Source organism: Microcebus murinus, chromosome 25 (assembly GCF_040939455.1).
Source record: "Microcebus murinus isolate Inina chromosome 25, M.murinus_Inina_mat1.0, whole genome shotgun sequence".
NCBI lineage: Eukaryota > Metazoa > Chordata > Mammalia > Primates > Cheirogaleidae > Microcebus > Microcebus murinus.
The window spans coordinates 3,564,047-3,708,225 of record NC_134128.1 but is presented as its reverse complement, the minus strand read 5'-3'; the positions used below and the strand labels follow the sequence as shown (position 1 = coordinate 3,708,225).

Sequence of the window (144,179 nt, the reverse complement as noted above, 5' to 3'; positions counted from 1 at the left end):
GATGCACACGGAGAAAGGCGGAAATCAGGCTTCCGGTCACCAAGGGAGAAGATGGGACGTGGGCACAGAAGTATAAATGAGGAAACAATTTCCTGGACTATTGGGGAACAAGGATCAGACACTATCAGTAGTTAGAGCCTCCCCCAATGCTGGGCTAATGATCTGGTTTCTTATTCACCGTATACAGCGGATTTGAGTTATTTAAGAGTCCGAGCTGAAACGTTCCAGGGTTCATAGTCAGGTAGACCATAACCCCAAGAACCTAGAAGTATAATTTAATGCGTTCACACTTTATTATTATAATTTCTGTGATAGCACTAAATGACAGAAATAAAAAGTTTACAAATGTCAATGTACTCAAAAGTTTAAGAGATATGTATTTTTTTAAGAAATAACACTCCTTGGCTGGGCGCGGTGGCTCACGCCTGTAATCCTAGCACTCTGGGAGGCCGAGGCGGGCGGATCGTTTGAAGTCAGGAGTTCGAAACCAGCCTGAGCAAGAGCGAGACCCTGTCTCTACTATAAATAGAAATAAATTAATTGGCCAACTAATATATATAGAAAAAAAATAGCCGGGCATGGTGGTGCATGCCTGTAGTCCCAGCTACTCAGGAGGCTGAGGCAGGAGGATTGCTTGAGCCCAGGAGTTGGAGGTTGCTGCGAGCTAGGCTGACGCCACGGCACTCACTCTAGCCTGGGCAACAAAGCTCAAAAAAAAAAAAAAAGGAAAAAAAGAAAAGAAAAAGAAATAACACTCTATTATCAAGGGACTAACATAGGATCATGGAATAATTGTAAATTGGCCTGCACTCACATGTCATCAATACAACTGAGAAATTCTCGGTTTTCCTTACCTTTTGACGATGTGATGACAGTGAGCAGTCCTCCCGGGCTGTTGATGTTTTGGCTGCCACTGACGTGCACAGTCTAATCACTAGGTTAATGCTGTATCAAGCGAGATGTTGCATGCTTAAAAGAAAATACATACTAGAAAAAGAAAGCAGGATTAAGAGCAAGGTTTTGCTATTTTCTTATTTCTTTTCAGCTGCTTAATCCTCTGTCTGATAAATTTCACAGAGGCATTTCTAGATGATTCCTTTAAACGTATTTTATCCTCTATTTAGCAAGTTTCATAGGGAGAGGAATTTCAAGTCATATAAATATACAAGTTTAATGCTTTCTTTAATTTTCTTATTCAAATTTTTTTCACTAAATATGGATCATGGGGTGCATAATGCATTGATCCTATAATTTTTAAAAGGGAAATGTATGGCTTTATTTTTAAACTACCCTTAAATTAAGTATATAGAGGAAATTATTAATTTATTATAGCTAAGACTAAGCCTAGGGCATTCAGGACTTGGGGGAAATTACACTGCCTATGTGTTCTGTGCTTTTTTACTTGTCCTCCCACCTTGTAAAATAATAAATTACACAGAGTATAATCTGGTTGAAATAAGCGATTGAAGGGAGCACTGTTGGCGAAGAAGAGAAAGAAAAGAGGGTTTGAGAGATGAGTGAATAACAGAGACAGGAAGGCATGGCTTTGATACACAGACTGGGAGGCCTCATCATGGGTTGGTTTTATTTATATGAGTATGTCACTGCCTAAAGTCCTTTCTTAGCAACAGTTTACCATGCCATGTCCCTTTCCCTACTTGACTACCTTTGTGACTCCAACTCTCGGTGTCTGCAACAGCTTGGGCTCGGCATTGTTCAAGGTGGTCATTTCGGTGTGATTTACCGAGAAGCAGCTCTGTGCACAAGCATTCTCTTTCGTTTCTTTTTTTTTTCTTTTTGAGACAGAGTCTCACTCTGTTGCCCAGGCTAGAGTGAGTGCCGTGGCGTCAGCCTAGCTCACAGCAACCTCAAACTCCTGGGCTCAAGCAGGAGCCTCCTGCCTCAGCCTCCCGAGTAGCTGGGACTACAGGCATGCGCCACCATGTCCGGCTAATTTTTTCTATATATATTAGTTGGCCAATTAATTTTTCTATTTATAGTAGAGACGGGGTCTTGCTCTTGCTCAGGCTGGTTTCAAACTTCTGACCTCGAGCAATCTGCCAGCCTCGGCCTCCCAGAGTGCTAGGATTACAGGCGTGAGCCACCGCGCCGGCCAGCATTCTCTTTCCTAATAAGTGTGGTTTATTTCCAGGGCTGCCTCTTACTGTTGCCAATCACAAGTCATGCTGATGGTTAAGACAATGAATTGTATTTTAATGACGCAGGGGTCAAGAAACCTTGTTTCTAGCTGTGTTATCTTAGACAAATCATTTAACCCTTGTGCTTCCGTTTCCTCTTATTAAAATGAAGAAATTGGACTAGGTATCACTCATTTCTAAATTTTTGTCTATATATTTAATAGTTACTCTTAATGATTAAGGCTCCATTTCTGTTAATATATTTCAACTATGACAGGAGAAGTACAAAAAATTAAACACAAATGAATCCATATATATCTGAAGATAATTTCTTTTTATTTAGATCATATTTGTGAATTAGAAATAGCAGATCAGATCTGTAGGTTTGTAGGCTCCAAATTTGGACTAGGCGTGCTGCGACGGTTAATTTTTACGTGTGAACTTGACTGCACCAAGGGATGCGCAGGTAAGTGGTAAGACATTGATTTCTGGGGTGTCCTGAGGGTGTTTTCAGAAGAGATCAGCGTCTGCATCAGTGGAGGGAGTAAAGAAAACTGCCCTCCCCAGGGAGGGTGGGCATCAACCAACATGCTGAAAACCCAAACAGAGCAAAAAGGTGGAAGAAGGGTGAACTCCCTCCTCTTGAGGCAGGACATCGTCCTCCTCTGCCTCAGGCATCTGAACTCTTGGTTCTCTGGCCTTTGGATTCCAGGCCTTGTGCCAGCCCCATTCTCGGGCCTTTGGATTCAGACCAGGAGTTACACCATTGGCTCCCCTGTTTCTCAAGGGACTGAAGCTCAATTACCCCACTGACTTTCCTGTTTCTCCAGCTCACAGATGTCAACTTGTGGGACTTCCCAGCTCCCATGATCACATGAGCCAATTCCCACAATAAATCCCCTCATGGTCGATTGGTTCTGTTTCTCGGGAGAACACCAACTAATCCATGTACATTTGTACTTCTCCTTCTCCTCCAATCCTATAAAATGACACTAAAGATACGGTAGAGTAATAAATTCTTATCATTGTAATGAAAAGCAAGACCACCTCGGTGGGCACCAAAGACTTAGATAAAACTTTTGAAGATGGACGTTACATTTGTTTCTAGTGAATTAATCAGAGCTGAAGAAGTTGCACTTGAACACAGACATAAGAAAAGACAGATTAGGCTGGGTGCAGTGGCTCACGCCTGTAATCCTCGCACTCTGAGAGGCCGAGACAGGAGGATTGCTCAAGGTCAGGAGTTCAAAACCAGCCTGAGCAAGAGCAAGACCCCATCTCTACTAAAAATAGAAAGAAATTAATTGGCCAACTGAAAATATAGAAAAAATTAGTTGGGCATGGTGGCGCATGCCTGTAGTCCCAACTACTCGGGAGGCTGAGGCAGGAAGAACTTAGGAGTTTGAGGTTGCTATGAGCTAGGCTGACGCCATGGCACTCTAGCCCAGGCAACAGCGCAAGACTCTGTCTCAAAAAAAAAAAAAAGAAAGAAAGAAAAAGAAAAGACAGATTAGGTGGGACCCAATCTGCTCTGGGGAATCTGGGAGAGGCTTGAAGAGTGTAGTCAACAGATAAACAACCAGGATGAGCTGTGCTTCTGTTTTCAGAGTATTTAACTAAATGACTGTCTGTAAACAGCTGGACCAACAGGAACCACAAACATATATACCCCTACATCTAAACATAGAGAGTACTCTTAGAATAAAAACAGGAACTTGCTGTCCAAAGAAACCAGAAGATTTGCTAGAGTTCAAAGTGCCCCAAATAAAGCCTCCGTATATTTGGTCAACCCTTACAGATAATGGTGAAGGAAATTCATGAGAGCTATCTAGGCTAATCAACCCAATCATTCATAAATTTGAATTAACAACCAAAGATCACAATCTTTTGAGGAAAATTACCAGGGCATTTGAGAAGATCTAATGTAAAATAACAAAACAAATGACCCAGAGGGAAGAGCTAATTCAAGATAGTTAAAAATATATTCTAAGCTCTATCACTAAAAATATTTTAGGCCGGGCGCGGTGGCTCATGCCTATAATCCTAGCTCTCTGGGAGGCCGAGGCGGGCGGATCGTTTGAGTTCAGGAGTTCGAAACCAACCTGAGCAAGAGCGAGACAGACCCATCTCTACTATAAATAGAAAGAAATCAATTGGCCAACTAATATACGTACAAAAAAATTAGTTGGGCATGGTGGCGCATGCCTGTAGTCCCAGCTACTCGGGAGGCTGAGGCAGCAGGATCGCTTGAGCCCTGTATATTAAATTAAAAAAAAAAACCTGGAAAAGATGATTTAAAAGTGAGCATCAGAAAATAAGAGAGTTCTTGGAAAATAAAAATAGGATGGCCAAATTTTAAGAATATCAATGAAAGACCTAAAAGCTAAAGTCAAGGAAAGCTTCCACACAGATTTTTCTATATTATCAAAGATAGAAATGTGATAAATTAAGAGGTATGTGATATCAATTCAAGAGGATTAATACAATTCCAGGAAGGAAGAACAGAGGTAAAAGAGAAAAGAGAAGAGAGATACTAACCAAAGAAATAATAGAAGAAAATCCCTCCAAGCAGAATACATTGTAACAAGACCGAGATTTAGCCATAGCTTCCTAGAATTTTATAAGAATAACAAAGAGTACTTATAAGCTTTCTGAAAAAAACAAAACAATGGGTTAGAAGACACAGAACCCATGCTTTCAAAGTACCAAGAGACAGAGACTTTTGTATTCTGATTTTTATTGTACTGGTTGTCACATTCAATACAAAGCTTGTCACTCCTAAAACCACCTATATTTTCTCATGGGTGTATTTTCTCAACTGAAAAATTAGATGGCTTTTAGATTTACTAACTTCCAGGCCAAAAAGATTCTTCATGTAGAATAATACACATTAAAACAAGAAGCCTAATGGATTAATAAAATGTGGTATATGTATACCATGGAGTACTATTCAGCTCTAAGAAACAATGGTGATATAGCACATCTTATATTTTCCTGGTTAGAGCTGGAACCCATACTACTAAGTGAAGTATCCCAAGAATGGAAAAACAAGCACCAGATATATTCTCCAGCAAACTGGTATTAACTGAGTAGCACCTAAGTGGACACATAGGTACTACAGTAATAGGGTATTGGGGAGGGGGGGAGGGGGGCGGGTATATACATACATAATGAGTGAGATGTGCACCATCTGGGGGATGGTCATGATGGAGACTCAGACTTTTGGGGGAAGGGGGGGAAATGGGCATTTATTGAAACCTTAAAATCTGTACCCCCATAATATGCCGAAATAAAAAAAAAAAAAAAAAAAAAAAAAAAAAAAAAACAAGAAGCCTGCCTTTTGGCTCTCCCTGTGGATGGATCCAGTCATCACCTGTGGTGTATGTGACCTCTCTGTAAACCCATATCTTGCTGTTGCTCTATAATCGTCTCTTTTTCTCTTCAATAAACCTCGTTTTCATACTTGCCTAAAAAAAAAAAAGAAGAAGCCTGGTATTGAGTATTAGATAATTATGTAACTGTATTTTTCTTCATTCTCCAAAACTTTCATTGAATGGAGTTTATCCATTCAATAAACTTATTGAATGGAGTTATATATTCCTTAAAAATTCATTCTGTTCATTGGCACAAACCATTCCAAATGAACAAAGAAGACATACAGTCATCGAATGAGACTTACATCTTCAGTTGTGCCGGGTGATTTTGTTCTAATTATGGACTTTAAACAAAATCACCCGGCACAACTGAAGGCATAAGTCTCATTGGATGACAAAATGCAAGGGTTTCATGTCTTAAGCAACTATTAATATTCAGCAAAGCTCAATAGTCAAGAAAGTAAGGGAAATCTTCAGGGCGGGAGTAGGGCGGAGATAAAAGGATCAGAAAACACAAATCTGGAGAAATAAGCATGCACTAAAGCACCTATCTTGAAGGCATTTACTGCTTTCTCTAGACTAAAGCTGCAACCTAAGGTCTCATGGAAGGTGGAAAGTCAGATCAAAGTCAGATCAGAGACCCCATATAAGGTGGGAACTTTGAAAGGAGACCCTACAGTGGATAAACTAGAAAATGTTCCATAAGGGATATACATATACTTATACTAAAAAATTTTTCATTGTTTACCTGAAATTCAAATTTAAGTGGTGTCCTGTATTTTTATGTGTTAAATCTTGCATCCTATTCCATAAGTAAAAAATAATGAAACTTGTCTACCTTAGCATTGGCTCTGATTGGAGCATGTTGGTAGTAAGAGTTTTCCTGAAAATTCTTGATAAAGCAGGTCCTTCTATGATTTTTAAGGCAGGAATTCATACTACTTATGTACTCCTAGGTGACTGGAAAAAGGATGCTTTTTAGATTTATTTTAGTCTTCAAAACAAATTCACCCCATATTATGTATGTTTGCTAAAGCCTGATAACATTTTCTGTTTGAACAATAGTATAATTAATAACTACTCTTTAGTAATCGCGTTAGATTTTGCTGTACAACGAATCACCCGCAATATGTAGTTGCTAAAAGCAGCGACCAATCATTTGCTCACACGTCTGTGGGTGGGCACTTTGGGTGGTCTTTGCTCCACACGGGGCAGCTGAGCTTCCTCTGTGAGTGTGGGCCTCATCTGGAGAGGCTGGCTTGGCCGGGATGCTGGGTTCTCTCTCCAAGTGCTTTTGCTTCCCCCAGGGGACTCTCAAGAGTAGCAGTGTCCTAGCAGCTGCAAGGAAGGCCAGCCCTTGTGCACAAAGTGCTTTTCAAGCCTCTGTTTGCATCCTGTATGTCAATAGCCCTTGGGCCAAAGCAAGTCCCTTGGGCCAAAGCAAGTCACATGGTCAAGTCCAGATTTAAAGAGTGGAAAAATAGGCTCAGCCTCCTGATGGGAGACTCGGGAAGTCCTGTTGCAAAGGGGTGCCTACAGACAGAGAGAATTGATAGCCATTTATTGATTTTTTGCTATCAACAAGGCAGTGGAGCACCTACCAAACTGAAAAAGGCTAAGGGACAAGGAGCAGGGCAGCCCAAAGAGCAGGTTCTGGAGCTGAGCAGGATCATTCGTTCATCACTAAACCCTCATTGAGGACACAGAGCCCCTGAGGGGCTCAGAGTCTGTCCTGGGATGTCCTTGGAATCCTGTCCTTTGTTTTCTCCCACTCCAGATCCATTTTAGTGTCAGCCATTTAGGATATATAAACAAGTTTACTCTAGTCGAGGCAAATCCTTTGGGAGAATTTACACACACAGGAAGCAGATAAACATATTATGTTGCTTAAAGCTGTCAACGGAAAAAAAGACAAAGTCTGCAAAATAATTTTAAAGAGATTTATTATGAGCCAAATTTGAGGACCATGACCCGGAGCCAGTCTCAAGAAGCCTTGACCAAGTGGCTCGCTGTGGCTGGGTTACAGTTCAGTTTTATACATTTTCAGAGAGACAAGGGTTACACGCAAAGTCACAAATCAATACATGAGAGATATACATTGGTTTGGCCCAAAAAAGGTGGGACATCTCGAAGGGGGGGCGGGCTTACAGGTTATAGGTGGGTTTAAAGATTCTTTGGCTGGCAATTGGCTGAGAGAGTTAGACTTTATCTAGAAGACCAGAAAGGATATGCTTACTTTAAGATAAGGGTATGAGCACGCTGGGAGGTCCCGACAGGAGGACATTTTAAATTTACAATAGACGCCTGCTAGGATGCTTTAAGATGCTTTACATTTAAGAATAGGCATCTGCTAGGATGCTTGAGTTAAGGCAGGGGCTTCTTATCTTTTAGGTGATGTTAATGCCATACCAGAATCAGGTTGGAAAGTAAACCACCGCTTCATTTGGTTAACAAAAGCCGCTTAGTGGGAATTTAGCATTTGTCAGCCTGACCCAGCTGGCCTCCTTAGGGAAGAGTTTTTAGCAAAAGAAAAAGATCAGAGTTCAGTCCTCAAAGCTGTTTTGCTCATGTTCCCTCATAGAACTATCTTTTAAATTGTTCCATTTTTCATTCTAGTTCACTTATTTCTACTGCCACACCAAAAACAGGCTATTTACTTATTTAGTTAGCTTAGATATATACTCTGCGTGCTACTAAGAAGACTTAGAGCAGCTGCTGGATTTGTTTTTCTCAGTTCCCTGGGGTACTGGGGAAGGAAGAACACTCCTTTCCATCTAGGCCCTAAGTCTGACCTCTTAGTCCAAGTGAAGAAATAAATTCTTAGCTGGGCGCAGTGTTGCACTCCTGTTTCCCAGCTGCTTGGGAGGCTGAGGCAGGAGGATCGCTTAAGCCCAGGAGTTCAAGGATGTAGTGTGTGATGACCATGCCTGTGAATAGCACTGCACTCCAGCCTGGGCGACATACTGAGATCCTATCTCTAATAAAGAAAAAAAGAAAAGAAAAAGCAGTCTTCTTTTTTATTTATTTTATTTTATTCTTTATTTTTTGAGACAGAGTCTCACTCTGTTGCCCAGGCTAGAGTGCTGTGGCATCAGCCTAGCTCACAGCAACCTCAAACTCCTGGGCTCAAACAATCTTTCTGCCTCAGCCTCCCAAGTAGCTGGGACTACAGGCATGCGCCACCATGCCTGGCTAATTTTTTTTATTTGTATTTTTAGTTGTCCAGATAATTTCTATTTTTAGTAGAGACAGGGTCTCGCTGTAGCTCAGGCTGGTCTCGAACTCCTGATCTTGAGCGATCCTCCCTCCTCGGCCTCCCAGAGTACTGGGATTACAGGTGTGAGCCACCACGCCCAGCCTCTTTTTTTTTTTAACTTCTAAATGTAAAAAAATATATTTTTAATTATTATAGGTATATATTAATACTTATAGGGTACATGTGATGTTTTGATACTGGTATACATTATGAATTAATCAAATCAGGATAATTGGGGTACCTGCCTTTCTTTGTGTTAGGAACATTCCAATTCCACTCTTTTAGTTATTTTAAAGTATACCCTAATTTACTGTTGTTTATAGTCACTTTGTTGTGCTATCAAATATTGTTCATTCTATCCAGCCATCTAATTATGTTTTTGTACCCATTAACCACCCCCAGTTTAATCCCTCCCTTCATTACCTCTCTCAGCCTCTGATAACCTTCATTCTACTCTCTGTCACCATGAGATCAATTGTTTTTATATTTAACTCCCATATATGCATGGGAACTTGAGAAATTTGTCTTTCTGTGCTTGGCTTATTTCACTTAATAGAATGTTCTCCAATTCCACCCGTGTTGTTGCAAATGGCAGGATTTCATTCTTTTTGTGGTTATATAATACTCCATTGTGTGTATGTATCACAATTTCTTTATCCATTCTTTCATTGGTAGACACTTGGGTTGATTCCAAATCCTGGTGATCGTGAACAGTGCTGCAATAGATATGGGAGTGCAGATTTTTTTTTTTTTTTTTTTTTTGAGACAGAGTCTCGCTTTGTTGCCCAGGCTAGAGTGAGTGCCATGGCGTCAGCCTGGCTCACAGCAACCTCAATCTTCGAGGTTCAGTGATCCTACTGCCTCAGCCTCCCGAGTAGCTGGGACTACAGGCATGCGCCACCAGGCCCGGCTAATTTTTTGTATATATATTTTTAGTTGGTCAATTAATTTATTTGTATTTTTTGGTAGAGACGGGGTCTCGCTCAGGCTGGTTTCGAACTCCTGACCTTGAGCAATCCGCCCGCCTCGGCCTCCCAAAGTGCTAGGATTACAGGCGTGAGCCACCGTGCTCGGCCCAGATATTTTTTTTATATACTGAAATCTAGCAGTAGGATTGCTGGGTCATTATGGTAGTTCTATTTTTAGTTTTCTGAGGAACCTTCATACTGTTCTCCACAGTGGTTGCACTAATTTACATTCCTACCAACAGTGTACCAGGGTTCCCCTTTCTCCACCTCCTCACCAGCATTTGTTATTGCCTTTTTCATAAAAGCCATTTTAACTGGGGTGAGATGGGATATCTCATTGTAGTTTTGATTTGCATTTCTCTGATGACTAATGATGTTGAGCATTTTTTCATACACCAGTTGGCCATTTGTATGTCTACTTTTGAGAAATGTCTATTCAGTGACCATTTTTAATCATATTATTGATTTCTTCCTATTGAGTTGTTAAAACTCCTTATATATTCTAGTTATTGGTACCTTGTCAGATGAGTAGTTTGCAAATATTTTCTCCCATTCTGTGGGTTGTCTCTTTGTTAATTGTTTCCTTTGCTGTGTAGAAGCTTTTTAGCTTGATGTGATCCTGTTTGTTCAATTTTGCTTTGGTTGCCTGTGTTTTGGGGGTATTACTTAAGAAATCGCTGTCCAGACCAATGTTCTTAAGCATTTCCCCAATGTTTTCTTTTAGTAGTTTCATAGTTTCAGGTTTAGATTTAAGTCTTTAATCCATGTTGATTTGATTTTTGTATATGGTGAGAGATAAGGGTCTAGTTTAATTCTTTTGCATATGGATACCCAGTTTTCCCAGAACCATTTATTGAAGAGATTGTACTTTCCCCATTGTATGTTATTGGCACCTTTGTCGAAGATAAGTTCACCATAGATGTGTGGATTTATTTACGGTTTCTCTATTCTGTTCCACTGGTCTATGTCTGTTTTTATGCTAGTAGCATGCTGTTTTGGTTACTATAATTGTGTAGTGTAATTTGAAGTCAGGTAATGTGGTTCCTTCAGTTTTGTTTTTTTTGCTCCAGGTGGCTTTGGCTATTCTGGATCTTCTGTGGTTGCATATACATTTTAGGATTATTTTTTCTATTTCTGTGAAGAATGTCATTGATATTTTGATGGGGATTGTACTGAATCTGTAGATTGCTTTGAGTAGTATGGACATTTTTAATAATATTGATTCTTCTAATCCACGAGTATGGAATATCTTTCCATTTTGTGTGTGTGTGTGATCTTCAATGTCTTTCATTAGTGTTTTGTAGTTTTCATTATAGAGATCTTTCACTTCTTTGGTTAAATTTATTCCTAGGTATTTTATTTTATTTGTACCTCTTGTAAATGGGCTTATTTACTTTCTTGGTTTCTTTTTCAGATTGTTCACTGTTGGAATATACAAAGGCTACTGATTTTTGTATGTTGATTTTGTATCCTGCAACTTTACTGAATTTGTTTATCAGTTGTAATAGTGCTTGTTGTGGAGTCTTGGGTTTCTATAGATATAAGACCATATCTTCTGCAAACAAGGATAATTTGCCTTCTTCTTTTCTAATTTGGATCCCCTTTACTTCTTTCTCTTGTCTGATTTCTCTACTAGAATGTCTAGTAGTATGTTGAATAACAATGGTGAAAGTGAACATCCTTGTCTTGTTCCAGATCTTAGAGGAAGGTTTTCAGTTTTTCCCCATTCAGTATGCTACTAGCTTTGAGTCTTCTTATTAAGGTTTCTTATTTCTAATAAATAGCAAAATTTTCATCAAAAATTTATTCAATCCAGGTATGGTGGCTCATGCCTGTAATCCCAACACTTTGGGTGGCTGAGGCAGGAGGATGTCTTGAGCCCAGTAGTTTGAGACCAGCTTGGGCAACATGCCAGACCCCCATGTCTAAAAAAAAATTATCCAAATATTGTACTCCTTCACTTTTTTCTGTTCTGTTTTTAAAAATATATGCTATTAAATTATGTCTAAAATGAACTATTTTTATTCTTCCTTAAGTCTCAGTCCTTCTTCCTTAAGCCTTAGTCCAGTCATTTCTTTTTTTCAAAAGTTTCCAGGATTGCTATTTCTGATAGAAAAAAAAACTTGATTTACAAAATAGAGCAAAACTTGACCACAATTGAGACACACTGTTGATAAAGATAGGCAGTTAATAAGGTGTCTGCTAAAGACAGGGAAAAGAAAAATGTCTTTTGAGAAAACATAAGGTAGGAAGATTTTATCACAACCTATTTTTTTCTCCCTACCTCTTCCTGTTATTAAATTTATCGAAATCTTAGAGTTGTATACAAAAATCCAGGAGCACATTCATCTTAGACGTTGCTTATTTGTCTAATTCAGCTATTCATTTTCAAAGCAGACTGTAATTTAGAGGCTGAATGGACTCCAGTAACTTCAGTTACTGAATGGAGTTCAGTAACCAGCGATTATGTTGCTACAAGTGTAAGTCAAGAGCAATCCCTTCTGCTTAAGCTCATTGAAGAAAAAGTTGAAAACCAAAAAGCTAAACCTAAGATTCTGTTTTAGCCGAACATGAGGGAGAATGTCACAAACTACCTCTTAACAGATGTGCTTTGGCGAACTTCCTGGGGGTCACAGGCAAGCCTTAGGGGTGGGTGACTGCTGGTCTGCTTCACTGGGCTCCCCTGCGAGTTGCTGCCTTTTCTTTTGGAAAAGCTTTGGGTACTGAAGAAAAAGGGAGAGACAGGTGCCTGGTCACTGTTGTCATCTCTGTCCACCAGGCTTCTGCCCAAGGCCACCTGTGCTGCTCTACCAACACGGAAGCTTTCTGAAGCTTCCGATTTGATTTTGTAGGAAGGCCGGATCCCTGCATGGTAGGAACTGGTTGTCCTGGCTTTCCGGATCTGAACCAACCCTAAATCCATGGAAGGGGCTTGGAGTAGTGTTTGTTAACGGGCACGGAGAGAGAACTCACTGGGATTGGTTCCAGCAATGGCGAAGGGAAGGCTGTTGAGGGATGCGTGGTGGCAAAAGGAGTGAGGCTGCAGTGGGGAGACGGTGCCAAAGGCTTGCGCCCGGTTTCTAACTGTATTCTCTTTCACTTCTCGATACTGCCTGTGTCTGCATCCCTTATTTCTGTTGTCTATCTCTTCTTACATTTGTTATTAACTACTCACTTACAATTAGTTTCTTGTTTCCTTTCCTTATTGTACCTCCTGTAGTGTAATCAATCATATTCTTTTGTTTTGTTTTTGTTTTCGAGACGGAGTCTCGCTTTGTTGCCCAGGCTAGAGTGAGTGCCATGGCGTCAGCCTAGCTCACAGCAACCTCAAACTCCTGGGCTCAAGCGATCCTCCTGCCTCAGCCTCCCGAGTAGCTGGGACTACAGGCATGCACCACTGTGCCTGGCTGATTTTTTTCCATATATATTAGTTGGCCAATTAATTTCTTTCTATTTATAGTAGAGATGGGGTCTCGCTCTTGGTCAGGCTGGTTTCAAACTCCTGATCTCAAGCAATCCACCCACCTCGGCCTCCCAGAGTGCTGGAATTACAGGCGTGAGCCACTGCACCCAGCCCATATTCTTTTTAAAGACCTACCTCCACTCAGTTTTTGTTCTTCTGATAAACATCAGGATAGAAGCAGCAGTAATTAAGAGAGCAGTGGTATTTCTAAATTAATATATTAAGTATATATTTATGTTTTAGTTTAGCATAGGTAATGAAAGTAAGAAATTTGACTAAGACATTTGGCTTTTTAATTTTCTGTCCTAAAAGTTCGCACACAAAGAGCCTGTGTGGACTGTCAGTGACTGTGGGAAGGCCAATTACAGTGGGGTGTGCGTGCATTGTTGGTTGGCTGTCCTACTGTACCCGGATCTCTTTTTTCAAGACCCCTCTATGAGGTGTGATTTTGGGAGGGAGTGGCTGCCTTCCCTGTGGGAGCCCGAGGGCACAGGGGCGGAGTAGCAGGGTGGGCTGTTGAGTTTATGATTTGCGCTCTGACAATCAGAGGCTCTTGGGACTTTGAATTTTGAATCGATCAAGCAGGGTTATAAAAACACAAGTTGACAAAATGTTGTTACTGCTTCATGAATTCTGCTGCAAACTCGCTTCCTGACCCTTGAGAGCAACTTGGCCTCTGTACTTTGTCCAAGCTCTGTCCCTCCAGCTTTCCAGGAATTATCTAAGCTCTTCCAGTAAATTCTATTTTGCTTAAATAGCCAGTTATTTTTTGTTGTTTGCAACAACAAAAAATCCTAGCTGAAGTACAAATTGCTACTTCAGATTTCTTTACAAAAAATAAAAACAAAAAATAATTGTCAGAGAATTTCTTATGTGTCAATAACAAAAAAAAGAAAAAACCCAGGCCGGGCGCTGTGGCTCACGCCTGTAATCCTAGCTCTTGGGAGGCCGAGGCGGGCGGATTGCTCAAGGTCAGGAGTTCAAAACCAGCCTGAGCAAGAGCGAGACCCCGTCTCTACTATAAATAGAAAGAAATTAATTGGCCAACTGATATATATATATATAAAAATTAGCCGGGCATGGTGGCACATGCCTGTAGTCCCAGCTACTCGGGAGGCTGAGGCAGAAGGATCACTCAAGCCCAGGAGTTTGAAGTTGCTGTGAGCTAGGCTGACGCCACGGCACTCACTCTAGCCTGGACAACAAAGCGAGACTCTGTCTCAAAAAAAAAAAAAAAAAAAAAACCCAAAAAATAATATCCTGGTTATATTTGCCCAAAATGTTCTATGACGGTACCTTTATAGTGCTCTCTGAGGTGGCTCTTGGTACTTTATAGAAATATTCAATATTTTAAAATAATTTTACATTTAAAACAATGTTTACATTTACATGTAAACATTTAGAAAATTCAGGAAAAAATTTAGAAACATTAAAAACAGAAATGGTCCCACCAGCTAAATGTAACTGCTATGAAAATCATTTGCAAAATTATTTCAAAATTGGTACAAGCAAATACTTCTGTCTATTTATCTTAGTTTTCTATCTGAAATTTCAGGTAGGAATTTTTTCACTTTTCTTCTTTGCTTCTTGGTCTTTTTGTACTTGTGCTCAGTTCTGTATACAACAGATCTTTATCAATGTTTCAGTCTGTTAATTCAACCACAGAAATTTCTATATTATCTGTTAAACCCTGACTTTGGCTTATTCAGTTTGCAGGAGAAATAAAATCATGAATATGCTCAGGCTATGTTGTCTTTTGCATCATTCACAGTTGATGATAAACACCTAAATTTTCCAACTGTTCCTGGATTCAAATTCTAGTTCCTTACTTCTCTGGCTGTGTGAACTGAGGCATTTTATGTGATCTTTATGCTTCTTAGATTTCCTATTTGCACAATGGGGATAAGAATATCTGCTTTCAAGGGCAATGTGAAGATTAAAGATAAGATATGAAAAATGTTTAGCACAGTGACTAAGCCATCCATTGTGTGTAGATCTCCATCCTTGTGTCATCTATATTAAGTAGGCAGTAAACTTTAAGATGGTAGAGTTATGAGATGAAAGGATTTCAGGTCTCAGAATTGAAGGACAGCCACCAAGGAGAGCCACCTGACTCACACTAACTTATGAAGTGATGGAGGAATAAATCTTTATTGTGTTAATTCACTGAGAAGTCAGATTTGCCTACTAATGCAGCTAGCATTGCTTAATCTAATACATACCCTCTACTGATACATAACCTTAAATAACTTGGATTAATCTAGACTATACCCATGTTAAATTGAATATGTATATGACTAATAACAGGTTTATAAAGTGCTTGTTCAAAGGTCTTTCACATATCTTACTATATTTTTACAGCTTTGTGAGATAGTAGGGTAGGGATCATTCTACCCTATAGATTATCATTCTATAGATGGAATGAAGTAAAGCTTTAAAAATGTATGTATCTTATCCAAGAATACTAGTGGAGACCAGACTTTTTTTTTTACTATGCTATATTTCTAAGGGAAAAATGTTTTAGAACCTACTGCAACTTTTAAAATGTGATCTATCCATCCATTTATTCTTTGTTTTATAAAAGATTTGAGATGGTTATATTTCAACTGCATCCTATATATTAATGGGTTTGGCTAAGGTAGGTGCTATACATAGAAAGCCTAATAACTTTTTGGAATTATCCTTAGTTAAAACTACTGCATGGCTTCAACTAAAATACCAAAGATACTTGATAAAATATTTGTTAACCAAAGTAATACATTTTTGTTTGGGAAACTTACTAACAATAATATGAATTTTGTATTTTACATTTCTTTTTGTCAAAAACAAAATATTTGCTTCAAAACAAGTGAAAAGTATATTTTTAAAAGAAACCACAGGCCGGGCGCGGTGGCTCACGCCTGTAATCCTAGCACTTTGGGAGGCCGAGGTGGGTGGATTGCTCAAGGTCAGGAGTTCCAAACCAGCCTGAGAGAGACCCCGTCTCTACGAAAAATAGAAAGAAATTAATTGACCAACTAAAAATATATATACAAAAAATTGGCCCGGCATGGTGGCACATGCCTGTAGTCCCAGCTACTCGGGAGGCTGAGGCAGGAGGATCGCTTGAGCCCAGGAGTTTGAGGTTGCTGTGAGCGACGCTGACGCCATGGCACTCACTCTAGCCTGGGCAACAAAGTGAGATTCTGTCTCAAAAAAAAAAAAAAAGAAACCACAAAATTCACTTCTTAATCCTTTATTATCATGAGATATAAAACACAGAAAAGAATATAAACATATGGACAGTTTAATTGCTAATTACAAAGCAAAAATATGCAAATTTCTGTCCAGGTCAAGAAATAAAACATGACCAGCACTCCGGAAGCAATCCTCTCCAATGCAAAATTCACTTATAAATGTAACACTCAATCTTTTGAATTCATCAGAAGACAAATTACCCATGACACTGATTTTTTTTTCACAATTCTATTGGACATAGAATTGAAAATTATACTGAATTTGCTTTTTTAGCAGATTTTAATTTGCATTAGATACCCTATTTCCACTTGCCCAGACATGCTATTCCTTCAAAGGAAGTGAACATCATATTCAAGGTACTGACATCCCCAGAAAGAGAAACTAGAATGAGCTATATTATTATTATTATTTACTATGGGGACATCATGCAGATTTGAATTACTTCATGAAATGGGGATGCCATAATTAGCATAATTGGAGCACATATGGTGTATTTTCAAAAGGAGATAATTTCTTTCCATATTTGAGAGTCCATCAATTTGAATTAAGTTTAGCTATGCGTAATAGAAAATCCAAAATTGCAGTGGCTTGCCAAAATAGCAGATTATTTTCTCTCTCCCATAAAAGATCTAGAGGTAGTCTCTCTAGAGCTGACGTGTCTTCCCATGGCATCAGGAAACCAGACTCCTATCTTTGTCTCTATCATCCTCAACACGCGGCCTCCCCTTCATAGGCCAAAATGGCTATTCACACTCCAGCTATTAAATTCACGCTGCAGCCAGAAGAAGGAGAAGAGTAGAAGAGCCCTTTCCCTTTAAGGACATTACCTGGAAGTTCCACATCCTACACCTGCTTATTTCCTGTTGGACAGACACAGCCACATCAACCTACAAAGGAAGTGGAGAAATAGAAGCTTCTTCTGGACAGAGATGGGCTCACTAAAAACCAAGGATTCTATTAAGAAAGAAGAGGACAAAAGATATTGAGAGAAAGCCTTTGTGTAGAGCTTTTGTATTTGTGGTGTTCCACAGGTAAATTTATTCACTATATAAACAGGTCACTTGTTTAAACATGAAAGTAACTAGAAAAACATCAAAACATTTATTTTACGACTTTGCAAGTAAAATCTGTTTTTTAAATGTTTATTTCAGATGGCTTATCCTTTTTGATATAGCTGAGGAATATTTTTTTTCTAAAAGTGTACTTTGTGATGAAAAAGGAATGAAAGCCAGATGGAAAACAAGCACTTTAAAGGAGAAGAATCCAGTGCTACCGCACAATTGCAAACCACCTGGCAAGCAGACACCACTAATGTGAATTTGGAGCCCTGCTGATGAGTCCGTTACCCCTGCTGGGCTGGGCTGCAAGGACACGCATCTGCCCGTACGTGCCAAGCATGCTTCCTGCTGCACGCTCTTAATGCAGTGGCCTAAAAGCACGTCATGCAGGCCAAGGGTGGGCTTAAAGCAGATTCCCTCAGAAGTCCCATCATCCCAAAATGATAATGCAGCTTGATTAATTAGGACATATTGGACATTTACATGACTGGAATTATCGTTAATATATCCTCAAGCACTGCATGAAAAACTGGGTGCCTGGTAATTCTATCCTAAATTGGATTAAACTATATACCACATGATTTCCTTGATCTGTATTGCAGGAATTCAAACTATGATCAAAATGCCTGAACATGAATGTTTGGAAAGTTTTGTGAAAATGGATCCTGTGATGATCTGATGGATTGTAGGAGTCTGTAAAGAAAAGAGAGTTGATAGGAATGATTATTGTTATCTGCAGGATCCAGAGAAACCCTACTTTAACAGGAGACAATTGCAGAAAATGTTAGAAACTTCTAGGCTTCTACACTGCACTCTATTTATAAGCAAATTTTGCTTTAGCAAAGATTTCTAAACAGGTACAGTCTCTTTAAAATTTAGGAGATGAAAAGGGCCCCAAGAAACTACTTGCAGGCTTTCCCTGTGCTTTGATTCAAAGACAGGTAACAGCTGAAGGATGATACAGGAAACTTTGAGGCAGTGATAAGCTATTGAGCTGAAGAGCTACATGTGACCTATCTAGTGACACTATTCACCGCAAAATTTCCAAGAATAAGAAGCCAAGGAGGTTATCATACTCACTCATTCATTTGTATTCGTTATTTGCATTCAGCCTGAGATCTAGTCCTCCTGCTCATATAGTGGGGTCAAGGAAGTACTCTAGGACTCAGTCAAGGACAAAGTCTTCCTCAATGGATGTGGCATTTGGGACAGAAAGACAACAAATGGGACAGAAGGAAGGAGCAAGAGAAACCACACCCAGGAAGAAAGATTAAAGAACTGCTTGAACTTCTAAACTCTTTCTAGGAGAAATGTGGCTAGTTCATGCAGTTTCTAATATTATTTAAAAACAAAAACAAAAAAAACCACCATTCACTCACAAGAGTGATTGCAGTATCTTGGTAAAAAAGTAGACAAAACTATAAAAATTTTTCAAAATAAGAATCAGCTTTCCTATAAAAAAAAAAGATTGCTTACCGTTGTCTTTGTCCAGCACAGGTTCTGTTTTGCAAAAGGAAGTTTGCAGACAAAGTCGTGCTGCAAAATGATCTGAATAAACTGGGAATCTTGAATGGGTATGGCCTGAGCAACTGTCGTTGTAGCTCTGTAACTCCCTGGCCAACGGCGGCGTTGCATCACACGTTAGTTGGATAGTGCTTCTGTTTTGGGGTAACTTCCTGGCACAATAGCGCCCCAGTGCTTCCTTTTTTGGCTCCAGTCTGCTCTATTGTAATGTTGCCAGGGTTGCAAAGGAAAAGCCTAACACAAGGACTCCAAAGCGATGTTCTATCAGTCTAAATTTTTAATCTGTGAGTAAAGGAACATGTATACATGACAATCATGCCATGCAAATTACATCGAATACTGTGGTTTTGTGAGCAGGAATTGGTTAGTATCTTGAGGTCATCTGTGCTCTATATCTAGTTATTCATTTCACTCGAGACATAAAGAATTATAATTCAGATTGTATTTTAAGTTCTGTGGATGATAATTCCCAACATAGCATTTTTTAAAATTGTGGTAAGATACATAGAACATAAAATGTATCATTAAAACCATTTTTAAGGCAGGGTGCGGTGGCTCACGCCTGTAATCCCAGCACTCTGGGAGGCCGAGGTGGGAGGATCGCTCGAGGTCAGGAGTTCAAAACCAGCCTGAGCAAGAGTGAGACCCTGTCTCTACTAAAAATAGAAAGAAATTAATTGGCCAACTAAAAATATATATGGAAAAAAAATTAGCCAGGCATGGTGGCACATGCCTGTAGTCCCAGCTACTCAAGAGGCTGAGGCAGGAGGATCGCTTGAGCCCAGGAGTCTGAGGTTGCTGAGAGCTAGACTGACGCCACGGCACTCTAGCCCAGGCAACAGAGCGAGACTCTTGTCTCAAATAAAACCCAAAAAACCATTTTTAAGTGCACAGCTCTGTGGGATTAAGTACATTCACATTGTTGCGCAACCAACACCACCATCCATTTCCAGAACGTTTTTTCATCATACCAAACTGAAACTCTGTACCCATTAAACAAGAACTCGCTGTTCTCCTTTCCCCCAGCCCCTGGCATCCACTATTCCTTGTCTCTATGAATTTGACTACTCTAGTTACCTGATATAAGTGGAATCATACAATATTTTCCCTTTGTGACTGGATTTCACTTAGAATAATGTCTTCAAGGTTTGTCCATTTTGTGGCATGTGTCCAAATATCCACCTTTTTAAGGCTGAATAATAATTCATTGTAGGTATATGCCACATTTTGTTTATACACTTATCCAACAATAGATACTTGGGTTGCTTCTACCTTTTGGCTTTTATGAATAATGCTGCTATGAACATTGGAGAACAAATATCTGTTCTAGTTCCTGCTTTTTCTGGGGTACATAACCAAAAGTGGAATTCTTAGATCATATGGTAATTGTATTTTTAATTTTTTGAGGAACTTCCAAACTGTTTTTCACAGGAGCTGCACCATCTTACATAACCATCAGCAGTGCATAAGGGTTCCAGTTTCTCCATGCCTTTGCCAACACTTGTTATTTTGTTTTGTTTTTATAATAGCCATTCTAATGATTGTGAAGTGGTATCTCATTGTGGTTTTGACTTGCATTTTCCTAATGATTAGTGACATTGATCATCTTTTTATGTGCTTATTGGCCATTTATATATCTTCTTTGGAAAAATGTCTATTGAAGTCCTTTGCTCATTTTTTATTCAAGGTTTCTTTTGTTGTTGTTGTGGAATTGTAAAGAGTTCTTTAATGTTCTGGATATTGATCCCTTATCAGATATGTGATCTCACAGCGTTGTAAGGGGGAATTAAGTCTGCAATGATGGCTGAGTAGCAGAAGACATGCAGGAGGGACACAAGCTTCCTGTAAGTGAACGAAACATACTCATGAACAGGTTTCACTGGGGAAGGAACAAATAGAGACCAGAAACTCCTCCACAGATGCCCAAGTAAAGGGCTCTAACCTTTCACTCTCAGGCAGAGTTGCTGTTCCCCTTTGTTTTTTATGCCCTTTAGTATGGTGATTTGGAGTTTCCTCAAGTTCTGCCCCGTTTTTCTCAGACCCCCAACAAGTACATCAAAGTATATCAAAGACCCACCCCAGACAAAGGATTTGCTTTAGAGCAGTGTTTCTTAGACTTCTCTCACTCAACAGTTTTTGCCATATTCACACATCTAGCATTTTTCTAACACTTTTCTTTAAATCAACTCAATTTTTTTTTTTTTTTAAGACAGAGTCTCACTCTGTTGCCCAGGCTAGAGTGAGTGCCATGGCATCAGCCTAGCTCACAGCAACCTCAAACTCCTGGGCTCAAGCGATCCTTCTGCCTCAGCCTCCTGAGTAGCTAGGAGTACAGGTGCACACCACCACGCCCGGCTAATTTTTTCTATATATTTTTAGTTGTCCAGCCAATTTCTATTTTTAGTAGAGATGGGGGTCTTGCTCTTGCTCAGGCTGGTTTCGAACTCCTGACCTTGAGCGATCCTCCCGCCTTGGCCTCCCAGAGTGCTAGGTTACAGGCATGAGCCACCACGCCCAGCCTCAACTCAATTTTTTGAATGTTACATTTATTTTAAAAGGAAACTTTGATATCAGTATTGTAAAAGGAAAACCAGAATCAGGTGTCCTCCTAGGCACAGCAGATGACGAACATCAGTTACTCCTACGTCGTCCAGGACACCCCCGCTGTTGGCCCTGGATAAGCACGCGCTCTGCTTGGCGGGGAGCCCAACGACTTCCCCTGGCACTCTGGGGCGGGCGCTCTGGCAAACACAGGGGCCGCCGGCTGGACAGTCGCACAGTGCACAGGCTTGCGCTGGGGACGCAGACATGGGCGGGTGTCGGCATAGTGTCGTCTCCAATGCTCTTCCACACCATACTTGGGAAACACTGTTCTAGCTAGAGGACACTTCTTGAGATTTTATTCTTGGGGGAGAAGCCACAGACGCCCACAGGGAATGCCCTATGTGGGGGACCTGCGAAAGGAGCACCAAGGGCTGATGGAGCCAGCTGTCAGTTGTCTGAAGGCAATTCTTTAATGCAGTAGTTCTCAAACTTTGTGGTCTCAGGGCCCCTTTACAGCCTTAAAAATTATTAAAGGACTCCAAAGAGCTTTTTGTAATGTTGATTTTATCCACTGATATTTACTATTTTGGAAATTAAAACTTAGAAAATTTAAAATATAAATTCATTTTAAATAGCAATAAACATTAACATTTGTTAACATGTCAACAAATATTTTTAGGAAAAATAGTATATATTTCAAAATGAGAGTAGTCTTGTTTACATTTTTTGTAAATCTCTTTAATATCTGACTTAATGGAACTCTGGTGAATTCTCACATCTTCTGCATTTGGTCTTCTGCAATAGTCTACATCACGTAGCCTCTGGCAAACGACATTGTACCCTCATGAAAGAGAGTAAAAAAGCCAAATAATGTTTTGGTATTATTATGAAAAGTTTTAACTTCATAGATCTTCTGAAAAGGTCTTGACCACTCCCACATCAGCTTAAAACTCTGCTTTAATTCATTTAGAGGAAGCATAGTACAGTGGTTTAGAGGGCATGTCCTAGAGCAAAAATGCTGGGTTTACATCCCAGCTCTGCCGCTTTTCTTAAGGGCTTGTTTGGAGGTTCTAACAGGGGGTGCAGCTACTCATATGACCTTGACGGAAGAATGGCCCTCCTCTATTGGGGAAGGTCGTCCTCTTCCACCAAGCACGAGCACGCAGCTACGGGAGGGACGCCCAGGGGGCAGTGAGGGAGGAAGGGGACACCCACCTAGCCAGCCAGATCAGCCAAATCCACCCTGGCGAGCAATGGGGTGACAGATGTAGCAGCCAGATCGCCCTCACATCCCAACAGCTCTGGCACTTTTGTCATCTGTTTGACTTTGGCCAAGTGATTTAACTACTTTGTGCTCTAGTTTTCTTATTGGTAAAATGTAGGTAATAGCCAGGTGATATATATAAGGGTATGTGACTGTGAAATTAAAAAAATAAACCTTGAAAGAGAGGTACATACAGGTGTTCAAGCTAGTCTTAAACTGGAAGTTTGTTATTTTATTTGCATTATTTGTTTGTATTTGTATTTATTTGTTTTTATACATAAGATTGAACATTTATTACTGGCCATTTGTTTCTTTTTATGACTCATCTAGTAATATATTTTATCTACTTTTCTGTTGAGTTGTTGGTCTTTTTAGGAGCTCTTTGTATAGTATATGTTAACTTCTCTATTTTATGTATTATAATTATTTTCTCCAAATATAAAACTTATCTTTTAACTTTACTTATGGTTTTCTCAACCATAAAGAAGTTTTCAATTTAAATTTAAATTAAATTTTAAGTATGTGTCAAATCTATCAGTTTTTTTCTCCATGGCTTCTGGGTTTCTTATCCTGTTATACCCAGATCAAAACTATTCTCATATATTTATTACTTTCATATTTTAATTTTTATCACTTAGCTATTTAATACATGAAGAGTTTATTTTGGAGTAGGATGTGAAGAGAGAATTTAACATTTTCTCAGAATGGGTAGACACATGTTTCAACATTATTTCTTAAATACTCCATCCATTTCCTACTGATTTAGAATGTCTCTTTCATAATCCTCTGAATTCTTATAACCACAGGAATATATTTTTGAACACTATTTTGATCTATATAGTATTTGTCTCTTCCAATATCTATAACATACATTTTAAATGACTTTAGACTTATAGTAATTTTTTTTTTTTTTTTTTTGAGATAGAGTTTCACTTTGTTGCCCAGGCTAGAGTGAGTACTGTGGTGTCATCCTAGCTCATAGCAATCTCAATCTCCTGGGCTCAAGCCATCTTTCTGTCTCAGCCTCCCGAGTAGCTGGGACTACAGGCATGCGCCACCATGCCCGGCTAATTTTATATATATATATATATATATTAGTTGGCCAGTTAATTTCTTTCTATTTATAGTAGAGACAGGGTCTCGCTCTTGCTCAGGCTGGTTTTGAACTCCTGACCTCAAGCAATCCTCCTGCCTCGGCCTCCCAGAGAGCTAGGATTACAGGCGTGAGCCACTGTACCCAGCCCAGTAGACTTGAAAGGCTTCCCACTATTCCTTCTCATAATTGAATTTTTCATGAATTAATTTCTCAAAATAAGTTTTAGAATCAACTTGTCAAATATTAACCTCACCTCCCTGAAGTTATGATTGGAATTGCATTATTTATATATTAACTTAAAAGATTCTTTACAATATTAAGTTATTTTATTGAGGAAATCAAATGACTTTCAATTTACTCAAATTGCTTTATGTCCTTCAGTAAATTCTTAAGATGTTCTCAATATAAGTCTCAATACTTCTTTTAAAACATATTCAAGAGGCCGAGGCCAGGTGCCATGGCTCACACCTGTAATTCTAGCACTCTGGGAGGCTGAGGTGGGAGGATCGCTCAAGGACAGTTCAAAACCAGCGTGAGCAAGAGTGAGACCCCTCTCTACTAAAAAAATACAAAGAAATTAATTGGCCAACTTAAAAATATATAGAAAAAAATTAGCCGGGCACGGTGGCACGTGCCTGTAGTCCCAGCTACTCGGGAGGCTGAGGCAGAAGGATTGCTTGAACCCAGGAGTTTGAGGTTGCTGTGAGCTAGGCTGATGCCACGGCACTGTAGCCCAAGCAACAAAGTGAGACCAAAATACAAACAAACAAAAAAACCATATTCACGGGTATTAAATGGGATATTGTATAAAAATCTGTTTGTGATTGTCAACCTCAAAATAAAAACTGCAAGGCAGATATAAGCCTATGACTGTGATTTTTCCTTTGCACGATATTTTTGTTTTGCTTCATCTTGAAAAATAGAAGTTAAGCACTCAAATGTTTATACCAGCATAATTCACAATTGCAAAGATATGGAAACAACCCAAGTGCCCATTAATACATGAGTGGATTAATAAAATGTAGTATATGTATACCATGGAGTACTACTCAGCCACAGACAACAATGGTGAACTAACACCTCTTGTTTTTTCCTGGATGGAACTGGAGCCCATTCTTCTATGAGAAATATCACAAGAATAGAAAAATAAGCACCATATATACTTACCATCTAATTCAGGGGTCCTCAAACTATAGCCTGCGGGCCACATGCGGCCCACCGAGGACATTTATCTTGCCCGCCTGGTGTTTTTGGAGCCGCTGCCTGTCCTGCTTAGCAGCTGACTCGTCCCAGGCCCACAGTGCGCATGTGTGGAATGTGCGCCGCGCTCTCCAATGGCCCTCCAACGGTCTGAGGGACAGTGCACTGGCCCCCTGTTTAAAAAGTTTGAGGACCCCTGCTCTAATTAGTACTAATTGATTAACACTTATGTGTACATATGAAAGTAACATTCACCAGGCAGGTAGGAGGGAGTAGGAGGGGATGGGTACATTCACACCTAATGGATGGGGTGTGCACTGTCTGGGGGTTGGGCACACTTGTAGCTCTGACTCAGGTGGTGCAAAGGCAATATATGTAACCTAAACGTTTGTACCCCTGTAATATTTTGAAATTAAGAAAATGATATTTAAAAAAAGAAAAATAGAAATTAAGGTACTGATACTCAAGGTTTACATATTAAACAAAACAAGCCCAGAATTAAAGATAATTTTGTATTGTCTAATATGGGTGAGCTGATTATCTACTCACCTTTTCTGATTCATTAAATTTGCCTCCTTAGCAAGATAAAGTATTTGAGTCAACAGTAGACTTCATTCTTCTACCTTAGTCTTGGAAATAGAAAAGTAAGTAAGAAATAAGCTTTTGGAGTCTAATGCAATATTCTCAAATGATCACATGTATCAAAATCACTTGGTGGGCTTGTTAAAATAGAATTCACACTTCTAATCCAGAGACTACACATTGAGAATCACTGTTCTAATGTAATAACTCTGGGAGACAAAGTCAGTACCTTTGCTCAGAGATGGATGCAGGAGGTGACGGAAGAGAGAGCATCGTGAGAGCTCTGATCATAGTAAGAACAATCATGTTTGGCATTATATTCCTTTAAAGCTCTGATATTTTCCCCCTCTAGGCTTAGGTTTGATTCATATCCCATACACTTTCATATGAAGTGTTCTAGTTTTTCAATTTGGATACAAGGTGTAATCTCAAATTTGACTTCTGCTATGATCCAGTTATTATTTCCTCGTGTTTTAAAAAATTGGTAAGTTGTTTTGATTTGTTTGTTTATTCATTCACTCAACAAATATTTACTGAGCATCAACTATCAACCTCTTTGGGATGTTGTATCAGACAGCAATAAAGACTGATTTCTACCCCCGTGAAGCTTACATTAGGGGACAGGCGAGAGATATAATATAAACATAATACATAAATTATAGAGCACGCTAGAAGGTGGTAAGTGTTATAGGTAAAACAAAACCAAAAAGAGCAGAGAAGGGAAAATCATAGGTGCAGGTGGAGGGAACAGAATTTTAAACATGGTGACCCCACTTAGCAGGTGAAATTTAACAAGGAATTAAAGGAGGTGAGGCAGTTAACCAAGTGAATAGATAACAGAAGAATACAAAGTAAACAGCTTGTACAAAAGTCCTAACTTAGTAGCATGCCCAGAATAGCAAGGGTGGAGAAGGGGGCTTTTAAGCCATTGTTATGACTTTAGGTTTCACTCTGAGTGAAATGGGAAGCCACTGAGGAATTCTGAGCTGATGAGTGATACAATATGATTTATACTTTAAAAGCATCTCTGGCTGCTATGTTGAGCATGGATTACAGGGAACAAGAGTAGAAGTGGGAGGCAACTGAGCAGTGATCCATAAAAGATGATAGTAGCTTGGATCAGAGTGGTGGCAGTGGAGGAACTGAGAGGTGTCAGACTCCAGCTCTATTTCAAAGGTGGAGCCAACAGAATTTCTTGATAGAATGGATATTTGGTACAAAAGAGGAAAGTCAAGGATGATTCCAAAGTTTTAGCATCAGTAACAAAAACTATGAGTTAAGTAAAATGAGGAGGACTACTGAACAGGTTTAGGGTTGAAGATCAAAAGTTTGATTTTGGATGTTCTGAGACGTTTATTTGACATTCATGCAGATATGTTGAGTAGGTATTAATAGATATAGGTATCTGCATTGCAGGAAAGAAGTCAAGGCTACATATAAATTTGGGAGTTGTCAGCAAATAGGTGGTTTTGAAAGCCTTGAAACTGGACAAGATCCCCAAGATGTATAGATGGAGAATGACAGTCTGAGCCCTGGGGCACTGCAACGTGAAGAGATCTGGGAGAAGTGGCCGGGTTTGGCTCGGTGGCTCACACCTGTAATCCTAGCACTCTAGGAGGCCAATGTAGGCGGATTGCTCAAGGTCAGGAGTTCAAAACGACCCTGAGCAAGAGCAAGACCCTGGCTCTAATAAAAATAGAAAGAAAATTAATTGGCCAACTAACATACATAGAAAAAAAAAAATTAGCCAGGCATGGTGGCGCATGCCTGTAGTCCCAGCTACTTGGGAGGCTGAGGCAGGAGGATCACTTGAGCCCAGGAGTTTGAGGTTGCAATGAGCTAGGCTGATGCCACAGCACTCTAGCCCAGGCAACAGAGTGAGACTCTGTCTCAAAAAAAAAAATAAAATAAAATAAAAAAATAAAAATTGAGAGAACTGGGAGAAGTGTCAGTTTTGTTGGATATAGAATTCTGGGATGAAAGTTTTTTTCTTTCAGCATTTTGAAATATGTCATCCCACTGCCTCCTGGCCTCCAATGTTTCTAATTAGAAGTCAGCTGTTCATCTTACTGAGGATCCCTTGCACATGAGAAGTTGCGTCTATCTTGGTGTTCTCAGGATTCTGTCACTTACTTTTCAAAAAATTATTATTATTTATCACTGACTTTTGATAGTTTAATTATAATGTATCTTGGTGTGGGTTTGAGTTTACCCTATTTAGGGGTTTTGAGCCTCTTGAACAACCTAGATTCATGTCTTTCCTCAAAGTTGGTTAGTTTTTGACCATTATTTCTTCAGATATTCTTTCTGTCCCTTTCCCTTCTCTCTCCTCCTTCTGGAACTTCCTTTATGTGTATATTCGTATGCTTGATGGAGTCCCACAATTTTCTACATTGTTTCCTTTCTGCTCCTCAGATTGAGTTAACTTTATTAACCTATCTTGAATTCTGTTAGTTCTTCTGACTTTTCAAGTTTGCTGCTGAATCTCTAGTGAATTTTTAATTTCAATTATACTTTTCAACTCCAGCATTTCTATTTTTTTTTTAATAATTTCAATCTCTTTATTGATATTCTCTATTTGGTGAGACATTGTTCTCCTGATTTCCTTTAGTTCTTTGTCCACAGTTTCCTTTAGCTCTTCTAGCATATCTAAAAGAGTTGATGAAAAATCTTTGTCAAAGGCTGGGCACGGTGGCTCATGCCTGTAATCCTAGCACTCTGGGAGGCCGAGGTGGGCGGACTGCTCGAGGTCAGGAGTTCAAAACCAACCTGAGCAAAAGCGAGATCCTGTGTCTACTATAAATAGAAAGAAATTAATTGGCCAACTAATATATATATAGAAAAAATTAGCTGGGCATGGTGGCGCATGCCTGTAGTCCCAGCTACTCGGGAGGCTGAGGCAGCAGGATTGCTTCAGCCCAGGAGTTTGAGGTTGCTGTGAGCTAGGCTGATGCCACGGCACTCACTCTAACCTGGGCAACAAAGTGAGACTATCTAAAAAAAAAAAAAAAAAAAAACACACACACACACAAAAACACAGTAGTCAGTGTCAGTTCTCTGCTCTTAACTCTCAACACCTCCCCATCTCACTCAGAATAAAAGCTAGCTTCCTTGTAATGGCCTATGAAAGCCTTCATGATCTGTTTTTACACCACCTTCTTTAACCTAACCTCATTTCCTAATACTTTCCCCTCAGTCACTACCCTTCAACCACAGAGCTTTCCTTACTGTTCCTGAACACATCAGGTACACTCTTGCCTGAGGGCTTAGCTCTTGCTGTTCCCTTTGCCAGGAACACTCCTCTCCAGACATCCAGATAGATTGCTAACTCATCAAGTCTTTGCTCAAACGTCACCTGCTCAATAATTACTACATTTGAAAATATTGCCTCTCAATACAACACTTTCTTTTACCCCATTGATCTTTGTAATACTCACTACTTTCTAAATCACTATGTCAATTATATATTTTATGCCTGTCTTTTCCCACTAGAATATAAGCTCCAGGAGGGTAGAGATTTCTGTTTATATTGTTCATTAATATATTCCTAACATATAGTACTCAATGTTTTTGCTGAGTAAATAGGATGCATGTAGATAGATTTCCATATCCAGAAGCAGGAAGAATTTCTATTTGGTGGCTTCAGTTTGGGAGGAAGGAGGTGGTGTCTTCTGAGAGTGAAGGGGAAATAAAGTGAGGAAGAGATGTGAGAAGAGTGGAAATTTGAAAAACTTGGAGTGCGTGAGAGGAGTTGGAAAGAGAAACCTTAAGATTGCCTGGCTGTACCGAGGGTCCATTTGATTTGGTGGTCACAAAATTGTAGTGGAATCAATCTATTCTATTATTCTACAATTTTTAGCAGTGTGCAACTGCTCAGAGCTACTGAGAAAATGAACAGTTGGGTTAATTCAGGTTGAAATTGTGGGAGACACAGACAAAAGGTTAGGGTAGGGCTCTTAGTATTAGCTGAACTTTAGTATCTATCACCTAGAAGAACTTTAAAAATGGCCAAATTGAGTCAATAAGTAATTCTTCCAGAATGTTCCATTACCCTGCCTAGAAGGATACACGATATATTGATATGGTGCTGCCCTGGAGGTTTTTACTCCCTTTTTCTAAACAGTAATTTTTGTATCTGTTTCCCTATTTTTTCCTCATAATGAAAGCCTCACATCACAAACCTGACAACACAAAGTCTCTCCTTTTAGCTACGTATTATAGTTCGTTAAAATATAAACTCCAGAAGAGCAGAGACCAAGTGATTTTGCTTAACACTATATTCCTAAAAGTTGATACACAGAAACTCAGTAATACTTTTTAATGCATGATAACCAATAGTACTGGATCATGCATATGCTAAATTATCTACAGAATTTCAAATTATGATAAATTATTTACATAATTTTAATTACTTTTCACAAATAGCACTGTACCTTATCAAGCCACATTGAGAGATGAGGAAGCATAATACCTGGGACTTCAGTAATTTGCCCAATGTCACACTGCTAGTCAGTTAATGATGTAGCCTGAGCTCTATACTGTGCCATTCTGATTTTAAAACCCATGCTTCTAGTCACAAAACTGTCATGAGTTTGAGGAAGGCAAGGACAGAGGAAAAAAAGAGATAGAAATGAAAAGAGGTAAGTGAAAATTTCAGGGAATACATCCTTATTTTGTGACCCTTTAGAAATTGCAAGGCCAGGCACGGTGGCTCATGCCTGTAATCCTAGCACTCTGGGAGGTGGGAGGCTGAGGCAGGCGGATCGTTTAAGGCCAGGAATTCGAAACCACACTGACCAAGAGCAAGATGCTGTCTCTACTGAAAATAGAAAGAAATTAATTGGCCAACTAAAAATATATAGAAAAAATTAGCCGGGCATGGTGGCGCATGCCTGTAGTCCCAGCTACTCAGGAGGCTGAGGCAGGAGGATCGCTTGAGCCCAGGAGTTTGAAGTTGCTGTGAGCTAGGCTGACGCCACAGCACTCTAGCCAGGGCAAAACTGTCTCAAAAAAAAAAAAAAAAAAAAAAAAAAAAAAAAAAAAGGAATGAAATTGCAGCAAAGCGTTTTGAAGTCTTTTTCACACCTGCAGTCTTGAAGATTTCACTTTTTGATTTTTCCTCCACCAAAAAGATCACAGATCACAGACTGTAGATCTGGTCATCTACGGCCAATGAGCTGATAGTTCTCCTCTGTTGATTGATAAGTGTTATATCTATTAATTGAAACATGGGTCTTTTGCTCATTTGCAAACTTCACACTTCTCATTAGATAGTAACGCAAATAATTGCTATATAATAGCATATATAGCAAAGATTTGCTATATATGCAAACTTATGTAAGTTTTCAAATGTTATCGGTTACAGTATTTTACCCGCATTAGAAATAATACATCTTCTTCCTATCTCATTTATGAGGGCAGCACTGGCCTAATAATTCTTTCACTTGTTCAGAAAGAAGCAGAAATAGAACCACATGACTTTTCTGCTTGAGAATTCAACATTTCGCTATTTTCTTTGTATATGTTTTTCTAGGCAAATATCCTTTCATTCAATAAATATTTACGATATGTCACATGAAGCTTTCATTCTAGTGGGAGACAACCAAACAAAATATATAGCAAATGGTTTAAGAAAAACAGAATAGGGAAAGGGAGAGAGATGGTGGTGGAGTCCCATTTATATAGTTCTCAGGAAAGATCTAACAAGGTGAGATTTAAGCAGAGATCCTGAAGAAGTGATAGTGTGGGCCAAATAAGTACCAAGAGGAAGAGCATTCCAGGCACAGGGACAGTAGTTGAAGGTCCTGAGGCAGAGACATGCTTGGTATACTGGAGAAACAGACAAAAGTAAAAAAGTCACTGGATAAGAAGTCAGAGCTAACATGGATGGCGGCAGTTTACATAAGGCCTTGTGGATCATAGTTAGAACTTTAGCTTTTATTCTGAGTGAGATGGGAAGCCATTGGTGAGTTTTAAAATTGGAATGATACTATATGCCTTTTAAAGGAATTACTCTGACTGCCATATGAGAGAGCAGGCAATGTGGAAGCAGGGGTAAAAGTGGAAGATCAGTTAGAAGGCCTTTGCCATGGTCCTGGTGTAAGATGATGGTGGCTTGGACCACCACCATCTGAATGTGACAGAGTCAGGGAACAGATCAAATTCTCAATATATTTTGAAAGTAATGCTGGCAGATTTGCTGATGGAGTCCATGTGAGGTGTGAAAGACTCAAAGATGACTCCAAAGTTTTTAACCTCTACCAGAATAATGGAGTTGTCATTTCATTAGATTGAGAAGACCTTGGCAGGACTTGTTTTGGGGAAAAAGGGTAAGTGTTTTGTTTCAGGTCAGGCATGGTGGCTCATGCCTGTAATCCCAGTACTTTGGGAGGCTGAGGTGGGAGGATCTCTTGAAGCCAGGAGTTTGAGACCAGTCTGTGCAACACAGTGAGGCTCTCTCTCTACAGAAAAAAACATTAGCCAGGTGTGGTGGCATGTGCCTATAGTTCCAGCTACTCAGAAGGCTGAGGCAGGAGGATCACTTGAGCCCAGGAGTTGGAGGCTGCAGTGAGCTATGATCACACCACTGCCCTCCAGCCTGGGTGACAGAGTAAGCTCGTCTCAAAAAAAAAAAAGGAAAAAAGAAGTTAGTTTCAGATACAGGCAGTACTTACAGTAGGCAATTAAGTGTGAGTCTAGTGTTTAGGGGAAAGGTATGGGCTAGAGATTCAAATGTGGGCTTCATCCAGCCAAGATCTGAATGAGATTGCCAGGAGAGACAGAGCGGGCGAGCGAGCGAGCAAACAGTAGCAGTGCAAATTGCATGATTTGAATCTTGGGGTGCTCTAGCATTTAGAGGCTGGAAAACGAGGAGGAATCAGCAAGAAGACTAAAGAAAACAGGAAGGAAGAAAAGCAAGAGAGAAAATGGAATCCTAGTAGGCAAGAAAAGGAGCTTCAGGAAGAAAGCCATCAGCTGTGTTACATGCTGCTGACAGGCAAAGCGAGGTGAAGCCTGAGAAATAAAATCACATTAGAGAATGTGGAGGCTACTGATGATCTTGAGCAGGTTCAGCAGTGTGGCAACAAAGTTCTGACTGTGTGGGTTCAAGAGAGAGTGGTGGAAGTGGAGATGAAGTATTTCTGTAAAGGAGAGCAGATCAGAGATTACTAACACAGTATTTAGGAGGAAGACACGCCAAAGAGTTTTTTCTTTTCTAAGATGGTACTTAGTATAGCATGTTTATAAGTTGATGGAAGTGATCCAGTTAGAGGGAAAAATTCATGAGGAAAGCAGACAATTCTTTTTTTTTTTTTTTTGATACAAGAGTCTCACTTTGTTGTCCAGGCTAGAGTGCCGTGGCATCAGCCTAGCTCACAGCAACCTCAAACTCCTGGGCTCAAGCAATCCTCCTGCCTCAGCCTCCCGAGTAGCTGGGACTACAGGCATGCACCATCATGCCCGGCTAATTTTTTCTATATATATATTAGTTGGCCAATTAATTTCTTTCTATTTATAGTAGAGACGGGGGTCTCACTCTTGCTCAGGCTGGTTTCGAACTTCTGACCTGGAGCAATCCGCCCGCCTCGGCCTCCCAGAGTGTTAAGATTACAGGCGTGAGCCACCTCGCCCAGCCAATTTTTTTTTTTTTGAGACACAGTCTCACTTTGTTGCCCGGGTTAGAGTACCGTGGTGTCAGCCTAGCTCACAGCAACCTCAAACTCCTGGGCTCAAGCAATCCTTCTGCCTCAGCCTCCCAAGTAGCTGGAACTACAGGCAAGCACCACCATGCCCGGCTGATTTTTTCTATATATTTTTAGTTGACAAATTAATTTCTTTCTATTTTTAGTAGAGATCGGGTCTTTTGAGCAAGACCTGGTCTTGCTCTTGCTCAGGCTGGTTTCAAACTCCTGACCTTGAGTGATCTGCCCACCTCAGTCTCCCAGACTGCTAGGATTACAGGCGTGAGCCATGGTGCCCCACTGAAAGCAGACAATTCGAAGAGTAAAATGCAACTCAGTGCAAAAGTAGCAACTTTGGCCTTAGGAACTTTGACAGTTTATCCATAGTTACTGGCATGTTGCACTGTACTCACATGCAGACAGGCAGGTAGGTGCAATGGTGCGAAATTGTTACTGTTTTGTGGTTTCTTCTATTTTCTTAGAGAGGTAAGAAGCAAGATAATGACCTACAAGTGAGGAGGTATTGGTGTGTTTAGAAGATATAAAAAAGCTGGTTAAGAGGTCAGGGTAAATGGATTAGGTAAATACAGCTTGAGGGGCCAGGAACAGAAGGAACTCACTTACCAGTTAGGATGACTTTTTCTCCAGCCAAGTTGAAATGCTCTGTAGCAGGTATACAGCAATTTACCCAGGCACGTTGAAGGAGTTGAAGAGGAAAAAGAGATGAGGGTATTTGCAAAGGATTTATTTAAGCTAGGCAATGAGATGAATTTTAAAAAATGAGTATAAGAGTTAGATGTGTCCTTTAGTAAACACTGGTGCTTCTTATTATTTGTGGTAGTTATGTTCAATAAAGTCACTGAGAACACTGAATTACTCCCATAGTAAATATACAGCTAAGTTCCTCCAAATTTCTGGTCATGTTTGTGTCAAATGATTACTACATAACCTTGTTTTATGTGTGTTTCTCTTTAAAGACACCTTAACATACATGGAACTTATGTCGTTAATGGCCAAAAGCACTAATGACAAGCTTGAATGAAACTTACCTAGCACATGTGTTTTCTCCATAATATCACAGCCTTCTTTTTCTTAGGAATACTAGACAGCACTTCATCAATACTCGTAGGGGCATCTACAACAGCAAAATCACCAAAGAGTACAAAACCGGAAAGAAACCACATGGCACCAATATACTGTGAAAAGGCAAATTAACAGCATGAGAGGTAAAATAAAGGAGGGCTAGCTTGTTCAACCTCAGCTGGAAATGTGGGTGTGTCAGGCAAGCTGTCTACGAATGGTGCCGTGCATTGATTTTCGGGCTACAAATAAATTTTAGTGAGTAGGTGAATTTGAAATATGGAATCCTTGAACAATGAGTATCAAACTGTACATTGCCTGGAACTGTTTCTCCCATAGCTTAACCTAGTTTCCTAAATAGCATGTATCAATTTCAGTAGATAACCAGTTATTAAACAAGTTAGTTAACTTTGCTGCCAGTTTACAAAAAGCTTCTAAGATTTATATATTATTTTTTGTACTTTTCTCATCTGAAGTCTTCCAACATATTTGCTACAAGTGTTAGAAACTGTATCTAATACTGATTTTTTTTTAATTTGGTCATTTCAGCCACTGGTAATTTTTTTTGTTGTTACTGACAGCTTCGGTAGACTTTATTGGTCTTCACAAACAGCAATAATCTTTACATTTGGCAGGTGGATGGGACAAATAATGCCACATAATTTTTATTTTTTTCCCATCAGCTGTGTTTTAGGCTTCCTCTCCTCCATCATTTCACCCCTTCATCACCCTAGCAATCCCGTAACTTCCTGCATAGCAAATAGATCAGTTACTTTTTGAGACTGTATTTTGAAGGGATCTTGTTTCTTCTGATTTCTTATCTTACCCTTAAACGTCGTATGTTTACTATTATACGATCCTTTTCATTAAACTAATGTTCCCTTACAAAGAGTTCAGAGCAGGAAGAAAAAAAATCACTTGAATACCACCACCCTCAAGTGGAAGCACGTTTGGAATCTTTGACGTTTCCCCTCCAACGTGTCTTTGGCAGTAAACAAAGTCAATCAGTGGCAGTTTCATTCAGCACACCCCAGACCTTTATTCACACTCAGGCCCTCCAAGTGAAATTTTCTTTCGCCAAAGGACTTCAGCGAGGAAAAAGAATTAGAAGAGGGAGAAAAATGGGAGATAAAGAAAGGAGAGGACGGGGATGAGCACCGCTGGGGATGGAAAAATGTTAAAAAAAGAATGGGTGAGGCAGCTCAACACTTTCCCCAAGCAACCAGCCCCTGGGTCTGCAGTCTCGGTTCCCCGCCCGAGCGGCGCTCCCTCAACCCCGGAGTCGCACCGGCGCGGGCCGGCCCGGGCCCCGCACTCGCGCAGCGTCCGCGGTCTGGGGCAGCGCCGGGCGAGACTTACGTCCGAAACGCCGCCCGCGCGCTCGCAGCAGCCCCTGCCCCACTCGGGGCCGGTCGCGCGCGCGGGCCGGCTCCGGCCTCCCGAAGCGGGCTGACGGGCGCGGGCCGCACTCCCCGCGCCGCCCGCGCGGCCGGCCCCGCCGTCGCTCCGGGAAGTGCCCGCCAGCCGCAGACCCGGGGGTTTCCGACCGCTCGGCCCGAGGCCGAGGGGCGGGGGCGCGGCCGAGCGCCGCCGGAGGACACCCCTCCCGCCGCGCCGCCGGGCGCACGCGCAGCCGCCGCAGCCTGCCGTATTTAGTCCGCGATGGCTTCCCTCGCGCCCCACCGTCCTCCTCCCGAAGGCGGCTCCCTCCCCGCGCAGGCCGGAGCCCGTGGGACCCGCCGCGAGCAGGCCCCCGAGCGGGACCGTCCCTAAACTGGAACGGCGGTGGCAGGACCTGCGCGAGAGGAAAAACAGCGGCAACCGGAAAGGGCTGACGGGTCGCGAGGAGGCGAGCCAGGCCTCCGAGGAAGAGGAAGGCCGGAGCGAGCCGAGGTTTACCGAAGGTGGCGATCTAGAGCCGCGCGGGGCGGGGAGGAAGGCCGAGGGTGGGAGAGGAGGGGCGCGGCGGAAACTGCCGAGGCCTCCCGAAGGCGGCAGCGTCCGAGTTGCCCGGATGTAGTTGGTGGAGCGGCAGCGGCGGCACCAGCGGCGGTGGCGGTGGCGGCGGCGGGAGGAGGCGGCGGAGAAGGACCAGGCAGCGGCGGCGGCGGCGGCGGCGGGGGGAGGAGGCGGCGGAGCAGGAGGAGGAGGAGAAGGCGGAGGAAGCAGTCGCTCGCCGCGGGGCTGAGCCGGACGCGTCTTCTTGCCCCCTCCCCCCGTTCGCGCTGCCGCCGTGTAGTTGGCGCCGCTGCCCGGGCGGGAGTGAGCGTGGTGTCGGCGGAGGGAGATGGCCCGGGAGCGCCGGCGCCAGTAACGGGAGGTGCTGAGAGTCGCCGAGGGCGAGCCGGGCCCTGGTGCCGGGGCTGCCGCCCGCCCGCCGCCGCCTGCGCGCCCGCCCGCCCGCCTCTCGCGGCCGCCCTCCGCCCTCCGCGACGCCCTCACAGGCCGGGCATTGATGGTAATGTATGCGAGGAAACAGCAGAGACTCAGTGATGGGTAAATCGTCTTTTCGTTTCGGGCGGGCGGGGGGCGGCGCGGGGGGGCTGCGCCTCCGTGTCTGGAGCTGGCCGGGCCGCCATTTTTGTTGTTAGCCGCGATCCGGAGCGGCCGGGGCGGAGCGGCCGCCGCGCGAGCGGGCGCGGGAGGGGTGCGAGCGGGCGGAGCGGGGTCGGGCGCGCCGCGGGCCGTCGGCCCTCGCCCTCCGGGAGCTCGGGGGCGCGCCGGGCTTGCGGGCTGGCGCCGGTACGCTCGGGAGGTCTCGGCGGGAGGGGCGGCAGGGGGCCGGTTTTCAGCCCCCACCCCCGCAGTGTCTCATGTCGCCGTGTCTCTTCCTGTTTTTCAGCTGTCACGACCGGAGGGGGGACGCGCAGCCTTACCAGGTACCAGCCGAAGCCGGGTGGAGGGATTGGAAGGGGCCGGAGGGGGAAGGGAGGGACTGCTACTCGAGCGCAGGCTTCACAAGTCGCTGCAGGCCCTTCGGTGCAACAAATCCGAAACTAGCACCGTGGGTCCCCTCAAAATTTTGTGTTTGGTTCCGTCAGCACTCTCCGTCAAGGTTTAGTGATTTATTTTGATAGTTGAGTGGAGGAAGTTCAGTTAAAAAAGAAAAAAAAATCATTTGCAGCCGGGAAGACCTAACTCAATTATTTGAGTGGGAAGGAATCGACGGGATGAGGTGGTTAGGTGACTTCGGAGGCATGTTTATTTAGTGTATTGGGAATGGAAGTTAATGTAAAGGTATTAAAATTAGGTGGAGCGTCTGGGAGAAATAGCTGAGTGATTTACAGCTCTTAAGTGGGTTGTAAACTACTGTCCCTTCTTATTTTGTTTTTGGTGCAAATAATTGCCATATGAATAAAAGATGGTGCTTTTGTTTCTGTAAGAATTGAGATCATTGGGTACTTGGGTAATTCATTCTAATGCAGTGGTTCTCGGTAGGCAGGTTCCTTTTTGTTACAGCAGTTGTTGCATATAAAGTTTTTCAAAATTAAATGGCCCCAGTTTTCAGGAGGGAAATTTCATAAATGGTTGGTAACTTACCACGTGACTATGGAAGTCAATATTTTCTACATTTCATCACTTAAAGGATAAGGGATCAGGTTTCTAACCTAATAGTTTTGTTTAAAGTTGGAGTTGAAAACTCTAGGTCCCCTGATGTGTAAAACATCATCTGCTGCATTTGGGTATGTCAAAGATTAAACCCTATTGAATCTGCTCCCCCAAAACATGATTATATATTGTTAAAGACTGGTATATCATGATTTTCTTAAGATATGTGTTAGAATAAAACTAAACCGTTAATTTGAGGGTGTTCCATTATGCTTAATTTTATGCTTAATTGTTTCCTACACCTGCAAGAGTTGTTAAGTTAGGTCTGAAATGCTTTATTTGACTCAGATAATTGGGGAAACTGATGTCTTTTTTGGTAGCTTTGTAGAAACATACATGTGCTTATTTAGACGTGTGCCTGTACATCTCAGTTGTAGAGCAGAAATTGATTACAGTAGTACTGAGTATCTAGTTTTCTCTCTTGACTAAACTTTTTTTCTTTTTTTGAGACAGTCTCTGTTGCCTGGGCTAGACTGCTGTGGCGTCAGCCTAGCTCATAGCAACCTCAAACTCCTGGGCTCAAGCAATCCTTCTGCCTCAGCCTCCCGAGTAGCTGGGACTCCATGCATGCACCACCATGCCCAGCTAATTTTTTCTGTATATTTTTAGTTGTACATCTAATTTCTTTCTGTTTTTAGGAGAGACAGGGTCTCACTCTTGCTCTGGCTGGTCTTGAACTCCTGACCTTGAGTGATCTGCCTGCTTTAGCCTCGAAGAATGCTAGGTTACATGCGTGAGCCACCATGGCTGTCTCTTGACTAAACTTTCAAAAAAGGATTTCATATATTCCCAGAAATTTTATGCAGAATCAATATGCCACTATGGTTTGATTTGTATTTACAAGAAAATGGAGTGGATTTTTTTCTTTTTTTAAAATTGATGTTAAGGTTTGTAACAACAGGTGTGGTAACTCTTAAGTGTTAGGTCTTGTCTGAATAATTTCAGGGCAGAATTCAAAATGGAAATTTTATTAATATAAGTTCATAAAACTTAAGTAAATACACCAAAATTTATGCTTGAATTAGTTGAGGGAGTTCAGTTTAAAATTTTAATTCTTTTTCTCTTTTTTTTGGGGGGGTGATGTTTTACAGGCACTTAAGTATTCATCGAAGAGTCACCCCAGTAGTGGTGATCACAGACATGAAAAGATGCGAGACGCAGCAGATCCTTCACCACCAAATAAAATGTTGCGGAGATCTGATAGTCCTGAAAACAAATACAGTGACAGCACAGGTCACAGTAAGGCCAAAAATGTGCATACTCACAGAGTTAGAGAGAGGGATGGTGGTAAGTAGCTTTCTTGTTGAAAATTTCATTTATATTTAACAATAGCTCTATGTTAAACAATAGGCAGTAATATTTCCAGCTTGAGAGTGTTACTATGTGGTTATGTCATCAAAGTATTTTGTTTCTCTCAATTTTTTGATTCATAAGCAAGTTACCAAAAAAAATAAGATGCTTACTTGAACATTAAAAAAGTGGACTTCAGTGTCTGATATTAAGGGAATACATTTATGAATACAGTCTACCAAATACTTTATTAATGATGGGAGAAATGCAAGACATTTTTCTAAGAAAGGAATTTTAACCTTTTCAAGTCAAGCTCTCGGTTTATTTGGTTTGTTTTGAGATCTTTGTTGCTGCTTTAATTTATTTTTTAAGGAGTTCAAATCTGTTTCCTAATTATAATGATAAATTATGAATTCAATTTAGTAGTAGAGTTTTCAAGATGGTCCCAAATTTAAAAAGCCATTTGTGATTTAGAAAGTTGATTTTTGGTTTTTGTTGTAAACATTTAAAATTTTATTTTTCCTATTTTCCTGAGTCTTACTAATGTAACTTCTATACCTTGTTCATTGCCATATTCAACTTTTTAAAAGTTAGCCTTGTTTTTTTTTGCACTGTGCTGACATCCTCCACTCGTTACCTTGCCCTCAAGCTTCTGTACTAGGAGGGTGAGAATAAGTAAATAAAACCAACTCCCAGTAACTGTCAATAGACTTAATTTTCCCCAAGTTTAGCACAATAACAGATTTCTTGACTAAAGCATGCATTAAGGAACAAAGCAATTTCAATGAGGTAATTAAAACATCTATATTTTTTCCTATTGTAAGAGCTTATATTGTTTAAGTAGATAACATTTGAGATAAATACACAATATTCAGTGTAAGCTTCCAAGGAAACTCAAGAGTACCTTTTAGATTTTTGCCCCCATTGGCAACTACCTCCTCAATACTTTGCTTACTTTTAACAAATATCCTACATCTTCTTATCTGTCTTGTTTTTATTTTTTGACTCCTGGGATAGAAATCAGCTTTACTCAATGGGATTGAATATTGAGAAACATTGACCTCTACATAATTACTGGGTTGAGGAAATTAATAAAGGTCAGAAGATTATATTGGGATTGAATAATTTGGATGGTTATTAGATGGGAGGAAAATAGTTCTCTGTTGAATATAGCTGTAGCTTTGTGCTACTTACGCAGATAAACCACATTTTTCATCATAATAGGAGCAAATGTGTTTGATAATTAGTGTTAGAAGTTCTTTGGTTGCAAAATTATTTAAACTCTTAAGGTTTTTGGGTTTCATGGATAAATTTTCCATAGTGTTACATACAGCCTGAGATGATACTATTTATAAACTAGTCTTGTATAGTGGGTTTCACTTCAAATGATAGCTCTTGGAGAGCAGGTACTGATTGTACTATACTACACTACGGTTTATTTATTTTGAAAGTTTTGGTGATTGTGACAAAATAAGATATGGCACCTCATCTCCCCCATGGGTAGGCTCTCAGGTTCTTATCTCAGTGACTGTGATCCAGTTTATACCCAAATCCAGAAAGCAGTCATTTTAGGCACTCAAGGAATCTTCTGTAAATGCTTTCATCCATTTACAGTGAACCATGCCTGATCATTTCTTTTACAGGTGAAACAATCCCAAGAATATTCTGTTGCTTATTCATTCAACAAACATGGGGCATACACTGTGTGCCAAGAATTATGATACTCCTGGAAGTCAAGTTAAGATGCGATCCTGATCTTGAAGTGTTCTTAAAGGCTTTGACTCTTGAGAGCTAGTGATGTTTTAGCTGCTTGCTTTTTCCTTTGTGCCTTTTTTCTGCACTTTGTTTTTCGTTTTCTTTCCTGTATGAACTCCAGGTACTTGTTGGCTTTTAGTTTCCTTTTTATTTGTATCTTTACTGATACTTCTTCAGCTCTATTTGTGAGTAACTTGTTACTTATTTTTTTGTTCTATTCATTTGCTGAGTTAGGCCCCACTTTCTAATTTGCTTTCTAGTTGCTTGTCTGTCTTCCTCTGGAGCCTTTTAACTAATACTATAAGTCCATTCATGTATGTACAATTTCTAATTTACCTAGCTGCATAGTCCTTCATACTATGGAGGAATAAAAAGGTCATAAAATATGCTATCTCCATTTTGGAGTTCAAAGTGCATCTTTGATGTTAATTCAGTCTTTTAAAAATGTAAAATGGTGATTCTTCCCTCATTTCATACTGAGATATTTATCATAGTTTGACTTGAGGTGTTCTTCAGGTTTTTTTTGGCTAATGATGTATTTGAAACTAAGTTTTTAAAAATGTATATGTATGATTTTTTTATTACAAGCATTATGAATTCCTTTAGGTTTTTATCTTTAAATATGAATTCAAATATATATAAATATTCATATTTAAATTCAAACCCATCCATTATCAAAAATCAAGTACAAGTGAGTTGGATTATCTGTACTCAGCATGTATAAGTAAACTTAGTTACTATATTCTTTGAACTATTTGCTTCAAATTTCATTTTTTTTTTTCATTTTAGGATTTTTTGAAATCTAATGACACATTAGTAATGAGAGCCTATATGTTGTAATTTGTGACTTACATCTTAACAAAGGAAGTTAAACAGATGTATAACTTGTAAAATGTCTTTATTTTCCTTAGGGTCAGGCCTTATTGTTACCCCAGCATATTTTTTCTGTAATTACTACTTTGTTGGCATCTTGGATTTCTCTGAAAACTGCTAGTTCAGAAGTAATTTATAAAAGGACTTTAAGATATACTATAAAAAAGTAAGGGCCGTGGTTCACACCTGTAATCCCAGCACTCTGGGAGGCTGAGGTGGGCGGATTGCTCAAGGTCAGGAGCAAACCAGCCTGAGCAAGAGCGAGACCCCGTCTCTACTATAAATAGAAATAAATTAATTGGCTAACTAATATATATATATATATAATTAGCCGGGCATGGTGGCACATGGCTGTAGTCCCAGCTACTCAGGAGGCTGAGGCAGGAGGATTGCCTGAGCCCAGGAGTTTGAGGTTGCTGTGAGCTAGGCTGACGCCATGGCACTCACTCTAGCCTGGGCAACAAAGTGAGACCCTGTCTCAAAAAAAAAAAAATAGTAAGAAGGAAATTGAGATTCTTTTTCACTCCTAAAAATCATGTTAGTTAAAATAAGACTTACTGAAGCATAGCATTTACAGTTTAAAGACACAGATTTTATCCTTTAGGATTTATTAAAGGGAATATTGATTGTCTATTCTAAATTAAGGGGAGGTTTTGTGTGGGTATAACTTAAAAGGTTTTTGGTGAAATAAGTTATTTTTACATACCCTAAATGTATAATCTTTTGTTTAAAAACCAAAAGCAAAAGTCTTAAGATATAATCATTAGATTTGTTTTTTATAACTTAGACATGTTTTTAAAGATGCAGCTGTTGTCAACGCAAACCTCAAAAGTACAAACATACAGTACAGGTTGAATTTGTACTTTTATGGAATCTTAAAAGGCACAGGCCAGGCACTGTGGCTCAGGCCTATAATCCGGGCACTTTGGGAGGCCGAGGTGGAGGGTTGCCTGAAGCCAGGAGTTTGAGACGGTCCTGTGCAACATAGTGATCACCCCCTTCTTTACCAAAAAAAAAAAAAAAAAATTAAAAAATAAAAATTAGCTGGATGTGGTGGCTTGGGCCTGTAGTCCCGCTACTCAAGGAGGCTGAGGCAGGAGGATTGCTTGAGCTCAGAAGTTCAAGGTTGCAGTGAGTTGTGATTACATCACTCCAGCCTGGGTGGACAAGCGCATGACCCTTGTCAGTTAAAAAAAAAAAAAGACAAGGAAACCTTGAGAGGGTTCTGTAGTTAATACTGTTTTTAAGAGCTAGTTCTAAATAATTTACCAGGTTATTTTAAATTTAAGAATGATCATACAAATGAGCTTAGAAATGAAGGGTTTTTATAGAATACAGGGTTTCTATAAAGGTGCTCCACAAAATTTCAGCTTTTTCCCAGTTGCCCCCTTTTTTCATCATCCCTCTTAATATAAGAAACTTAATTATAAGATATATATGGAATACTTGTTAAAATGTCTTTTGGGGGGAAGATGGTTCGGCTCAGTTGAGTAATTAAATATTCCTTATTGATTACTGCATTTGTGGGACTTTCAGTGATTTGCATAGCTTTTGTTGTAGCGTTTGAACTTCTGTGAATGTAAAAGTGGATTCCTAACCATTTTTTCTAAGGTTTATAGCCACCTGGTGAAGTTTTTGTTCTTGTTTGTTACTTAGCTGTATCTTTGGAAAAATTTGGAAATGTATTTTGATCTCCTAATTTTCAAACAAAGGTTACTTTTAACATTTTGAGGGAATTATTCAGTAGGGATCATTAGAGGATAGATAGTTGGTCTTTTCATAGTTTTTTATATAATTCAGTAATGTTTGAATCTTTGACATTGAACAGGTAGTTGTACAATATGGCCTTATGGTTATACACTGTGTCTTTACATTTTGAATTTTAAAGTGAAATATGCTTTGCATTGGTAATGTTAGAAAATACTATAACAATTAACAATCTCATTTGATACTCCATGTTGACACTGGAAGGTAGATGGAACAGATAGTATCTCTATTTTATAGTTTTACAAAGGAGGGAAAATTTACTTGTATGAAACTGAACAAATAGTAACAGCTGAGTCTAGAAATTAGTTTTCTTTTTTTTTTTATTTTTTGAGACAGAGTCTCGCTTTGTTGCCCAGGCTAGATAGAGTGAGTGGTGAGTGCCGTGGCGTAAGCCTAGCTTACAGCAACCTCAAACTCCTGGGCTCAAGTGATCCTACTGCCTCAGCCTCCCGAGTAGTTGGGACTACAGGCATGCGCCACCATGCCCGGCTAATTTTTTCTATATATATTAATTGGCCAACTAATTTCTTTCTATTTTTAGTAGAGACGGGGGTCTTGCTCTTGCTCAGGCCGGTGTCGAACTCCTGACCTCAAGCTATCCGCCTGCCTTGGCCTCCCAGAGTGCTAGGATTACAGGCGTGAGCCACCACGCCCGGCCTGAAATTAGTTTTCTTTTTTCTTTTTCTTTTTTTTTATTTTAGCATATTATGGGGGTACAAGTGTTAAGGTTACATATATCGCCCATGCTAGTTTTCTTAGGTAAATTATATATACTGTCAAGAGGTGAAACACTTCGGTATTTTGAAAGGTTATTTGATGGTATTTATGATAGTACTGGTTTAAAGGTGTTTTTGCTTTTATTCTCTTAATATCACCCATCTTCCTTTAGTAGTTACATCTTGCCTAATTACAGCATAATACCAAAGTTAAGACATAGATATTGATACAGTGTATGTGTATAGTTCTAGGCCAAGTTGTTACATTAGTGTTTTGTTTTTAGAGATAAGTTTTAACATGAAAGTATGCCACAAATTTCAGTAGGAAGAAGTCATTTTTTAAGATAAGCCCTAATCAGACTTGTTGACAAATAAACTTGGAAATTTTGCACAGACTCTAATGTATTATTTGGATTTCAGCAATACCATTGACTGTTAAGTATTTTTCTGTCTATTGACAATAGAGAAATAAACTTTTTAAATTGCTCAATTCTTCGTAATAAGATAGTAAATTAAGTACAACTATTTGTATTGGATTTTCATTGGTCAATTTAAAAAACCATAGGGAAACAGGTTGAAAGAGTAGGAGTGTTAATGTTTTAACTCTTTAGGTTTCTTTCCTTAGTTTTAGAAAACTATGTGATCTATGCATCTGTGCATGTAAATTGTGATATTTGAACACTTGTATCAGGTTGTTTGTCTTAGGGCTTCTTGTCATCATGTTTTAACATTTTCAGTGTTTTTAGAGAGATGGTTATGTATTTATGATTTAATGGTATTTCATTGAAATGGTTGACTTTGATCTTTTAAGATAGTTTTAATTGAATCATTTTCTAGTTGTGCTAGATGTATTTAAAGTTTTGGGTATGACATACATAGGGGTTTTGGTCCATAATTCACACAAAATTTATGTATTCTAGTTTGTCTCTGTTACATATTTGTTATCTTTCTCTTGTGCAGAACGGTTTTGGGGTAGTGCATCATTTTGCTGTGATGCTGGAAAGAGTGAAGATGACAATGAACTGGGGCATCTGGGAATGCTGTAACTAAGCGACACCAATAACTCATTGTTAATTTAATCATCACAAAACCAGTTATTTAGGGCTTGCACATATATCCTGTGAACAGCCTCCATTTTAGAATTTATATGATGCTTTACAGTTTTCAAGGTCTTTTTGTGGTGTTTGTCATCTGATCCTATACCAACCCTTTGAAATAGGCTGATTGGTATTATTCCTGTTGTACTGATGAAATTATAATCCAATTAAAGTATTTTGCCTCCTGTTAATTGTTGAAACTGAAGGCAAGTCTCTTTACATAAAACTTTATCTCTACCTTCACATTATACTCCAAGTGTAACCACTTCTCAATACTTAAATACAACCTTTTTAGTCCTGGCTACCACTTTTCTCTGAACTTGGATTCTGCAAGAGCTTCCTGAATGGTGTCCTTGCTTGCTTTTTTGCTTCATACAGTTATTTCCCCACACAGTGGCCAGAATAATGCCAGTGAGCTTGCATCACTCAGGCCTACAGCTTTCCAGTGATTCCCTGTTTATTATCAAGACCTGTAATATACCCTGTGTAATGTGGAGTCTGGGTATTTTTTTCAGCCTCTTCTGCCACTCTTCTTCCTGTTTGTGCTGCTCTGTCCATACTGGCCGCGCAGGAAGAAGTTTGTTCTCATCTTAAGTCTTCTGCGCATTCTCTCCTTTCTCCATGTTGTCCGAGTGCACTGTCACTTCAGTAATGTCTGCTTAAACGTCAGCCTTTCACAGAGGCCTTCGTGCCCTTCCTGACCACTCTGAAATGGCCATTCCCATCATTATCTATCATTACCCCTGCTTGTTCTTTCTTTGTGCTTAACGTGACCTCATGTTATTTACTGATAGTCATTCTGCTGTAGTGTGACTTGTGCATTCCTGAAAATCACCATGCTGTGCAAAATTGCACCGTGGGATTTATGGGAAAAACAGGGTTAGCAATGTACCTAAAAACATCGCCCACTGACAGTGTGTCACTACGCACTGAAAAAAGATAAGAACCTAACAGAACACATAGCAAATTTTTATGTGTAGTAAATGGTTAAGGACTACATTAACACCACAATAAATGACACTTCACCTTGACAAAGACCTAACATTATCTTATGGAAGTGGGCATCCATTGGAAGCGTTGCAGCTCATGAGTTACTGTGCCATGGTGGTTGGAGGATAATCTGAAATTAGAAAGTTGTAGCAGCAAATGTGGATGGATCCAACTCAAAATGCACGTGATGAGCTAAGGGAGCTGGTAGATGTTTGAGGTGTATGATTTTTGAGAATTCCTGTGCAGCTTGGTTCAGCTGGGTGCAGCTAGTATTTCTTACAGGTGAAAATGCATATAAGTAATTAGGAAATTTGTGTTACTACTCCCTGATATCACTAGCTCTCAGACTCATTTGCATTTTTCAAAACATGTTACCGGCAGAACTGACTGACTTAGTTTTTGCTTGTCTTCTGTGGAATATAAGCTTCTCCAGAACAGACAGTGAGTTTGTTTTTATCCACATTATATTCCTGTTGCCATGAACAGTGCCTGACACTTTGTAACATTTCAATAAATGGGTAGATAAAAGAATATTCTGATTGTCACAATTTAAGGAGAATGAGATTGTGGTTTCTGGAACAGTGCTTTCTCAAATTTGAATGTGTATACTGATTCCCTGGGAATGTTGTTAAAATGCATATGCTGGTCCAGCAATTCTGGGGTAGGGCCCAAGGATCTGCCTTTTAACCAGATTCCAAGTTATGTTATATTTTTGGCTTCACCTGAGTAACAAGGTTCTACAGCAGTACTGTCCAGTCCAGTGGAACTAGAATATTAGCCACAAATACAAACTGTGTGTACTTTTCTAGAACTCTTATTTTTTTAACCTAATATATCCAAAATATTATCATGTCAACATGTAATTGATAATTTAAACACTGTTAATAAGGTATTTTAAATTCCTTTTTTGTACAAAGTTTTCAAAATCCGACATGTATTTTATTTTACATTTATAGCACATTTCAGTTTGGACTTGAGACACTTGTGTTTAATTGCCCCATGTGGTTGGTGGCTACTGAATTGGCAGTGCAGGTCTGGATCATGTGATCACTCTTTTGGTCTGTCTGGCTTTACACATATTGCTATTTCCCTTAAGAAATTTTTTATATGCTTGATTTCTGAAATACCACATTTATGCAAAACAGTGTTAGAATTAATGTGTCCATGAGCTATATAGTGCTGCTTGTACTAAATTTTTTGTTAGTACACATTCCTTGTAGAAAAGTTAGGAAAAGCAGAGAAAGGGGGACAAATAAATGTTGCCTCAAATCCTATCATTTAAAGACTAGTTTCATTGAAGATGTTCTTATTTTTTAAGCTTGTATTTAGTATTTACATAGTGAATTAAATGTATATTTGGTGTTGACAATATCAATCTGAGAGGACTGACTAGGAGCACTTTTCAGTTAATGCTCAGGGACTAAATGAGTAAAGTCATCTTTCAGCTACACCTGTGGTTAAGTTCAGGCACTTATAGCTAGCTGACCTTAAGCATGCTACTGAATTTCTGAGTTTTTGTGTCTGCTCCCCTAGGATTGTTGTGGAGTCAAATGAAATTATGCATAAGTAACATTTCTAAAGCAGTTAGCTGACTAAGTACTGGGACTGTGACAGTAAATTACTAGGCTTACCATTATTCCTCTGAATAATTAAAATTTAGTGACACAGCAACAGCCCTAGGTCAGGTCTCAAGCTATTGCTTTCTTCCTTTAGAATTAGGAAGGAAAATGATGGACAGTTCGGCAAAAGAAGCTACATCAGGAGGGCTGCAGGATGTTCTAACTTGGCACTTGGCCATATCCAAGACTTTGCAACTCAGAGATTTTTGGACTAGATGTAAGGGTTAAAAAACAAAAAACTGCACATGTTTATTAGAGTAGTTGTTCCCAAATTTGGCTGCTTATTAAGGATCACCTGAGAAGCTTTTAAAGCTACTGCTTCCCTGATTCCATCCAAATTACCCTAAATCTAAGCACTAGGTGATGGAGCTTAGAAAACTGAAGTTTAAAATACTGGTTTAATTTAGATATTTCTAAACTGCAGGTCTAGGGAGAGTACACACAGAGGAGGAGGAACTCTGAACTAGACATTAAGGAAAGTGAGTTTTATCATTAGGGATATGGACATTAGAATGGTTATTTGCCAAATCATGTATTAGGTGCTTTCTTGTTGTAGAGAATTTTTTTTGTCACCTTCCTAGATTCACAGATAGTAATATGGTGTGTATATAATTGCACATTAAATAACTTGTAGCAAGGACATCTAATGCCCAGCAGTAGAGAATTAGCAACTGAACCAGGCCAGTGCGATATATTTGGGTAGTATATGGAGCCACTGGTGTTAATTTAGATAAAACTATCTTAGGCACGACATATCTATCTCCCTACACACAAAAAATCATCAATTTGGTGGTATGCTTCATTTAGAAAAATAGCCTTCGTCCAAGTCATGTAGTATACTAGGTATACTAGGTTTAGTGTACTAGATTTTAGTATGCTAGGTGTTTGTGAGCAATTTTCTTTAAGTTTACCCTTGTGAGTATTTACACATCAAAAGAAATTAAGGATGTGTGTGGTTGTATTTAGACAGTGCTGGTCTTTGTGTTTAGTCTTTGATTACTAATGAATTTGTATGATGGTATGCCAGAAGAGCATGGCCTAATGTTGGCATCTTCTGAAAGACTCTAACCTGTTCTGTACTCAGAAAACTAGTCTTTTTGGTAGCCAAAGAAGCAGTACCAGTAAAATGTGTTATCCTGGAATATTTTGACTAGGAACAAGAGAGGATCACAATAGAATATTTCTGCATTTAATAATTGGCTTGTGAAGAATAATTTTGTAGACTTTTCTGGCTTCATAGAAGCTTGTGCCTGTTGATCGTGAAAAGATTTGTTCTAATGGGGAAGAGCTGGGCAAGTTGGATCACAGTGTGATAGGCCGCTAGAAGTACAATATTCTGATACCTTCAGCTTTTCTATGGTGATTTCTATGGGGATCTGTTCTGTTGCCTGATGGTTCTTTATCAGCCTTCCAAAGCATTCATGTTTAATATGAGTTTAATAACTGAGATATCTGAATCTCAGTTATCGTTGTATGCTTAGATTATAAAGAATTAAGGATGTCAGTCACAAAGTGCTACTTTCTAAAACTGCAGAATAATCTTTGTGTAATTATGAGTGTTCCTTTTGTACTTCACTGTTAAATGCTAGTGTTGGTGATTTTGGAAAAATGGAATAAAGTACCTGGGCCCTCCAAATCTCTCATTTAATTTGATTTGGGCTGTTTTATTTATTATTTATACATGTAAATTGTCTAAACTTTCTACTTTGTTCAAATTGAATAGGTTTTAAAGCAGAGTTGGAAGTGATCTCATTTTTTAAATAAGCCTAAATGTAATTTCAGTTGTGATTTGTCTGGTTTTTTGTTTTAGCTCATATCTATTTAGAAGGGTGTTTAAAAATACCTGAAAGAATCAGTTTTGTAAATTACTATTATTGAGTTTTCTTTTTATTAATTTCTCATTTTATTGGCTTTTTGGAACTAACATTTTTCTCTTATCTCTGGATACTTTGTTAATTACTGTAAGTATTTTTGGATGTTTGAAAATAATGTCTTGGTAGAAAGATCTCTGTCAGTAAATCAAGATTATGTAATAATTGCAAAATAAAAATCTTGCATGTTTTTACTTAATCTCCTGTTTTCTGATAGGCTGGATAATTTTCCAATATAGTTGATTTCATTTCTCATTTTTAACAAGCATTTTTTCCTTTGTGTTCTGCCTTTGTGTTTGCATAAAGATTCATAACTTATTTTTTGTGCATAATAATCTGAGACTTTGTTCACTACGAGAAGTGTCTTCATTTTGTTCTCATACTTGAAGAAATGCTCCTTTGGCTAGATTAAAATAGCGTTTATCCTTGCATCTTTTTTTTTTTCTCGAAGATACTTACAAACTCATGATTACCATTCATTGTTACAGATGAGAACTCTGATGTCAAACCCAGTTCTTGTTTATAGGTAGATAGCCATTGAGATGTACAGCTCCTACTTTCCCCTACTCTCCCACCCCCAGCTTTGAGAGCTTTGAGAGTTTTTAGGGTTTTTTTCCCGTTTATCCTTAGATCTAGAACTTCACCAATCTCTTTGTAAATGTAGGTCTTTTTTCATTACTTCTGCTTAGGACCATAGCCCTTAGAGAGTCATTCCCTCCTCCCCATTGCCCTCTACCACAACACTCCTCCCTCCCCTTCTCCTTTGTAATTGTTTCTGACTTTTCTCCTTTAGGAACTTCTGTTAGATGTCTTTTTGTTCTGTTCCACTTATCTCTTGCCTGGTAAATGGTAGGTACAGTACTTGGATACTTATGAAGTGAAAGAGTACACTGTACTCTGGGGAGAATCCTTTGGCATGTTCTTTGAGCACACTAATATTTAAATCTGTGTGTTTCATCCATCTATTGAAAGTTTTATTTTGGATACTCTTATTTTTTATAGCATCTTGTAACTTTATGACTGATTTGCTAGGAATACCCTGAGAATTTTAATTGTATTTTTAGTTTTTTCTATATCAAATATTTCCTGAGAAGGTCCTCTGTTTGAGATTAGTGCATCTCATCCGTGTTATTGGTTTCCTCAGATATTTGCTGTTTGTAGTTGTATCTTTATATTTTGGAGTAAGAGTCTAGGTCGTCCTCTGTCCAATAGATTGTGTAGTTGGAAATACTTACTATTTGAGCTGTCCAGTGTGGTAGCCACAAGCCACATGTGTCTTATGTATTTGAAATATGGCTAGTGCAACTAAGAAACTCATTTTTAATGTTTTTTAATTTTAATTTAGCTCATTGCTGTTAGTTTTCTCTCTGTGGAGGTTTCTTGTTTTGCAGTTGCCAATAATTCGTTGGTTATCAAGTCCACTGCGAAGCCTCTCAGTCTTTATCTTACTTGACTTAGTCCTTTGAAATGATTTCTCCTTACTATGGATAGCTTTTTGCCTTTTCATGGCGTTGGCTTTCTGTGCTTCTGTTTTGATCTCATTCTTGAGCTCTGAGTCTCATTTGCCTGCCACTGAAAAGTTAGAGTATTTCCTGAGGTGTTCTGTCCTTGCTGCTGTTCATTTTTCAAACTCTTATCTGGGTAGAGCCATCATTATCCATGCTACTGGATCTGCTGTTCCTTTTTTTTTTTTTTTTTTTTTTTTTGAGACAGAGTCCTGTTCTGTTGCCTGGGCTAGAGTGCCGTGGCATCAGCCTAGCTTACAGCAACCTCAAACTCCTGGGCTCAAACAATCCTTGTGCCTCACTCTCCCAAGTAGCTGGGATTACAGGCATGTGCCACCATGCCCGGCTAATTTTTTCTCTATTTTTTTTTTTAGTTCACCAATTAATTTCTTTCTATTTTTTTTTTTTTTTTTAGTAGATAGGGGGTCTCGCTCTTGCTCAGGCCGGTTTTGAACTCCTGACCTCGAGGGAAGCAACTGTCTTGGCCTCCCAGAGTGCTAGGATTACAGGTGTGAGCCACCGCGCCCGGCTCTTGTCCCTTTTTTGATTTCCAGGCCCACAGTCTCTTTGCTTATTAGGCAGCCACTACCTTGATGTTTCGTCTAATCTTTATAAATCTATTCCTGACTTGAGTATTCCTTGCCTGATAAATGCTTGGAAAGTCATCCTTGATTCCATTTTGCTTTTCTCCTGTGTCTGTTTTGGGGATCGGACCTCTAGACCTCATTGCTCTTTAACTATTGCAGTATCCAATTAACAGAACTGTTGTCTCTTTTCTTACCCATTGCTATCTGAGTAAAAATTTTAGACTACAAATTTAAACATATTCCCTTCATTAACCCTTAAAGCCTGAATTTTACAGGTCTTGGTTACATTGTATTGACGATATAATTGTCTGCTCTTTCTCCCTCATATACTTATCAGGGAGTCTTCCCATCTTGTACGCATAGAACACTGAAATGAACAGAAAGCACTGTTATGCTCATGCCAGAAACCTGGCGTCTCAGACTAAGTTTTTTGCTTGTAATGTAGATTGAAAATTTGAAGAGTCTAAAATCTTCCGAGTCACCATTGCCAAAAGTCCAGCTTTTTCTTTTCTCCTTTCTCTGTAATCCACTCATGTACCCAGCCAGTCCTAGAACATCTTTTTTACGTTGTTATCCCATTGTATGTGTTTTCACAGCCAAAACTGTTCCTTCTCCACCTTCCTTTCCTTGAGTTCTTGAAGATCTCTGTTCTTTATTGTATGAAGACTTTAACCTGTCTCTGTTAACAGCTTTTTAATAATGATTTGTAATTATGTATGTATGTTGTTTGCCTGCCACACTGTGAGCTCCTAGCAGGCAGAGATTGTTTTCATTTTATTGTCAGGGTCTGGTGCTGAGTAAATGTCAAGTTAATATATCATTTGACATATTCAGAAATAGATGAGTGGCAGTAAGTAACCTTTAGAGAATTAACTGATTTCATTTAAAGGGTTTTTTCAGGTGCATTTAAGAATACTATCATAAGAATTTACTCTTCTAGAATTCCTATAGTGTTTCAATGAAAGTTGCTTTTGTACTACTTATAAAAGAAGCAAAAAAGTTTATTCAGATTTCCAAGGAAAGTGTATAAACTATTAGCTTAAATTTTAAGAACAGTGTATGTGATTATACTAATTCTAAACCTTTATTTATCCCTTAAGTATCCCTGCTTGTTAGGTGCTTTATTATAATCCTATAAAATACTGTGTATAACTTGAATAATGAAATGACATTTAAAATTATACAGTTAAGACTTTTCATTAATTTTTTAATGTCCCTTTCCTAGATCATTGTTTCTCAAACTCTCTTAAATGCATGCGCCACTAGCAAAGGACGTTTTATGGTTTTGCATTTTATGGTATATTAGGCACATAATATAGGTTTTTTTTGGTGGTGGTAGTGGGTGGTGGTCAGTTTCCAAATTTAATCGTATATTTGAATATTCAGTAAGCTATTTCAAATCACATATATCCCTAGAAATTCTCAAATGTAGTGCTCCATTTCTTTTTATCCTTGGGAATCACTGCTCTAATTGTTTTGAACTAGTGATGATTCATCATGTTGTGATGTTATTCCTAAAATGACTATAATGTTAACTGAAAGTCATTTTGTATCAGGGGAAAAAGGAACACAACGATTGCGTGTGTATACTTTCATCTCTTGGACGTGTGCATTTTGGCAGTAAAACTATGACTTTTATAGGTAAACCTTTTGAAAGCATATAAACTATTCCAATGCAGCAATGACTTAGTTGTAAAGATTCTTTGGGGTTTAATTCACATTTTTTTTGAAAACCAAGGGCCACATAGCATATCAGCCTTGATTTCTCGTCAATCCCGTCTTTCTTTTGTTATGAAATAATAAAGCTAGCTTGCCTTCTTACCTTATAAGCATTTTCACTGAATTATTGATTTTAAAAGTTAAACCCATTCTCAATGATTAAAGAATTAGCTTAAGATTTCTGTGGGAATATGCTATAGGGTCTGCAATGGTTTCTCAAAGAGGAGTGATAAACATTTTGAGATTTTGTTTCATTTTAGACTTAAGGTGAATACTTTTGTGGTTTTTAATTTTTTGTGTATATTATAGTAATGCTTTTTAAAAATCACATCACCTTTCCAACTTTTTTCTCTTAGTCTTTGTTCTTAAGGATACATGGGGTTTTTAAAAAGCCATCTTTTGGCTTAAAAAAGCATTAATTTATTTTTGTAGATTCCAGGGTGGTATATCATACTATATGGTTTTTCTCTACCTGGGCTCAGAATTGATCAAAATCAGGAGGAGAAATTCAGACTTGTTGGTCAGAGTAGTACTTAAGTTTGGGATTGTCAGTCTTGTTTATTCTTTATGACATATTAGATATTATCATTAATTTTGGTGTCAATGGAGGAAGGCTAAGGAGCATAGAGATAACTTCTGTTTTGTTTTGTGCAGTGTTATTTCAGAAGGACGTTCCTTTTTGTCTTTGGATATATGTGTCTTTTAGGATTGTATGCTGCTAGAGATTATTGCTAACTTGATAACAAGAAATAAAGTGAAGAAATAGGAATTGGGAAGAGCAGTAGGCTAGTCTTGATATCTGGATTTTGTTTTGCTAATTATTGGCATTTTTGCCCTGGGCAAAACGAATAACAGCTTAGCTGCTGCTTTCCTTTTTCCTAGCTAAAGGATAGGGTTGAATTTGATTATCTTCAAGGTCTTTTCCAAGATTATGGCTTGTGAGGTATACTTGAGAACCTTCTGATTTTTCTACTTTAAATTTCTCTTTCAAGGTTGGGCATGGTGGCTCACGCCTGTAATCCTAGCACTCTGGGAGGCCTAGATGACCGGGTCCTTCAAGGTCAGGAGTTAGAAACCAGCCTGAGCAAGAGCAAGACCCTGTCTCTACTATAAATAGAAAGAAATTAATTGGCCAACTAAAAATATATAGAAAAAATTAGCTGGGCATGGTGGTGCTGCATGCCTATAGCCCCAGGTACTCGGGAGGCTGAGGCAGAAGGATCACTTGAGCCCAGGAGTTTGAGGTTGCTGTGAGCTAGGCTGATGCCACTGTACTCTAGCCTGGGTAACAGAGTGAGATTCTCTCAAAAAAAAAAAAATTTTTTTTTTTTTTTGCTTTCAAATACTTGCTGTGTCCTGACAGCCCATGGTAATGAAAACACAGTTCCTTCTAGAGATATAGCATAATATTTATAGCTTCTTTTGTTTGTGTGGAGATTTTGGAATATTTCCCACCAAGGTTTAGTGTTTTCATCAGTATATAGAGGAGAGTAGAACAGCAAGATATTTATCTGTAGATTTAATAAATTTAAATTGAGAAATAAGGCTGAAGATTTTCAAAAGTTATAAGCAGAAGTCCTTTATAGTTTTTACTGTATGCACTCTATAGTCTGTTTTTTTTCAAGTTGGTTTTGTGTATATGAAAGTGGTTTATTTTGTAAGCTTTTCAATACAGCTTCCAATTTTATTAATTTTTAGGTTGCCCACCAAATACGGTATTCATTTTCAGCTTTAAGTCAGGAAATGCTCAATTTTCACTCCTGAAATATTGGGTATTAAACCTTTTAAACTAATCCATTGGTCCAATAAAATTTCTATTTCTGGTGAGTTTACTTTAAAAAAATCAAGAAAAGCTAATATTCCAGAAATTCTTACATATCCTTTGTGTTTAAATGTATGGCTGTTTCTGGTTTATACTTACTAGATAACATACTTAGGGCATTGTAGGACAAAAACATTATATAATTTTATAGTGCCATTTAAGATTGAGAAAAGAGTTGTTACTGTTTTAAGTTTATAAGTTTGAAGTACAAAATTTGTTTTTGTGTTTAAAGTGTATAAGTAGAGTGTAAATATTCATACATTTGGCCCTCTGTGTCCATAGATTCTTCATTGTGGTTTCACCAACCAGAGATTGAAAATATTCAGGAAAAAATATGGTTCGTTGTGTCTGTAATGAACATGTACAGACTCTTTTTTCTTTGTCATTGTTCCTTAAATAATATAGTATAACAGCTATTGACATAGCATTTACACTATATTTGGTCTTATAAGTGATCTAGAGATGATTTAAAGAATAGAGATGTATGTAGGTTTTATGCAAATGTTACATAATTCTATATAAAGGAATTGAGCATCTGTAGATTTTGGTTTTCGTGGAGGGGTCCTGGAACCAGTTCCTCACAGATAGCAAGGGAGTACTCTACCTAAATTTGATGATTTATTTTACTTTTGGTGACAGTGGGTTTTTTTCCCCACATAATATGGGGGTACAGATTTTAAGGTTTCAATAAATGCCCTTTCCCCCCCTCCCCCCACAAGTCTGAGTCTCCAGCATGACCATCCCCCAGATGGTGCACATCTCACTCATTATGTATGTATATATCCGCCCCCCTCCCACCTGCCCAATACCCTATTACTGTAGTACCTATGTGTCCACTTAGGTGCTGCTCAGTTAATACCAGTTTGTTGGTGAGTATATGTGGTGCTTGTTTTTCCATTCTTGGGAAACTTCACTTAGTAGTATGGGTTCCAGCTCTAACCAGGAAAATATAAGATGTGCTATATCACCGTTATTTCTTAGAGCTGAATAGTACTCCATGATATACATATACCACATTTTATTAATCCATTCTTGGATGGATGGGCACTTGGGCTGTTTCCACAGCCTTGCAATTATGAATTGTGCTGCTATAAACATTCGAGTGCAGGTGTCTTTTTTGTAGAGTGTCATTGGATCTTTTGGGTAGATGCCCAGCAATGGGATTGCTGGATCAAATGGTAGATTCACTTGTATAGCTTTAAGGTATCTCCATATTGCTTTCCACAGAGGTTGAACTAGTTTGCAGTCCCACCAGCAGTGTAGGAGTGTTCCCCTCTTTCTACATCCACGCCAGCATCTATTATTCGGAGACTTTTTGGTAAAGGCCATTCTCACTGGAGTTAAGTGATACCTCATTGTGGTTTTGATTTGCATTTCCCTGATGATTAGAGGCATTTTTTCATATGTTTGTTGGCCATTCTTCTGTCTTCTTTAGAAAAGTTTCTGTTCAAGTCCTTTGCCCACTTTTTAATAGGGTTATTTGATTTTTTTCTTCCTGATTTTCGTGAGTTCTAAGTATATTCTAGTTATCAGCCCCTTATCAGAAGGGTAGGATGCAAAAATTTTCTCCCATTCTGTAGGCTGTCTGTTTATTTTCATGACTGTTTCTTTGGCTGTGCAGAAGCTTTGTAGTTTGATCATGTCCCATTTATTTATTTTTGTTGCTGCTTTGATTGCCTTTGGGGTTTTCTTCATAAACTCTTTGCCTAGGCCGATTCTAAGGAGAGTGTTTTCAACTTTTTCCTCTAGAATTCTAATAGTTTCATACCTTAGGTTTAAGTCTGTTATCCAGCGTGAGTTGATTTTTGTGAGAGGTGAAAGGTGTGGGTCCTGCTTTAGCCTTCTACAAGTGGCTATCCAGTTTTCCCAGCACCATTTATTGAAAAGGGATTCTTTTCTCCAGCGTATGTTTTTGTCTGCTTTGTCAAAGATTAGATGGCTATATGAGGATGGTTTTATATCAGGATTCTCAGATCTGTTCCACTGGTCAATATTCCTATTTTTGTGCCAATACCATATTGATTTAAATACTACAGCTTTGAAGTATAGTTTGATATCTGGCATATTAATGCCTCCCATTTTGTTTCTGTTGCCTAGAATTGCTTTTGATATTCAGGGTCTTCTTTGGTTCCATACGAGGAGTAAAATTATATTTTCTATATCTGTGAAGAATGCTGATGGGATTTTAATAGGTATTACATTGAATCTGTAGATCAGTTTGGGTAGTATAGACATTTTGATGATGTTGAGTCTGCCAATCCATGAGCATGGTATGGATTTCCATCTGTTTACATACTCTGCTATATCTTTCCTCAGTGTTTCATAGTTCTCCCTGTAGAGGTCTTTAACTTCCTTCGTTAAGTATATTCCTAGGTACTTTAATTTCTTTGTGTCTATTGTGAAGGGAATTGAGTTTGATTTGGTTCTCAATTTGACTGTTGTTGGCATATATGAATGCCTCTGATTTCTGTGTATTGATTTTGTATCCTGAAACTTTACTATATTCATTTATCAGTTCCAGGAGTTTCTTGGTTGAATCTTTGGGGTTTTCTAAATATAATACCATATCATCAGCAAAGAGTGAAAGTTTGATCTCTTCTGCCCCTATTTGGATACCTTTAATTCGTGACAGTGGATTTTTAAAATGCAGATACCTAGAATGAGTAAATATTTGTAAAATAAGCTGTATGCTTCTGTAGCTGTGGAATGGAAGAGCTTTGAATCTTAATGGTTGTATGAACTTAAGTTCTTTTTCTATCTTAATTTCCTTTGCTTACCTTAGCTCTTGACTCTATTAATGTTATTACCTCCATTATCCCCAGTATTCACAAATAGCTTATGAATTTGTTCACTTTTTCTAGGTTGGACCGTGTTTCTCTTTGGCCTGAATTAAGGAAGTAGTATACTATCCCTCTCCTCTCCCAGCTTGTCCTCCACACTGCAGCTCGAATTACTTTTTTTTTTTTTTTTTTTTTGAGACAGAGTCTCACTTTATTGTCCAGGCTAGAGTGAGTGCCGTGGCGTCAGTCTAGCTCACAGCAACCTCAAACTCCTGGCTCAAGCAATCCTCCTGCCTCAGCCTCCCAAGTACCTGGGACTACAGGCATTCGCCACCATGCCCGGCTAATTTTTTGTATATATATATTAATTGGCCAATTAATTTCTTTCTATTTATAGTAGAGACGGGGGTCTCACTCTTGCTCAGGCTGGTTTCGAACTCCTGACCTCGAGCAATCTGCCTGCCTCGGCCTCCCAGAGAGCTAGGATTACAGGCGTGAGCCACCGCGCCCGGCCTAGAATTACTTTTTAAGAAAAGCACATTTGCTCATTCCTTATGTAAAAATCTTTCTGTGTTTTCTCATTTCCCGTAAGATAAAGTATAGACATTTCAGCAAGCAGCTGGCAACATCTACTTTTCCAGCCCTCCTATATGGTTCAGTTCTTTGAGGATTGGTAAGGGTTCTGTCATGAGTACCTTACACATGGTGTTTTCTTCTAGAATACTGTTTTTCCTCCAGCCCATTTTGCCTAGTCCTTCCTGTTTTTCAGGCTTCCATTTAAAAGCTACTCCCCAGCTCCTAGCTTGGGTTAATAAGCACATCCATTATCACATGTAACAGTTTATGTATGGTGATTGTATTATATGTCTAAAACCGAGCTGCTCGTTTTTTCCTCCCAAACTTGCTTTTTTCAGTCTTCTACATTTTGTTAAATAGAAACTACAGCCTCCGTATTTCCAGGCCAAGAATCTTGAGCCTTCTTCCTAACTGGTCTTTCTGCTTTCCTATGTTGAAAGCTCTGTATTCTGTTCTTTATGCAGCAATCAGATCAAGTTACTCCTCTGTTCAAAAGCCTCTCAAATGTCCTCACAAGTGTGCCTTAGTTACCGCCCCTACCTCTCTGACCTCACATCTCTGGGTTAAGCTCTTCACTTACTGAGGTTTAGCCACACTGGCCTTGTAGCTCTCTTAGCATTTCAGGTGCTTTCTTGCCTCATGTTAAAGGAAAAATTATTCAGCAATATTTGTTAAAACACATCAAGGAATAATTTATTCAGAACCATCGTGTTATAGGTATAAGGAACATTGTAGTGGGGTTTTGTAGTAGGGGAGAGAGGTTGAACTCAAGTCAGAATATAGCAGGATTTTATAGCCAAGGAGCAATGTGTGTAGCTCGGTGGATGGAAGATTACTAAGAGTAAAGAAGCATCGGTGGTAATGGTGATTCTGGCTAAACAGACTGCTGTGGTTTGAATGTGTCTCCCAAATTTCATGTGTTGAAAACTTAATAGCCAGATTCCTATGTTGATATTTGGAAGTGAGGCCTTTGGGGAGGTAATTAGGATGAGATGAAATTATCAAGTTAGGGGGGCCTCCATGATGGGACTGGTGGTTTTATAAGAAGAGGAGGAAAGACCTGAGCTGGCACACTCTTGCCCTCTTGCCATGTGTTGACTAGTGTCATGTTCTTAGATGTCCCAGCTTCTAGAACCATGAGCGAAATATAACTCTATTTTTTATAAATACTCAGTCTGGTACTCAGTTATAGCAACAGAAAACCAAGACACTGACCTAACAGCTTTCTTACTGAAGACAGGCCAGGGTGATCACACATCACTTGGGGGATGGTGCGAGGATGAAAAACCTGATCATCTATCAGGGATGGGGGGTTCTTGCTAACCTGACGTAGCAGGGTTCTTTGCTAAAGCTAGACTTTTAAAAGAAGTGCACAGATAGGCCTAGCAGAAGATTCAGAAGCCTGACTAATATTTGGCCAAGCAAAGAAATCTTTGTCTCTCATAGTCTGTCTGTCTTTACTTTTACCTTTTTACCGGCTGTCCCAGATGCCTTCTGTTAGTTACTTAAGCATTTTGAAAATGGTGTGTAATTAGGAATAATTACTAGGGAGCAGTAACACTGAATTTTTTGAAATAGACTAATCAAAAGGATGATAGTGACATCTGTAGTACTCTAGTTTGTATCCAGGGCAGGAACAGATTGTTCAAACACTTGGTTTCTCATGAATCTTTTTTTTTCCACCAGAGGCCTTAGATCTAATCTTAGAGACTGTATCCAACACAATTATTTAGAATCTATGGAAGTTTTTATTTTTGGTAAAAAGTGAATATATATTATGAAATATATGATATGATAACATGTCTTGATTTTTCAGTGCTTTTCAGAACATATCTTTAGTATATTTTATTTCAGAGAAACATACTGGCTGCTTTTGCATGGTGGAAATATTGTGCCATTGTTTTTCAAAATGTGGTTCGTGGTCCCCTTGTTCTAGAATCATTTGTACTTAAAAATGCCACTCCTGGTCAAGACCAAATGAATGAGAACCTGTGGGTGATGAGACTTGGATGTCTGCACATTTATCATGCTCCCAAAAGTTACATTGCTGATGCACATGGAGATTTGCCAAATACTTCTTTGTGCAGTTATATGGCTAATGAGGTTTTTTTTTTTTTTTTTTTTTTTTTTGAAACAGTCTCACTATGTTGCCTGGGCGTCAGCGTAGCTCACAGCAACCTCAAACTCATGGGCTCAAGCAATCCTCCTGCCTCAGCCTCCTGAGTAGCTGGGACTACAGGCATGCGCCACCATGCCCGGCTAATTTTTTCTATATATATTAGTTGGCCAATTAATTTTTTTCTATTTTTAATGGACATGGAGTCTTGCTCTTGCTCAGGCTGGTTTCTAACTCCTGACCTTGAGTGATCCTCCTGCTTTGGCTTCCCACAGTGTTAGGATTACAGGTGTGAGCCACCTCACCCAGCCACTAATGAGTTAGTAATATAATGGAATTGAGGAACTAAGAATCAAATCCCATGGTATGATTTGTAGCAGGAGTCTGGGATAGACTTTAAGTTAAAACCTTAAAAATATGTTTATTTAAATATATTTAACAACTTTAAAAAACTGTAATTTAAAGCTTTGGTGATAAGGCAACATGGGCCCTTAAAGTCTGAAGTATCTTTCATGTTTTCTAGAAGTGAGTATTACTTATTCTTGGATTTAGTAAGTTCCATTTGGTTGTTGCCAGTACTCATGTGCCATGTAGTTTTTAATGAAATTTTCACTTGGGGGTTACAGTAGAGAAGAACCATGGGAATACCTTTCATTCAAAACACATAAACATAAGATATTGTAAAGATATCCCTGCTTCTTAGAGAAATACCTCTTTTTATCGTAGTTCCTTGGTTGCATCACAAAGTTTTAGAGGTTTGTCACAATAATTGTGAACTGTTTTTCATTAGTTCTCAGTTTTTAGCCTGTATGTAAATGGGCTATTTTGAGTTAAGTAAAGCTGTGTTTTTTCTGCTAGGATTCTTTTTGTTAAATGAAAACTTTGCCCTGGTGGAGATTGTTCTTAATATTTGCTACTGGTATTTGCATATTGATTTACATTTCTGAAAAGTCAAGACATTTTGGCTGGAAACTTTAGTTTTATTAGAATACTGATTTTTTTCCATCTTGTTTCACAAGCTTTAAGGTTTATATTTGCAATAGTTTCTTATTTTTATTTTAAAATATTTAATTGACAAAGGTTGAATATATTCAAAGTATGCAGTGTGATGATTTGATATACATGTATAATGATTGGCACAGTTAACACATTCATCACCACCCATGCTCTACATTTCCCAAGACTTTTTCATCTTATAACTGAAAGTTTGTATCCTTTGACCAACATTCCCCCCATGTCTGACCACCCTCCCTCCCCCGCCCCCCAAGTCTCTGGCAACTACCAGTCTACTCTCTACTTCTGTGAGTTTGACTCTTTTAGGTTCCACACATAAGTAAGATCAGACCGTGAAGGCATACCTTGGAAATATTATGGGATTTGGTTCCAGACCACTGCAATAGAGAGCATATTGCAATAAATACAGTAACACAAATTTTTTGGTTTCCCAGTGTATATAACTTATGCTATCACTATACTGTAGTCTGTCAAGTGTGCAATAGCATTATAGCTAAAAAAAGCAATGCACATACTTTACTCTAAATAATGCTAACAACGATCTGACCTGTCAATGCATTGCTATCTTTTTGCTGGTGGAGGGTCTTGCCTCAGTGTTGATGGCTGATGACTGATCGGTGTGGTGGTAACTGAATGTTAGGGTGGCTGGAGCAATTTTTAAAAAATGAAATAATAATGAAGTTGGCCACATTGATTGGCTTTTCCTTTTATGAAAGATTTCTCTGTAGCATGCAGTACTATTTGATAGCATTTTACTCCTCAGTAGAACTTTTAAAATTGGAGGCAGTCCTCTCAAACCCTACTGCAGCTTCATTAAGTTTATGTAATATTCTACATCCTTTATTGTCATTTAAACAGTGTTCATAGCATCTTTACCGAAAGTAGATTCCATCTTAAGAAACCACTTTCTTTGCTCATCCATGAGAAGCAACTCCTCATCCATTCAAGTTCTCTCATGAGATTGCAGCATTTCAGTTCCAATTTTAGCCTCCACTTCTAGTTCTCTTGCTGTTTCTGTCATATCTGCAGGTACTTCTCCACTTCTTCCAAATTCTCCATTGGAGGAATCACCACCTATGACAGCTATGGCCATACTAAATGCATTTCTTAAATAATAAGACTTGAATATTAAAATGACTCCACGATCCACAGAATGGAGAAGGGATATTGTGTTAGCAAGCATGAAAACATTAATCTGTACGTCTCCATCAGAGCTCTTGAGTGACCCAGGTGGATTGTCAGTGAATGGTGATAATCTGAAAGGAATCTTTTAATTCTGAGCAGTAGATGTCAACACTGGGTTTAAATAGTCAGTTAACCATGCCATAAACAGATGTGCTGTCATCCAGGCTCTGTTCCATTCATGGAGCAGAGGCAGAACAGAGTTTGCATAATCCTTAAGGGCCTTAGGATTTTTGTAATGGTAAATGAGCATTGACTTCATGTGAAAGTCACCTACTGCATTAGCCCCTAACAAGAAAGTCTGGTCCCAGATAGCATTAGTTCCAATTGAAAATTGTTTTTCTGCATCGAAAATCTGTTGTTTAGTGTACCTTTATTAGTCCTTTTTTATTTTTTTTTTGGGAGATGGAGTCTCACTCTGTTGCCCAGGCTAGAGTGCTGTGGCATCAGTCTAGCTCACAGCAAGCTCAAACTCCTGGGCTCAAGCAATCTTTGTGCCTCAGCCTCCCACGTAGCTGGGACTACAGGCACGCACCGCCATGCCTGGCCAATTTTCTCTATATATTTTTAGTTGGCCAATTAATTTGTTTCTATTTATAGTAGAGACAGGGTCTCACTCTTGCTTAAGCTGGTTTCGAACTCCTGACCTTGAGCTATCTACCCGTGTTGGCCTCCCAGAGTGCTAGGATTACAGGCGTGAGCCACTGCGCCTGGCCTTTATTAGTCATCTTAGCTAGATCTTCTTGGTAACTTGGCTGCAGCTTCTGTATCAGCATTTGCTGCTTCATCTTGCACTTTTATCTTATGGAAACAGCTTCTTAAACGTCATGAACCAACTTATGCTAGCTGCCAACTTTTCTGCAGTTTCCTCACCTCTCTGTCTTCACAGAATTGAAAAGACTTAGGGGCCTGGTTCTGGATTAGGCTTTGGCTGAAGGGAATGTGGTAGATGGTTTGATCTTCTGTCAAGACCACTCAAACATCTGCATATTAGCAATAAGGTTGTTTTCACTTTCTTACCATTCATGTGTTCACTGGAATAGCACTTTTAACCCTTTGCACTCTCTTTTTTTCTCGATTCCTTTATTCTACTCGGGATTTAATTTTTTAAATACCCCAGATTTTACAAAGCGCGGCAGTAGAATAAAAAACTGGAGTTTCTTTTCATACAAACTTATTTATTTGGATTTTTTTATATTTCAAATTATTGATACATTCAAAGAGTAATTTTAATCTCTATAATTTTTCATGGTGTGATATTTTTTGAAACATTCACCCACATGAAGACCTGGTTTACATTCACATGTTTTGCAAATACAAATCGTCTCTCTTCTTCCTCTTTTGATTTTTCTGTTAGAACAAACAACACAATCTTTGTGTTTTTTGTTAGGGTGATATGTGATTATATGGAGCTTTCCATCTAAATGTTGCTCTAAGTTAGTGGATAATAATCTACCCCTGGAAGTTAGTGTGCCATCTCTGCATTTATATTTTACTTGTCCTTTCATGCTAATGAAAACAAGAAAAGATACTGGAAAAATAGACAAAAATCCCCCTTCCCTTTGTGGTGAAACTGCGTTTCGAGTGTGGCTCGACATACGAGCTGCCACCGATACTCACCGTGTCGAGTCATACTCGACATCTGAGTGCAGAGGGTTAATTTCGTTTAAGAAATTTTCCTTTGCATTTACAACCTGGCTAACTGGCAAGAGGCCTGGTTTTTGGCCTATCTCAGCTTTTTACATGTCTTCTTTATTAAGCTTAATTATTTCTAGCCTTTTGTTTTAAAGTGAGAGACATACAATTCTTCCTTTTACTATAATGTTTAGAACCTTTGTAGGGTTAATAATTGGCCAAATTTCAATATTACTGTCTCGGGAGAGAGACAGTTATAATGGGCAGAGCTGTCAGAACATATATAATTTCTCGATTAAGTTTGCCATCTCATGTGGGCATAGTTTATGGTGCCCCAAAACAATCATAATGGTAACATCAAAGGTCACTCATCCCAGATTACCATAATGGATACAATAATAATGAAAAGGTTTAAAATATTGAGAGAATTGCCAAATGTGACACAGACACAAAGTTGGAAAAATGGCACCAATAGACTTGTTGGACACAGGGTTGCCACAAACCTTTAATATATTTAAAAAAACAAAACGTATCTGTAAAGTGCACTAAAGCAAAATGCAGTAAAATGAGGTATGCCTATGTTTGTCTTCTGTGTCTGCCTTATTTCACTTGGCTCATCCATGTTGTTGCAAACAGCAGGATCTCTCTCTCCTCTCTCTCTCTTTTTTTTTTTGAGACAGTCTTGCTCTGTCACCTGGGCTGGCATTGGCCTACCCCACAGCAACCTCAGACTCCTGGGCTCAGGTAATCTTCCTGCCTTAGCCTCCCAAGGAGCTGGGACTAGGGGCCTCGCCACCATACCTGGCTATTGTTTTGTTTGTTTCTATTTTCAGTTGCTCAGCTAATTTTTTCTATTTTTAGCAGAGACAGGGTCTTGCTCTTGCTGAGTTTGGTCTTAAACACCTGGCTTCAAGTGATCTTTTCACATTGGGCTCCCAAAGTGCTAGGATTATAGGTGTGAGCCACCGTGCCCAACCGCTTGTCTATTTTTTATATTAACCCCTTTCCAGATATATGGTTTATAAATATTTGCTCCTGTTTTATAAGTTGCTGTTTCATTTTGTTGATTGCTTTTGCTGTACAGAAGGTTTAGTTTGATACCATCACACTTATTTTTGCTTTTTTTTTTTTTTTCTGAGACAGAGTCTCACTTTGTTGCCCAGGCTAGAGTGAGTGCCATGGCATCAGCCTAGCTCACAGCAACCTCAAACTCCTGGGCTCAAGCAATCCTCCTGCCTAAGCTTCCCGAGTAGCTGGGACTACAGCCATTCGCCACCACGCCTGGCTAATTTTTTCTATATATATTAGTTGGCCAATTAATTTCTTTCTATTTATAGTAGAGACGGGGTCTCGCTCTTGCTCAGGGTGGTTTCAAACCCCTGACCTTGAGCAATCCGACCGCCTCGGCCCCCCCTCTCCACAGAGTGCTAGGATTACAGGAGTGAGCCACCGAGCCCGGCCTTATTTTTGCTTTTGTTGGCTGTGCTATTGGTGTCATATCCAAAAAATTATTGCCAAGACCAATGTCAAGGAGCTTTTCTCCTGTTTTCTTCTATAAGTTTTTATCATTTCAGACTTGACATTTAAGTCCTCAATCCATTTTAAGTTAATTTTTGCATATGGTGTAAAATAAGGGTCCAGTTTTTAAATTCTGCATGTGGATAGTTTTCCTAGCACCATTTATTGAAGAGACTTTTCATTCCCCATTGTGTATTCTTGTCATCTCGTCAAAGATTAGTTGGCCATATATGTTTGATTTTATTTCTAGGTGCTCTGTTCTGTTCCATTGTTCTGTGTGTCTGTTTTTATGCCAGTGCCATACTTGTAAATTACTGTGGTTTTGTAACATAAATTTAAAAAGGAGTGTGATACTTCCAGCTTTGTTGTTCTTTCTCAAAATTGCTTTAGCTATTTTGCATCCTTTGTTTTTTTAGGATTGTTTCTTCTATTTTTATTAAAAATACCATTGAAATTTTGATAGGGATAAGTCAAGATTATTTAAGTTGAAATGGCCTTTTTCTAATAAAAAATGTAGGTGGTTATAGCTTGACTCAGGTTATATGCTAGTTTTTTAGAAATAAACTTGAGCACCTCACATAATTAACTAATAAACCATGTTAGGCATAATTTAGTGTATTTTAATGCCAGTAAAAATTACATTTTGAGGCAATGTGATAACAGTATTATAAAACTGCTACTACTGTAAAATGTTGTCTTTAGCTATATAAATGATATGAAATTTTCTTTTTTTTTTTTTTTTGAGACAGAGTCTCGCTTTGTTGCCCAGGCTAGAGTGAGTGCCATGGCGTCAGCCTAGCTCACAGCAACCTCAGACTCCTGGCTCAAGCAATCCTGCTGCCTCAGCCTCCCAAGTAGCTGGGACTACAGGCATTCGCCACCATGCCCGGCTAATTTTTTCTATATATATTAGTTGGGCAATTAATTTCTTTCTATTTATAGTAGAGACGGGGTCTTGCTCTTGCTCAGGCTGGTTTCGAACTCCTGACCTTGAGCAATCCGCCCGCCTCGGCCTCCCAGAGTGCTAGGATTACAGGCGTGAGCCACCGCGCCTGGCCGAAAAGTAAGGTTTTAAGCAGCCAAATTCTAACAGCCTCTGATTTAATTATTTTAACAGTTATGTGTAGCAATCCATAAAAAAATAGTTTTATGTAAGCAGACCAACCTGTTTTCAGAATTTTCAGTTTTTCACCTTGTTCCTCATTATTGCAGTTCATTGTGTTGGAGACTAAAATCATTGGTATTAATGAAAGGAAGTAAAATAATTATGAGTTTGCATCACAATGAATCAGTAAAAACTGGTGCACTCAACAACTTCAAGGAATCCGAAGGTGGGCTGTCCTGGAATACAAATGCACTGGAGAGAGTGGAACGTAATTTTTGTACATGGTAGACTTTTTAGTTGATGTAATTGGTTAGGCACCTAGAAGTCAAGTGCTGCTTTAGGTACTATTGAAAAGTTAGAAGATTTCCTAAAATCCTACAGTGACGGGTGTATAGTAGAGTAAGTACATTTGGTGCACATCAGCCCAGCTGAATCTGTTAATGTAACAAATGAAATATGTATGATAAAATGTTAGGAAGAGCATAATATTTTCTGAGAGATACTGATGAAGCACACACAAATATGTTGAGCAGCCTACTGCATGCCACAAGTACCGTGGGTATTGAACGCAAGAAGACGGTTAACTCTCTGTCCTCGAGAAACTTGGTATTTAAAAAAAGGAAATGATTGGGAGGCTGAGGCAGAAGGATTGCTTGAGCCAGGAGATTGAGGTTGCTGTGAGCTAGGCTGACGCCATGGCACTCACTCTAGCCTAGGCAACAAAGCGAGACTCTGTCTCAAAAAAAAAAAAGGAAATGTGATGTTCTTTTGGGAGAGATAGACAGTAATACACTATTAATATATGAGGCGGAGATAAGTGCTGCCTTGTAGAAAAATAAAGCCAAGTAAGGGAAATAGGGTATGCTTTGGGAGGTAGGGTTGCCATTCTGTATAGAAATGAGGAATTTGGGCTTGTGGATGAGGGGGAGAGAGCAAGTGTGTTCTGGGCAGAGAACAGTAAATGTCAAGGCTTTCTGGTGAGAGTTTGTGTTTGAACGAGAAGATAGCCACCAGTGTTTTTGGAATAGGAAAGTAATAGAAGATGAGCTCAGTGAGTTAAGGGCCTTGTAGGCTTTTGAAAGGATTTAGGTTTTTCCTTTGTATAGGATCTTTGGAGGTCAATGCGTGACTTAATTTACTTGAATAAAAGGAACAGAGAAGCTGGAAATCACTTATGAGATTATTGACTCGATTATTGTAAGTCACTTTATTATAAGTCAAAAGCGAAAGTGGTGGCTTGGATTAGGGTGATAAATAGCAATAGAAGTGGTGTAATACTGGATATATTTTGAAAGAATCAACTGATGAACTGCAGGTTAAGAATGAAGATTTTTCAGCCTAAGCAATTGTAAGTTGGAGTTGTCATTTATTGAAATGAAGAAGAATGTGTAGAACAAAATGTTTGTTATGTGAGGAGAATCAAGAGTTTTGCTTTTTGGGTTGTCTTACATCTGAGATTCTGATTTAGGCACCTAATGAAGATACTGAGTAAGCAAATGAGTAGGTCTAGAGTTGCTGGCAGAGATTTGGCCTGAAGTCATCAGCATTTAGATAGAGTTTAAAACCTAAGACTGGATTTTAGACTCAGACTCTGTAGAAAGTGAGTTAAGACTGCAGTAAAGACCAGCCACAGGCCTCTTGTAAATACAGCAGGAAGTTTGCCCACCCCTGATGTAGACAGAGAACGGAAAGAGTGGGCTGAGGGTTGATCCCTGTATTATTATGATGTTTAGAAATGAAGGATATAAGACGAGACTAGCAAAGGAGACTGAGAAGGAGTGGCCAGTGCAGTAGGAAAAGAACCTAGAGAGAGCGTCTATTTGAAGCCAAATAAAGTGTTTCAAGAATATGTGAGTGATCACTCTGTCTAGATCTGCCAGTGGGTTGGATAATGTGAGAACTGAGAATTGGCAACCCCAAGAGCATTGACCTTGATGAAAGCACAAATGGTGGTGCACTTGGGATAGGATTTAAGAGGGTAGGAGGCCAAGACAGTGAATATAACACACTCTTTATAGGAGTTTTCCTGTAAAAGAGAATAAGGCTGTGGCTCAAGTAGCATGGGGATTAAAGGAAAGGATTCCTTTTCTTTTTTCATTTTTGTTTTAAAGATCACAGCTACTGCAGCATATTGGTGTGCTAATGAAACTGATCCATTAGAGATAAAAATGGGGGTGCAGTTGCTGGAGTATTGTTGAGATTTAGTCTTCAAATTTAAAGGGTTGCCCTTAATTTGGAGTGTTAACAGTTCATTGGTAAGAAGGTAGCTTATTACTATTGTAGTGTTGCTTATTTGCTTAATTACAGCTGGGGATATTGCTGTGGCACCATTTTTTAACTTAAACATGGGAAGGTTTATTTGAAGCTGTAGTTGCTAAGTGCATGTATCTTCTCTCAAACTGCAGCCTTTGGTGCCGTGTGTTTTCTGCAGAAGTACCTTGTGGGCCACTGTTAGGAGCAGGGCAAGAGAGACCAGTTCCACTTCTGTGTGTTTTATATATCCTGGGCAGGATTTTGTTTTGGGATCTTTTTTAATGGTTTTCAAAACCACTGTTCAAAATATTTTAGCTTGTATTCTTTTAAAATGAAATGATAGAAGTCAAAGTTATAAGATGGTAATACCAAGGTGATGATCTGCTGTAGTGCTCCAGATTTGTGTACTCCCTACTCAGTTTAAGATATAAAACATTAAAATAAAGGAAACTCCTGTGTACTACCCTTTCTTAATCACACTACCCTCTGACCCTTTCCTAATTTGGGGGTTTGTCATTCCTATGAATTTGACTTTTTGTTTTATTTTTATTTTGGGTTTATCGAAATGCATTTTTATAGCTTTTCCTTTGACAAAAATTCAACCCAAGATGAAAAGTTAAAAGATGTTTTTTTAAGGTGATTTAAAACAGTTTACATTAGGGAGTGTTTGTATTTTAATGTATTTTAATGGTATTTTGACTGGGGAAGGGGCAAGAATCGTGGAACTTTTATGTTTTTTCACTAGGTGGAATGGTGGGCGGTAGGTTGTATGTTACTGTAGGTTCCTCTTCTACACCTGCAGAGTCTTTGATGGGAAGGGTAAAGGGGTAAAGATGAGGGGACAGAGAGAGAGAAAATAATTATGATACATGATAAGCTGCAGGCAGTTGAGGTGAGTTCTTTTTTCTAATAGATTTTCTAAGTTTTTCCTGGTTCCTTATTTGACTTTATTTGAAAATTTGATTTAAATTTTAATTTTCTTAATACTGATAGATTGATAATTGATAAGACCTTTTACAGCATGATTTTTGGTCTGGCACATGTTGTTTTTGCACATAGAAGACACTGAATAATATAATTTTAACGAGTAAATAAATGTTTATAGTTTTTGAATTTGAATATACTTTGAAAACATTTGGGAGATAAAGGTAGAAAAAATTAATAATAGGCATTCTATCCCTTATTTGAAAAAGGTTCCACTAATTACATTTTGGCTATCCTGTAGCCAAATATCAGATGTTGTATAAATGGCAGTATGATACAATGAAAATAACAAAAGTTAGTATTAGGGCAAATACTCTAACCTGTGTATGTATTCCACTTATTATAACTCTGTGGCCTGGGGCTTTTTGAGAAAGAGTTTCACTGTTGCCCAGACTGTAGGGCAGTGGTGCAATCATAGCTCACTGCAACCATGACCTGCTGGGCTCCTGAGTATCTGGGACTACAGGCATGCACCACCATACTCAGCTGGTTTTTATAAAAGTTTATAAAACTTTTGTTGCTTGGGTTGGTCTTGAACTACTGGCCTCAACCAGTCCTCCTACCTTGGCCTCCCAGAGTGCTAGGATTAACTGGAATGAGCCATTACGCCCAGCCTCATTTTTAAAAAATGTTGTTTTTTGAACTGTGAAAACATATTTTTACTACTATCCTCAAGGAATTCCTTGAGGGGTAAATGAAACAATGTGTCTAAAATCTGTACCAATTACTAGCATATACAATTTGAAAAAGTTTTATTTCCCTTTTTTTGCTTTATAATTTGAGTAAAAAATTTGTACTTTGCACAAAGTCTGTTACTTAATTTGCTTTTTAAAAAGAACTTTGTTAAAATTTAACTTTTACAATGCTATGTTTAACATCTGCTAATCAGATAAATTTGGAAATTTTACAGTGTGTCTTGACCTGAAGTTTTTAGTCTTTTTGGTTCTTCACCATTTTTCAAATTTATGGCAATTTAATGATAGCAACAGGAGACTCAGTATACTATATTTTTAAAAGTAGAATTACAGTAAAAACACTTGAATAGAGGCTTGTTTTCTGAAATGGCATCAAATCCAGAAGTAAAAGAAACATTGGTGAACATGAACAATGGGAAAGGAGAATGTCCTTTGGAGTTCATTGACATGAATGGCTGATAACAGGATTGTAGCTGGAAGGCAAGATGATTTTTTTGAATGAAATTTTGATGCTGACTGAAGTAACAAAGATGGAGTAAGAGTAAAAAGACTGAGATAAGGGCCATGGCAGTTAGATGAGTTAGTAGGAATGCTTACACATCAGTGGAGATTAAGGAATGTTAGTGGGGATAGTGAGAAGCAGTGACAAAAGATCATGTCCAGCAAGAATTATCTTTATGATTAGGGGCAATGAGAGAACAAAACCATGCCACCTGTACTTGATAAAAGGCCCGAGAACAGAGGTAACAGTCACACCAGAGTGTAAATCTTAGCCGTTTGATTTTAGGGAGTTAACTTTTTTTTAACAAAACTTGTTATTTGAGGTAATTATAGATTTACCTGCAATTGTAAAAAATAATGCAGAGAGATCAGGTATACCCTTTATCCAGTTTGCCACAATAGTAACATCTTGCTTAACTATAACACACTGTCACAACCTCAAAATTGACATTGATAAAGTCCACTGACCCTGTTCAGATTTCACCACTTTTACATGCACTCTGTCTTTAGTTCCATGCAATTTTATTGGACAATTAGATTAATGTGGCCACGACTAGAGCAGATTCATCACGAGTCTTTTATGATACGCTTCTGTAGCACAGCCATGTTCTTCCCCTCGCCCTTCCCAAACCCCCAGCAACCACTAATCTGTTCTCAATCTCTATAATTTTGTCATTTCAAGAATGTTACATATAAGTGGAATCACATAATATTACTATTTTGAGGTTGGCTTTTTTTTTTTTTTTATTTTTTTATTTTTTTGAGACAGAGTCTCACTTTGTTGCCCAGGCTAGAGTGAGTGCCGTGGCGTCAGCCTGGCTCACAGCAACCTCAATCTCCGGGGCTCAGCGATCCTCCTGCCTCAGCCTCCCGAGTAGCTGGGACTACAGGCATGCGCCACCATGCCCGGCTAATTTTTTTTTTTTTAGTTGGTCAATTAATTTATTTCTATTTTTGGTAGAGACAGGGTCTCGCTCAGGCTGGTTTTGAACTCCTGACCTTGAGCAATCCGCCTGCCTCGGCCTCCCAAAGTGCTAGGATTACAGGCGTGAGCCACCGCGCCCGGCCCAAGGTTGGCTTTTTTTATTCAGCATAATTCTCTTGAGAAGCATTCAAGTGGTTATGTGTTCCTATTTTATTGCTGAGTAGTATTCCATGGTATGGATATACCATGATTTGTTTAACCATACACCATTGGAGGAAATGTAAATTGTTTCTGGTTTTTGTCTGTTAGCAATGTAGCTATTATGATAGTCATGTGCAGATTCTTGTGTAAACACCATTTTTCTTATCTCTGTGATAAATTCCTAACAGTGCAATTGCTAGATCATACGGTAAGTTGGCTGCTTAGCATTTTAATGACAATTACAAGTGGGAAAATCTTCACTTATTGTGGTCAATTGTCAGACCATATTATTATAAATTGTTACTGTTGTCAGAATTGTGTCTTTGTTCTCCTCTCCCTAAACATATTCATTAGGTCATTATTCACATACCTGAATTTTTTTTTAAGGAAAGGAGTTTACTTAAAAGGATGCTAATTAAAAGTTTTAACATTTGTATCTAATGTGGAGTGATAATAAATGTGCCGTATTTGCTTTTCATTTTGCTTATAAAATATAAACACTTCTGAATAACCTGTACTTTAATATTTGGTCAGTTCATACTGCAGAACAAATATACTGTTTGTTCCATATTTTTAAGGTAATTTAACCTGTGAAAATCTTGAACTATATTTTCAGAGGTACATTTTGCTGCCACTTTGTGTTTTTAAGACATTTAAAAATTATTGAATGATTAAGCAGTGTTCAAAAAGTAATGTGCAGTCTAGAAATGACATTTATAGCAAAGTTTCTTACCTACTTATACTTCCATTTAAAGAAAAAAAAATGGTACATTACTGGATGTTACTTAATCTGTCTTTGATGATTTAGGAGACTTAAAGAGGTTGTAGTATATGTTGTAGCTGTAGCAGACTTGTAGTTCCTAAACCTGGCTGGCTTTCAGAATCACTTGGGAAGTTAACCCTTTTAAAAATCTTTAAAAATAAAGATTATTAAAAAGTGGTGGTATAGGGCCAGGCGCGGTGGCTCACGCCTGTAATTCTAGCACTCTGGGAGGCCAAGGCGGGCAGATTGCTCAAGGTCAGGAGTTTGAAACCACCCTGAGCAAGAGTGAGACCCCATCTCTACTATAAATAGAAAGAAATTAATTGGCCAACTAATATAAATAGAAAAAATTAGCCGGTCATGGTGGCGCATGCCTGTAGTCCCAGCTACTCGGGAGGCTGAGGCAGAAGGATTGCTCAAGCCCAGAAGTTTGAGGTTGCTGTGAGCTAGGCTGACGCCATGGCACTCACTCTAGCCTGAGACTCTGTCTCAGAAAAATTAAAATAAAATAAATAAAAGTGGTGGTATGGGACTAGGAATCTCAATGTTTAAAAAGCACCTCAGTTTCTCTTGATACATGGTTAAGTTTGGAAAATTAAAGCTCCAGGGAAGAATAATTTTTTTTATTCTGTTGATGTCTTACCAGCTTTGGCATATAGTAAATTTTCAATAAATTAAATATTTGTTAAATGAGTACTGGGAGGGCACGTCCCTGTGCATGCTGGAGGGTGGGGTGGGGCAAATGTTGGCGGCAGCTTTTGTAAAATAAAGTACAACAAAGGGAAAGTTTAAAGAATATATTTTGAGTAAATTCACATTTACTATATTATGTAAGTCATTTGACACAAAACAAAGTAACAGTTATCAAAATAAGCATGTGGTAATCAGAGTGGCTGTTGATCCCAGATTGTAAGCAAATGAGTTTAGTTGGATTCGTTGTATATGGCTAGTCCTCAAAGTATAGCTACTCCTTTTGCAAAGTTGTTCTTTGATTGTCAGTGTTCTATAATTCCCTCTCTCTCTAGTTTTGAATGCTTTGGTTTTTGAATTCTTAAATATCTGAGAATGTCTTTCTATTGCTTTTACTCATGAATGACATCCTGGATTGAAAAAGTGATTCTATTTGTCACATCCATCTTTTTCTCTTAGCACAGATACTACTTCTTTATCTTCTGGAATTTAGTGCTACTGTGGGAAAGTCTGAAGACAGCCTGGTTTTGTTTTTTAAGTGACATGCTTCTGCTTGGCTGCTTTTAGAATTCTTTCTTTATGAGTAAAATTCTGTAACTTCATCAGGATATGAGGATGTCTGTCAAGTTTTGATTGGTTTTTTTATTAATTTTTCCTGGTACGTGGTATCGCCTTTCAGTCTGCAAATTGAGATTTTCCTTTACTATCTCCTTGAGTGTCCTCCTGTTTTTTCATTTTCAGGACCTTCAATTTTCCATGTGTTGGCTTTATCATTCATGTCTGGCTTTCATCTTGAGTAAAATCATTCTGTTGGCGGGGGTGGTGGGGGTGGGTGGTGTGCACAGTATGATTAGATTCTCTCTGATTCTGCTTCTTGTTCTCCTGGATACTATTGTAATTGTACACTTACAATTTGGTGGTTTATTATCAGTTCAGATCAGGGACAGAGGTGTGAAAGACATGTATTTGGAGGAGAACAATAAAGTTGGAGGTTATCTTTTCTCTGAACTTTCACTGTAATTTGATGAATTCTCTTTTCAGGGATCATATCTGAAGGTCCAGGCAAAGGTGTTTAGAGTGACAGGGTTCTTCTTTGATTCAGGAAGTTCTCTACTTCATTGGTCCACAAAACAGGTGAATTTATTGGGACAAGTGACCCTTCTCTCACCTCCCTCTTCTGCATGCCTTAAGTTTTCAGCATATGTAGGCTTACAGGGGAAGTGGAGTTTAGCACTTTCCTGCACTTTAGAATGGGATTAATTCTCTCTTGATGTCATTTGTTAGTGCCAGTTTTGGTTGGGGTTGTTTATTCCCTTGTTGGATTTGATTACATTTTCTTTTTGGCTTTTTAAATTTTGATGGGTGTTATAGAGGGCAAGTATGGAAATATGTTCTCGTGTGTTCATCGTGCTGAAAGTCTGCTTTTAATGTGATTTTCAGTATCAACTGTGTGGATTTATTTAGTTATTTGTAAAAAATATGTAGTATTCCAGTCATTGAATATCTTAAAAAGTCAAGTTGGAAATAGGTCTCTTAAGATATCTTTCATATGATTCTTTCAGTATCAGACATTGCTGATTTCTTTTACTATGGGTTAGGAATTCTAACAACTGGATAAAGAATAAATAGAGAACACACATATCCCTGTGATTACATACAGTATATGCATGCACTCGTGATGTATAATGTTACCATTAAAAATGATAATATAGGCCTTGCGCGATGGCTCAAGCCTATAATCCTAGCACTCTGGGAGGCCTAGGCGTGCGGATCGCTCAAGATCAGGAGTTTGAAACCAGCCTGAGCAAGAGGGAGACCCCGTCTCTACTATAAAACAGAAAGAAATTAGTTGGCCAACTAATACATATATAAAAAATTAGCCGGGCATGGTGGCGCATGCCTGTAGTCCCAGCTACTTGGGAGGCTGAGGCAGTAGGATCCCTTGAGCCCAGGAATTTGAGGTTCCTTTGAGCTAGGCTGACGCCATGGCACTCACTCTAGCCTGGGCAACAAAGTGAGACTCTGTCTCAAAAAAAAAAAAAAGATAATGTAGAACCACATTTATTAGTGAATAAAGATGTTCCTGGCTATTAAACAGAAGAATCCATAAAGTAATGTAATTCTCACTTCAGGTACGATTTGTAGGTGTAGGGATGAGGCTATAATCTTTTCTTAATGTTTTTCTGAGGCTGGGTGTTGGCTCACACCTATAATCCTAGCATTCTAGGAGGCTGAGGACAGCTTGAGCTCAGGAGTGTAAGACCAGCCTGAACAAGAGCAAGAGCCCTTCTCTAAAAAGGAAAAAAAAAAGTTAAGTTTTTCTGTGCCTTCTGATTATGTTAATATTTGTTCTTTATTTTAGAAAATCAAACAGAATAGTATTGCGATTTTTAAAAATAATGGTAAAAATGACTTACTGAGAATGTCTTTCTCGGTGTTAAAAAGTATTGCATGGTAGTAAATGATCATTTTGTAAAAATCATCCCTATTGGAACTTTACCTTCTTTCTCACATTAAGGAAACATTTATCAGTTCCTACAGTTATTTTTATCAAGTACTCAATCTATTGATAGCATATTTTTAAAAACTAACATTCAAGAATTATATGCATGCCAGTTTTTCAGTATTCAACCTTTGTTCATTCCTGGGCTAAGATATATATATAGTTGTGAGTTCTCTTAACTCTTCATTCTATGGTCATTGTTATCTCTGACAGGATTTTGCAGTTAGTACTTTTATGGTTAAATCTGTTTCTAGAACAGATCAGACATTATAGGAATTAATATTTGAAAGTTTGAAACAGTTCTTCAATAAACCTATACAAACTAAGTCTGGCTAGAACTGTGATTAGAGAAGAAGGGAGGGTGGGTGATGGGGAATGGAAAGATTGAAATGGAAGGGAGAATAAAGAGATATGTCTAAAACATGTCATAAAATTGGTATGTAGCTTAAGTGTCACCAGCAAATATGATTGTTGGAGCTTTCCTTCCACTAATCATTCTGAGCTTCTATTTTTAAAGTACATTAAGTACTTTTTAATAGTGAGTAACATTTGCATTTGCTTGGTGTATAAAGTTGATTTAGGCATTGTGGGAAATGTTTACTTTTCCCTTTGATAAAAAAACCATTTCACACATCAAGAACACCTAGACAGAGAGTATCCCGTGTTAGATTGTCAATAACTACATCCAAAAATTCACCTCTGCCTAGTTGCCTCAACACAAAAAGTAGAATGACTACTAAGCAGAAACAGATGGAATTTTAGAATATTATTTTATGTGCACATTTGTGCCCTGAGACACACACACGGAGTATTGAAAATGTCTTATCTGTAAGAGAAAACTTACTCCTTGAGGTAACTGCTGTAGTATGCTACCTTTTATTCTCTCTCTCTTTTTTGTCTGAGACAGTCTCACTCTGTTGCCCGGGCTAGTATGCCGTGGCCTCAGCCTAGCTCGCACCAACCTCAAACTCCTGGGCTCAAGCAATTCTTCTGCCTCAGCCTCTCAAGTAGCTGGGACTACAAGCATGCGCCACCATACCCAGCTAATTTTTTTTTCCTATATATTTTTAGTTGTCCAATTAATATCTTCCTATTTTTTAGTGGAGACAGGGTCTCGCTCTTGCTCAGGCTCAGGCTGGTTTCGAACTCCTGACCTTGAATGATCTGCCCACCTTGGCCTCCCAGAGTGCTAGGATTACAGGCATGAGCCACCACGCCCGACCTTTGTTCTCTCTTTAATACCACATATTTTTGGGGGGAAAGCACTATTCCAGCTTATTTTATGTGATGCAAGTAATAGAATGGAGGCTAGAGTAATACTTTTTATTAATATCAAGTGATTTAGTTTCAGTGAGTGTTACAGGCATACTGTGTTTTCTTAAAACTTTTTTTCTGTGTTATAATAGTTACATTTAATGGGTGAATTGTATTCCTGCATAGGACACATAGGATTTATCAATACTCAGGGTTTTTGACAGCTAATCTTTAGAGATTCTCTGTATCATTCCTTTGTAAATGATGCAATATGGAGCCCAGAGATTCCAAGAACATGACTGGAGTAGGAGTTGATTCTTAATCCCATTACCCTTGTTGCAGTAACAGTGGTTCTCATTTTAAATATTTGGCTTCATGAATTTATTTTATTTTAGAATCTACTGAGAGACCCCAGACACTTGTGATTACAGAATTGTATTCACAGCATGCCTATAGGCCAGATCCTTGTGCTCAGGGAGTTTCTCTCCTAGTGGAAGAAATAGACAATATAAAGTATATAAACAGAATAATTTCATAATGTGATTTGTGCTATAAAGCAGCAATCCCCAACATTTTTGGCACCCGGGACCAGTTTCATGGAAGACAGTTCTTCCACTGGGGGTGGAAATGGAATGGGGGAGGTGGAGCTCAGGCAGAATGCTAGGTCCTGTTTTCCTAACAGGCTATGGACTCTTACCAGGACACAGCTATAAAGGAAATAAATAGTGACTGGAAACAATAATGTCAGGAAAATAGGCAGAATTTATACTTTGGTCAGGGAAAGGCTTTTGTAGGACGTACCTTGGGAATGAACACCTAAAGGATGAACAGCCAGCCATGTAAGAAAAGAATTCTGTGGCTTTAAGAAGTTGGGGTGAGAATGTTAAACTATTGTGCTAGAAAGAATCCTGTTACTTAGTTGTCTTATCTTTTTTTTTTTTTTTTTTTGAGAGTTTGTCTTCCTGGGTAGAGTGCAGTGGCATCTTCATAACTCACTGGAATCTCAAACTCCTGGGCTCAAGCGATTCTCCTGCCTCAGCCTCCCGAGTAGCTGGGACTACAGGCACGCACCATCATACCCAGCTAATTTTTCTCTGTTTTTACTAGAAACGAAGTCTTGCTCTTGCTCAAGCTGGTCTCGAGCTCAGAGGCCTGAGCCACTGCACCCAGCCTGTTTTATCCTTAAAGATGTATTTTTAATGTGTTTTTTTTTAATCATGCCGTAGTACTGTTCAAAAGTATCCAAAAAATACTCAAAAATCAAAAATAAGTTCTTAAGTAATTTTGAGAATTCCTTTGTCCAGAGGATGAGATTTTTTTCTTAGTTTGGCATCCAAGGCCCCTGAGTAAGAGTCTCACTCTGTTGCCCAGGCTAGAGAGCTGTGGCGTCAGCCTAGCTCACAGCAACCTCAAACTCCTGGGCTCAAGCAATCCTTCTGCTTCAGCCTCCCAAGTAGCTGGGACTACAGGCATGTACTACCATGCCAGGCTAATTTTTTCTATGTATATTAGTTGGCCAATTAATTTGTTTCTATTTATACTAGAGATGGGGTCTCGCTCTTGCTCAGACTGGCTTCGAACTCCTGACCTTGAGCAATCCTCCCGCCTCAGCCTCCCAGAGCGCTAGGATTACCATGTGAACCACCACACCTGGCCATCGGACTATTTTTTTTTTTTTTTTTGAGACAGAGTCTCACTTTGTTGCCCAGGCTAGAGTGAGTGCCGTGGTGTCAGCCTGGCTCACAGCAACCTCAGTCTCCTGGGCTCAGCGATCCTACTGCCTCAGCCTCCCGAGTAGCTGGGACTATAGGCATGCGCCACCATGCCCAGCTAATTTTTTTTTTTTTTGTATATATATTTTTAGTTGGACAATTAATTTCTTTCTATTTTTGGTAGAGACGGGGTCTCGCTCAGGCTGGTTTTGAACTCCTGTCCTTGAGCAATCCGCCCGCCTCAGCCTCCCAAAGTGCTAGGATTACAGACGTGAGCCACCGCGCCCAGCCTCATCGGACTATTTTTATTCATTGCTTTCTGAACCCTCATTTTGTGCTTTCCTACTTTTATGCTGTTGCTTCTGGTGTTTCCCTTGATGAAGTTTATTGTCCACTTCATTGTGCCCAGTTGAAATCCATTGTGTTAGATTGTAGTTTTTCTTGTCTTAATGTAACTGAGCACTTAATTGTGTGAGGCATAACACATACTTAAAGATTCTTTTGTGTTCATTTTCACCCCTTCTCAGATTGAGAAGTGAGTACCATGTGGTTCTGTAGTAGAAATCCGATACTTCTTGCTTTAATTATTAGCATAAGCAGGTAAAATTACATGGAGACACCCACAGGCATGCTAGTACCTGCTGCTGTTTCTTCTTGTACTGTAACTCTAAAGGCACCAGTTTGGGAAAGGATAATATTTAGCTTTCCACTATAATGTCTTTAGAATGTTATTATAATTTGATAAAATTTTCTAAAACTCTTACTTTTTCATACTAACCTTTATTTTTTTCTCTCAGAATGCTTTTCTTCCTTAGACTGGCCACTTAGTAATTTAAAAATAAGAAAACACAGGAAGCAATGTGAGTTGTATTAATAGTTTACACTGCATAAAAATAGCTAGTAAGGATGGATGTGTGCTATAATGGAGGCTTTGAAAGATCCAGGAGGGGCTTTTCTGAGGATATAGAATTTAAACTGAGATGTGGGAAATAGAGGAGAGGAGACAGAATGTATGAAGAGTCTAAAAGTCTTACTCTAAAATCTTAACTAATTCCTTAGTGAAAAATCAAGTGATAGGAGTCAAAAGAGGTTGATAACATTCAAAGGCATAGCATTTCAGACTTGTTGTGATTGTTGGCCATCCTGCACACTGTCATGCAGTATCTTCTTCAACACTTGAAGATGACTAGAAAGTGACTCCCTCTTTTTAGTAAGATAGAGGCAAAATCTGGACTGAAGTCCAGGTTGCCTGGTTGAGTGTGCTCTTTTCACTAAATGAGTGGCTCTCAACCTGGTTGGACCCAACTACCCTTTAAAAAATATGTTTTGCATGGCTGTTGTTAAAATTTGAGATGTAATTCACATATCATACAATTATCACCCTCCCCCAAGAACTCTATACCCATTAGCAGTCATTCTCATTTTCCTCCTCAACCCCACCAGTTCTCCAGCTATTGATCTACTTTCTGTCTATAGATTATTTTTTCTCTGAATATTTTGTATATATGGATTATACAGTATGTGGTCTTCTGTGACTGGCTTCTCTGACTTACCATATTGTTTTTGAGGTTCATCCGTGTTGTATCATGTATCAGTACCTAATTGTGCTGCCTCCAACGTTAACGTTTCTTTACCAAAGTAATTCTCAGAGCCTATAAAGTACATTTAAGTTTTCTATAAGAGACTGGCATGTACAGCTTACTCCCAGATTTCTATAGGCATGCAACATTTCCATTCAAAGCATCCCATAGGATTAGGATTTGAGAGATGATGAGTTAGAGAATTATTTCTAAGCTAGATGTGTTAAAATCACATGTAAGGTACAGTAGATATATTTTTATTTTTTAAATATATATGTTGGTGTGTAATTCACATACTGTACAGTTCAGCCATAAAAATATATGATTCAATGTTTTTTAATATATTCACAGTTGTACATCAGTCACCAAATCAGTTTTAGACCATTTTCATTATTCAAAAATAAAACCTTTAGCTGTCACCCCTCAAGCTCTCCCCCTTCACCCTCAGTTCTAGGAAACCGTTAATGTACTTTGTCTCAACAGATTTCCCAGTTCTGGATGTTTAATATAAATGGATTCATGCAGTCTTTTGTCACTGGGTTATTTCACTTAGCATGATAGTTTCAAAGTTCATTCTTCTTCTAGCATGTATTAGTATTCATTCCTTTTTGTTGCTAAATAATACTCCATTGTATGAATATACCATATTTATCAATTGATAGCCATTTGGTTTGTTTCCATTTTTTTTTTTTTTTTTTTGAGACAAGAGTCTCGCTTTGTTGCCCAGGCTAGAGTGAGTGCCATGGCGTCAGCCTAGCTCACAGCAACCTCAAACTCCTGGCTCAAGCAATCCTCCTGCCTCAGCCTCCCAAGTAGCTGGGACTATAGGCATTCGCCACCATGCCCGGCTAATTTTTTTTGTATATATTTAGTTGGCCAATTAATTTCTTTCTATTTTTTATAGTAGAGACGGGGTCTCGCTCTCGCTCAGGCTGGTTTCGAACTCCTGACCTCGAGCAATCCGCCCGCCTTGGCCTCCCAGAGAGCTAGGATTACAGGCGTGAGCCACCGCGCCCGGCCCTGTTTCCATTTTTTGACTGTTAAGAATAATGTGCTATGGACATTTATGTAAAAGTGTTTGTGTGGACATACATTTTCATTTCTCTTGTAAATATACCTAGGAGTGGAATGGCGTATTTAACATTTTCAGAAACTGCCAGACTTGTTTTCCAAAGTAGCTGCAGTAATTTTACATTCCCACCAGCAGTGTGTATGAGTGCATTCCTGTTTCTCTCTCTGTTTTCGCCGACTCTTCTTGTCCATATTTTTGATTGTAGCCGTGCTAGTCAATGTGAAGTGCTGTTGTTTGTTTTTCATTTGCTTTTTGGCCATTTGTATCTCATCTTTGGAGAAATGTTTGTTCAGACCTCTTTTTTGTTCATTTTAATTGGATTATCTTTTTGATTGAGTTGTAAGAGTTCTCACTAGTAGAACTAGAGAAGTCTTTTTATCAGATACATGATTTACAAATATGTTTTTCCATTGTATGGATTGTCTTCTTTTGATGGTGTCCTTTCAAACACAAAAGTTTATAATTTTGACAGAGTCCAGTTTAGTTTTTATTGTGTCACTTGTAGTTTGGGTAAAGATTTATGCCTATATTTTCTTCAAAGAGTTTTATAGTATTAGCTCTTACATGTATGTCTGTGATTCATTTTGAATAAGGTGTGAGAAAAGGGTTCAGGTCAACTTCATTCTTTTACGTGTGCCTCCTGCCCTTCTTAAAGGCAGTCAAGTGCCCCATAATGATGTTTCTGTCAAGGACAGACTGCATGTACAAGGGTGTTCCTAGAAGATCATAAAACCATAGTTTTACTGTACCTTTTGTATGTTTACAGTTGTTTAGTTAGATACACAAATACTTGCCGTTGTGTTAGAGTTGCTTACAGTATTCGGTATAGTAACATTGCTGTTATAAGTTCGTAGCCTAGGAGCAGTAGGCTATACCAGGCGTCCTCAAACTTTTTAAACAGGGGGCCAGTTCACTGTTCCTCAGACTGTTGGAGAGCGTGCACTGTGGGCCTGGGACAAGTCGGCTGCTAAGCAGGACGGGCAGTAGCGGCACAAACACCCGGAGGGCTGGATAAATTTGCTAGGTGGCCTGTATATGGCCTGCGGGCTGTAGTTTGAGGACACCTGGCCTCTACCGTAGAGTCTAGGTGTGTAGTAGGCCATACCATCTAGGTTTGTGTAAGTATACTCTGTGATCCCATAGCAACAAAATCACATACTTTCTCAGAATGTATCCCTATGTTTAAGCTAGGCATTACTGTATTTTGTGGGTGTGAAATCCCATAATAACATGCTACCTACACATGTAAGAGTAGGAAAGATATGGGTGGCTCCAAAGAAAGTAATGTGGTATGCATGTAATTTCCACATATAGTTTGGCTTCCCCATATACATTTAAGATAAAGTATGGCAGTACTGTTTTGATTTTCTTTATTATTTTTAGACAGAGTCTTGCTCTTGTCACCCAGGCTGGAGATCAGTGTCTGGATCTTAGCTCACTGCAGCCTCAAACTCCTGGGTTTAAATGATTCTGCTGCTTGTCTCCTGAGCAGCTAGGACTATAGGCATGCACCACCATCCCATCCAATTATTTTCTTAAAAAAGAAAATAATATATATTTTTTTACAATTAATCGATTACAACCAGTTACAAATTCCTTTGTTCCTTCTCCACTCCCACTGCTCCACTTGACCGGCCTTAAATAACAAAAAAAGAAAATAATATTTTTTGTAGAGACAAGATCTCACTGTTGCCCAGGTTGGTCTCAAACTCCTGGCCTCAAGCTGTCCTCCCATCTCAGCCTCCCAAAGTGTTGGTATTACAGTTATGAGCCACTGTGCCTGGCTTCACAGTGTTTAACAGAATTAGGTTTTAGACTCTGCTAATTATAAGCAATTTTTTCAGTCATTGGACAGTTGTTTGAGCAGTATCCTATGCACTTTACTAAGGGTCAGTGGCACCTTCATCTAGAGCAGTGCTGTTCAGTGAGGCAGGTGTGCAATTTGAAATATATTAGCCACCAAAATCTAGAATTATTTTTAATTACATATACTATTAACCAAGTATATCTAAAATATTTATTCATGTGGCCAATATGAAAAATATTAGTGTGACATTTTATATTCTTTTTGTACTGACTTTGAATCCAGCCAGTGTGTATTTTATACATACAGCAAATCACAATTGAGACTAGCAGTGTTTTAAGTGCTCAATAGCTATATGTGGCTAGTGGCTATCATTGAATAACACAGATCTAAAGGGAATAACTCTATAGCTGACTTTCAAAAGCAAGTCCATTGTTGACACATCCTGACCGGTTTCCCTTTCTCCTGAAAGACATAGTCTGGTTAGCTGCAGAACTTGATTTTCACTACCAGGTAGCTGATACAATTGGTAAATTGCAGAATGACATCAGTATAAACTGCAGTTGTGTTGGTTCATGTGTGAAATTTTTTTTTCTAGGCAAGGAGAATCAGAATAGCAGGAATAGGGTTATAACCTTCAAATAGAAAGGAAAAAGCCCTCAACCAGCTGCTGCACAGGCAAGATTCCTAAAGAAAATTCAAGTCTGCTCCCCTAGCCTTGCATGGCTCTCTGTCTGTGGCAAGTTGCACTTTATCACGTGTTCATTTTAACTATAGCCTCAATACTCAGAACTTCACTTCCATCTCCATGTTCTAAGTCTCAGCAAGCTGCATTTCCGTTCCAATGTTTTCGCATTTTTATTGTCCCCTGAAGCAATGTATAACCATGCTGAACTGCTTGCCTGTGCTATTCAAGTTCTTTTAGTGCTCTGATTATAAAGTTGCATAATTTGGAGTGGTTTGTTCCTACTCTGTTTTTCCCATAAGACTTTTTAAGTGTGCAATTTAAAAGAATACAGGGTTTTTCAAGGAAAACATTTATCTTGTTATAGCAAAAACACCAATTACAGATATGTGGCTTTCTTGGTAAAATCCCTTATTTTTAAATGCCTATGGCCTCTGGTGTGGAGTGATGAGAGGAGAGCCAAAGACAGTGGAAGGCAGTATAACATTTAGAGAGTAACAGGAAGAAGATACTTGGGAAGGCACTGGAAAAGACTAAGGAGGCTTACAGAGTTCAAATGTCTGTAAGAGAAGAGGGTATGATCACCACTGTATTTTAACATTGCCATCTTTTCAAGGGAGATTTGTTGAGTGTCCCCTGCCATTTGACTTTGTAAACAGTTTTTCACAAAGTGTAGCCTGGATGCTAACTACACCAGAGCCATCTTGGGAGTACTTACTAAAAATTCAAGTCTTGGGATCCCATCCCATATTTTGTGAGTCAGGATCTCTGTGAGAATCAACCTTGAAATCTGTATTTTTTAATATACTAAAATTTGAGAGCCACTGCTGAACTTTATCCAGTCCTACCTATTATCTGCTATTATTTATTCCAAAGCAAAGTATAGGGTGGGAGGTGGCCTTGAAATCTTTCATTTGGTATACAGGTATACCTATTTCTTCCTTAGTGCCTTTCTTTGTATAAGGCACTAAGATTTCTAAGTCTGAGGATCTAGTAGTGAATTCTAGTGGTTGTCAAGTAGTAAATAAGGACACAGATACCATAATATTTTGCTCCTGAGTAGAATGAAAACTGTTGTTTGGAAAACTGTTTCCAAAGGTGATTTTGGAAAGCTGGTTTCTGTTCCCATCCTCATTTGACCATATAGAATTGTGTGTCCTCCTGCAAATGTCCTAGTTCCCTTTTCTAAATGGGAGAACATTGTGTTAATTGCCTTAATAGGACATTTTAAAGGGATTTTGTAGTGTAGCACTTCTTTTAGGTATGGCTTTAGAAAAACATAACTACCACCACCATTCTCCTTACCCTGGGGAGGGTGTGCATAATCACTTTGCTCTTCTGCTTGTGTGTTACTTCATTTTGGGAAGGACTACATGGAGAAATTAAAAGACTCAAATGAAATACCCCCCACAATTCTGTGTAAGTAATATAATTTTTAGCTTTATTAAAAGAGAATTTTGTTTGGCTGATGTTATTCAGGGGCAAATCTGCCCTCCCTCTGTTCTTAAGAACATCCTTCATAACTTTCTGTAAAACCTCTTTTATTTGGATTTGGAATCTGGAATCTCTTTTACTAAAATATCTTAATCTTGCTCCTCACATTTTTTTAAATTCATTTTTGTTAATAAGCAGTCTCAATAAATCCATTCTATAGAATGTGGAATCTGATTCCTATCCAGAAAGATCCTGTCTCTGAAAATGAGTTCCCTTTCAACAGCTGATTGAGTTTTTTCTTTACTTTAGAGAAATCTTAGGCTAGTGTGCTTCGATAAGCGCTTATAATCATTTGATTATTATGCCATGCCTTCTAAAAATACATGAACTAGATCTAAAAGCTAACTGATAATATCTTTCAGGCTTGTTTAGCTTGTTATTGGAGAAGACATACCATTTCTTTAGCAGTAAGAGCTTAATTAATTGAAATAATTGTCAGTATTGAGTTTTCATTGATTTTAGGAATAGCTGCTAAAGTAGAATAAAATTCCTGGACCTTAAACCTCAAAAGAGGTCAACAGACCTCATTTATATAATAATACGCATTCTGTTCATAGAGTACTCTACCTATCATATCTTTTATTATAACAAACCTTTAATGTGGTACTTTCATTTTATAGTTTTAAGCATAGACCTTTTTTTTTTTTCAAGAATGTATGCAAATATCAGAGTAAGTCATCTAATCCAGTCTTCTTAATGAATTACTCTGGGGTTCATTTCAGTCAGTAAGATTGGCCTGTTCTCCATTATTGTTGACATATTTATGGAAATTTCCATGAAAATCTCAACTCTATGAGTAGTGTATAGATATAGTACTCTAGTAGTTGAGATTGTTAGTTCTGTTTCTTATTTGTATTTAACTGTCAACCTGATATTTGGGGGAAAATTTTTTTTTCCCTCTCCTCTCTTGTTTTGGAGACAGAATCTCACTCGGTTGCCTAGGCTAGAGTGCTGTGGCATGAGCCTAGCTCACAGCAGTATCACACTCCTGGGCTCAAGTGATCCTCCTGCCTTAGCTTTCCAAATAGCTGGGACTACAGGCATGTGCCACCATGCCCAGCTAATTTTATATATATATACACACACACACACACACACACACACACACATACATATATATAGTCCAGCTAATTTCTTCTATTTTTTTTTTTTTTTAGTAGAGACGTCTCACTCTTGTTCCGGCTGGTCTTAAACTCCTGAGCTCAAATGATCTGCCCACCTCGGCCTCCTAGAGTGCTAGGATTACAGGCATGAAGCCACCACGTCTGGCTGGAAAAAAAAATCTTTTGTGTTATGTCTGAAAATGGAAATTTCAGCAGTGGATCTAAGATATATATATATATTTAACTTAAGAGTATTTGTCTTTGTTACTGAGTGTTTTGGGGTTTTAAGACCACACTCAGGCCGGGTGCGGTGGCTCACGCCTGTAATCCTAGCACTCTGGGAGGCCGAGGTGGGCAGATTGCTCAAGGACAGGAGTTCAAAACCAGCCTGAGTGAGACCCCATCTCTACTATAAAAAAATAGAAAGAAATTAATTGGCCAGCTAATATATATATTTAAAAAATTAGCCGGGCATGGTGGCGCATGCCTGTAGTCCCAGCTACTTGGGAGGCTGAGGCAGCAGGATTGCTTGAGCCCAGGAGTTTGAGGTTGCTGTGAGCTAGGCTGATGCCACAGCACTCACTCTAGCCTGGGCAACAAAGTGAGACTCAGTCTCAAAAAAAAAAACAAAGACCACACTCAGGCTCCAAAACTCTCAGGAAGCAACCTGTAGTCATTATCACGGCTATGACTTACTATGGTGAAAAGGTACAAAATCAGCAAAGAGAAAAGGCAGATGGGGTAAAGTCTGGAGAATTCCAGGTGCAAGCTTCCAGGAGTCCTCTACTAGTAGTCACACAAGATGCACTTCATTCCTTTAGCAACAGATTATGGCACACTTACTAAGTGTTGTCTACCAAAGAAGCTCATTAGAGATTTCATGCCCCAAGGATTTTATTGGATTTGGTTAGCATGTACCAAGATTTCAGACTCCCAGTAGGAAAACAGGTATTCAGCACAAACCTATATTGTATATACAAACTGCTTAAACACAGTGAGCAACTCTTATCAGTTGGGGTTGTGGGAACTCTTCTGAAATTTGTGTTCCCACGTATATACCAGAGGCCAGTTGTATAAACAGGCCTTTCTAAGGATAGCATTCTCAGATCTGCTCTGTTAACTTTTCTGAGCTTATTTTTAACTGATTTCTTCTTGGTCACTCTTACAGCATTTATTAAGGATTTATTTATTACCTACTGTATTAGAAAAAGGTTTCAGGGTGTTTACGTAAGTAGATACCAAGATAAGTAGATGAAGAAACTGTCAGACATCTCAAGCATCAAGCTTCTTGGGAAATCTGTATTGTACTCACCTGCAGTTGTCCTTAAGTAACCACTGTACTTAAGTAATTTTCTTTAGTGACATTTTTAGCCTTCTCGGGTCCTTGAATCTGCTTGTAGCTTCCATTATAAGAAGAGTCTTATCCAAAGTTAAATCTTGATCATTGCCTTTTCTCTTATTTCATCCATGAGCTGTAGTGCTTGCTTCTTGTTAATACATGAAAGGCGAAGTTAGAGTTTCCTACTTTAGACGGTTAGTAGAAAAGGCTTCCATAATAAATCCACATCTACTTATTCTCCTTCTTTTGAATTCTTAGTAGATCTGCTGACCATTTCCACTTTCATATCTAAAAGCAAGTTATCTTGTTTCAGTTTACCTTATTTATTTTTTATTTTATTTTATTTTATTTTATTTTATTTTATTTTATTTTATTTTATTTTATTTTATTTTATTTTATTTTATTTTATTTTATTTTATTTTATTTTTTGAGACAGAGTCTCACTTTGTTGCCCAGGCTAGAGTGAGTGCCGTGGCATCAGCCTGGCTCACAGCAACCTCAAACTGCTGGGCTCAGCGATCCTCCTGCCTCAGCCTCCCGAGTAGCTGGGACTACAGGCATGTGCCACCATGCCCGGCTAATTTTTTTTTGTATATATATTTTTAGTTGGTCAATTAATTTCTTTCTATTTTATTTATTTTATTTATTTATTTTTTTATTTATTTTTTTGAGACAGAGTCTCACTTTGTTGCCCAGGCTAGAGTGAGTGCCGAGGCGTCAGCCTGGCTCACAGCAACCTCAATCTCCGGGGCTCAGCGATCCTACTGCCTCAGCCTCCCGAGTAGCTGGGACTACAGGCATGCGCCACCATGCCCGGCTAATTTTTTGTATATATATTTTTAGTTGGTCAATTAATTTATTTGTATTTTTTGGTAGAGACGGGGTCTCACTCAGGCTGGTTTCGAACTCCTGACCTTGAACAGTCCGCCCGCCTCGGCCTCCCAAAGTGCTAGGATTACAGGCGTGAGCCACCACGCCCGGCCAGTTTACCTTATTTCTTAACCATTTAGTTATTCCTAATGATTGAAATACTTAATTCTTACTAATTTATACTCCTACCCACTCTGGTTCTGCCTGGTAATTCCTGGACCACTGTACCCTTTTACTTGCTCTCCCCACTTTCAGTTTTTGTTTGTTATAGTGTAGCTTCCATATGATTGCCATCTCATTAAAAAAAAAAGTTGGGTTATATTACCTTCTTGCTGAAAAACCCCTAAGTACATAGATTATAAGATTCAAGTTACTTTTAAGCAATGTTTAGATAGAGTCAGTCCTGTTAGGAAGATACTGTTGGTATCATCTTTACCATCTTGAAGGCAAGCCCCTTCCCTGAGACTTAAGTTTTTGAAAACCTTGATGTTGTATTACTTGAAAATTGGCAAGACTATTAGAAAGCTAGTAGGAAGGAGCCTAAGACATAGAAATATAATTGCAAAAATATATAGTAGTGCCTTTTTAGTTATATAGCATTTGAGCTCTTGTGCCTTTTTCTAAAACTTTTCTTTATTAAAAACACCAGAAGTTACTGGAAATGAAATCTGTTTCATTCATTTAATTATAAGCATTGTTCCATAGCATATTGGGATATCAACTACATAATATATTTAAGCCAGGTCTTTAGTAATTTCACAGATACTTTATACATTATAAAAAGTATGAATATATATATATTCCTGATGCTTATGTAAAATGTCGATTTAGGGATATACAGTGATTTTCAGTATGATAGAAGTTAGTTTAAACATGAAATACATAATTTACTTTGTTCCTTTTTTTTTAAGGGACCAGTTACTCTCCACAAGAAAATTCACACAACCACAGTGCTCTTCATAGTTCAAATTCACATTCTTCTAATCCAAGCAATAATCCAAGCAAAACTTCAGATGCAGTAAGTATTATAAACATGCCCAGTTTGGGGTTTTTGAGAATTTATTACAAATAACAAAAAAAAATCGCTTGGCAAGTCTTATTAAATCTAATGTCTTCTATTGTTTGAAAATGTTTAAATCACATTTTCCTTGCTTTATTTATTTAATACTATAATAATCCTGTTTCAGCCTAATGAGCCAAGCTTACTAGTGGAACCTGAGCATAGTTAGAAGACATCATCTTGGAATTATTTCTTCAGTGTTCCTGTACAAAGCAAAATCTTAACCTTTGTGATATGTGGGATATAAAGAACTTAGGCTGAAACTTCTATGAAGTAGTTTAACTTAAGCTTGCTTTCTTTTCACAAAATATAAAGTCCTTATAAGCATATATTTGAATATCTACTGTATACCGTATACTCTGTTGGACACTAAGAATCCAAAGGTCTCGGTCCTCAAGAGCATGAAGCCCAATGAGGGATTTTAAGTATTTTCCAAAGTTTAAGTTAATGAGGTAACTGTTACTTATTTTGAATATTTTAGTCACAGATTCAAATGCAATTTAGAATTTATTCAGGAAAAAGTTAATAAGGTTTCAAATTGCCAGACATATGGTAGCTTGTATTTATATATATAGAACTAAGATAATGTGGCCCATCTTAAAGGAACTTTCTGGTGGAGACAGAAAAGAAAGATATTAAAGTAAAAGTTATGCTTCCCAACAGCTTCTATATAACTTTAGCCAGTTGAAGAGGTCTAGACTTTGCATAGCATTCAGGGGATAACACAAAGATGTAGAGGTGTGAAATAGCATAGCATGTTTAGAGAACTGTGAAGATTTTTATAGTGTAGATAAATGGCAAGAGCTAAGATTACAGAGAGAAGGACTGGATCAGAAAAAGTAGTATATTGAAGCATATAATCAGTAAAGTAATATCATATTTGCAATTTAAAAAATTATCTCAGGTAACAGTTTGAAAATACATTATAGGAAAGAAAGAACAATTAGAAGGTCATTGGCATAGGTTGAAGGTAACAGATTTTGTCTTGGATATTTGGATAATCATCATACCTTGTCATATAAAAACCTTTATTTTGTCTCTTGATGAAGCAGTGTGGATTGTACGTTTCCATAGAAAACTGATACTTTAATTATATTTGGATAAAACTAAATTTAGGATAGTTTTAAGTATTGAATTAGTTTAGGAAAACAGAAATCATACTAATTATTTTTTTATTTTATTTTATTTTTGAGACAGTCTCATTCTGTTGCCTGGGCTAGAGTGCCGTGGCGTCAGCCTAGCTCACAGCAACCTCAAACTCCTGGGCTCAAGTGATCCTCCTGCCTCAGCCTCCCCAGTAGCTGGGACTACAGCCATTCGCCACCACGCCTGGCTAATTTTTTCTATATATATTAGTTGGCCAATTAATTTCTTTCTATTTATAGTAGAGACGGGGTCTCGCTCTTGCTCAATCTGGTCTCGAACTCCTGAGCTCAAGCAATCTTCCTGCCTCGGCTTCCCAGAGTGCTAGGATTACAGGCATGAGCTACTGCTCCTGGCCCCATACTAATTATTTTAACACAGGATTTAATATATGGGGTCAGGTAAGTAGATAGTTCACATATTGAGGACTGAAAGAAAACACAAAGAAGGAACCCTGAGGTTCCTGGTATATTGTAATTACCATTTTGGGCTCTGGAACAACAGGGAGAAATTGGGGTTATCAGAACCTAATAGTTTGGGGAGGGTGGAGGAACTCGACAGAAGTAGTAGTCCTGAGAATATGGTGAAGCTAGTTCGGCTGGTGGTGTGGTGGAGACCTAGACACTGGAAACAACTGCGGCTGCTAGGTTTCTCCTTCCTCCTGCCTTCCAGTAAGTGGTCTGATTGAAGTTAGTGCTTCTGATTTCACTGTGTTAGAGTGACGTTCATTAAGTTAGTGAAGTGCTTCTATCAGGAAGCACTTTCTATCAGACTACCCTAAATAGGGGGTAGTTTGCATTGCCCCAAGGTGGGATTGAGGCCGAGAAAACAGCTTGATCCTTCACTGGTGCCATCAATCTACTTGTGAAGAGTCATTTTTCTACGAGTTGTATATTCAGGATTTTAGAATGAATCTTCCTATTTTTGTGGCAAAAACAGCCTATTTACAAAGTAACACTGACCTAAAGTTCCATTTATCATTGATTTGCTATTTGTCTGTTTTTAGACAGTGGCAGTGGCTGCAGTGGCAGCCCATGTAGACATTGTTTTAGTGTTATAAAAAAAATTCAGTAAAAACAAATTTTGGTTATTTGCATTTTCAAGAAATGAATTAACCTAGTGAAATTGTAAAGAGTGAAATAATGGACCTCAGATAAGTTGAAAGATTCAAAGCATAAGGTTGTCATGTAATTTAATTACGTGAGTGGAAGCTGAAAGACCATTATCAGAATAAATGAAATGTTATGTGTTTTCTTTGGAATCAAGTTCCCCTATCTGTAGATTTCAACTGTAGTTACATAACCTCAAAGTATGATGATCTGCTTTTTAATGTACCCAGCAGATATGACACAAATAGCATTTACAAACTGCAAATTTAATCTTTGTCTTAAAAATAACTTCTAATGGAAGTTTTTGAGTGATTAGTAAAACATAAAATTACCTTTCCTCCACTGTTTTTATAATGAAAGAATAAATGACTAGAAATATTAGGTTACCCAGGTTAACACATCATTTTAACTCAGGTGAAAATATGCAATAGCTTAAAAAAATTAAGCATTTTTTTTCTCTTTGAGGATTTTAAGTTTTAAGTCTGTCTTTAAAAATCAGTCACAATGTTAGTTATCCACACAGACATTTGTCTATGCGAGTGATTTTTTTTTAAAATTATTAATCAAATTAACTATTGAAAGTTAAGTTGAAATTGTCTTTTTTCCCCCTTAGTATTAGATCAAGGTGTTGATGCAATGTAGTTCCTTGCTAAGTCCAGTGACAAACATTTATTGTGATGGGTTTAGCCCAGAGCCTGGCTTGTGGTAAATATTAGAAAAAACTTATTGAATACCTCCTTCCTAATAAAAATCGTGATGGAACTTATAGACATGTAGACTGTGTAGATTAGTTATGTATATTTGATTTTTTTTAAAAAAAAGGGTTCTGGATTTCTTTATTTAGAAAAAAATTGTTTATTCCTGTTTAAAGACACTGTAATTAATTAAGCTCTACCCTTTTAAGTATTCTCCCATCAATTTTGGTTTGCTGGGAAGTGTTCAAATTCAGTATTGTATGAGTTTGCGTTCATATTCCAGTTCTTCTTCTTATCAACTAAGTAACCTCTGTATATTTTGGAGCTTTTGCATCTCATTGATTTTTCCACATTAAAAATTTTAAATGAGAAATAAAATACTTTAAAATAAAGTAAATATATCTAATATTAATTTAGTTAAAGTTATAATAATTTAACAACCCATTATATGTTAACATGTAACGTATCTTTATGAAAAGTAACTATTTTCTAAAACAAAAAATTGACATTGAACATCTTTTAATGCCTGACTTAGTAGATGGCAATTAAAATTTCGTATCTGCTTTTGCATTCAATCTTTTATGATACCATATATCTCGTTTAGCCTCTGGGTAAACTGTACTGTGTGCTGGTAATAGAATAAGGAAGAAGGGCTGGACACAGTGGCTGACACCTGTAATCCTAGCACTCATCAAGGCCCAGGCAGAAGGATCGCTTAAGCTCAGGAGTTCGAGACCAGGCTGAGCAACAGCAAGACCCCATCTATACAAAAATTAGCCAGATGTGGTGGCACATGCCTGTAGTCTCAGCTACTTAGGAGGCCGAAGCAGGGGGAATCTCATGAGCCCAAGAGTTGGAGGTTGCAGTGAGCGCCACTGCACTCTAGCCCAGGTGACAGAGCGTAAGACTCTCTGTCCAAAAAGAAGAAGAAGAAAGTTAAAATCATCATAGTAGTATTACGAAAATAGTTTTGATCTTGTGAAAGGATCTCAGTGTTTCCCAAAGTTTCCTGAATAACATTTGGAGACCTGCTTTAGAGCATAGGTTGGCAACCCTCTGAAGCCTAATTTAGAAAAGTTGAAATCTTTGCAGACATTTTATTTAAGTTAGTTCTCAATCTTAGGTAGTTTTGTAAAATTGAGAAATTTGATACCTGCTGTTGCACATCAGCATTTAAAAAAATATCCTATAGCTTGAAGGAGCTTTTTTTTTTTCTTAATCCCTTGAGGATGGAAGTAGGGGGGAGAAGGTAAGGTAAAGTCAGTGGTATGTGATTGTAATGCTGACCCTGGAACATACTTTGTTAAGTGTAAGACATTAGCATGCACGAACCTAGCATTTGATAGGCAAAATCAGTTAGTGTGGTAGACCAGTGCTCTTGAGGGTTCTGTCTGTGAAGTTTTAACTGTCCTAGAGGTTCTCTCAGGATGTAAATTAGCTGTCATTTAAAAACAGTGTTTTTAGTTTGGCTGAATTTATCTTTCTTTCTTTTTCCTTTTTTCTTTTCAAGATAAGGTTGCTCTGTCATGAGGCTGGAGTACAGTGGCCAGATAGATTATAGCTCACTGTAACCTCCAACTCCTGGCCTCATGTGATCCTCCTGCATAAGCTTCCCAAAGTGCTGGGATTACAGGTGTGAACCACCATTTCAGTCTTTTTTTTTTTTTTTTTTTTTTTTTTTGAGACAAAGTCTCGCTTTGTTGCCCAGGCTAGAGTGAGTGCCATGGCATCAGCCTAGCTCACAGCAACCTCAAACTCCTGGGCTCAAGCAATCCTTCTGCCTCAGCCTCCGGAGTAGCTGGGGCTACAGGCATGCAGTCTTAACTTTATTTCCTTAAAGCAAGACTTTTGTTGAAAGAACCAGTGTGTTTATATATTTGAATGCAAACTTTTTTTTTTTTTTTGAGACAGAGTCTCACTCTGTTGCCTGGGCTAGAGTTCTGTGGCGTCAGCCTAGCTCACAACAACCTCAAACTCCTGGGCTCAAGTGATCCTCCTGCCTCAGCCTCCCAAGTAGCTGGGACTACAGGCATGCACCACCACGCCTGGCTAATTTTTTCTATATATATTAGTTGGCCAATTAATTTCTTTCTATTTATAGTAGAGACGGGGTCTCGCTCTTGCTCAGGCTGGTTTCTAAATCCTGACCTTGAGCGATCCGATCCGCCCACCTTGGCCTCCCAGAGTGCTAGGATTACAGGCTCACGCCTGGCCTAATGCAAACTGTTTATCTCCTCCTGATGGATTAGCAAACCATCACTTTGTTGAAGAGCACTGGTCTAGACCATACAACCTATTCTAGTGTTCTCTGTCTGCTAGTCTCAAGTCTTATTCTATTACTACCTCTCCTGGCAGTTTATTAATTCCTATAACAACTTGACAAGCAAACCGAGTCTTCTGGATAACGTACATAGAAGGGATCATTTTGCACAATAATTTAGGTATAGGGAGGAATAGGTGATGGAGAAGAACTTTCTGTATTAGGCCTTTTGTGATTGAGTTCCTAAAGTTTGGTTGTAGCTTAATTCTGGAAGCTAGAGGAATTGGGACTTAATTCTTCACTGCTTTTAGAGGTTTGGAAGCACAGGAGTATCTTACCTTACCCTCATCATTTTGTGCCGTAAACCTGAAGAGTATAAACATGGTGGAATATGCAGTGTTTCTCCAAAAGCTCCTAAAATTATTAGGGCATTGCTAGAATTGATACTGATTTAGTGGAAATAATAGGCATTTGGAAACCAGAGTTTTGGTCCTTTCTTATAACACTAGTTCTTTGATCCATGGAGAACTCGTAAGTTCTCTCAGCTTGTTTCCTAATTGATAAAATTAAAGCTGGATGAGGGCAAGGCAGTGAGTAAGACTTCATTTCCTCAAGCCTGAAACTTGTGTCACTCTGTGTTGTGCTGAACTCAAAAGGATAGCCTACCGTAGTACAGTATAGTGTTATTTCATTTTATTTTCTTCTTTTCAAGTGGTTTAGTTTAATCTTCTTTAAATAATATTTTTTATATTTTAATGGACACAAAATTATGTATATTTATGGAGCACATAGTGATGTTTCAATACATACAATGTATAGTGTTCAAATTGGAGTAGTTAGCATATCCATCACCTCAAACATTTATCATTTCTTTGTGTTGGGAGAACATTTCAAAATCCTCTCTTCTAGCTGTTTGAAAAATATAAGTTACTGCATTTTACAATAAAATATTTTCATTTAATTTAAACTGAGGCTCCTTTGAAAAAAATTAAGAATTCAACTAGAGAGATTCTATCAGATCTAGACGAGATTCTATCAGATCTTCTGGATTCAGTGCAGGCACTTAAACATTCCAATTTTTGAGATCAGTTTTGTGAAAACTGGACCTTTCAGATTTTGTAATTTCATTATGATACAGCATTGCCTATAAAAATATTTGCAAGAGACTGTATCTGAGAATTTTTGAAAGACCAGTTTTAGTTACGGGAAAATGAGTGATACCTATCGTAGATTTTGAAGGTGAAATTGATTCATAGCTTTTAATTAGATTTGTTTACAGTTTTAAATGTTTGGTGCCTTTCTTCGCTAAGTAACAGTAAATATACAGGCAGCAGGTTGTTCTCTGTCGTACTATGTAGGATAACTATGGTACCTTAGGGAATTTAGGACTGATGACCTCATGCCATTATATCAGTCAGTTGAGAGTGAGTTCTGCACCCCCGTTACTAGATTTCAACAATTAAAATGATGATAATAGGGAGCATTTGTAATACTTTCTTAAGATGTTAATTTTACATTTTTATTCCTGTGTCTAATAAACTAATATTAACCTGTTTAATTTTTATCTTTTATAATGTTTTCTGTTATCTTTCAAGGCTTTCATAGACGGTCTCCTAAAATACATATGGAGGTGATTACATTCTAGATCAGGGTACTTTTATCTCAGGTCTTTCCCCATATGTATGCTTTGAAAACCATTGATATTCTTGATATTTCATATCAAGTGATTAAGTAGTATTAACATTTTCTAATTTTTAAAAATGTATTTTTAAGCCTTATGATTCTGCAGATGACTGGTCTGAGCATATTAGCTCTTCTGGGAAAAAATACTACTACAATTGTCGAACAGAAGTTTCACAATGGGAAAAACCAAAAGAGTGGCTTGAAAGGTATTTGCTTTTAATCTAATTGAACAGTCTTTCTCTATCTTGATTGCATAGGTTAACATAGCATTAAAAATTCTTGTTTTGTTTTTTATAGTGAATACCCATCACTGCCCTTTTTAATGGCAGTGGTTGGCCCATTGTCTATTTTCTGTAATTTGTCTTAAAAAATATGTCTAGGAAAGATAGACAGCTGTCCACAAGGGCCTTGTGAACAGTCAATATATTTAATAAAATACTTATATTATTGATCTGTCTTTATGTATATTTTTACAGTTTGTAATAGAAGTCTTTATAGGACAATAAGATGTTTCTTTCAAATATGTAGAATTAATATTGCAGAGTTTGGGTTGTGGTGTTAGTGGTATAAATAATTGGCATAGTTTCGCCATTGGTGAGAAAACATTAGTATTCTGTTCGTGACATCTTATCTCCCGGACCAGTTGCATTATGACCACATTCAGTTCTTTGTTTTCCATATGTATATGTTTGGCCAGAGCTGTTACAGTTAATATATAATATATATGTGTGTGCGTGTGGGTACATATATTCATATTCCATAGTGCTGGAATATAAATTATGGAAACTCATGCCCTTCATGTCATTTTTATGGGTTTGTTTCTTTTTTATTTGTAGAGAACAGAGACAAAAAGAAGCAAACAAGATGGCAGTTAATAGCTTCCCAAAAGATAGGGATTACAGAAGAGAGGTGATGCAGGCAACAGCCACTAGTGGGTTTGCCAGTGGAAGTAAGTATTAATTTTTTTCTTTGAAACAGTATAATGTTTGACCATTCCTATTATTTATTACTTTTCAAATGTATATGCATTACCATCTACATACGTAAATTAAAATAAGTAGAAACATACAGAGTTTCTTTTATGTTGGATCTCTGTCCCCATCTTCACCATTGGGTTTGCTGAAAAGGGAAAAGGTGCACAGCACAATAGTACACATATGATTTTCTCAACGACCCCACATGGCTGTACTTGAGTCAAATTGTAAACAATACAGTTTCATGTTTTGGATTGGCTGGGTTTTTTGTTTTTGTTTTACAAAAATCTGGAACTCCCTTTCCCTCAGGTTGTGCCCTATTAAATTAGACACAAAACTCACTGGATTTCAGTCTAATAATTGAATCATAGCCATCCACACATAGTGACAAAATAATTGGTGTGTAACTAACTTGTTTATCCTTATATTTGGAAACTGATTTCACCCCCATCATAGATCTATGTAACAGCTCTATACTGAATTTCCACAAAATTATTAAAATGCCTACTAGAAAACTTAAACCTGTTTGTTCTAAGGTGCTCTTCATCTATAAATCAAGCTGTGGGTATAACTTAATGTTCTTTTGGGGTTAAATTTTGTGTAAATGGGACAATTTTGGTAACATTTTTTTAAATTCATTCTCTAAATTTGAAGTTTTGCTAAAGATATTCTATTCCCAGTGGCCTCCTTGCCCAGAATAAAATTTAAGTACCACTTAGAGTTTTGGGGCTCTTTATTTTGAAGTTTTGAGAATAATTTTATGCTATTTTGTGGGAATTCTTAGACTTAAGTGTTTTTGAGTCCTGCTTCTGTAAATCAAAACAAAAAGTAGGGGGAGATGTTTTTGGTTTCAGAAAGGGATTATTGATTTTTTTTTATGGGAAAAATTATTTAAGATGAAATAGCAACATAGTTTTGCAGGATTGAATGGTAAACATTACATTTTTAAGCAATCTATTAGTGAAATTGTACTTAATTCTTAGAAAATTACTTAAAATGTTGAAGTTAGGAAACTATTGTGTTTGGGGCCAGAAGACTTGGATTCTGGTCCTATTTCACTTTATTTGTGAAGTAACTGTGACTTTTGGCAAACAATTAAAAATGAGGCAATGGTTTTCCTCTTGAAAGTAGTACTCAGCTTGTGGGCCTCCTGAACAGGTGGCATTGTTGTTATGCCTGCTAACTAGGTTCCAGAACTAGGCAGTACTGGATTGGCCCAGTCTTTCCACTTAACCGGCTGATGGTTCCCAAAGAGGAAAAAGGACAAAGCCTATTATGTCTACTTTATTCTTTCCAAAATAAACTGTCATTTAAATCACTTTTCCCTTGGGACAGAGTAAATGAATGCGGGGTGGGGGAAGAAATCTGATAGAAAAACTGATGGGAAGTAAAAATATTATTTTTGTGCTTTTTAATTCTTTGTATCTTTTTCTTTCAAAGATTAGTATTTTGATTTTTGTTTTCTTCATGATTTCAAAGTACAGGCATGTTTATTATTAAAAAATTAGGAGAGAGATAAAACTTTTTAACCCCATGCCCTGGAAACATTTTGGGACGTAGACTTTTTTCTGTGGGTATATAAATGTATATAGAAGTTATATATGTGTGCATTTTACGCTAAAAGTGGCATTGTATATTACCATTTTTAACTTGTCCCTTTTTTCGATAATATGTCATGGGTATGTTTCCATGTCAGTTTGTAATTCTACATTTGTTATATTGACTGCATTGATATACATTCGTTTATAAATAATCCCCTATCCATGGAGACTTGGGTGGTTTTCAGCCTTTTCCTACTGTAAACAAGATTATGATTCACATCTGTCCACTTCTCTGATTACTACCTTCAGCTAAATTCCTAGATGTGCAAATGATGAGTCATTGGGTCTGTCATTATGTTGAAATGTAGTCAAGTATTACACTTTTTCTTTAGAGTTTTTAAGTAACGTAAGTAATGTTTGAGAAAGGACCGTAGCTATGTTGGCTTTTTTTTAATTGGCTAACTGAACTATACTTAGTGAAATAATAAGCCATTTAGGTGTTTAACTTTGTTTAACCAGGAAATGTTGGCAGAGTTTTCCCATGTGTTGTTTATTGGTGTTTGTGTAGGTTAAGGCTTAAAGCTTGTTTGTAACTACCAATAAAAGAAGTGTATGAGGTGGGAGAAGGGGAAAGATTGGGAAGATTTTTACATATAAAGGGAGAAAGAAGGAAAATATATTTTAGTGGGCTTTTTTGGTACTGTATTAAGTATTTTCAAAGTATTAAGATATTTTAGTTAATGTTCTTTACAAATTGATATTGAAAATTTTATGGATAAAATTTTTAAGTTGCTATTAACTCCTACTCTAATCTGTGCCTTATTGGTGATCTCTAAGTTTAGAGAAACCTTTCTTGAGATTTCTGAACAGTAGCATTAAGGACATTTTGGGTTAGTTAATTCTTTGTTCTGGGAGACTTTCCTGTGTTGTAGGTTGTTGAGCACCTTACCTGGCCTGTACCCACAAGATACCAGTAGCTCACCTCCCCTCCAGTCATGACAAGCAAAAATGTCTTCTGAGAGTGTGTGCAAAAAAAAGAGACATTACACTGTGTTCTATCTAGAGTTGTAAGAGTAAGCTGTTGCCGAAGTCACTAACCCTGTCCCTCTAGCGCTGCTGCCTTTTTAATAAAAATTTAACTATCACCTTTAATTTTCATCTGAATATATTTACTTTTTGACTGCAGCCATATAGAAACGAAAGGGAATTTTTTTGATCAAGGAAATAAACGTTCTAGGTAATCAAGTGATAGCTTTGGGCATGGCATTTTTGTTCTTACATCTGTACCTAAAGATTTCTATTGTAGTATCCTTTTTGCAGAAGGAAACTCAGAGTAAAATTTAAAAGTTTTATATCCATGCAAGTTGATAGTTTTACTGATGTATTAATATCATGCAACAGATGTTTGTATTCTGTTCATTTTTCTAAGATTATATAATTTATAAATCTGAATTTTATATATGAAGTCATTGGCAAAAGACCTTGTGTGATATGACTGAAGTTTTTTGGCAGTACCCCAGTACCTTTTGTTGTGGAATAACATAATAGCATTTGTTTACTGACAACTCTAAAGCTACCTTACAGTTTGAGTATATTTCTTTCTTTGTGCTTTCTTGGTCTTTAGAATTGAGAAAAATAATAGAATATTCAATAGAGAGGGCATCCTTTGGTAAACTTAACGTATTATATGTTTGAGTCTTACGATACTACATATCATATGCTTGGAGGTACTGTAGTTCTTTAATTTACTGATTGGAATATTGTAGCTTAGGTTAGACTTTTTGATAAATACAAACTTTTGTTAACATGATTATTGAAATTTTCCTTTTGTACTATTTTGTGGAAGCATAGTGCTGGAATATAAATTGTTGAAAGAGTTTAAACTATTATTTTTAGTACTTATTTATGAGTTTAAAATATTTTTGCGGCTTTAAATTGAAAGAGGATCTGTTTTTAATACACCTGGTGACAAGTAGATTTTTCTGACTATGCTGTGGATGTAGGACTTCTATTTTCCAATAGCATTATGCATCATGTTTTTATTACTGACTCTCTGGTATTTGTAGCATTATTTGAAAATATTATGAATTGGTTTACTTATTGAATGTGCAGTTCATCATAAGTTCAGCCATCTTAAAATGATTTCATTTAAGCTCTAGTATAAACTACTTCAGAGCCCACTAAGTAGCTACGTTAGTATTCAGAAAACTCAGGCTAATAAAGCTAATATTCTTTTGCAGTTGAACCACTGTGAATAATTCAGTCAACTAGTAGAACCTATGATCCATATTTTGAAGGAATGGAGCATTTACTTTTTCTATTTTTAAAACATTTAAATTTTTTTTTTTAGTAAAATGTTTTAACTCCATATGTTGATTTTTTTTTTTTTTTTTTAATGTTTTGTTTGAACTACAGTGTGATTCTAAAGAATCCTAAAAACTTACAGCCCCCTGGAAATCTAAGTTAAATGTTCATATTTGAGTGAAAACTATCTATTTCCAGTATTTGGATATTTATATGCCAGTGGTAAAACTGCAGACACTAACTAGGTTTGCAGTTTTATAAAAAGATATATAAGTACAAGTATGTTGCTAAATTAGCTGATGTTGAAGACAGGATTCTAACGTAATCTTTTTTCTTCCCCTTCCGTCATTCCAACATCTCTTTTTTCGAACTGTGAACTAAAGTGGAAGACAAGCATTCCAGTGATGCCAGTAGTTTGCTCCCACAGAATATTTTGTCTCAAACAAGCAGACACAATGACAGAGACTACAGACTGCCAAGAGCAGAGACTCACAGTAGTTCTACGCCAGTACAGCACCCCATCAAACCAGTGGTTCATCCAACTGCTACCCCAAGCACTGTTCCTTCTAGTCCATTTACGCTACAGTCTGATCACCAGCCAAAGAAATCATTTGATGCTAATGGAGCATCTACTTTATCAAAACTGCCTACACCCACATCTTCTCTCCCTGCACAGAAAACAGAAAGAAAAGGTATGCCATTATTACTAGATGCTGCACGTTGAACTACAGTGTTTTTAAAAGTCTTTTAGAATGTTACTGTGTAGCTTTAGGTCTAGAGTTAGCAATATTTAGCCTTTTCTTTTAATTTGTAATTAGCAAGCCTCAGAACTGTTTTTTGCCATTGACACTGAAGTCAAGTGCTTGATTTATAATAGTAATGATTTAAACAACTTGTCAAAGTCAAATGACTGTCCCTGCATATTTGTATATAATAATTTTCTGCTTTTGTGATCATTGTTTTGATAGTTGAGTTTAGAAGTTGTCTCAATTGCTCTTAATTAAAATTTCATATGAGTAGAGACATTTTTAAACTTACTATTCTGTATAGCATGCAATTATTGATTTCAATTTGTGATGAGAAAACTAAGTCATGGCCACAAGATAAGGAGTGCTAGTGTCCAAACTGGACCTTAAGTCTAAGAATTAGAAGTTAAACATTGCAACCCAAATGGTATTTTTTCAACTCAGTGTTAATAATTATACCATGTTCAGAAAGTTAGAGAAAGATTGTGAGAACAACCACTTAGGAGGTGACACACACCATATGCAGTGTGATGAGGAGTATATCTACATGGACCATCCACAGTCCCAAATTTCTACTTGACTGTTACACAACCCCAAAGTTATACTTGATAGTGTGTTTTAAGAAACTAAGGAAATTAAAAGGCAATAAACATGGGCAGACCCATCAGCAAACCATTAGTAAATGCTGAGGAAGTTTTAAATGTCTGACTGGTTTAGGAGATGCTGATGAGTCTTTAGGCCTTATCTGTTGCTTAATCCATTAAATCAGGTTGACTTAATTTGTTGATGAAGGGTTCATATAATTGGATTTCTTTTGCTTCTGGCTTCCTCTTTCCTTTTATGCATGTTATTTGAATGTCCCTTGCACTACAGCAGTTGTGTTACATATTACTAAACCATATACTTTCATCATACAGTGCGTGATAAATCAGATTAATGCTTGATCCAAATGTCAAATTCCTTAATGATAGGTTAATACCAAAATTCATACATTCATATTTACCCTTTTGTAGAATTAAATTTGCAAAGAGGATTCTTGCGAGATGAAGTCAGAATTAATGCAGTAGTTAATGTATTTTTGTGTGTTTTTGATTTTTAGTTCTTATAATTCTATTAGATAATTTAGTCACAGAAAATTTTATTTTAAAAGCCCTTGTTAGTTTAAAGAAAAAAATCCTATGGTCTTTTAAAAGTTTTATCCCATTTCACTTTTGCACACTTTTTAACTTTTCCCTCCTTTTTGAAGTTTTTTTCTCTGGCTTCTGTGATACTACACTGCTTTGATTTCCTAATTCTGTTCCCTTTCCACTCCTTAAATATCAGTCTTTTTCAGCCTTTTCCCTGTGCTTTGTTCTTTTTCTTGCTCAACATGTCCTTTTTCCCTTGATTGTCATTCTTTGTGACTGTCATGACTCCCAGATCTTTAGTTCTAATTCACACTCAAATATCTGCTTCCCTTCTATAAGCTCTTAGTATTTGTTATGTTTCCTCAGATGCAGTGTGTCTCACATTTCTCTTTCATGCAGTTTATTCTTAGATACTTGGTAATTGACAGTATTGTCCCTTGTTCTTCAACATTCTAACTCACCTACCCTCTACCCAACTCTCATCCATCCATTGACAAATCTTGGACTCTTTCTGCTATCACTCATTTGTGTACTCTTGTTTTTTTGTTTTTTTTGAGACATAATCTCGCTTTGTTGCCCAGGCTAGAGTGAGTGCCGTGGCGGCAGCCTAGCTCACAGCAACCTCAAATTCCTGGGCTCAAACAATCCTTCTGCCTCAGCCTCCCGAGTAGCTAGCTGGGACTACAGGCATGCACCACCATGCCCGGCTATTTTTTTCTGTATATATTAGTTGACAAATTAATTTGTTTCTATTTATAATAGAGACGGAGTCTCACTCTTGCTCAGGCTGGTTTCGAACTCTGGACCTAGAGCAATCCGTCTGTCTTGGCCTCGCTGAGTGCTAGGATTACAGGCATGAGCCACCGCTCCTGGCCTACTTTTGTTATTGTTATTGCCACTGCCATTGTTGAAACTCAGGTTCTTTCTCTTGAAGTCACTTCCTGATTACTTTCTTATCCAGTCTATCCACTTAGGGTAGCATCTTTAGAAAGTTTAAATTGGATCGTGTCACTTCCTTGCCTAAAATCTTCTAATGGTTTTGCCATTATCCAAAGGGTAAAGTCCACATTTATTAGTAAGATTATAGCAAGCACTTGGCATTCTGGTTGCAGTTTGTCTTACTAGCTTTATCTTTAGCCATTTCACTCTTAATTCCCTGATTCTTTTGTTGCAAACTTGGACATTTTTTAGGACATGTCATGTTCTTTCATGTTCTGAGCCTTTGCTAAATAGGATGTGTTTGTTCTTCCATTCTTACCTTATTATCTTCTTTAGGTTTAGACATTATGTTTTATTGGATTTTGTACTTTGTTCATAATCTACCCTTGCCCTTCATGCTTCAGGTACCATTCCTGACAAACTTAGCATAATTAAAAATTAATTGTGTATCAGATTTGGTGCTGATTGTCTATATAAATTTTAGTTTAAAGCAATACTGTAAGGGAAAGTTTTATCTCTAGCTTAGAAATGAGCCTGAACATTGCCACAGCTTAATAAACACATGGTATTAGAGGCAGCTTCTCTAGAACTCATACTCTTTCCCCAGAACTTTCTGTAGTGAAAGACATAATGTACACCAAATCTGTGTCACTTTGGACAATAGCAAGTCAGAATTCCTGACAAACCAGAGGTGTTTGAGGTTTAAATTCCACAAAATGTCTTTGCTAATCACAAGTATTATAAAAAATTCTTATATGTAATAATTTTCAATTTATAGGAAAAAACTTGATTACCTTCAAATTATCCATTTATGTAAGGGAAATTATACAGTCTTCCCCTTGCCTATTAATTGAAGACAATTTTACTTCTTTAAATAAATTGTATAATTGTTTTGATCTTTTCTGGTTCTCTAGTTTGTTTGTGAAGTGTTCACTGATTTGAAATATTTTTTCCCCCTCAATAGAGACATCTATGGTATATAAATTAAGCTTTCTGTTGACTCTTCTCATCAGTATAGTAATTTTCTTTGTTTGGTAATTTATATTAAGGATTGATGGTTCACATTAGGCTGGTCTGTTGGTCTTAAGTGCTAATAGTATAGCTAAGCTGTATTTAAAGATGTCAGTGGTAGGACCCTATGTTAAATAATACAAGAGCAGGATTTTTGTCTTAACCACTCCTCTATCCTTAGTGGTTGACAAATATTTGGCAATTCTCTTGTATTTGTTGCATTTTTTATTTTATTTTTTACTTTATTTCATCCAGTGCTTATTGAAAGATAAGTATTTGTTGTAGATTGACACATAGCTGCAAAAATGGTAATAAATATGTTGAGGGTTGGGGAAGCACCTCCATCGGTCATGGTTTAAAAGATGTATTTGGGGCTAGGTTTGGTGGCTCACGTCTGTACAAATTGTAGCACTCTGGGATGCTGAGGTGGGAGGATTGCTTGAGCTCAGGAGTTCAAGACCAGCTTGAGCAAGAGTGTGAGACCGCATCCTTACTAAAAATAGAGACTAAATTAGCTGGGTGTGGTGGCACATGCCTGTAGTCCCAGCTTCTAGGGAGGGCAGAGGCAGGAGGATCAGTTGAGTCCAGGAGTTTGAGGTTGCAGTGAGCTATGATGATGCCACTATACTCTAGCCTGAGTGATAGAGTGAGACTCTTGTTAAAAATGTATTTGAAGAAGAGTGTATGTGTTGTGCATTTAATGAAAGGGTACTAACAATAGATTTAGGTCTGTTTGATGCCAGTGTGTCATGTGAGAAAAAAAACCTAAAATGAAGTCTGCTTTCTTGAGGGACAGAAGTGTGGGGAAAGCTATAAAACTCTTTACTTTTGAAGAGAATAATCCTGGTGTTCAGTAGGGTGAAACAAAGCAGTCAGGTGCTCCAGTTTAGGTCTGCATTTGTGGTATGGTAACATTTGAATATCAGTTGGTAATATCACTTTGTTGGACAGCTGTGTAACAAATAGAGAGAAACTCTGATACACTTAAAAATATAAAACTGATTTTTATCAATTGGCACCCCAGTGACCAATCTAAATTGGCTCTAACTCCACTGTACCTTATAGATTTGTGAAATGACAAAAATAGAAGGTGTTGGGTTCTTGTTCTTTGCTATGACTGAGAAAAAGAGCCAGTGTCAGGAGAGTTTAATGGGCTTAATCAGCAAGTTAGCATAAATAAATTTGAAAACAGAACAAAGTAGCCCCAGCAGCAAACTTACTCAGTGGCTTCAAGATAATTTTTAGAGGGCCAGCATGTCTAAATAGTCACATAGCTAGTTCCATAATGGGAGAAGATAGGGCAATTAATCATGCTAATTAATATGTAGTATAAGTCAGTCACTTGGAATAAAATTCCCTTTTATGTTTTTATGATATCTATAGACTAAGTGACATTTGAGTGGACCTGAATACTTTAGTATGTGTTTTAAGGCTAGCTCACATGCACAGTCATTCTCTGGCTGCAGTGGGCCAACTTCAGCACTCAGTTGCTCTTTTTAGGATTATTAACTAAATATTTATAAATAATTAAATTGGCTGTGGAATTATTCAAATATGTACTGACCAAATGAATACTTTGGTGGAGGAATTTATTTTTAATAAGTTTAACTAAATTAAGTTTAGTCAGCTTAATAAAGATGGCATTTGAACAGTAGGGCAGGAGAAACAAGCATAATCAAAAGAGCATTAGAAATATTGTAAGTTGAGGGTAAGGAAGACCTTAATCAAGACCCCAAAATGCATTGGCCTTTAAAAAAATTTGATAAATCTGACCATAAGACATTTAAAACTTTTATTTGACTTAGAGGTACACTAAACAAAGGTTGAAAGACAAATATCAAATTGGGAGAAAATAACTTGTAACATATATAACAGGCAGATACATTAAAAATTCAAACACAGCAGTGTGAAAAAGTCCAATAGAAAAATAGGCAAAGAATATGAACAAGCAACTGGAGAAATTTTAAATTGCCAGCCTTAGCTTACACTGTATACAAAAATTAACTAAAAATGGATTGAAGACCTAAATTTAAGAGCTAAGACTTACAAGAAAACAGAAGATCTTCATGATACTGGATTTGACAGTGCCTTCCTAGATATGACACCAAAAGCACAGGCAACAAAAGAAAAAATAGATGCATTGGACTTCATCAGTTGCAAAAAATTTTGTGAGACAAAAAGTGAAAATACAACTCATAGAATGAGAGAAAATATAAATCATATATGAGATAAGGGATTAATATCCAGAATATATAAGGAAGTTCAACTTAACAACAGCAAAATAGCTTGACTCAAAAATGGGCAAAGAATGAGTAGGTCTTTCTCAAAGAAGATATTCTAATGGCCAATAAGCACATGAAAATATGCTTAATATCATTAGTCATTAGGGAAGTGCAAATCAAAAATCACCTCATATCCCCTAGGGTGACTAATGCATTAACTGCCATGTGAATGCATTAACTGCCATGTGAATTATACTTAACTCACGCTAGTTTTGAGCCCAGGGCCTTGTGAAACCTATATAACTCACATCTCTTTACCTTGGGAGCATGTAAGTCATGTACAGATAACAATAAAAATAACAATTTTTTCATTAAATTGAACGAGATCATTTTATTTCAAAGTTTTTATTCTATTTTTATAATAAAGCACTATGACTACAGGGGAAAGAAAACTTTTTTTCTGATGTGGCAATGTTTTGTTTTTTTAATAAAGGAAACAAGTTGTTGAGGATGTGGAGAAATTGGAATCTTTGTACATTGCTGGTGGTAGCTTAAAATGGTACTGTTGAATACGGTTTGGTATTTCCTCAAAAGGCTAAACATAGAATTATCTATATGATCCCACAGTTCCACTCCTAGATATATACCTCAAATAATTGAAAGGCAGGAACTCAAACAGATATTTATATACACCAGCGTTCTGGATGTGTGTAGTAACACAGCATTAGGTAGAAAAATCAAGTGTCCATCAACAGATGAAAGGACAAACAAAATATACATACAATAAAATATTCAGCCTTCAAAAGAATTGAAATTCTAATACATGCTACAACATGGATGAACCTTGAGAACATTTCACTAAGTGAAATAAGCCAGACACTAAAGGACAAATATTGTATGATTGCACATGTGTAAGGTACCTAGCTAGCACGGGCAAATTCATAGAGACAGAAAGTAGAATAGTTGTTGCCAGGAGCTATTGGGTGTGGGGAGGTGGGTGGGGAGTTGTTATTTAATGGGAACTGAGTTTCTGTTTGGGAAGATGAAAAAGTTCTGTGGATAGATGGACAGTGGTGATAGTTGCATAAAAATGTGAATGTATTTAATGTCACTGCATTATACACTGAAAATGGTAAATTTTATATTATGTATATGTTACCAGAATAAAAACAATGCAAGAGAAAGATTGCCAGTACATATTGAAAGTTAAGATTAAAATGAGATTAGTTTTCATCCTTGAGGTTAGTGATAATAATTCAATGTGGGGAAGCAAGTTTGTGGTAATGTGTAAGTTGATGCTGCTAGTATGGAGGTCAGTTTAGCAAAGTCTGTTAGAAGTTGCTTATCTATTATATATATTACATGAAGTTGCTAATACATTAAAAAACCAAGTTAAAAGAAATACAGCATCTGTTATAAAACATCAGCAACATATTTATGTACATTCACAACTGCATAGAAAAAGTTCTAATATATATGATTAAACATAATCATGAATTTTAAAATATGAGTCATAGTAAGATTATAATAGATATTGTCAACTAGCTACCTTAAATTTTTTCCTACTGTACTTGGCATATTTTACCTTTATAACCTGCTCCACGTCTCCGTGTAACACCATTACTACAAAATAGAAAAAGCAGGCTGCCTTTGATTTAGCAGTAGTTTGAGCGTCACATGTTCCTATGGTCCTGTTCAGTATTACAGCAGCTGTGAAAACACCATAGGAAATTTATGATTAGTAGTGCAGTTATTACTAGTTATCTTATCAGATCTTATTGTATATTGAAAAGGAGTTATTTGACATACCAGAAAAATGTAGGTCCAAAATAAATTTTGACTTTGGTTTATGCTAAGGTGGTTTGAAAAGATGCCTATAATTAGAAAAGTTGAGTGTAAATATATATTTTTTAAATTTTGACTAAACATTTTATTGTATTTCATAAGATGCAAACTCTTAATTTTAAGAGCCCACCCAATTCCTTTGATACAAGCATCCAGTATTTGGCACAAATCATCTGTTTCATACACACACATACAATATATCATACAAACAAGTATTTTTCTGCATTTACAGCACTGAACAAGTCCAGTGAATATATATGGAAATCTAGTGCATATTGAAAAATGTAATGAAACTGTGTACTTTTCCCCCCTTTTTTTTCCAGCATATTATAGGGGTACAAATTTTAAGGTTGCATATAATGCCATTGCTCCCCCTTACCCCACAAGTCTGAGCTTCCAGCGTGACCATCCCCCCTGACTGAGTGTAAATATTTTAAACCTTTAAAAGTTAGGTTATATTAATAGATTTAAGTCTAGTCTCTGGTAGGTTACTCCCCCTTGTGCCAAAAATGGGAAATACAAGTGAATTATCATTAAGCATAATTACAAAGCATAAGGGGAGGAAAAGATGTTTTATTTCTTAAAGCAAATATACACAATTTAAAATCAAGGACAACATATAGAACATATCAATGAATTGGTTAGAGATCTACAAGTCATAGAAATGTTAAGTGTGACAGTGAGGGACAGTTTAAAATAGCTGAGGAAGAGATCACTAAAATATCTTTATAAAGATCATAGGCACACAGGCATACACACAAAGTCAAGAAGCTAGAACTAAAACTAGATACCATTCCATTACCAAAGACTGATTATGAAAGAACATTTGAAGTAACTTAGGTTTCCTGAATGCTTTGGGAAAGTTGGCATTGAAGGAATGAGAGGAGGGTTAATCTTCCAGAGCAGAAGAACCAGTTGAAATGACTTCATGATGTAAAAGACTACATTTATTCTCTTACGTAAATTAATTCCTTGTTTTTAACTATTTCCAAAGATCCATATTTTCTGTTAATGTTCAGTTTGATACAAATCTGTCTTGAACATTATGACATATATTAGTTTCACATCATAATAAATTAGATTCCAGCTTAAAAGGTTTCAGACAAATTATGTGTTAATTAAACTGAGCTTTCGATTGGTGTATACAAAGCACACTCAGTAATTGTTCACTTGTTCCGAATAGTAGTTGTGTTGCCTTTGTTGGTATAATAAGTGGTTATTTTTATAAAGTTATTTAAAATAAGTCTAAGTTAAATTTGTCTCTAAAGTACCTAGCTTTATGAATATAATATAAAATGAGCTATTCATTGTCTCCTTCGACAGTTACACTGATGGAGATCTAAAGCTTTCTCCCTAGTATCATCAGTTTTTGATGCCAATCAAAGCAGTTGGCCTGGAAGTTTATAGAGAGTGCACATATACATGCATCTGTGCCTGCATTGCAGAATTCAGTCATCAACTGGCATCCAGTCGACAAATGTATGTTGATGCCACGTCCTATTCTGCATCAGGGCTACAGAGATAAACACAACAGAATTGCTCTCCTGAAGGAACTCGTGTTCTGGTAGAAGGGAAATATAATAAATATTGCTATACAATAGAAAGTGCTGGGTAATTTGGTAGATCTGTGTTAGGGCCACTCGGAACAGAGGAGGAGGAACACCCAGCCAACACCTTAAATATGAAACCTACCTTTTTTATTTTAATGGTAAAACTGAAACTACCTCTCAATAGAATTTTATATTTGTATTAATTAAGCTCAATCAGTTATTAGTTTCCAGTTATATATGTAGATTGAGGGACAGTATAAGAAACATTAAATCTGTAATATACTGTGGAAGGGCATTTGTATGAGTGTGTCTTTTAGGGCGTGAGTGGACCTGATTGTAAAATAGTGGAAATATAGTATGCTGAAGACTTGCCTGAAAGGTGGTTTAGTTTCCTGTTGTTGATCTTATCCTTATTCCACTCAGTTCTCCATGTTGGGCTATATTTTAAAATTGTGTTTCGGTTATCTTTTCTTTTTAAAAGATTAAAAATATATATCTTTTTAGAAGTTTTTAAAGTTAAAAGGAACCTCGGAGGTCCTCCAGTCTGTTTTTTCATAACCAGCAAGGGGTGCCAGAATCACACAAAGGACTTTTATAGGTTGTGCATGTGCCTAGACCTCCATGGGTTCATTAGATCTGGGTTGGAGCCTGGGTATCTATATATATTTTTATATCTTCTGAGGTGATTCTGATAGGCAGTCTGTTGTGAACTAATACTCAAAATCAAACCTTTTAATAGAGAAAACCTGGTCTTCGGAGATGTCACTTGCCCAAAAGTCCCCACCCAACAGTCCCCGTAGGTAGGGTCAGCTGATTTCCACACTAATCTGTAATCTTTCACAAAATTACAAAAATCCATCCTCAGAGTAGATAAACCTATTAAGTAGAAATTAAGGATGTTTAGATTTTGTTGTTTTATTTCTTTATGGTGATGTGCATTAATTAGTTTTCTATTTGGGGATGTTCGCTTGGCTTGAAGGGCAGTACTGAAGGACTTTTAAGCTCATCTATTAATTTTTCAAGTTTATAAATGGATTTTGGCAGCACCAAAACAAAATCGAAAACACCTTGCACCTCCTCTCCAACTTGCTGCTTCTGCTTGTTACTAAAGGCAGGAGAAAATCCCCAGAAATAACAAAATGTGAGGATAATTTCATAGGGGAATAAGAACTAATTTAATTGTTTGTGCAGTAAATAAAAAGAATTGGTTTCATTCTGAACATTAATCAAGATGCTCCTAAGTTACATGTGAAAGAACCTTTGAAAAGGGATATATGAGACCTCAATCTCTACAAAAAAAAAAAATTAGCTTGGCATGGTGGCATGCGTCTATAGTCCCAGCTACTCGGAAGGCTGAGCTGGAAGGATGACTTGAGCCCAGGAATTCGAGGCTCAAGTGAGCTGTGAGCTGTGATTGTGCCACTGCACTCCAGCCTAAGTGACAGCAAGATCTTGTCTCTAAAACTTTTTTTTTTTGTGAGACAGAGTCTCATTTTGTTGCCTAGGCTGGAGTGCCATGGCATCAGCTAGCTCACAGCACCCTCAAACTCCTGGGCTTAAATGATCCTCCTTCCTCAGCCTCCCGAGTAGCTGGGACTATAGGCGTGTGCCACCATGCCCAGCTAACTTTTTTTTTCTATATATTTTCAGTTGGTCAATTCATTTCTTTCTATTTTTAATAGAGACACAGGGTCTTGCTCTTGCTCAGGCTGGTGGTCTCAAACTCCTGAGCTCAAGTGATCCGCCAACCCACGGCCTTCCAGAGTGCTAGGATTACAGACGTGAGCCACCATGCCTGGCCTAAAACTATTTTTAAAGCTGGGAGATATAGTCTATATAATAACCAACAGTAGAATTTTGACAAGGAAAAAATTTATCATTTTATTCAAGTTTTTTAATGTCAATGAATCCAGAACAGAAGGCTGAAAATAATGGGGGCATTATCCCACACTAAAGGACTCTCTTTTATAATGTATACCTTACAAAAAGAAAAATGTCTTCAGCCTTCTGAGCTGATGATCATGTTTAATAAACACTCCCTTGAAATGTACGTAGAACTGCAACAAGAGCCACAGTTCAGAGAGCTTTTTATTCTTAGGTCTTTGACCATGATAGGAGTGGTGTGAAAAGACTGAAAAGGGAATCCCTTTTCAGCAAGCTGACTGGACAGTCTTGAAAATCTTTAAGAAATGAGTGTGTATGGGAAATTAAAGCTGCTTTAGAAGGTGTTCATATTTAGTCTTTGACCAATATTGTACAAAACGTGAACATCTTGAATAGTTCAGTGTGAATGTTAGCAAATGGTCTTTTTTTAATACTCTTCCATTAATGTCACTGTATTAATAACATTCCATGGAGTGAAAATAATCAGTTTGTGCCTATTTTCTTGTTGGTGGTCATTTGGTTTGTTTCTGCTTTTGTGCTAAAATAAAGCAAGCACAATGCTGCTATGATAACTATTAAATGTTTCTTCTGATGTATATATATATCAGAGTTTCTCTAAGGGTATGTAAAGGGAATTACTGGGTCATGAAGTGTTTGTCTTCAATTTATCTTTATAATGCCAAATTACTTTTCCAGTGTGGTTCTATCAATTCATTTTCCACCAGGAATGTTAAGTAAATGTTCTCACTACTCCTTGCCAACATTTGGTATTGTCGGACTTTAAAATTTTTGCCCATATGGCGAATGTAACAGGATATCTTGCTTTATATTACATTTTCCTGATTATTAATAAAATTTTGAGCATCTTTCCTTGGATTTCTTAGCCATTCAAGTTTCCTGTGTGTGTGAGAAATATCTTATGTCTTGTACATTTTTCCATTGGATAGTGTATCTTTTATTTATAGTTCTTTAAAATATTCTTGTTCATGATACTGTGGATATAGTTGTTTTGTATTTTGTAATAGAAATCTTCTTGATATAAAAGATATGTTACTATGGTTTTTTTCTAAGCTTAATGATTTAAATATATATACACAAACCTTAAGTTGGTTTTAATTTATTTATTTATGAGACAAAGTCTTGCTCTGTTGCCAGGCTAGAGTGCCATGGCATCAGTGTAGCTCACAGCAACCTCAAACTCCCGGGCTCAAGCAATCCTTTTGCCTCAGCCTCCCAAGTAGCTGAGACTACAGGCATGCACTACCATGCCTGGCTAATTTTTTCTGTATATTTTTAGTTATCCAGCTAATTTCTTTCTATCTATTATAGAGATGAGATCTTGCTCTTGCTCAGGCTGGTCTTAAACTCCTGACCTTGAGCGATCTTCTGGCCTGGGCCTCTCAGAGTGCTAGGATTACAGGTGTGAGCGACCACGCCCGGCCAGGTTTTTTGTTTTGTTTTAAATGTAAGTTTTTACGTATAACAGGACAAATCCTGCTAGCTTTGTTTTTCTTCCGGAATTTATAGAATCTTCAGTATTTATATTAGTAGTTTGTGAAATAATATTAAAAAATATTATTGGGGGTCAGGCATGGTGACTCGTGCCTGTAATCCTAGAACTTTGGGAGACTGAGGCGGTAGGATTGCTTAAGGCCAGGAGTTTGAGACTTGTCTGGGCAACAAAGGGAGACCCCATCTCTACATTAAAATTTACAAAATAAAGTTTTTTAAAAATGATATTGGGGCTTTGATTACAATTGTATTCAATCTATATAGATTTGAAACAGCAGCTTTAAAAGAATTTCTGTGGCGCTGTGGCTCACGCCTGTAATATTAGCACTCTGGGAGGCCAAGACAGGCGAATTGCTCTAGGTCAGGAGTTCGAAATCAGCCTGAGCAAGAGCGAGACCCTGTCACTACTATAAATAGAAAGAAATTAATTGGCCAACTAATATATATATAGAAAAAATAGCCGGGCATGGTGGTGCATGCCTGTAGTCCCAGCTACTTTGGAGGCTGAGGCAGAAGGATTGCTTGAGCCCAGGAATTTGAGGTTGCTATGAGCTAGGCTGCCACCACGGCACTCCCTCTAGCCTGGGGAACAAAGCAAGACTGTCTAAAAAAAAAAAAAGAATTTCCGTGTATGTTTTATTATATATCTTTTATTTCTAAATATTATGGGTGGGGTTTTTTTGTTGTTTATTTTTACTATTGAAAGGGTTCTTTTAGTGCTAATGATCTTTAAATGCTGCAGAGATAGCTCATTGCCTTATATATTTAGTTATAAAAGGAAAGTATGTGGCTCTAAAACTGAACATTAAGTATAAAAATTCAAAATAAGAGTCTCCTCTCATTTATCACATTCTTAGCCCATTTTGAAGGGGCCACTGTGGTGCAAAGGCCATTGCCTTGTTTAGGTAGGTTTGTACTATGCTCTTAAATGTTTTTCACCTTATTTTATGAGACATAAATTAAGTCCTGTAGAATTGTATTGTCCTCTCATCCTAATTCATGGAAACTATTTGAATATGTGGTTAAAATATAACTGTGTTTCAGACAGCATTACTAGTAGACAGAGAGTGGTACGTTTTGAATCAGACATGAGTGTGGCTTATTATGTTTTGTGACTTCAAGCAAGTTTTATGATCTTTGTTTTCTCACCTGTGAAATAGGGACATTAAAATGCCTACTTATTATTCCAGACAGTCAAATACTTACTGAGTACCCTTTAATATGATCCCTTGTAAAGAGTTCAAAGAAATTACTTGTATCAGGTACCTGACACATGGGAGATACTATTTTGATATTTATTCCAGTTTCTTCTCTTTGGGTAATTTTTTCAGCCTCATTATCTTCTTTTTATTTAGAATCTACATCAGGAGACAAATCTGTATCACATTCTTGCACAACTCCTTCCACATCTTCTGCCTCTGGACTGAATCCGACATCTGCGCCTCCCACATCTGCTTCAGCAGTCCCTGTTTCTCCTGTTCCACAGTCACCAATACCTCCATTACTTCAGGACCCAAATCTTCTTAGACAGTTGCTTCCTGCTTTGCAAGCCACACTGCAGCTTAACAATTCTAATGTGGACATATCTAAAATAAATGAAGGTAAATTTTCATAGTAACAATTTTTAAAGATGTGTTTGCATTGTGCAAAATTATGTAATTAGTGAAATTCCTGTTAGGAATAGTCTTATTTTCCTCTCGAAATTCATGTTTGAACTTCTTGTTTTGAAATTTGAAATTTATATCCCCTGTAGTTGTTTAAGACCATTGGTAGTATAATTGAGTTAGTAATGCTTGCATCTTCTGTATATTTTTCAAGATATGCCACATATTTATGGAGAGAAGCCATTCTGTGTGCTATATGTGTATTATTTTTAAGTAAAAACAACGTAAAGAACATTTGTTAACATTAGTATAAAAGTTTTTTATTTCTAGTATATTTCTAAATGTATGGGGATAAATAATTACAGTATTAAAATATTCTAATTACTAGGATAGTAGGATTCATGTAGTTAAGTAAAATACTTGAAAAGATTCTGAGAAAGGAGGTAGGTACTGAATAAAGTTTTGCAATTTTCCTGGTTAATTACATTGTTTAATTCCATCCTTGTTTTTCAATATTGTACTCAAGTGTTTAGGCAGCCACCTCGAAAGAAGTCTCAATAAAAGTGGATATGGTTTTAATTTTGAAAATGTTCAATTCAAGCATTAAATCCTAAGCGCAATTTTCTGTTTAGATTAATCAGTTTCATTTTGTTTACATTTTCACATAATATTTTTTTTTTTTTTTGAGACAGAGTCTCGCTTTCTTGCCCAGGCTAGAGTGAGTGCCATGGTGTCAGCCTAGCTCACAGCAACCTCAAACTCCTGGGCTCAAGCGATCTTCCTGCCTCAGCCTCCCGAGTAGCTGGGACTATAGGCATGAGCCACCGTGCCCGGCTGATTTTTATATTATATATATTAGTTGGCCAATTAATTTCTTTCTATTTTTATGGTAGAGATGGGGTCTCGCTCAGGCTGGTTTTGAACTCCTGACCTTGAGCAATCCGCCTGCCTCAGCCTCCCAGAGTGCTAGGATTACAGGCGTGAGCCACCGCGCCTGGCCCACATAATATATTTAACAGCAGTGTTAAATGGTTAAGTTCTTTTTTAATACTAGAAATAAAGCTAGTTGGTCATTATTTTTATTGTCCTCAACTTTTTTGTATTTTGACTTTATTCTCTAAGATAACTGCAAATTTTCTTGTTTCATAGGTAAATATTTCACTTAGGCAAAATGGGGCCTTTAAAAACAGTTTGAGGGAACAATATCACAAGATAATGTCAACGATAAAAGATCTTATGCATCAAAATACATGATATTCCTATGTACCAGCTTTTTTATATCCATTTTTAAAAGACTGTTGAGGTGGATGTTGATGTAGGTTTGAGTGGCCAGCTCATCTAAAAAAGCAGTCACATGAACTAGCAACCATTTATCCAGTTAATTCCAAATAACATACCGAGCACTTTACTTACATATGGATAGGTTTCTGGCATACTGGGAAATTCTGTCAATATGCTTTACTGTTTTTAAAAAGTCTCTTGGGGGGATTTCATTTAACTGATATCTTAATTTATTAGTTTAAAGGAAACTCTATTAGTTTATCTTTGTTGTAAACCTGTTAAGTTTTTTTTTTCTCTGCCTCAAGACATTGCAGATCTTTAGATTTCATTATATTACTCCTATCTTCGAGGCTTTTGAGAGTTCTGGTTTTAAACACTTGGGTTTTTCTGGGTTTTCTTTGAGCTTTTGAGTTACTAATACCACATATGCCTCTGTTTTTATTTGAATTTAGGAAATAATATGTTTTTAGTTCTTACAGCAGCTGTGACACAAGCCTCACTGCAATCTATAATTCATAAGTTCCTTACTGCTGGACCATCTGCTTTCAACATCACGTCTCTGATTTCACAAACTGCTCAGCTCTCTACACAAGGTATTCATGCTCTGATACTGCTAGAATAGCTTGCTTTTGTTTGACAATTAGTGGCAGGTGTTCGGTTTTGTTTTTGTTGTTGTTGTTTTGGCTTTTTTTTAGTTTTTGAAGAAAATTTAGTTTTTGATGAGATTTACGTTATTGGCTACAGTAATTTTATGTTTGGTTTTTATGACACTAGCATACACAGTAGTATTTTTATTTCCTTTTTATCTTTAGATGAAGTGAGCTTTGACATTTGTCCTAATGTATTGCTATCAAATCTGTAGTAATATATATATATATTTAATTCAGTTTTTAAGTTGTTTTACTCCAAAACTGAAAGTAAACTGTTGATATACTTGTATCTTTATGAAACATTGCATGTATCTGAAGAGTTGAGGTTTGGGTCAGGTTGATGTTAGATGGTGTTTGAACAGATGTGAAATGCTCAGTTCCTACCTTGAACTAGCTATTCCTCTTCATGAAGATATCCACATGGGGAGGAATATACATAGGAACACATGGGAAGTGAACGGGTCACTTTGTCAGAAAGCTGAGAAACTGAGCAGGAATACCTGGTCTGGAGTGGAGGTATAATGGTACAGAGAGTCATACAACTCTCTGACTAGCCTCGCGAGCAGGAGACTGCAGGGGGTAACTCTGCTTACATGTGGAATAAGAAAGAAGAAATAAGGATGTTGAGGAGGCCTTCATGTGAGACAAGGTTTAGGTTTAGCTCTCTTTTTCAGCCTCAAAAAGGAGAGTGTGCCACACCAGGTGTGCTTACCTCTTAACACACAGTTCATTGAGCCAGTGAGGTCATATCTGACTTATGTTCTCTGTGGGGGGATAGGGTGTGAAGAGTGAGTCATAGATCTTCACCTCATATATTACAAAGGTTTTTTAAGTTTTTTGTTGTTGAAGTTAATTGCTTCATTCTTTTACAGCCCAGCCATCTAATCAGTCTCCAATGTCTTTAACATCTGATGCATCATCCCCAAGATCCTATGTTTCTCCAAGAATAAGCACACCTCAGACTAACACAGTCCCTATCAAACCTCTGATTAGTACCCCTCCTGTTTCATCACAGCCAAAGGTATGTCTCTTTGGAGGGAAATTTGGAAGCGGAACTACTTACTTTTCGAAAATTATTGTTTTAGGATCTGTATTTTAGAAAAGGTCCTCTAAGAATGAGGTGAAGTGAATGACAGGTGAGTGATAGCTGATGCAGGTTAAAGTTTCTGAGTTCACTGAGGGGTGAAGGGGGGACTTGAATCTGGGCCACTTTTTATACACCACCTGAGCCCATTCCCTATTGGCTTTGGGATTTGTGGTATGAAGAGCCAGGATAAAGAAGATATACTGAGTCGGTCTTAATATTTATAGAATTTTCGAACTCTAAAAGACATGAGAGACTATGTTTTCCAGTGTTTTTTTCATACTTTTATTTAAAAAATTAGTTCTGTACTAAGAGCTTTATGTGTATTATATTTGACCTTCACATGAGAATCACCTACTTCATTTAATAGATAAGAAAATTAAACTTTCATTTAAGTCTAGTTTTTTGTGGTTATCAGAATTTGAAATCTAGGTCTTTGTGAATACAGAACTCATTTTACCAAGCTGTACTGCATGTGTATTTGTCCAAGCAAAATCTTAACATGGGTGGCTCCTTAGAGCACAGTTAGAAAATTGCTGGTCTATTCTTACCTATGAACAGGACCCTAGAATTCTATAGTAAATTTTATATCACATTATTTGAGTCTTGTCCATAATTCATAAGTAAATTCCACTTGTACTCATTCTTTGCTTTTTAACATGCCACTAGTAAAACATTGAAAGGTTTGGAGTTCACTGTGATAAGTTGTGATTTTTTTTTTTTTTTCAATTCCTAATGGCAAATGTTAGGGGTGAATTTTTTTTAGTACTTGTGAAACAAAGAATGCTAAGGGATTCTTTATTCAAACAATATCTTAACCAGAAGCCAAAAAATAAAAATGCATTGAAACATAGCTTGAAAGTGATAGTAGGCTAACTTTTAGGTGTTCTTATTTTTCAACCCTTCCCTCCCTTGGCCATTGATTTGTGCTTGTTTTAGGACCATTCTATATTGATTTTTTTCTTAGTTGCAAGTTACAGGTGTTAGTTTATAATGCAGTTCCTTGTCATTTGCCTGTACTTTGGGGCAGGGGAAGAATTAAAATGAGAGTTTCTGCAAAAGAGACCTTATTTTTAGAGCTTAGAACTTATCTTCAGAGTGGTATTTTAAGAGTACAATAGATAGTAGCTAAAAGTGAAATGAGCGGTAGTAGTTTTACAGTCAGCTTTGCATTCAAAAAACCTTTTCAAGTTGTATTAAAGAAATAATTGGACATAAGCTTATGTAATGTAGAACTTACTAAAGTGTACTTTTTTAAAGAGACTTTTGACTAGAATTGATAGATAATATTCAGAAGTAACAGGACTTTCCAGATTTGTTTGGGAGAATTATTAATCATTCAGAACAAACAGAAAACTAGCAGCTAGAGGATGTGACTTAATTACAAAAGGCTGCATCTGCCTTTGTGCCTTAATTTGGGGCTTGTAAACTGCTTGTTTTCTCCGCCTGTGGCATCTGAATATAAGTAGCCTGTGTATCCCCTTGACCTCTTGGTCTACCTCTGTAGGGCAGCATCTTTGAAAAACTCTTTGGTTGAATTTGTGTAGTTCATAGATCAATCTATATATTTCTCCGTATGTGGTTGAAGTCTGAGCAGCTATATTTGTATGATGCGGTAACATAGATATTTACTTTTACTGATATAAAAATAACATGCTGTGTTAGGAAGGTAACTTTATTGCATTGGGCCGTATAACAAAAATAAATCTAATTTTTTAGTTAAATAATTTTTTTTTTTGAGACAGTCTCACTCTGTTGCCCAGGCTAGAGTGAGTGCCGTGGCGTCAGCCTTGCTCACAGAAACAAACTCCTGGGCTAAGCGATCCTCCTGCCTCAGCCTCCCGAGTAGCTGGGACGACAGGCACGCGCAACCATGCCCGGCTCATTTTTTCTATATGTATTAGTTGGCCAATTAATTTCTTTCTGACAGGGTCTCGCTCTTGCTCAGGCTGGTTTCGAACTCCTGACCTCGAGCAATCCGCCCACCTCGGCCTCCCAGAGAGCTAGGATTACAGGCGTGAGCCACCACGCCTGGCCTAAATAATTGTTTTTGTTAAATAAATAGTTAAGTTTCAAAACTTAACTGTCTTCTAGCTATGTGACCTTTGGCAAGTCCTTTGTTTTCATTTCTTTAATACTCCAGATTTTGCAGTGTTTATAGTTGCTGACTAGATTTGCGGGGAGAGTGTGGATTGGATTTGAGGGCCTAAACAGTAATTTACCCAATTAAATGTTTATATCACTAGTATTAATCTTATAAAACAAGACAGCCCTGCTCTCCTAGTGAGAGAATAGAAATAATTTCTATTCTCCTGGAGAATAGAAATAATAGGAAAGTTTCATTGGTACTAGAACTTCTGCTTTTCTTTAGTTTCCATGCTATTTGCCTACGTGTTAGAAGCCTGTCTCACCAGATTTTGACATTTCAGGTCAGTACTCCAGTAGTAGTTAAGCCAGGACCAGTGTCACAATCGGCCACACAGCAGCCTGTAACTGCTGACAAGCAGCAAGGTCATGAACCTGTCTCTCCTCGAAGTCTTCAGCGCTCAAGGTAAGTTGATACTATTTATGTACTGAGATACGTTATCTTCTTTATTATGGCAAACTGCTGTGTTCGACTATGATATATGCATAATAGAATTTAATATTGGAAGAATCCATAAGTAGCCTAAAATAGTTTCATGTATTATAAAATGTACAAAAACAGATCTTATATACAACAAGTATATAATTGTCTTTAGTAGCGAAGCTTGGGTTATTTTGAAGAACATGAATCTTTAAAATTTTACTTAGAATATGATAGGTCTCAAAATATAAATAATACTTATACAAAAGGGGCACATGATTTTACAATACTTTGTTGGAAATTACATCACTTTTTAACCTCCTGATAGCAGTTTTGAGTTGAGTATATTGGTGAAGCCAAAAATCTCACATTGAAAACTTGGGCCAGTGTTTCCCAACTGGTATATGTCAGGCTTTCCCAATACTTTCAACTTTGACCCTATACGGATTGCTTTTTTTTTTTTTTTTTTTTTTTTTGAGACAGAGTCTCACTTTGTTGTCCAGGCTAGAGTGAGTGCCGTGGCGTCAGTATAGCTCACAGCAACCTCAAACTCCTGGCTCAAGCAATCCTCCTGCCTCAGCCTCCCAAGTAGCTGGGACTACAGGCATTCGCCACCATGCCCGGCTAATTTTTTGTATATATATATATATTAGTTGGCCAATTAATTTCTTTCTATTTATAGTAGAGACGGGGTCTCGCTTTTGCTCAGGCTGGTTTCGAACTCCTGACCTTGAGCAATCCGCCCGCCTCGGCCTCCCAGAGAGCTAGGATTACAGGCGTGAGCCACCGCGCCTGGCCCGGATTGCTTTTTAGATAGTTAAATAGCACTGTATTATGTTGTCACTTTTCTTTGTATTGACAATACAACCTTAAATGAAATTTATTGAATGGTTTTCATTTGATTGATTTTCCTATTTTTATTTCGTGTTATGAGTTGGCAAAATAATTCAACTGTTGTTTTTGTTGTTTTTTGAACAAGCATTTCAGAACTTAAACATCCAAATGGGAGTTGTTCCCTTCAAAATAATCACCTTGGGAAGCTGTCTGCTTACTCCAGCAATGTTGCCATTGCTCAGAACATTTTTGGGAAATTCTTCTTTTAAATTGTCTTTAGAGGCTGCAGTATTATTTTAAATATCCTCAGTGATGAAAACACTTCATCCTTTGGGAGATTTAGTTTTTGGAAATAAGTGAAATTCATTCAGAGCCAAGTCTGGTGAAGCAGGTAGGAAATCAGCTTGGGTGATTAAATTTTTTGGTTCTCACCACCGTATCCCCAATCCCTGGCCCAAACCATTGAGTTTAAAAGAAGATAAACAATCTCAGAGTGTTACTTTTTTGGTCTTGTTTTGCCACTCTGCTGTCCAATAAAATGCCTATGCTTTTGCTTCATATTCAGCAGAACACTTTGTCCTGTTGTTGAACAGTCAAAGGCAATATATATTTTCCCCTCTTTTATCTAGATGTATGTGAATACAGTCTTCAGATGTGACATACTAGACAGCTGTTAAATGTGCACATTTCTTAGTGATATTCTTCATAGTGCTTGTGGTGTGCAAAATCAACAGGTCTGCTGTCACATTTGGAGAGTCACAGTTATTTTACTGTTGACTCTGACAGTAGTATTAAAAGGGCTCTTTTTTCCCCAAAGTGTATTGAGAAATACATGATGATATACTTTGGATTTTTAATTCTGTTTGATGTTAAAAATAACAAATTTTTCTTAAGAATTTAGATATCTTTTAAATTAAAACAAGTTACTAACAAGCAATTCCTAAGATACCCCAAAACTACTTTTAAACATACTACACATTCAATTCTGTTTTCTCTTCTAGTAGCCAGAGAAGTCCGTCACCTGGTCCAAATCATACTTCTGGTAGTAATGCATCAAATGCAACAGTTGTACCACAGAATTCATCTGCCCGACCTGCGTGTTCATTAACCCCTACGCTAGCAGCACACTTCAATGAAAATCTCATAAAACATGTTCAAGGATGGCCCGCAGATCATGCAGAGAAGCAGGTATGTTACCTTATTGACAGCCCATGCTTTACCTTTGAGTAACTCGCAAAATAGGACTTCATTCAACTTTTAGAGAATCCTAATCTAGACCACTATACATTCAAGCTGTTTTTAAAATAACTAGTTGCTAATTTGATTATCTGTAGACATTTTATAAAATATTTGATATATATTTATAAAGTAGTTAATAATTTTCTGTGGTTTCACAAAGTAATTTTTTTATGTGTTATTTTTTTTTGTAAAGCCAGGGTCTGGCTATGTTGCTCAGGTTGACCTAAAACTCCTGGCCTCAAACTATCCTCTTTTACTCCCCAAAGTGTTGGGGATAGTATTTTAATACAATTATTGTAGCTACTATTACCAAGTACTTAGCATTTAGCTCGGTGCTAAGGCCTGTGTATTTATTTTCTTTGCTGCTTAAAACTGCTAAGCAGTGCAGATAATGAGTTTTCCAGTTACTGTTGTGCTTTTGCCAGTCAGCCACTCTGATAGTTTCAGAATCCATTATCTCACTTCAGAACTTTATCTCACTTCATTGTTCACAGTTACACATTTAACTCCTTGTTCTTCTACTCCCCCCCCCACTACTATACTTAACTAGTATTTAAAAAAAAAAAACTATTAATCTCATATGACTCTCCCAGTAGACTAGCAACTAGAAGTCAGGTGACATTTTTTTCTTTGGGATGGGAGATTTTAGGACATTGTAGGTTACTGCCATTTGCCTCTCCTTTTTATTAGATAACTGACCATCTAGGGTATTCTGAAAGTCAACAGAAGATATGTTACGTGTGTCATGATACAGGAGTATAGTGAGGCTCTTTGATCAACATTATACATGAACTTGCAGGAATGACAGGCTCTTTGGCTAACCCAGAATCTTTTATTAACCACAAATTAAGAGTCCTTTCCTGGTGCTATACTATCCTGAGATTAGAAATGGTATTTTTTAGAGAAACTTGATGGGAAGATCTTAAAAAAGAAGTACCTTCCATCATTAGAGACATTTTCTTAGAATCCTTTTTCTTCTTAATTTCTCCAGTATTTTTGTGTCTTTAAAGCAGAGGTATTATTCTATAATCTTGGTGTAAAGAAATTTAATATTTTATTTTGTGTATGTTAATGTGATTTATTTCATATGGTCTTTATTCCTTTAATCATAGGCATCAAGATTACGTGAAGAAGCCCATAACATGGGAAGCGTTCACATGTCAGAAATTTGTACTGAATTAAAAAATTTAAGATCTTTAGTCCGAGTATGTGAAATTCAAGCAACTTTGCGAGAACAAAGGTAAGTTTTTAACTGAAATAAACGTTTCTTAGAATTATGTATCTTAACTCAAAATAAAGAACATAAATGAAGTTTTATTTGTGATTTTTTTTTTTTTTTTTTTTTTTTTTTGAGACGTCAGCTTAGCTCACAGCAACCTCAAACTTCTGGGCTCAAGCGATCTTCCTGCCTCAGGCTCCCAGGTAGCTGGGACTACAGGCATGCGCCACCATGCCCAGCTGATTTTTTGTATATATTTTTAGTTGGCCAATTAATTTCTTTCTATTTATATTAGAGACGGGGTCTCGCTCTTGCTCAGGCTGGTTTTAAACTCCTGACCTTGAGCGATTCTCTCGCCTCCAGTTGTGAGCCACTTTGCCCGGCCTGTTTGTGAAATTTAAAGTTCTTTTTGCTATATATTGTATCATGTTGTGTAACTATTTTCATAATTTAATATTTCTGATGACGGATAAGGCATATTGATTTTATTTTTCTTAACTCATGGTAAATAACTTCATTAGGCTTCTTCCCTTATAACTCCATAAGCTACAATAATGTATTATTTAAAAAGTAAAATGTTGACCGCAAGTAATTATAAATGTTCCCTCTTGAGGTTAAAACTCTTCCTAAAAGGTATTTATTTTAGTTGAAATTTCAAATTACTATTTTTTTTTGTTTCTGTTTTTGTTTTTTGTTTGCTTTTTTATTTTTTATTAAAAGAATTTTTTCTTTTTATTTTATTTTTTTCTATTATTTTTTTCTCCTGAGCCCTAGTGCTATATCAGATTACTATTTATATTGTCCTTGTACCACCAATAGATTCCTTGGAAATAACAGAAAGAATTTGTCCTTGAGCAAGTTTAGTGATGTAGTGTACATGTTATTTTAATTTTTTTCACCTAGACTCTTGTCTCATTTATTAACCTACCATTTGCTCAAGTAGAATATCTAAGTCACAATAAATAGCATAGGTTTTTTAAAATTTTGAATGCTTATTAATTATAAAATTGAGGACAAACTTTCAATAGCTTCATGTCCTGTGTGTATAAGTTACTGGATTACAGGTTGAATTACTCGTCATGAAATCACAAACATTGAATAAATACCAAATGGGAATTCATGTTAAATTTGGAAAAGTGAGGTGGGTTTTTTGGTTTTTGTTTTGGTGTTTTTGTCTGTTTTTATTTTTGTTTGTAATTATTAAAGTTTCTGGAAGTACTTTTTGAATATCAAATATGATTTTTTTCACTATAGGATTTCTCTGAAAGCAGTTCCAACATGCATAAAACTTCATTTTGGCTTGCTAGACAGATCATTGACTTTTAGGAAATTACATTATTCATTCTTGCATCTTAGGAAAACAGTATATACAAATATCAAGCCCCAATATGTATGCTTATGCCTACTTCACAAGTAAAGGCGGTAAATACCATGGTTCACAGAAGAGAGAGGTCTAAAGGGGAAACATTCTATGAAGTTTATGGGAATTTAGTTAACTGTGGGATTTGTGCTTTATTTTTTTGTTTTAAACATACAGCGTATCAATTGGACTTTTATTTGGCTCCATTTTCATGTACCTACGTCTACACTGAGAATTGCTCTTCTAAATGATTACCCTCTTATACTACTAGTTAATGCTAATCTTACTGTAATAGTGGGTTTATCTTATGTTTAATATCTACTGCTTTTCAAAAAATATGTGATTCAGTATATAGAGTAACAAATTTTAAATCATTATATTCAAAGTAATCACTGAGAAATTGCTAGAAAATGAAAACATTCTTTTGTCATCTGGACACTTTAGTATATGTATCATGTATTAAAATGGTTATTTTGTCTTAAGTGTAAACCAAAGCAGTTTTTAATTTAGTCTTAGTTATTTTAAGACATTTTTGTAGTTAAAAACTTGGTTTTTCTGTAACATTTATGTACACACAAATTCTGATATCTGCTTTTATTTTTCAGGATACTATTTCTGAGACAACAAATTAAGGAACTCGAAAAGCTAAAAAATCAGAATTCCTTCATGGTGTGAAGATGTGAATAATTGCACATGGTTTTGAGTACAGAAACTGTAAATCTGTTGCCCAATCTTAACATTTTTTGAGCTGCATTTAAGTAGACTTTGGACCGTTAAGCTGGGCAAAGGAAATGACAAGGGGACGGGATCTGTGAGAGTCAATTCAGGGGAAAGATACAAGATTGATTTGTAAAACCCTTGAAAATGTAGATTTCTTGTAGATGTATTCTTCACGTTGTAAATATGTTTTGTAGAGTGAAGCCATGGGAAGCCATGTGTAACAGAGCTTAGACATCCAAAACTAATCAATGCTGAGGTGGCTAAATACCTAGCCTTTTACATGTAAACCTGTCTGCAAAATTAGCTTTTTTAAAAAAATTTTGGGGGGGTTAATTTATCATTCAGAAATCTTGCATTTTCAAAAATTCAGTGCAAGCGCCAGGCGATCTGTGTGTAAGGATACAATTTTGAACCATACGGGCAGTGTATAAAATATCATGAAACAACTGTTTCCACACTTGCACCTGATCAAGAGCAGTGCTTCTCCATTTGTTTTGCAGAGAAATGTTTTTCATTTCCCGCGTGTTCCATTTCCCTCTTGAAATCCTTGATCTGATTTTATCCATTTTTTAAAGCTCCTCTTTTTCTCCTTTCTTAAGGCACTGTTGCTATGGCACTTTTCTATAACCTTTTCATTCCTGTGTACAGTAGCTTAAAATTGCAGTGATTGAGCATAACCCACTTGTTTGTATAAATTATTGAAATCCATTTGCACCCTGTAAGAATGGACTTAAAAGTACTGCTGGGCATGTGTGCTGAAAGTACATTGATTGCTCAAGTGTAAGGAAAATGGCCCAATGAACATGGTCGTGGGAGGGGAAAGAGGAAACAAAGCTAGTCAGATGTGAATTGTATCTGTTGTAATAAACATGTTAAAACAAACAAAAATTGTTATTTTTCTTTTCCTTCGGTCAGTGCATATTAGAATTTGAACTACCTGGGGATTCTTTAACAGAACTATTCTTGTTGAATATTTATACTTAATTGAAATAATTCCTTATGGGAGGTTTTTCTTTAAAGCATATTAACAGGAAATTGTGTATAAGATATTTAATGAAACATGAAATTCAACAAGAATGATTAAGTCACTTCCCAAGTGGTTGTCATTTGTTAAACCCTGGTTTACCTGTCTTGCTATTATGACATTTCATTTTGAAGGATGTTTGTGTTGTAGCTAACTGTTCAAGTCTGGTGCTGACTGCTGTTCTTAGCCATCACAAAACGCTAAATTTGTGTAATTGGAGCTTCCTGCTGTTATCTGAAAATGGTAGGAAAGCTCAGCTTTGTATATTGTTTCCTAAAGTATATTAAAATAAAAAAAGGAACTATTGCTACTATAAAATTACCTTGACTTTTTTTCTTTGCTAAGTTATTAGTCATGTGGTCTTAGCTTAACACTGCCAACATTGTATCAAATCATCGGATTTCTGTATGCAAAAAAAATTTTGTGTGTGTGTGTGTTTTTTTCTACCCTAAAGATTATTTTAACTTCATAATCTTAGCATCTGATTTACAGGGTCCCCCCCATCTGTTGAGGCAGATATATGCTTCCAGAACAGCCAGCGCCAAGGGCTTGTTTTCAATGTTAGACATCAGCCTCGATGTTACCAGATTCTGGAATACTGAAATTTCAAAAATGCCCTTGTGCTTTAAGCGTATAGAAGTTAATGCTTAAACTTCTCAATAAATTTTAAAAGTAAACTGTAAGCATTAGTATTGTTGGTGTTTTCTAAAGTACAAAAATGTTCCAGTGTAAATAAGAGGAATTAAAATCTTATGCTGGAAGCTGATTTTTTTCTTGTAACCTAGAATTTTTTTTTAAATGTATGAAAAAAAGTCATGAATTATATCGCCATGAAATGTTCATGCCTGTAAGATTGTTAATGTTAACATTTGCTGACCTTAATTAGTGCATGTAAACGAAACCCCACAGAGCTGTGATAAGCTAAAACCCTTACTGTATCTTTTCTAGAAAGAAGTGAGCGATTTGTTACTTAATAGGCGAATGTTTCCTGATCAGATGGCAACTTGTGATGTAGGCAGATTTGAATTTGATTCACTAATGGCTTTTTGATCCTGTTGCTCTTCCTTTGTTTTCAAAAAATGTTTACATTTTGAAATAGTCACATATTTAGAAGATGTCTAATGTGAAATTTCTTAGTAAATTTTTAAATGCAGAAAAGTAAAATTTTTGTAATGTTTGATCCACTTATGATTCTGTAGTAAAATATTTTAAATATTGCACTTTAATACAGACATGATGTCCAGCTCCTTACCTACTTAAGGTAACTAGGGAACTTCTATTATAATAGGCATAATATCCTGATACACACCTTATCTAGTTGGCCTGTTGTCATACATTAGAACATGTACCTTGGTTCAGATGATTTCAAGATAGAAATACTGAATAGTCCCTAGGGAACTTGAGAGTTTTTTTGTTTTAAAAGCTTAGTAGTCTTCCTTCCAACCTTAAAAACTGTTACTGTAACAAAACATTAATATGAAGGTGAGTCTATTAGAAATTTCCATGAAAAATCAGCTTTTGTACCTTTCCCCCATTTTCCAACTAGTTTTAAAACTGAGTAAAATTCCAGATTTTAAGCACGTTGAAATTTCAACTCCGTGCTCCAACCCCCTTTCAAGACATTCTGCTGCTTTTAATAGCTCAAGTGAGTGGTTTTATATTTCTTATGAATCTTTTGTTTCACAATTGTAAAATCTTGAGAAGGAGGTGCTTAAAACTTTACAGAGAATTGTTACCCCATTTCAAAAACAGTTTCTTGTTCTGTTTAAACACCAGCTTAGCTTTAAGGGACTCTTTCAAAAAGGAGCGGGCAGGGTGAGAAGTGATCCACCCTGCCTACCATAACTGCTAGTTCAGAACTTGGCGCTACTTTATTTAGATGTTGGATTTGAATACACAGGTTTCTTTTCGATACTTGTAAATATGGCTATATTCTTGTATTTGTACAAAGTGTACAAAATGGCACTAAAAAGTAATAAATATGTTTTGACTATATTGTGTAGTTGTTTTGGAACAGTGTATTTTGGAACAGTCTTAGAATGCATACTTTGCATTTGAGTTAAGGAAATTTAAAATTACTGCTAACATTTTAATAGCCGTCCATGTGTTTCAATAGTCTTTAGTTTGTTAATTACACTATTTTAAAGAAAATTCTGACTTACAGTTGGAATTCCTTAAGTCTTGTCCCTCAGCTTGGGAGTGCCCTAAAGTGCAGTCTGCCTAGGTGACGCCATCAGGCTCTCCCGGTGTCACGTGACATCCCACACATCTCCAGCCCTGATCTCTTGAGACCTCAACAGGTCAATTTAGATAGTGCCTTAAAGAACTCGGGATTGTGCTTCAGGCATTATTCTCCGTGTTACCATTTTTAGTAATTAACACCAGCCCTAGTTGCTCAAAACCCAAGGCTTCCTTTATTTTTTCTCTGACACCCGTATGTAATCCATCAAGGCCCAGGAGCTCTGCCTTCAGAATGTATGGGTCTGAGGCTGCTCACTACCTACCTCAAGGTAGCTCCAGTCCAACCCACAGTCCTCTCTGAGCCAAACCCCTGGCAACCTTCCTGCTTCTACCCTTATCCCAGGCTCCCTCCACCCTCTCCCAAACTGTTTGTTCTCCATATGGCCCCCAGGGTGGACTGTAGACATCAAGTCACTCTGCTACTAAGCCCCCAGTGACCTCCAGCCAGAGTGCCTACCACGTGGCCTCCGCCAGTTCCCCCTGGCTCACCACAGGCCCTCCTAGGGGAATTTGACATCTTTCTCTCCTGGAAAATCTGCTAGGACTTTGCACAGCTTGCTGCCCAATCATCAGTCTCCAATGTCACCTCAGAGAGGCCCTTCCTGCCCACCCAGCCCATCTGAAAAGGGCAGCCTCCATCACTGTTCTTTACTCTAGTTTTCTTCAAAAGAACGGGGTCTGATACTCTAAATCTCTGTTGAGTGAATTAATGTTACGAGCTTCGGACAGAATTTAGGAGAATACAAAAGTGACCGAAATTTTTTTCCTGACGTTTTGATTTTGGAACAGAATGGAAAAGGAACAGCAAATAGTTTTTTTGTTTTTATTTTTTTTTAAGAGCTGATTATACTTACTGGTTACCAAAACCTAACTCTAAACCTGTCAGCATTATGAAATTTTCTCTAAGCAAGAGTAACCAACTGAACCAGTAATAATTATGGCCTCCTATGAACACATTTTAGGAGTAAATAAGCCAGTGAGAAATGAGGTGCTGCTTCCAGCGACAACCTTGGGACCAGTAGGAACTGGCCTTGCTTCTCAAGGGCAGGGTTGGGTGAAACGTGGGGGGCTTGGAGACTCCTGGTTTCACAAGGTGAGGCCCACAGGCCAGTCTCTGGTTCAGATGATGCACTGACATCCAACCAGACCTTTCTGACTTTTTAGAACAGGAACTAGAGCAGGGTAGGAAAAAACTTTTCATGTTGGAAAGACGCATTTAGCTGTGATCAAATAAGACCATGAAAGAAACTTCAATTAGATATACTAAAAAATGTACATTACCTTGTAAAACTCTAACCACCATGTACTTAATTTCAAAAATTGAAAACTTTGTTAATTTTAGATTTAACCTTTTAATGACTTTGTTGTATCTGCTTTTTGTTGGGAAGCATTTGGATATTTGGTTGCAGCATGGAGGTCCACAGTTTCAGTTGATCTTCTAGTGGGGCATCGGTCATTTGTGACCTTAAGTGTGTCTTGATTCAGGTTAGGTAGGAGAATGCAGATTCACAGCAACAAGAGGTTGAAAAGCAAGAAAGCATTTTTGGGCATGTTGCCGAAGTTTCAGCATGGGTATTCTGCATTTTCCCATATTTCAATTGGATCTTTCTTAGCATTAAACAATGACTTTAAAATGTCAGCTGCTGGCCAGGTGCAGTGGCTCATGCCTGTAATCCTAGCACTTTGGGAGGCCAAGCGGGGAGGATTGCTTGAGCTCAGGAGTTACAGACCAGCCTGAACAACAGCAAGTCCCCATCGCTACTAAAAATAGAAAAATTAGAGTGTAGTGCGTGCCTGTAGTCCTAGCTACTCTGGAGGCTGAGGCAGGTGATGACACCACTGCACTCCAGCCAGGGTGACAGAGCAAGACTCCTGTGTCATATAAGTCAGTCATCTGAGAGCTCAATCAGCTCCATCTGTAGTTCATTCGGTGCCTTGGTAAACATGAACTAGGTGAAGCCGAAAGTGCTACTTTGAGTGTGATGCCATGATTCTCAAATTCAGAGAAACTTTGTATCCTCAAATTAATAGGTCTATAACCACTGTGTGTTCTCCAAATGATTCACATGTATTACTCTGCTCATCAATGACCTTTGCTAACTCAGGAAAATGTTCATCAGAAATTTCCTTTTGAGGACGTGTTTTGAAAAATTTAGCTTTTCTTGAAATGCTTGGATTTTTTGCCACATATCATATACTGATTTAGTTTTGCCTTGCAAAGAAATATTCAAGTTGTTTTGAATGCATTTGAGATGATGTCACACAGAAATGCTACATTCTTATAGAAATCGCCTTTCAATAATTCACATTGCTGAATCTGTTCTTCATAAAATTTAACTGTTCTAAAAATTTTGGCTAACCCCTGATTCTGTCATAGCCAATGCACTTTAGAATACACAGCAAATCCAGACTGAATACCTCATCCTTCAACTTTAGCATGTTACGAAACTGATGGTGCTGTGTTGCAATTGCAGGAATATAGTTAATCTGTACAACTTGTTGCAAAGTGTTACTTAAAATAGCACAGATTTTCCTGATGCAAGATACAATGAAAAGCATCTGGGCCGGGCGCGGTGGCTCACGCCTGTAATCCTGGCACTCTGGGAGGCCGAGGCGGGCGGATTGCTCGAGGTCAGGAGTTCAAAACCAGCCTGAGCAAGACCCTGTCTCTACTAAAAATAGAAAGAAATTAATTGGACAACTAAAAATATATATACAAAAAATTAGCCGGGCATGGTGGCACATGCCTGTAGTCCCAGCTACTCGGGAGGCTGAGGCAGGAGGATCACTTGAGCCCAGGAGTTTGAGGTTGCTGTGAGCTAGGCTGATGCCATGGTACTCACTCTAGCCTGGGCAACAAAGTGAGACTCTGTCTCAAAAAAAAAAAAAAAAAAAGAAAAGCATCTGGATCTGTTAATACTTTTTTAATCTGCGCAATAAACCCTTCATGTTTTCCTGTCATGGAAGCTGCTCCGTCTAGACGTACATCATTGACTACATTTCCAATTTCACGTTTGTCTTGAAAAGTTGTTGAAGATATCTATTCCTGTGTTCTGTTCAGAAGAGTGCCCAAAGCAAGTACCTCTTGGTAGCAAAGAAAATCTTCAGTTAATGACCCAAATGAAGTATAAAACCTTCACCCAGTCAGTGGTATCAGTTGATTCATCCATAGTGACTGAATAATACATTTTCCGTTTGAAGTATTGCATGAAGTTTTTCTGTTAAGTTGAAGGCTAATTCATATGCTCATCAGTTATGGTTCTCCTTGAAAGCAGCAGTTGTTTGCCCTTCGAAATGTTGCCGGAATCTAAGCATCCTACAACTTCGACAATGCATTCCTTCACAATGTCTACATCACTGAGGCTTTCCTTCTTTCTCAAGTGTATAAGCTACCTTATAAGTTGCTTCAGTGGCATTATTTCCAGGTCTTATTGCTGCTTGAAAGAAATGTCTCAGCTTTTGTTTTTCATCTTTTAATTTCTGCAGTACAAGCTTCTGTGCCTCTTTTTCTAAATTTAACATATTTGTGGTCCAATGAGTGTTACAGTGGACGAGCACTGAATTTCTTTAATGTTGATATTGCAATATCAGAAAGCAAGCAAATCATCTTTAGCAGAAACAAAATGAAATATTTCAAGTCCCAATCCTCCTTTTAAAAATCTATTTTCTTCCTTCAGCATTCTCTCGGTCTTCTTTGACATGATTGGCTGTTAGACAGACAGAATTAAAAAATACTGTCAAGCTGTGCAACTATTCACAAATTCTACTTCAAACAGAAACACAGTGCTCCATTGTCAAAAGCTGATAACAACAGACTGGTTTACTCGACCCCATAAACTCTCACCAGCCAGCCTCGTGTGGCAGGCGGGGTAGGCACAGCTGAGCCCTTATGACGACTGATGTTCTAATTGTGCCGGTCAGTCTGGGAGGATTATTTCATTGAAACTTATTTTATTCCTTGATATTTTAAATAAATTCATTTTAAAATAAAAATATTAAAGACACAAAAATGTATTAATAAAAATAAAAGAATTTGTTCCATAATTTTGGATTTAGCCCAAAGGCCTCACTTAAGGACCTAGAAGGCCACATGTGGCCGTAAGGCCGCACGTTTCCCAACCCTGAGCTAGACCCTCTTAAGTCACGTTCTGAGTTGTCACTAATAGAACATCTGTCCTCCACCTACTCGTCCTGTAAGAAAATGGCTGGGACGTGAGCATCGCCAGGGTGGAGGCTGTGACTGGACGGCTGTGTGTGCTCCATGGACGGCGGCCCCCAGTTTGGTCAGCATACGTGGGTGTGTTAGATAAGCTGTTTCTGAGGGTTTTTACGTGGTTTCAGAGTTTTTACCTTGAGAAAGAACAACAGAATGTAAAGACAATGGCTTTTGCCATTTTGTGTATTATACATTCCCATCACATAGAAGAATCACATGTCGGATCTCAACAGATATTTAAGTCAACAAGCCTCTTAAATTTCACTTTTCTCACCCCACATTTTAATGCCTTGACATTTTGTCATCTCTATGAGCTAAAACTGTTAAGGTGATAAGCAAAATATTACCGTAGTTGGTGAGAGCTCTAACTTTTAAAATGTCAGTGCAGTTTCAGGCTACATTTCCCTGTATCTGTTTCACAGGAACAAGAGTTTGAAAGTTAGAATCTAAATCACTGATAACAATGTATGATAGAAATGCTCAACGTCATTAACCATCAGGGAAGCGCAAATCAAAACCATAGTAAGATGCAGGCAGTTCGCAGAGGAGATTGGCTACTTCTCCCCAGGAAAAGTCGGGTCCCTTAGGTAGAAGTCCTCACAGAGGACAAGAAAATAATAGGAAATAGCATAATGGACATAGAAGAATACACAGAGGCCAGGTGTGGTGGCTCAGGCCTGTAATCCTAGCACTCTGGATGGCAGAGGCAGGAGGATTGCTCAAGGTCAGGAGTTCGAAACAAGCCTGAGCAAGAGCGAGACCCCATCTCTACTATAAATAGAAAGAAATTAATTGGCCAACTAAAAATATATACAAAAAATTAGCAGGGTGTGGTCGCACATGCCTGTAGTCCCAGCTACTCGGGAGGCTGAGGCAGGAGGATCGCTTGAACCCAGGAGTTTGAGGTTGCTGTGAGCTAGGCTGACACCATGGCACTCACTCTAGCCTGGGCAACAGAGTGAGACTCTCTCTCTCTCAAAAAAAAAAGAATACACAAAGACAAAGGTATAGTTTTACAGATTTATGTAAAGAAATTAGATACAGCGAGGGCAATCAGGGGTTCCTGCAACATCCCTGTGGGTGTGAAGCCAAGAGGGGGGTTTCACATAGGTTTTTATAACCACAGATATTAGTTATTGGTTGCCAGGGGTAACATGTTTACATAATAACAGGAAGTTCATTTTGGGTTAAAAATTTTTTCAAAAGGCTTCTAAAATTCCTTAACGTATTCTATCTATGTGAACAGTCACAAAATCTTTCAAGGACTAACTTCAAAGTTCTAAGAGATAGCTACCATTTAACAGAGGGGTAACACAGATATATAGGGGCTCCATATTTCTTTTATTTAGTTATTGTGGATTGAGACAGACAGGAGTAAGCAGGAGCTCAACTCTTGCTAATTGCTCTTAGCCACAGGTGTGGCTCTTAGCCATAGGCACTCATTGTTCTCGCTCCCATCCTTTGGCTCTGTATTCCTGCCTTTCGAAAACAAGGGGGCACCACAGGTTTGAGATCTCAGAAACCATCTTGGAATGAATCTGACTGGACCTTTGAGACACCCTCCCGAGGGGAGGGAGGCAGCCTTTTGATATGCAAACTAACAGCTTCACATATTCCTTCAGGGCAAAGCCCTGCAAAACTCCTGAAATCATTTCTGTCTTTAATATAGCAATATTGGGTGATACAATAAAGTAATAATTTTATGAGCCACATCTCAATCATTCCTCAACAGTGAGATATCATGTTGTCAGGGCATTCCATTCCACCAAAACCCGCCTGTGTCGCTTATCCCGCTCCTAAATTGAGCAGCTACTAATGTTCACAGCTGATGAGGTGACTTTGGGACATACTTCTGATTGGCTGACTACCATGTAAATGAGGTGACTTTTGTGAAAACTTGCCATTGGCTAACTGGAACCCCCAAAAAGGTATAAAACTAAAAGAAAACGAAAAAGGGGCGCTCAGAGTTTGGTGGCAGCTATGCCTCTCTGAGCCCGCCGGCGAAATAAGGCTGACTCGCCAACTCCCCGTGTGCCGCTCGGGTTGTTCTTCGGCCAAGAGCTGTTCACACCTGCCAGAACAATGTCACCCCTATTAGGATGGCTTGTATCAGTAAGAAAAAATAACACATGCTGGCAAAGATGTGGAGAAAAGGTACTCTTATGAGCTGTTGGGAATGTAAACTAGTGCAGTTGCTGTGAAGAACACTAAGGAAGGTTTTTGAAAAAACTCTGGATATACAACCAATGGAAAGGAAATCAGTGCATCAAAGAGATCTCTGCACCCCTATGTTTACTGCAGCATTATTCACGGTAGCCGAGATATGGAATCGACCTAAATGTCCTTCAATGGATGAACAGATAAAGAATTGTGGTACATATATACGATGGAATATCTTAATAGCCACAAACCAGAATGAAATCCTGTCATTCCCAGCAACATGGAGGAGCCTGGAGGACACATGTTCCATGAAAGAAGCCAGGAACAGGAAGATGCATACCGTATGTTCTCACTCACATGTGAGACCTTAAAAAGTTGATGTCATAGAAGTAGAGTGTAGGACAGTGGCCACCAGAGTCTGGGAGGGATAGTGGGGAGGGGGCCTAGGCAGAGGTTGGTTAAAGAATGCAAAATTGCAGCTAGATAGGAGGAATGAGTTCTCGTGTTCTGTGGCAGCGGTCCCCAACCTTTTTGGCACCAGGGGCTGGTTTCATGGAAGACAGTTTTTCACCAACTGGGGGTGGGGCTAATGCGGTGATGCGAGTGATGAGGAGCAACTGTAAATGCAGAGGAAGCTTCCTCACTGGCCTGCTGCTCACCTCCTGCTGTGCGGCCCAGTTCCTAAGAAGCCAGGACTGGTCCAGGGCCTGGGAGTTGGAGACTGCAGTTCTGTAGCATTGTAGTCTGACTAGTTTGCAAGAATTTATTATATATATTCAAATAGCTAGAAAAGAGGATTTTTTTTTTTGAGACAGAGTCTCACTGTGTCGCCCAGGCTACAGTGCTGTGGCATCAGCCTAGCTCATAGCAACCTCAAACTCCTGGGCTCAAGCGATCCTCCTGCCTCAGCCTCCCAAGTAGCTGAGACTGCAGGTACACACTGCCATGCCTGGCTAATTTTTTTTATATATCTTTAGTTGGCCAATTAATTTCTTCCTATTTTTAGTAGTGACAGGGTCTCACTCTTGCTCAGGCTGGTTTTGGACTCCTGACCTTGAACGATCCACCCCCCTATGCCATCCAGAGTGCTAGGATTAGGCATGGGCCACCGTGCCTGGCCGAAAAGAGGATTTTGAATGTTCTCAACACAAATGATAAATGTTTGAGATGACAGCTACACCGGTCACCCTGATTTGATCACTATACATTGTATTACTGAAGCATCACTATGTACCCCATAGCTATGTACAACTATATGTCAACTATAATATTAGAAAATAAATGAATAAACTTAAGATAGTAATCGCAAATATACTCATTGTGAAGACTATATATAATAGCAAATAAAATAAAGTCATAGACTGATAATGGACTTGCAGGAGAAGGTCGCAGACAAAGTATGCCCTGATGCCTAACAAAAGTTTTAAAGAGCCAAAATATTCCTTCATAAACACAGAACAGTGACAGCACACAGCCTGCTCTATAATCTTTGAACAGTGTTGGCCAGAGAGAAAGGAACACAGAGAGTTTTGGCATAGTTTAGCACATTTCCTAGGCACTCCTGAGTTAGGGTTTGGTCAGAAAATGGAAGTCACTGCAGATAGTTCGCAAGGCGGGACTTTGGAGCTGGCGGAGGGTGAAACTCCAGGGCCGCCCAACCAAGAAACAGCAAGGGAAGCGCTGGGACTGTGCGCAGAGAGGCAGCTGGGTCTGAGGACAAAGCAGCCAGCAGAGGCAGAGACCGAAACCCGGCTCCTCCTGCCCCTCTAGTCTGCTGAGAGTGCGGGGACAGGAGGGCCAGCGAAGGAGGAGCCGGGAGAAGGGAGCCTGGGGGCAAAAGGGCAAGGGAGGAGGGGGAGGTGTGCGGGCCAGAGCCATGCTTCCTGGCGAAAGGGGACGAAGCCATGTGCATGTGTGAGGGGTCGAGACATTGCATACCTGCAAGGCCCACACCGCAGTGAAGCCGGAACTAACATCCGGCTTCTGGAAACCGTTGCTTGCTTGCCATGGAAACCATTGCTTGCTTGCTTGTTTGCGCCAACTTTGTATTGTTCGAACCCCTGTATAGTGGGGCTGCCAGCCAACCAATCATGTTAAAGGTCAATGCATGATCCACGCGTGATCAGCCACTGCATAGCGTACGCACCATAGGGATAAAAGGCACGCTGCAACCCCGGTCGGGGTCCTTGCCTACCAGAGTGGCAACTGCGTTGGTGCTCTATGGCTTGGACCCTGGCTAGCCAGAAAATAAACTCCTCTTGAGTGTTTGCATCCTCGGTGTCTCTGTCTCTCTGTTGGGTGGGGTGGTGAGAGGTAGTCGACTCCCAACACATGAAGTTATGAGAAATGTCTAAGAAGATGTCTCATGACCACATCATAAATTGTTCAAATAAGAGACTCCCAAACACGAGAGGGTCAGAGACTTCACTGCACTCAGGAGACGTCAAAGAAAGCCATAGCTGGCGGAATCTAAGCCGGTGCTGGGCGCAGGAGAGCAAAGGCACTGTTGGGTCTATGGACGCAGTTCACACACAGGGGCACAACTCCAGGAAAGGTGGCATGGGAGCACAGTGACGACGACAAGGTTGCATAGCAATAAAATGGTTTAAGAATTAAATTTAGTGAGTAATGTACGTGTTCTGCCTATAGCGTTTAAAAGCAATGTGCTCTGGACAAGGTCCCTATGATAAACAAGGCTGTTGCCTAGAGGCATAACAAAGGACCTGAGCTGCAAGTAAGCAAGAGCTGCCCAGCCCCATGGCATTGGGGGTCTGGAGGCCACACAATAAGCACATTGTTCCTGTGATTGCTGCTTGAGCCCCATAAGATGGCTGGTTAGTCAATGGCGGGTAAGACCCCTCAAGGGAGGGGCGACCTAAGCCAGGGACAGTCATCAGGGATCAGTCTAAGATCTTAGGGGATCACCCTAAGAGAAGCTGGGGTTGAGAAACGCCCCCTGTGGCTACCTTGCCCATCCTTGCTAATCTCGGTCCGTGATCTATGCCTGGTGCCTAGAGCAACTACCTGGAAATTCTGAGCCAGAGGATATCTGCTTCCCTAAGGCTATGTATTCCGGAATTTATGGCCATTGCTGAAATGCCTGAGTGGTTACGTACAAGGAACTAACTTAAATTTTTTAGAGTATAAAAATAAAACTGACCTGGTGTATTATTACTCGAGTCAACCGTCTGTATGTGTGTCCACGTTTTTCTTTGTGTTCTGTGTTTGTGTTTTGTGTTCTGTGTTCATCCTCCATCCTATAAACGGGCCACGACAATCATGGGTGTATTTATTTATGATCTTGGATGGAGAAGGCATTTCTAAGTCAGATACTAAACCTGGATGGCATAAAGTAAAGATAAATTATTTTTTGCTGCATAGGAACTAAAAACTTCTCTATGGTAGAAAAACCCCCAAATTTAAAAATCCTAAACAAATTCAACATAGCTAAAATAAACTGGGGGGAAATTGCTATGTATAAAAGACAAGAGAGTTCCTTACAAAGACTAACTATAGATCTGAAAGAGGAATAGGAACAACCCCATAGAAAATTGCAGAATATAAACAGGCAGTTCCCAAGAGAAATAGAAATAGCTTATGAAATCTATGAGAGTGTGATTCACTGCACTGTTTACTGGGCCATCAGAGTCCCTGCCTTCCTGAGTTTTTTGTAAATTTTTTTATATTTCTTTCTCTTTTTTTTCCCACATATCTCCCTTAACTGAATAGGTTTGGGCACCTAGCATTTGAACCGTGCCTAGCCTCTTCCCGCATGCGCCTCAGTGATGCTCGTGACTTTTTATTCTGAAAACATATCAAACATAGAAAAAGCTTCAAGAATGAGCATCTCCTTGCATATCACCCATCTGGATTCAATAATGAACACGGTCATAGTTCTCTCTCTCTCCCTCTCTGTCTCTTTCTCCTTCCCTCCCCTGCTCTCCTTTGTCTAAACCATATGAAAGCCAATCGCAGACACTGTGGGACTTATCCCTACACACTTCAGTGAGACTCTCCTAAGAATAAGGGCATAGCTGTACACTGTGATCACAAGAACAGATACCGCTTGATGAGTTTGGGGGTAAGGACAACTAGAGAAATATCTATATGGAGGTCAAAGCAGGGTGGGTTTGGCGTTCTGCTGTGTAAAAGGGCTGTTCGAATCGCTCTTTATAGCATACTTGAAAGTTTTACAATGAGCATGTTCTTTTGGAGTCAGAAAAGAAATACCAAGTTTTTAAAGCTGCTACTGGGACCCCTAGATCCCAGCAGTGTATGTGGCCACCAGGCTCTTCGGGCCTGCGGACACCAGGGCACAGTGTGGGGCTGCATTCTGCAAGGTCCCCTGGCTGGCATGAACCCAGGGAGGGAGGCGGAAGGACGGAAGAGTGGTTGCACTTCCACACAGAGCAGTTCCTTGGCTGGTTTTGGATTTTTCCCCCCGCAGGTTCATCATGTGGTGACTAAGTCACAGGGCCATGGAACCTGCTGGAAGGAAGGGTGTGCTGGGCTGCCGCGGGAAGCTCACCCTAACCACTCTGGAAAATCCCCACGGTTTGTGGCCAGAGGGACCTGCTTCCCACTGGTTCTCTCTCGTGGTGCGGGCAGACATGGCCCGCAGGGGGAGGACACCCGGCCGAGGGGAGGACGAGGGCAGCTGGGGAAGCGCGGACCACGTGCTGGCCTCGCCGCTGGCCAGCGGGAGAGACAGATCGGCAGCGCAGGTGAGCGACAGCCCGGGTGGACAGCGACCCGTCTCTTAGGGAGGTGGCAGCCAGAGGCAGACGGCGACACTGGCCCTGGGGCGGGGCGTGGGCGTGCGGGGAAGGCTCGGTCGTGGGCAAGGACGCCAGGCTCAGCTCAGCAACACGAGCACTGGCCAGCGCTCGCAGGTGAGGAAGCTTCCAGCCGAGAGGAACTCATGGCACCGCCGAGGGCAGGGCTGTTCTCAACAGGGCTTGGATTGGAAGGCACAGAAACTAAGGCAGGCCAGGGCCAGGAGAGGACTGGGGACAGGCCGGCGCGTGGGGACCCGCAGCGGGGAGCAAGGCGGGACTCACCTTCCCGGGAACGGCGTCGTCAGCCGAGACTCAGGCGGACCCGAGTCCGGGCTCGCCTCTGCCCCACGGCAGCCTCGAGAGCGCGGGCTTCTCATCTGTGACGTGGGGATTGTGTGACCTTCCTTGAACGGTGGATGTGAAAATTAAATGAGATAATGGACGTGGAGCCCCTAGGCCAGAGCTTGGCACGTAGACGGTACTCAGTAAGTGGTGTTTATTATGCCCCTTCTGATCCGGCGACGCAGCAGGGTTAGTGAGACCGTGGAGTGTGTGTTTCCGAGGAGCTGGCAAGGACAACCCCTGACGGGCACAGCCAGGGCTACTAGATGCTGTTTATGCGGAGGCGGCTGCCAAGCCAGCCGGCCGTGCCCAGCCAGGGGTGGTGAACCTCAGAAATGCCAAACCACCGTGCAATGGCAAATCTAACGGTCTTCTTGAGCTACAAAGGCAGATAACAAAGTCAGTCTTTTACCAAAGCTCTACTATATATTAGGTAATTGCACAAAATAATCTAACAAATGCAACAACTCCATGGGGTACTTGTCATTCACGTGCCCACACAGTAAACGGGAACTTGGAAGCTACACCCAGGTCTTTGAACCAAACCGAGTTGTTTCACCACATGTGTTTTCTCTGATACGAGTAAGCCACGTCGAAGAGGCTGCACCCAGGGAGTTCTGCCCTTTCTCGAGTTTTCTTCCACCTTTGGCTTCAGCCGGTGGTACCAGTTTAATCTCAGCTGTGCAGTAATCTCTGCGATTCAGGCGCACCGATGAATTAGCAGGAAGGGGCATTTTCCCAAGAGACTGTGGGAGTCACAGGAGAGGAGCACAGCGGGGTGGCTTTGGCGCCCAAGAGACGAGGTGTGATGTCTATTGGTAGAGAGAGACATGCTCACTTTGGGAGGCCGAGGTGGGAGCGTTGCTTGAGGTCAGGCATTCAAGACCAGCCTGAGCAAGAGCGAGACCCTGTCTCTATTAAAAATAGAAAAATTAGCTGAGCATGGTGTCGCATGCCTGTAGCCCCAGCTCCTCAGGAGGCTGAGGCGGGAGGATCGTTCGAGCCCAGGGGTTCAAGGCTGTAGTGAGCTATGATTGCACCACTGTACTTCAGCCTGGGTGACAAAGTGAGACCTTGTCTCACAAAACAAAATGAAACAAGACAACCTGACAACAAAATGAGAGACATTCTGTTTTTCTTTTTGCTCATTCATTGAACAAATAGTAATTGAGCATGTACTTATGCGCCATGAACTGTCCTGGGTACTAGGAATCCA

The 144,179-nt window shown here is 38.3% G+C and overlaps 1 protein-coding gene across 7 annotated transcripts; it reads left to right on the top strand.

Annotated features, from left to right (window-relative positions):
- The first annotated feature begins 36,239 nt into the window (after nt 1-36,239).
- Nucleotides 36,240-129,544, top strand: WAC (WW domain containing adaptor with coiled-coil). 7 transcript variants are annotated; one of them, XM_020284137.2, is made up of 14 exons: nt 36,240-36,370; nt 37,309-37,345; nt 39,167-39,362; nt 90,952-91,058; nt 98,081-98,196; nt 98,827-98,939; nt 103,193-103,501; nt 117,001-117,246; nt 119,001-119,123; nt 120,053-120,201; nt 122,694-122,815; nt 124,666-124,852; nt 126,016-126,143; nt 128,088-129,544. In XM_020284137.2, the coding sequence occupies exons 3-14, from the start codon at nt 39,224-39,226 to the stop codon at nt 128,155-128,157; spliced, it is 1,809 nt and encodes a 602-aa protein (XP_020139726.1). In that variant the 5' UTR covers nt 36,240-36,370; nt 37,309-37,345; nt 39,167-39,223; the 3' UTR covers nt 128,158-129,544. The 7 variants fall into 7 exon arrangements, with proteins under 7 accessions (XP_020139726.1, XP_012644238.1, XP_012644240.1 ...); XM_012788784.2 differs by lacking the exon at nt 36,240-36,370 and adding an exon at nt 36,469-36,962; XM_075997713.1 differs by lacking the exon at nt 36,240-36,370 and adding an exon at nt 36,491-36,962 and having other exon boundaries at nt 37,309-37,346; nt 39,150-39,362; nt 124,669-124,852.
- Nucleotides 129,545-144,179: the final 14,635 nt, after the last annotated feature.

Coding starts and splice junctions, on each gene's coding strand:
- WAC (XM_075997712.1), top strand. CDS start 36,922: ATGGTAATGTATGCGAGGAAACAGCAGAGACTCAGTGATGG. Junction 98,940..103,192: donor TAGTGGGTTTGCCAGTGGAA/GTAAGTATTAAT, acceptor TGTGAACTAAAG/TGGAAGACAAGCATTCCAGT. Junction 126,144..128,087: donor GCAACTTTGCGAGAACAAAG/GTAAGTTTTTAA, acceptor TTTATTTTTCAG/GATACTATTTCTGAGACAAC.